Below are 121,896 nucleotides of genomic sequence, written 5' to 3' on the forward strand. Positions count from 1 at the left end.
TGATACCAAAACCAGACAAGGATGTCACAAAGAAAGAAAACTACAGGCCAATATCACTGATGAACATAGATGCAAAAATCCTCAACAAAATACTAGCAAACAGAATCCAACAGCACATTAAAAGGATCATACACCATGATCAAGTGGGGTTTATTCCAGGAATGCAAGGATTCTTCAATATACGCAAATCTATCAATGTGATAAACCATATTAACAAATTGAAGGAGAAAAACCATATGATCATCTCAATAGATGCAGAGAAAGCTTTTGACAAAATTCAACACCCATTTATGATAAAAACCCTGCAGAAAGTAGGCATAGAGGGAACTTTCCTCAACATAATAAAGGCCATATATGACAAGCCCACAGCCAACATCATCCTCAATGGTGAAAAACTGAAAGCATTTCCACTAAGATCAGGAAAAAGACAAGGTTGCCCACTCTCACCACTGTTATTCAACATAGTTTTGGAAGTTTTAGCCACAGCAATCAGAGAAGAAAAGGAAATAAAAGGAGTCCAAATCAGAAAAGAAGAAGTAAAGCTGTCACTCTTGGCAGATGACATGATACTATACATAGAGAATCCTAAAGATGCTACCAGAAAACTACTGGAGCTAATCAATGAATTTGGTAAAATAGCAGGATACAAAATTAATGCACAGAAATCTCTGGCATTCCTATATACTAATGACAAAAAATCTGAAAGTGAAATCAAGAAAACACTCCCATTTACCATTGCAACAAAAAGAATAAAATATCTAGGAATAAACCTACCTAAGGAGACAAAAAACCTGTATGCAGAAAATTATAAGACACTGATGAAAGAAATTAAAGATGATACAAATAGATGGGGAGATATACCATGTTCTTGGATTGGAAGAATCAACATTGTGAAAATGACTCTACTACCCAAAGCAATCTATAGATTCAATGCAATCCCTATCAAACTACCACTGGCATTTTTCACACAACTAGAACAAAAAATTTTGCAATTTGTTTGGAAACACAAAAGACCCCAAATAGCCAAAGCAATCTTGAGAACGAAAAAAGGAGCTGGAGGAATCAGGCTTCCTGACTTCAGACTATACTACAAAGCTACAATAATCAAGACAGTATGGTACTGGCACAAAAACAGAAAGATAGATTGATGGAACAGGATAGAAAGCCCAGAGATAAACCCACGCACATATGGACACCTTATCTTTGATAAAGATGGCAGGAATGTACAGTGGAGAAAGGACAGCCTCTTCAATAAGTGGTGCTGGGAAAACTGGACAGGTACATGTAAACGTATGAGATTAGATCACTCCCTAACACCATACACAAAAATAAGCTCAAAATGGATTAAAGACCTAAATGTAAGGCCAGAAACTATCAAACTCTTAGAGGAAAACATAGGCAGAACACTCTATGACATAAATCACAGCAAGATCCTTTCTGACCCACCTCCTAGAGAAAGGGAAATAAAAACAAAAATAAACAAATGGGACCTAATGAAACTTCAAAGCTTTTGCACAGCAAAGGAAACCATAAACAAGACCAAAAGACAACCCTCTGAATGGGAGAAAATATTTGCATATGAAGCAACTGACAAAAGATTAATCTCCAAAATTTACAAGCAGCTCATGCAGCTCAATAACAAAAAAACAAACAACCCAATCCAAAAATGGGCAGAAGACCTAAATAGACATTTCTCCAAAGAAGATATACAGACTGCCAACAAACACATGAAAGAATGCTCAACATCATTAATCACTAGAGAAATGCAAATCAAAACTACAGTGAGATATCATCTCACACCAGTCAGAATGGCCATCATCAAAAATCTAGAAACAATAAATGCTGGAGAGGGTGTGGAGAAAAGGGAACACTCTTGCACTGCTGGTGGGAATGTGAATTGGTTCAGCCACTATGGAGAACAGTATGGAGGTTCCTTAAAAAACTACAAATAGAACTACCATATGACCCAGCAATCCCACTACTGGGCATATACCCTGAGAAAACCATAATTCAAAAAGAGTCATGTACCAAAATGTTCATTGCAGCTCTATTTACAATAGCCCGAAGATGGAAACAACCTAAGTGCCCATCATCGGATGAATGGATAAGGAAGATGTGGCACATATATTCAATGGAATATTACTCAGCCATAAAAAGAAACGAAATTGAGCTATTTGTAATGAGGTGGATAGACCTAGAGTCTGTCATACAGAGTGAAGTCAGAAAGACAAAGACAAATACCGTATGCTAACACATATATATGGAATTTAAGAAAAAAAATGTCATGAAGAACCTAGGGGTAAGACAGGAATAAAGACGCAGACCTACTGGAGAACGGACTTGAGGATATGGGGAGGGGGAAGGGTGAGCTGTGACAGGGCGAGAGAGAGTCATGGACATATACACACTAACAAACGTAAGGTAGATAGCTAGTGGGAAGCAGCCGCATGGCACAGGGATATTGGCTCGGTGCTTTGTGACAGCCTGGAGGGGTGGGATAGGGAGGGTGGGAGGGAGGGAGACTCAAGAGAGAAGACATATGGGAACATATGTATATGTATAACTGATTCACTTTATTATAAAGCAGAAACTAACACACCATTGTAAAGCAATTATACCCCAATAAAGATGTTAAAAAAAAAAAAAAGAAGCAGAGTGACTCCCACTAATATTTGGGTAACTGAAGGAACAATTATATGTCTGCCCTTTGTATTGTCCTGTGGGAACTGCTGTGTCATAAAGTGAAACAAACAGCAAAGAAACAGCAGAACCTGGAGAGGTCTCAAGATAAGCACCAGTTCTGACATCCAATGTCTTCTGTGTCCAGTGCACTAAGGCTGGTCCTTAAAAATTAAATACTAGCAATACTAACAATGGGTCCCTAATTCATAACAGACCAACATACAAAGGAAGAGTCAACATTTCCCCCCAAGTATTGGAGGTAATAACAGAAAGAAATCATTTGCTAAGAAGGATAGGACAGACACACCACAAAAATTACCCCATCAGTGAATATTATACCCAACTAATGATTTTTCTTTGTGTTGAAAAATATCATTTTCTCAGTATTAGCACCAAGGAAAGCAGAAGCATCTGGATGAAACTGAATTAAAAATTCTCCTCTACAATATTTAATTGGCATACATGAGTGCATATATATATGACAGTGAGTTGTGTGTGTGTGTGTGTATATAATGAAGGAAGAAAATATGAAAAGGTTTAACTATTGCCCATGATATTTGATTTGACTGATAATATTTTGTGATATATCTCAAAAAAATGGATGCCTTTTAAATATTAATTCTATAATAGAAATTTAAAGATGAATGATCCTACTCTATGGTTACTATAATCCACTTATAATATATGTAATTTAATTCTGTGGATGAAATTATGGAAATATAAATTTAACCCAAAACCTATTCTGTATTTCAGAAGGGGATAGGCAGAAGTCTATTTCCCCTTAGCACCAACCAAAAAGCACAAGATAAAATAGTTGCGTAAGTAGTACCCATAATTCTCAATTATTTTTTGAGCAGTGTTTTTGCAAGTGACAATTTCCATAGAGTCAAGGTGAGAAAGGAAAAGAGGTAGAATTCAGGGCTGTAGCCTCTATTTTCCATTCAAGGACTAACCTGCAATGTTTCTTCTGTTCAGAGTCATTTGGAGTTGGCTGGACTATGGAAAACTCTGAAAGTTACAGCTGCTGACCCATCCAAGAGAACATAGAACCCCTGACCTGATTGGATGGATTTTCCTACCAGCATTGATGAGACCCATTCTACAATCTTCTTGTGAGTAAAACTTTCTGAGTAAAGGAATTCATATTTCTTTCCCTTAAAAATAAAATTTTTTTTAAATTTAACAGCAGACTTAAGAATTTCTCAGGTGTATGAAATATTCCTAGTTAATAAAAACTATGTAATTACTTTCAGTTTACTCTGGAGCCATAGAATTATAATCCCTACAAATGTTTGAAATTTATAAAGGAATACAAATGTTTCTGCTAATTTATGATTTCTATGGTGTAAAAGTAAGATGTGGGTTTCTGGAGAGGAAATCCTAGACAGGTGGTTTTTCCATTTGGCATGATACCTAAAACTTGGTTGGGAACCTGCGTTGTAGAAGGTGAAGAGTAATGCTTCTTCAGGAAAGTTTGCAGCTTCGGTCTTTAAAGTGCCCCATGACAATCCAGCAACTGGTGATGGCTGCGAAAATGTAACACTGGTGACACACTGAATACCAGAAAGCAGAGGAACTTCTGCACTCGCTCTGATATAGAAGTGGGAATTTTGATTAATTTCTGTCATTTATTTGAAAGCACGGTATATCAGATGGCACTGGTTTTTATTTTAACTTGGAATTTTCATATTTCCAAATGGGACAACACTTGTGATAGGATAGTCAATCTGATATGATTGGCAATATATTGATCTGCTAGTCTAAGAAATGGATTCCCTTTACATTAAGGTCACTTAAATTCACGGGTGTCAATGTCAACGAGAAGAGAAAATTCAATTGTTTGAATTCTCAAAACTGAAGGTTGTAGTTAAAAAGCGACTAATACACTGCTAATGAATTATTTTTATTAGTGATAGATAGGAATGAGTTTTTAATAGAATAGAATATTGAACAATAATTTTGTTTAGTGTAGGTATACTGTGTGTGTAATGTCATTTTTTTTTCTCAAGTTGCTCTATCAATGGGTGGTAAGAAGACTATTTTTGTGTATCAGTGCAGGAGACAAAATGCAAAGAAGTGCTTCTGCTGCCAGCTCCTAAAGTACCTGCACATTTCTCCATAATGGCAGTTTTTATTGATATCTTATTTGTTCGTATCTGTGAGCTTCCGTTGAGAGATATGTTTTCGTCATCTTTATATCTCTACCAAAACAGAGAGTACCTGTCTTATTGTATATGATTGTATTTAATATACATTAATATAAATAATGTCTACTGATGTTACCAGAAATGAGATATCTAGGTCTTTAGCTCCTTGGCCCTTACATACATCTTTACACTTCTCTTCCTTTCACCTCCCTATCGTACTTCCACGATATGTTCGTTAGATTAATTATATCAGTTATTCTCTTTTGTTAAAAAAAGATGTAGCTCAGCCAAGAGCTGTATTGTGAGTACAATTCCTGTTTCTTATAACATCTTCATTCTGCAGTTTACAAGTTTATTTTCTGTGGCTTTCTCTAAACCTATCACACACTCAACCTGAAACTCTGAACTGAAACCTCTTCTCAAGATATACAAACATATTAGTAATCCCTGAATTTCATCTAGAAGCTGTCTGTCCCTTTCAGGTTCAGTTTCCCACTGTTACAAGCCTTTGGGAACCTCAACTCCTTGTAGGTTCCACTCACCAGGCTAATAATATTGTTAGTATCCCCTAACTAATGAATGATTTAATGAAATCGTTCATTAAACGATTGAGCTATCTGTGATAATTTTTTTCCCACTTTTCTGATGAATGGAATCTATTTTTAAAACTGAAAAGCTCTTCTTAAAATCTTTACTTTTAGTTTTTTTTTTACCTTTTTCGTAATTTAGGTAAGTAAATAAACTCTCTTAATGTTTTTAGTTTCCTCATCTAAGTCCTGGGATAATAATAAATGTAAGCTATTTGGAAAAATGCCTGGCTCGTAAAAGTGCCACACACAAAAACTACAGCAGAACTGTATTTCAACCTTCATTGTTTTAAATACATTATCTTATCTTTTACAATAATTGGAAAGAAAACAATTTTTCCTCTCCAGATTCAGATTTCAAATATTCCACTTTTCATTTGTAAAGGTGATTTTATATAATTTTCCACCTTTTTTCTTAGTTACCATATATCTGAGAAGGCTTAGTTTTACACTAGAGGAATATCCTAAGAGATTGTTCAAGGTGTTTGGGGCAAGATCTTATTGTGTACCACAGATATGAAGTTAGAAAAGATTGTCTTTTCTATCCAACTAATTGGATAAATGGATATGAGAAAATTGTGCGCTCTTACAGTTCTTCCACTTGTTTAAATTCTAGTAAGTACCAGGTATTTTGTGGGGAGTTTTCTGAAGGAGGTAACGCTTTCACTATGGCTTAAAGACTGATAAAGTTAAGAAAATAAATACTCTAAATATTACATAATTTTCACTAAATCCTTTCCATTTAAAGACAAAAATTATGGCTCAATAAAATGCATTTATTCTAATGGACAGAGTCCATTAGTCTATAAATCAGTCATTAACTTAAGGTTCAAGTGTTCATGACTGATCCATGAAGTGCTCAGAGCAGGATGCAAGTCTGGAGGGTCTCCTAGGCTTGTCTCATTTCTATTTCTAGCTCCTCAGTTGCACATTCAGTCCATGGCCATCAGGACCCTTCTTAGAAGGTAGCTATGCTCTGGAATCCTGTGGAGTGTTACTGTTTTAGAGAAGATTAGATTCACAGTAAAATTGAGTAGAACGTACAGAGAGTTCCCATATACCTCCTGCCTCCTCCAAATAAACACACACACAGTATCCCGCATCATCATACACTGTACCAGAGTGGTGTATTTATTCCAATTGAAGGACATACACCGGCACTTCGTTATCACCTAAAGTCCATGGTTTTACGTTAGTGTTCACTCTTGGTGTTGTATATTCTGTAGGTTTTGGCTGATGTATAGTGAACATGTGGAATCATGTATCCACCTTTATAATATACAGAAGAGTTACACTGCCCTAAAAACCTTTTGTGATCACCTATTCATTAGTACCCCCAGCCTCAACCCTTTGCAACCACTGATTATTTTACTGTCATCATATTTTTACTTTTTCCAGAATGTCCTATAGTAGGGCTCATGAAGCATGTAGATTTTTCAGATTAGCTTCTTTCACTTAGGGATATGCATTCAAGTATATGTCATGTGTCTTGATGGCTTCATGGCTCATTTCTTTTTAGCACTGAATACTATTCCATTGTCTGGATGTACCAGAATTTCTTTATCCATTCACCTACCTAAGGACATCTTGGTTGCTTTCAAGTTTTGACAATAATGAGCAAAGCTGCTATAAACATCGCTGTGCACGTTTTTTTTTTTTTTTTTTTTAATGAATACGGGTTTTCAACTGATTTGGGCAAATACAAAGGAGCATGATTACCGAATTACATGGTAAGAGGATATTTAGTTTTGTAACAAACTGCCTTATTGTCTTTCAGAATGCCTGTACTAGTTTGCATTCCCATCAGCCATGAATCAAAGTTCCTGATTCTCCACATCCTCTCAGTATTCAGTGATGTCCTTGTTTTGGGAATTTGACCATTCTTATACATGTGTTGTGGTATCTCATTGCTATTTTAAAGCCCTTTCCTTTTCAAGCATTTTAATTTTTAAAGTTCCCTTCGTTTTCTCTTATCCTATGCCCCTTGAGTGAGTAGCCAGTCTTTAGTTTTGTTCATTTGTAGTTAAAACAAGCTGTGGTGAGGTTGATTGGAAGGCATGTTGGAACGGGGCCTGAGGACTTTTAATTGTATGAAAGGAGCTCTTAATGCTCAACATGAACCTCAACTCAGAATTTGGGCCTGTTTTCATTTACATTTTTAAAGGTAAATTAAATGATAGAAGGGACATATCCCAGGTAGGGTGTGCTTTTCTTGTGTATCACATAGGAGAGAACCTTTCTTTTTCTTTCTCTTCAGAAACATAGAAATCACACACACTGCAGGACTTCCAGAAATAACTCACCAGCTGAATCTTGAGAGTGAAGAAGCTGGAGATTTGCTGAGGTGTTTGAACTGCTGGGATGATATAAGTATCCCAAAGAACAAGAAATGGTGTTGCCTAAAGGCCAGGATGACAGGTCCAAAGAAGATATTGTGAAGTTATTGGAATATATGGTGAATAACATTCCATCCAATGACAGGCACGTGTTCAAAACAACCCAGTCACTGATGGACTGGGAAAAAGTAGCTTTTAAAGATTTTCCTGGGGAAATGTGCAAACTCAAATGGTTAGAAATTTCTTATAACTTGAGAAAGTTTTGCACTTTGAAAGAATTAGTCCTGGAAGCAAAGGAAAATGTTGACAATCCTTACAAATGCAGAAAACACAAGAAGCATCCTGATTTACCCAAGAAGCCCTTGACAGCTTACCTCTGCTTTTTCAAAAAGATGCGACTCCAGTACACCAAAAACACCCTAAGCTGAGCAACCAGGAGCTGACCAAGGTTCTGTCTGAGGAATACAAGAAGCTTCCAGAGCAGCTGAAGCTGAAATATAGTCAAGATTTCTAGAAGGAGAAACAGAAGTTTAAGGAGAAAATGACTCTGTTCAGAGAACAGCACCCTGATCTGGTCCAGAGCTCCACGAAATCTGATGTCCCCAAAGGAAGCCAAATCAAAGTGCCAAAGAAGTTTCAGGGAAATGTGCAAAAAGTGGTCTCCCCCCAGAAACAGTTTATTCATGAAGAGCCCAAGAAGCCACCTATGAATGGCTATCACAAGTTCCACCAGGATTTGTGGTTGAGTAGGGAGCTGAAAGGGTTGCCCTGAGGGAGCACGTGGTAGAGATTAGTAGATGCTGGCAGCGTGTCCCACAGAACCAGAAGGAGCATTATAAGAAGGAGGCTGAGGAACTGCAGAAACAGTACAAGGTGGACCTTGATCTCTGACTCAAGAGTCTGTCTCCTGAAGAACATGCTTATTACAGAGAGACAACCTATTTGAAGCGTAAGAACATGAACATGATGGGAGGCCCTAATCCCAAGATTAGGAGGATGGATCTGCAGTCCCCATCATCAGGGAATCTGCAGGGAGGGCTTGGACTGGGCCAGGGGCTTCAGGCTCCAGAGACAGAATTATCAGATATGATTGGAGAATATTTTCCTGCCTCAGGGAGATCAGAGGAAAATAAGGAAGATGAACAAGAGGAGAAAGGCAGCAACTCCTCAGACCACAGCAGTAGGTGAAGATGAAGATTGTGTCTGAGGACAGTGGCTGCAGCTCATCTACCTCAGGGGAATCCTCTGGCTCCAATTCCAGCTGAGCTTTTTTCACAACCTGAACAAAGAACTCCCCAGCAAAAGGCCATGGCATCTGGGCTTCCCTGGTGGTGCAGTGGTTGAGAGTCCGCCTGCCGATGCAGGGGACACGGGTTCATGCCCCGGTCTGGGAAGATCCCACATGCCGCGGAGCGGCTGGGCCCGTGAACCATGGCCGCTGAGCTTGCGCGTCCGGAGCCTGTGCTCTGCGACGGGAGAGGCCCCAACAGTGAGAGGCCCGCGTACCGCAAAAAAAAAAAAAAAAAAAAAAAGGCCATGGCATCTTCATCAAATGGAAGGGCTCTTCTCCCTGTGCCCTTTCATTGCCTTCCTTCTTTCCTTCCCTCTTCAATACAAAGTATGACCAGTTGGGAAAAAGACATCTCGTGCAGTAATTTCTGGTTCCTCTCTGTACCCCAAGTCCACCCCCAGAGACAGTCAATGCCATGAATACTCTTGGAATAAACAATGATCTGATTGGGCTGCCGTACACTCTGGACTAGGCTGAGTTTCCTGAACAGAGAAGTTTTATTTTCCTCACCTTCTGCTGCCAGAGCTGTGAGGGAGCCCCGAGGAGTCTGTGACTCCTCCCTTCTCTGTGATCCTGTCCCTTAGGACTTCTGCATGGGAACAGGGAATGGGAAGATTTGATTGACTGGAGGTAGGAGAGTTGCCTTTAAGAAGATTGTCAAGCTCCTGATGTCTCTCTCCCTGCTCTGTGAAGTGAGAAGTTGGCCCTTCCCTATCTTGCTAGTGGCAGGGGCATGCGAGCAGCAGCATTTCTATATGTATATTTATCGCTTAGCTGTCACTGAGATTGTTCTTACTGATTTCAAAAATTAGAAATTAATTTTTAGAACTTCATCATTTCCATTTGAATTAACTCCTCCTTAAAATCAGTCTCCTTTGACTCTTGGCACTAATTTTCCAGGCCATGTCTAAATTTATTTTGGTTCTGCCCCAATCCCTTCCTCATGCTCCGGGTTGTAAGTGAATAATGTTTTCACCATACACTTGATTTATTTGTATTACGTTATGAGTTTGTACGTGTTGTGTGTATAAGTATTTTAGTCCATAGGCTACTAAACTTTTTGGAATTAATGTACAAATATGACACTGCTTTTATTATTTTGGTTTACTGATATATATATATATATATATATATGTTTAACATCCTTAGTGCAGTATAATTACTTTACAATGGTGTGTTAGTTTCTGCTTTACAACAAAGTGAATCAGCTATACATATACATTTATCTCTGTATACCCTCCTTCTTGCGTCTCCCTCCCACCCACCCTATCCCACACTTCTAGGTGGTCACAAACCACCGAGCTGATCTCCCTGTGCCATGCGGCTGCTTCCCACTAGCTATCTATTTTACGTTTGGTAGTGTATATATCTCCATGCCATTCTCTCACTTCATCCCAGCTGACCCTTCCCCCTCCCTGTGTCCTCAAGTCCATTCTCTACATCTGCATCTTTATTCCTGTCCTGCCCCTATGTTCTTCAGAACCTTTTTTTTTTTTTTTAAGATTCCATATATCTGTGTTAGCATATGGTATTTCTTTTTCTCTTTCTGACTTACTTCACTCTGTATGACAGTCTCTGGGTCCATCCACGTCACTACAAATAACTCAATTCCGTTTCTTTTTATGGCTGAGTAATATTCCATTGTATATATGTGCTATTCCTCGGTTGATGGACATTTAGGTTGCTTCCATGTCCTGGCTATTGTAAATAGAGCTGCAATGAACATTGTGGTACATGTCTCTTTGTGCACTATGGCTTTCTGAGGGTACATGCCCAGTAGTGGAATCACTGGATCGTATGGTAGCTCTATTTTTAGCTTTTTGAGGAACCTCCATACTGTTCTCCATAGTGGCTGTATCAATTTACATTCCCACCAACAGTGCAAGAGTGTTCCCTTTTCTCCACACCCTCTCCAGCATTTATTGTTTCTAGATTTTTTTGATGATGGCCACTCTGACTGGTGTGAGGTGATACCTCATTGTAGTTTTGCTTCCCATTTCTCTAATGATTAGTGATGTGGAGCATCCTTTCATGCATCTGCTGGCAATCTGTATATCTTCTTTGGAGAAATGTCTATTGAGGTCTTCTGTCCATTTTTGGATTGGGTTTTTGTTTTCTGATATTGAGCTGCATGAGCTGCTTGTATATTTTGGAGATTAATCCTTTGTCAGTTGCTTCATTTGCAAATATTTTCTCCCATTCTGAGGGCTCTCTTTTCCTCTTGTTTATGGTTTCCTTTGCTGTGCAAAAGCTTTTAAGTTTCATTAGGTCCCATTTGTTTATTTTCGTTTTTATTTCCATTTCTCTAGGAGGTGGGTCAAAAAGGATCTTGCTGTGATTTATGTCATAGAGTGTTCTGCCTATGTTTTCCTCTAAGAGTTTATAGTGTCTGGCCATATATTTAGGTCTTTAATCCATTTTAATTTTATTTTTGTGTATGGTATTAGGGAGTGTTCGAATTTCATTCTTTTACATGTAGCTATCCAGTTTTCCCAACACCACTTATTGAAGAGGTTGTCTTTTCTCCATTGTATATTCTTGCCTCCTTTATCAAAGATAAGGTGACCATATGTGTGTGGGTTTATCTCTGGGCTTTCTATCCTGTTCCACTGATCTATACTTCTGTTTTTGTGCCAGTACCATATTGTCTTGATTCCTGTAGTTTTGTAGTATGTTCTGAAGTCAGGAAGCCTGATTCCTCCATCTCCATTTTTCTTTCTCAAGATTGCTTTGGCTATTTGAGGTCTTTTTGTTTCCATAAAAATTGCAAAGTTTTTTTTCTAGTTCTGTGAAAAATGCCGTTGGTAGTTTGATAGGCATTGCCTGAATTTGTAGATTGCTTTGGGTAGTATAGTCTATTTCACAATGTTGATTCTTCCAATCCAAGAACATGGTATATCTCTCCATCTGTTTGTGTCATCTTTAATTTCTTTCATCAGTGTCTTATAGTTTTCTGCATACAGGTCTTTTGCCTTCTGAGGTAGGTTTATTCCTAAGTATTTTATTCTTTTTGTTGCAATGGTAAATGGGAGTGTTTCCTTGATTTCTCTTTCAGATATTACATCATTAGTGTATAGGAATGCAAGAGACTTCTATGCATTAATTTTGTATCCTGCTACTTTACCAAATTCATTGATTAGCTCTAGTAGTTTTCTGGTAGCATATTTAGGATTCTTTAAGTATAGTGTCATGTCATCTGCAAACAGTGACAGTTTTACTTCTTCTTTTCCAATTTGGATTCCTTTTATTTCTTTTTCTTCTCTGATTGCTGTGGCTAAAACTTCCAAAACTATGTTGAATAAGAGTGGTGACAGTGGGCAACCTAGTCTTGCTCCTGATCTTAGTGGAAATGGTTTCAGTTTTTCACCTTTGAGAATGATGCTGAATGTGGGTTTGTCATATACGGCCTTTATTATGTTGAGGTAAGTTCCCTCTATGTGTACTTTCTGGAGTGTTTTTATCATAAATGGGTGTTGAATTTTGTTGAAAGCTTTTTCTGCATCTACTGAGATGATCATATTGTTTTTATCCTTCAGTTTGTTAATATGGTGTATCACATTGTTTGATTTGTGTATATTGAAGAATCCTTGCATTCCTGGGATAAACCACACTTGATGATGTTGTATGTTCCCTTTAATGTGCTGTTGGATTCTGTTTGCTAGTATTTTGTTGAGGATTTTTGCATCTATGTTCATCAGTGATATTGGCCTGTAGTTTTCTTTTTTTGTGACATCTTTGTCTGGTTTTGGTATCAGGGTGATGATGGCCTTGCAGAATGAGTTTGGGAGTGTTCCTCCCTCTGTTATATTTTGGAAGAGTTTGAGAAGCTTAGGTGTTATCTCTTCTCTAAAAGTTTGATAGAATTCACCTGTGAAGCCATCTGGTTCTGGGCTTTTGTTTGTTGGAAGATTTTTAATCACAGTTTCAATTCCAATGCTTATGATTGGTTTGTTTATATTTTCTATTTCTTTCTGATTCAGTCTCGGAAGGTTGTGCTTTTCTAATAATTTGTCCATTTCTTCCAGGTTGTCCATGTTATTGGCATAGAGTTGCTTGTAGTAATCTCTCATGATTCTTTGTATTTCTGCAGTGTCAGTTCTTACTTCTCCTTTTTCTTTTCCAATTCTATTGATTTGATACTTCTCCGTTTTTTTCTTGATGAGTCTGGCTAATGGTTTATCAATTTTGTTTATCTTCTCAAGGAACCAGCTTTTAGTTTTATTGATCTTTGCTATTGTTTCCTTCATTTTTTCCCCATTTATTTCTGATCTGATCTTTATGATTTCTTTCCTTCTGCTAACTTTGGTTTTTTTTTGTTCTTCTTTCTCTAATTGCTTTTGGTTTAAGGTTAGGTTGTTTATTTGAGGTGTTTCTTGCTTCTTGATGTAGGATTGTATTGCTATAAACTTCCCTCTTAAAACTGCTTTTGCTGCATCCCATAGGTTTTGGTTTTCGTGTTTTCATGGTCATTTGTTTCTAGGTATTTTTTGATTCCTCTTTGATTTCTTCAGTGATCTCTTGGTTATTTAGTAGTTTGTTGTTTAGCCTCCATGTGTTCGTTCCATGTTGCTTTTGGATGGAATGTCCTATAAATATCAATTAAGTCCATCTTGTTTAATGTATCATTTAAAGCTTGTGTTTCCTTATTTATTTTCATTTTGGTTGATCTCTCCATTGGTGAAAGTGGCATCTTAAAGTTCCCTACTATGACTGTGTTACTGTCTATTTCCCCTTTTATGGCTGTTAGCATTTGCCTTATGTATTGAGGTGCTCCTATGTTGGGTACATAAATATATACAATTGTTATATCTTCTTCTTGGATTGATCCTTTGATCATTATGTAGTGCCCTTCTTTGTCTCCAGTAATAGTCTTTATTTTAAAGTCTATTTTGTGTTACATGAGAATTGCTACCCCAGCTTTCTTTTGATTTCTGTTTGCATGGAATATCTTTTTCCATCCCCTCACTTTCAGTCTGTATGTGTCCCTAGGTCTGAAGTGTGTCTCTTGTAGACAGCATATATATGGGTCTTGTTTTTGTATCCATTCACCCACTCTATGTCTTTTGGTTGGAACATTTTATCCATTTACATTTAAGGTAATTATCGATATGTATGTTTCTATTATCATTTTCGTAATTGTTTTGGGTTTGTTATTGTAGGTCTTTTCCTTCTCTTGTGTTTCCTGCCTGGAGAAGTTCCTTTAGCATTTGTTGTAAAGCTGGTTTGGTGCTGCTGAATTCTCTTAACTTTTGCTAGTCTGTAAAGAAAATTTTAATGATGATAGAATACTTTTTCTGTGTATTAGCTATTTCACTCATGTATTTGTTCATTCATTTGCCTTATATTTATTTTTGTTATGTTCTAAGTGCTTCATTGGATCGTGGGAATATAGTAGTAAATAAGTCAAAGGCCATCCTTACTCTCTCATAATTTTCAGTCTGCAGTAAAAAGTATCTAGTAATTTGGGGAAAGTTTGTTGAACATTATGATGAGATGACATATGCTCAGAGAGTGTGTTATAAGAGGAACTATACTGGTCTGTGGAGTCAGGAAAAACTTTCTGGAAAAGCTGTTGATGAGCTGTGATGTGCTGAATGACCAGGGTTTAGAGAAAGTCTAAATGTTTGACAAAGAGAAAGAGTTTGACCAAATCTGTCAAATACATTTATCCAACCAAGTAGGTCACACTTGAAGAAAAAACTGAGCTATTCCTTTTGTTTACTATGCTGAGATATATACCACTTCATTCTTCTACCCCAATATGGTTCAACTATGGAAGAAAAAACACATTGCTTAAAATGTAAATGAACCTTATGATATGTAATTTTTATTTTAATACAAATATTATTTTTTAAAAAGAATATTGATTATATTCTAGAAATGCTCAATAAAAAAATTTTTATTAATAGATCATTTAATTAACAAATTTATACATTCAACATGGTTATGCCATTTTATAAACATACCATCATTATGTTCCATTAAATTACAATAGGCTCAGAGACAGTCAAGTATCATCCTGTAGCCTCACATGAGGTCTCAGGACAGTAACTTCCTCCGACGAAAAGTTCATCTAATAAATGGTCATGGAACTTGACTATTCATGGAGACCTAAGGCAAAGGAAAGGCTTCAGAGGGGAGGAAAAGAATGAAGGAAAGAAAGTATATATGAGGGAACCTCTGCAAACATCATAGAAGCTCACAATTCCATTGTCATAATCCAGAAACACTCCAATCCCACCCAGAGGCCTTTGCACATACTGAATTAAGGGTGGGGAGTTCGTGGACAGAATATAATGATTGTTCGCTTTCATAGAAGATAGCAAAAATGCTTCTTCAGAATCAATACTGATAACAGTATTGCTTGTCAAGATATCTTTACAGACTCCCAGAATCCAGTTCGAGGAGTGTGTCACATCCACCTCCCAGTAATGCCTTCCGGAGGTGAAGGCCACAGCTCCCCAGGCCACAAAACTCTCTGCACCCTGGAGCTCTCTGGACACACCATGATGGTCATCTCCATATATCATAGTTGTATCATCCTCAGAAAGGCTCACATTGTGAATGGTCGTTTTCTGACTCAGAACATTATCCACTGCAGAAAGAGCAAAAATGTGGTCAACAAGTGGGATTTCCATGGCCTGAGAGGCAGAGGCTCTCTACCCAATGAGTCTTTTCATTTTCCCTCCTCCAAGGAAATACAAAAGGAAGACAAAAGGGAGTTCAGACTGGCTCTTCTGTGAAGAACAAGAGTTATAACTATCTCTACAGCACATAGAAACACCTCAAATCATATAGAAAAAGAAAAAATCATACAGACATATCATGAACTCTGTGAAGTCTGATTTAATGTCAAATTCTTGATAGTTTATTTCAGGACACATAAAATTTTATTTTTTTCTTTAGAAAACTTTTCTTGTGTCTTTTGTCTTTAACACTGTTTAATATATAGAGAGCATTTTGATATTATGTGCGTATTTGTTGGGCTAGAGTCTCTACCTAGCAAGTTTTCAAAGCAAAAATGTTGATAGAAATCCATCAATGAATAGTTTGGAAGCTTCTAAAAGCATGTTATGACTAACCATGTTCACATATCCCTCACCTTTCAATTATTTTGAGATTGATCTAACAGCACTACAATGATTCTGCCTAAGCCAATTGTAGTCTATTTTGTCAAAAGTTAGTAATTATAGAAATAAGAAATATTCTTTGTATAATGCATGATAAACAATTGTAATATAGAACAAATTAAAACCAGCAATGCCATATATAACCTTTCAAGAGTGAAATAAACTGAATAAACATACAACATTAACTGCTACTCTGAGAACTAAATATTCTGTTCTTTATAACTAGCTGATCAATCCAGTTGCTCTCTTCTTGCTCAGCCTATTTCAGATGTAACTAAAAATATGTATCTTGCTTTGCATTTGCAGTAAAATATAGGTTACAAAGTTCAGCCTTGTTCTTTGTAGCATGACTGTATTGGCAGAAAAGATATAACAACTTTGGAAAGTCATGTACTAACTTCATGTCAGAAAAAATAAAATCAAAGAAGACTCCTTCCCAAGAACCATCAAAGAAATGGAGGCCTGATCACCAAAGTGCTGACTCTTACCTCTGAAGCTGTTCAGCATGTCTAGGATTCCAGTGACAGGCCAGGAAGTGAGCTCTGGGTTCACTGGCTGAGGCTTTTGCATCTGTACCAAATCAGTCCTGTAAAAAAATGATATCAGTTACACTTCAGGGCCAAAAGTTAATCACACAACCATTACAAAAGAAGCCATTTATTATATTTTTTTATTGGAGTATAGTTGCTTTACAATGTTGTGTTAGTTTTTGCTGTACAGCAAAGTGAATCAGCTATATGTGTATATATATCCCCTCTTTTTTGGATTTCCTTCCCATTTAGGTCACCACACAGCACTGAGTAGAGTTCCCTATGCTATACAGTTGGTTCTCATTAGCTATCTATTTTATACATAGTAGCGTATACATGTCAATCCTAATCTTCAAAAGAAGCTATTTTTAATCCTAGATATTTCATCAGAATTCTCCCATTTTTGGTTAATTGTGCATTCATTATATTCTACACTCTTGGGATTAAAAAAATATGTTACCTTACTTTTTTTCAAAATATAAATTATATCCGTTTTCAAATTCCCCGTTCATTTTAGTCATTATTCCATTTCTAGAAATTTTGAGGTTTGTTTACTCGCTCTATTCAATCTCAGGTGATGCAAAGATCCTGGGCATTTTACGGAGAGCACAAATTCAGGCAAAGCTTTTGTACTGCAGTCAGCAAGTAGTCACCAAAAGGAAGAGTACACTGAACCAGACAGCTTTGCTCTTGTCAGCACAGCGAGGGAATTCAATTCCAGCCTGACTACCCTTGTCCTGAAAGTACAACTTCCCAGTGTGCACCAGGAAGCCATTCCCTCTGAGGTCCAGCTTACAAGGGGGCTTTCAGTGATGGAACAGGTTGAGTCACTGCTACTTCTAGGAGCAAAATCACAGCCCCTCTTCCCACTCTTAGGGAATCTACCTCTGTCCAGTATTATTCACCTTCCAACTCACTCAGGTAGGTTCTTCCTCTATTGCAACTGAGAAAATTTCGTTCAGTACGTTTTACTGTGGTAAGGCTAGAGAGGTGGAACAAAGTCCAGAATGTCAGAAGCCTTTTAGGTATATTTGAAATCAACCAAATGAGCAGGAAACTTCTGAGACCAAGGAGTAGGAGTCCTTCAGAACTCTTTTGAAATAAAATAGAAAATAGCCACAAAAACAATGTTAATAGCTCAAAAAATGTACAGTCCACCTGCCATTTGTTAGGATTCCACACCTGTGGATTCAATCATGATTTGAAACTGTGAAATCTGAATGAAAAATATTCAGAAAAAAAATCAGGAAATTTCAAAAAGTAAAACTTGAAAATGCCGCACACCAGGCAACTATTTACATAGCATTTAATTTACATTATAATAGGTGTTAGAAGTAGTCTAGAGATGACTTAAAGGATACTAGAAAATGTTTGTGAGTTATTTGTACATACTATGTCATTTTGTATAAGGGATTGTACATCCTCAGATTTAGGTATGGGGGAGGGCTTGGAACCAAATCCTCATGGTACTAAGGGATGACTGTACATTTACTTCATCAAAAAGACAGAAACATTCTCAGAAATCAGAAATTTTTAGTGTAAACTCACCTTTCCAATACATTGCCCAAGTTCTGCAAGGGAAAAAGAAATGATGATGTTAATCATCAGAGTTCTGTCCTTTTGCATCTTCTTTAGTATTCTTGTTTATTCCTTTCATTAAGGTATTTATTCTCTGATTCTTCTCTAAGGAACAATTAGAGGTTATCTTAATAACAGAGCCTAAACTAAAACATGATGGACTTAGTCAAGATGCATTACAGAAGGAAGAAGGCCAGGAAGAGTCTGTGTTATGATGCAACAACATCTAGGTCTCCAATGTCACTCAGTGCCCTGTCCTATTCCCAAGGAGAGATCTCATTTATGATAACAATTAAAGCAAAACAGAGGACCATACAAAATGAATTATAGAATACATTGAAATTGATTACCAGTTCTAATTTTTTCTAGACAATGGGCAAAACCTCAATGTATTCAGTAAGTATGGGATAACAGAGTGACAAGGGATTAAGGGAACATATATTGAAAATTATTCCAACAAAGTTAACTTTTCCTGGCTACAGAATTTTGCTGGCTTTGGATAATCAGTGTGGAGAGTCCCCCTGATCACACCGAAATAATTTTGTCCTATGTTAGCTAGTGAAAGGATTAAAAAAAAAAAACTCCCAAAAATTACCAGGCTATGAGAAATAAGGGATTGGACAAGTAAGATAATGGGAGTCAAGGAGCATCATCCCTTAGCTGAGATAAGAGTATATGCAGGTAACATTTCAATGTCATGGCAACAGTGCCCAGAATAGTACCTCTGTCTCTGAGGATGGAACCTCCCTTCTCACCTGGAGCAGCTCCAAGTCAGGCTTGTGGCACATCTCAGTCAGCTCTCTGTACATTTCTTTCAGACTTTCTTTCTGTTGAGTCATTCTGAATTCACTCTCCCTGAGTTGCTGAAGAGTCTCCTTCACTTCTTCCTCCAGCGCCTCCAGATGGAGTTGCTCCTGCTTCTGGAGAAACAGGTGGATCATCTGATACTGAACTTTGATCATCACCTTCCTTATGGCCGCATAGTTCTGCAGAGATAGTGGATTCAAAGAATCACTCATCCTCATTCTCAACAGAAAACGTCAAACATTATTTCCTTACTGTCATCAGGAAAGCTCTTGACAAACTTTCTACCTCACACCTCAAAGGGTCCTTCCTGTCCATCCTTCTCTATATTCCTAGTTTCTTTCCCCGTTTAAATCAAGCCATCCGAAGGATCCCAGTTTTTCTCCCTAGGAGGTTTCTTCAGGGTTCCTAGTCCATTATTTATTTTTTCTCTTACCTGAATCTTCTTTTCTTTTTGTTCCTTTGCCTGACTTTTCTAAATATATTTTTAAGTATGTAAACCCCATATTGTACAGTTTAAAAAATATTCTTTATTTTTCCTCTAGGCACTACTCTATTCCTCTCCTCTCCTTTAGAGTCACACTGAGTGCAATGTTCTCTTATCATCCATATCTAAGAAAGTTTACCCAAATCTTCAAAATTTGGACTATGAATAATTTTCATGCCCTGGTTTTCCCATATACTAGCAATATTTGAAATAGCTTGTATGGGCCTGTATATTTGTGATCACTGATATGTCATTTGAAAGCACTACTTCTCCAGGGAAGAGACCACTGTCCTTTAACTGGGAACTTAAACTGAGCTAAAAGTCTAAGCTAGAATTATGTCAATATTCATACAAATGAAAAGGAACATTTTCATCCTTACCTCTAATGACAGAGTTTTGTGAGTTTCCAGATTCAGATGGTTTTGCATTTCTTGTGTCATTTTCCATAAAGAGCCCATTCTCTTTAGAAGTTTCTCCTGGAAAATACCCATAAGCTTTAGTGACACAGATGATGATACTGTAAATTTCATCCCCTTAATTATGAGCAAAGGGAGTCATTGAAAAACCGGTAATTGTGATTTAAAATGAAGTGATAAGATTTTTCCACATTAATCTAGTCTGATTCTAATATTTTGAATATCAGAAATGACAGAGACGTATCCTAGAAAATTGGGGGAACTTTACAGATGATGGAATCCATTTCCTAAGAAATTGAGACTCATATATTTATATAACCTGACTGAGAAAGCCTCAAGCTCACATCAGAAGCCAGTATGCCTGGTGCTGCCACATGCCCCAGGATGCAGCATTTCCACATGTTTGGACAATTGGGCAACAACATTGAAATGATACATTTCTATCTTGGGACCCACACTGAAAAATCTCCACCTCGACCATCTCCATCCCCATCAACTTCATTATTATCCTCATCTTTCTCTCTGATTTAGGAGCCTGTAGGTTCCTAACTGCTTTAGAAACATCACCTACCCGGTATTCCTCAGCAGCCCATTGTATTGGACTGTGGCTGTGAGCTGCATGCTCTGGGGACTCAGAGCAGGGGCCACAGAGCAGGGTCTTGTCAACCTCACAGAAGAGTCCTTTGGCTTCTTTGTGTGTCAAGCAGATCTGCGCCTCCAAGCTGTTGGTTTGTTTAGCTGCGTCCTGTCTGGCGAGGGAAGCCAGCCTCTTGAGTACAATATTGGTTTGGAAATCTGGCTTCTCTGATAGTCCCCTGCACTCAGGGCGGCTCTTTGGAGTCTGGTCTTCCTCCCAGCAGAGGTACAGGCAGGGACGGCAAAAGCTGTGCCCACAGTCTATGGTGACGGGGTCTATGAAGTAGTTCATACAGACGGAACAGGTTAGTTCATTCTGGAAAGCTGGCATGAATCCTTTGGAATCCATGTTTCTAGAAATTAAAGAGAAAGAACAAGAGTAATCATTCTAGTGATCATTCTTTTACCCTGATTAGATAAAAAACAAAACAAAAAACAGCCTTTGGACAAAGCTTGTCTGCTTGAACTCTATCTGATTTACCTATTTGCTTACCCCCAGTACAAACCTAGAAGTGGTGAATACAGACAGATTGGGTTCATGCTATAACACAAATGATGAAATTAGAGAAGAGACTACCTAGCAACTTTATTGTTTAAAATAAGCATGGTCTCAATCATACCTAAATTACATGGAAAAGCTTAAATATTAGAGCAAAGGCTAAGAGACAGGATGACACCAGAGTACTTTTTAATAGATGATTGGTGCAGAAGGACAGAGAGAATCTCAATCTCTTTCTCTCTCTCCATGACTGGTACTCATACATGCACACACTTCATCGCTATGCTAATGGTCTCTATGCCTCATATCTCCCAAGTGACAGATACCCTTTTCCAAAGACAAAATTGTTTACATATAATTTAAGCTTGTTCATTTAATCAATGTTGACTGAAATTTTGGAGTCCTAAAACTATAAAAAGTTGAGTATTTGCTTCCAACTTAAATAGCAAAACTCCTCCTCTCAAGGAAAAAGTATACTATTTCTAGCTCAGGAAAACATTTTTTCCCAGTCTTTTCAGACAATCAGAGCACCTTCACATTTCAAACTGATGAATGTTCAAGCTACAACGATAATCAGTAAAAATCAAAATTTAAAACCAACCACCCCCCAAAAACATTATAATTTACACAGCAATTTCCTCTCTACACTAGAATATCCAGAGATGCAATTGATGGAGGCATGACCATAGACCTGTGTTATTGATATTTTCTTATATGATCAATGTCGCTTCTTGGAAGTCCCTACCAGGTGATTGGATCTAGTCTGAATACATTTCAACTCTAGACTGCAAACTGAAGGCTTTCAACAGTTAGCAAATAAGACCTTAAAAAATGTATCATAATTAGTTCAATACATTTAACTCATGTTGATCTGTACAAAGACCATGTAATGTCTACATTACATTCAGCATTTTAGGTGTTTTATGTGCTCCATAGATACATATAAATGGGAAAATTTAAGACCTAAAAACATCTAATACCACATAAAGTAATGAAATAAAAAGTATTAAATAACAATATTACAAATATCAATTTATTGCAATGGCTCTAGTTACAGATATTTTAAATATTGATGTCATTTTAAAAAAAACGAAGAAAACTACTTGTTTGCTTGGACAAGACCCAAGCAGGCCAAGAGGTAAATGAAAAGTATTTGCATAAGGGAAAGTAGGCATGAAGATATTTGCAATCAATTCCTTGCTTACCAGAGTCTACTGTGAGTGGTCTCACCTCTGGAAGCCTGGACGTCCTAGTAGCCTGTGGAGGTCAGGGTCAACAAGAACTCTCCAAAGCTTGGCAGCTACACACTCTCTCAGTCTACCTTGGAGAATCAGTCGCCTCTGGACAAAGGTGCTTTTTAAAGGATTAGACTCACTTGAGGCCACACCTACTTCCTGAAATTGGATACAACCTTCAGACAGGAAGGTGTGAAAACAGCTGATTGGGTTTGCAGCATATAGAAAACAACACTTGAGGGGTAAGACCCTAAAAGAATACAGACTTCCTTTAGGGTAAATGTAAGAAGGTTGACCCCACACAAGTTGTTTGAAAATACATTTGAACTGAAGAAATGATTTCATGAAATGATTTTTTATTCTTCAAGCAATGACTTCATAATTGTTAAAATGTATATTCTTACTCTACTTTTAAAATTTGTAATAGCTAATGATGTTTCTAGCCATTGTTTATCTGATTATGCTTGAAAATAAAACATTAATTGGAATAATTGACACACCTACACTATATACATTTCTCATAAAAAAGGGTAACTAGGCATTCAAATGTTGTTTTAAATAATTGTATATATAATAATTGGTGAAATTAACTGTGCTAAGCTTTTTCTTACCTTTAATATTTTATGAGTACTGTGGAATAAGTGGTTTATGTCCAAATAAAATCTATTGTTTGGACTCATACATTTGTAAATTTTTTTTTGGGGGGGGGGTGGTACGCGGGCCTCTCACTCTTGTGGCCTCCCCGTTGCGGAGCACAGGCTCTGGATGCACAGGCTCAGTGGCTATGGCTCACAGGCCTAGCCGCTCCGTGGCATGTGGGATCCTCCTGGACCAGGACACGAACCCGTGTCCCCTGCATCAGCAGGCGGACTCTCAACCACTGTGCCACCAGGGAAGCCCCTGTAAATACTTTTAATCAGAATACTTTGTATATATTATGCATATAACATATACATCAACGGATATATTCATATTAAAATATAAATATAATGTAGTAACTACTTATACAATATTTATGTGAATAATTATCTTTAATAAAATGAATAAAGAAAATTGGTTTTTCGTGAGGTATAATTGACATATAACATTATATAAGATTCAGATCTACAAGCTGAATGATTTGTTATTCATATATATTATGAAATAATCACCACAATAAGTCTAGTTAACATTCGTCACACTACATAATTACAAATACTTTTTCTTGTGAAGAGAATTTTTTTTATAATGTTAATTAATTAATTTATTTTCTTATTAGTCATCCATTTTATACACATCAGTGTATACATGTCAAACCCAATCACCCAGTTCATCACCCCCACCCCCGACCGCTTTTTCCCCTTGGTGTCCATAGGATTGTACTCTACATCTGTGTCTCAATTTCTGCTCTGCAAACTGGTTCATTTGTACCATTTTCTAGGTTCCACATATATGCGTTAATACACAATATTTGTTTTACTCTTTCTGACTTACTTCATTCTGTATGATAGTCTCTAGATCCATCCACATCACTACAAATAACCCAATTTCTTTCCTTTTCATGGCTGAGTAATATTCCATTGCATATATGTACCACAACTTCTTTATCCATTTGTCTGTCGATGGGCATTTAGGTTGCTTCCATGACCTGGCTATTGTAAATAGTGCTGCAATGAACATTGGGGTGCATGTGTCTTTTTGAATTATGGTTTTCTCTGGGTATACGCCCAGTAGTGGGATTGCTGGATCATATGGTCATTCTATTTTTAGTTCTTTAAGGAACCTCAATACTGTTCTCCATGGTGGCTGTATCAATTTACATTCCCACCAACAGTGCAACAGGGTTCCCGTTTCTCCATACCCTCTCCAGCATTTGTTGTTTGTAGATTTACATGTAGCTGTCCAGTTTTCCCACCACCACTTATTGAAGAGACTCTCTTTTCTCCATTGTATATTCTTGCCTCCTTTGTCATAGATTAGGTGGCCATAGGTTCATGGGTTTTTCTCTGGGCTTTCTATCTTGCACCATTGATCTATATTTCTGTTTTTGTGCCAGTAACCATACTATCTTGATTAAATGTAGTATCATTTGAAGGCAGGGAGCCTGATTCCTCCAGCTCTGTGCTTCTTTCTCAAGATTGCTTTGGCTATTCAGGGTCTTTTGTGTTTCCATACAAAATGTAAAGTTTTTTGTTCTAATTCTGTGAAAAATGCCAGTGGTAATTTGATAGGGATTGTATTGAATCTGTACATTGTTTTAGGTAGGATGGTCATTTTCACAATACTGATTCTGCAATCCAAGAACATGTTATATCTCTCCATCTATTTGTATCATCTTTGATTTTTTTCATCAGTGTTTTATAGTTTTCTGAGTACATGTCTTTTGCCTCCTTAAGTAGGTTTATTCCCAGGTATTTTATTCTTTTTGCTGTAATGGTAAATGGGAGTGTTTCCTTAATTTCTCTTTCAGATTTTTCATCATTAATGTATAGGAATGCAAGAGATTTCTGTGTATTAATTTTGTATTCTGCGACCTTACTAAATTCATTGATTAGCTCTAGTAGGCTTCTGGTGGCATCTTTAAGATTTTCTATATATATTATCATGTCATCTACAAACAGTGACAGTTTTACTTCTTTTCCAGTTTGGATAACTTTTATTTCTTTTTCTTCTCTGATTGATGTGGCTAGGACTTCTAAGACTATGTTGAATAATAGTAGTGAAAGTGGACACCCTTTTCTTGTTCCTGATCTTAGAGGAAATGCTTTCAGTTTTCCACCATTGAGAATAATGTTTGCTGTGGGTTTGTCATATATGGCCTTTATTATATTGAGGTAGGTTCCCTCTATGCCCACTTTCACCCTGCAATATTTTAAACACTTTATTTTGAGGATCAAATGTGCAAAACAAATTTACTGAAGAAATGACTTAATATTTTCAGCTTTCATCTCAAATACCAGTTTCCACCTTACATTTTGGTGAGTGTCCATTGAAGTGGCTGTTTCTTTGAGAGGCTTCCTAAGCCAGCCTGAGATGGGACGGGTGGTAGGTGGAGAATACATACACATATGCATACTACACACACACATAATTGCTTTTGACTTTTATAAAAACTAGAAGCCAAAAAAAAAAAAAAGCCTTTATCCAAGAAATAGATCATGGTGAGCATAACAACAAAAAAAATTCCTATAAATGCAGAAAATCTTCAAATTCTGATATATAATTTTGAGTTGGTTAAACGAGTTTTAGATGAGGGATAGTCTTTTCATTTTCCCACCTGTTATGTATCAAGGTACGGCCTCTATCTTTCTTGTTCTGGGGGTTTAGTTCATAGCACAGTGCCTGACACACAGGGAGACTTCCACAGACATTTGTTTAATCAATGACGAGGGAAGAGCAGTTTTTGCAGCACTGCCCATATTCGTTGCAAGTTTTGACACCTTAATGGTGCTTGTAAGTGAAATCATCTTTTTCTAAATTGTCTTTCTAACAGCCCTTCACAGTACCCTGAACTCTGTGAGCATTTAATAAATTTGAATTTCAGTCACACTGTATTAGGAAGGCCGAAATGCATTCCATCCGGTTTCCAGTTCTGCTGAAATTAGCGGAGCTCGCCAGGTCCAGGAGCTCAGTCGGCCCGGCGCCCACAGCACAGCACAGCCCTCCAACCCCAAACTCTCCCGCTTTTCGCTTTGGAGGCTGCAGGGAGGAGCGGAAGATCTGGGATCCGGGGAAGGGGTCGGTATACATACCCAGCATAAATCCACCCAGGAAATATGCCAGCGCTGTAGCCAAGCACATCCAAAGCTACGGAAGACCCTGGACTTGGCCATGGCTTCCGCAGGACTGAGAGAGAAGAGCCTGCTGGCCGAGCGAGCCTCGGGAATGCTGGCGAACTAGAGCGCGCCCAGGGAATCCAAAGAACGGCCAGGTTGCTGCCAACCTCACCCGCTGCAGCCTTGCGCAAAGCCCCGCCTCCGCCCCACAGGTGGGTCCAGAGGCGAATGGAAACTGGCAGCAAACTCCTGGCCCCTGGAGCACCCGGGGACTTCGATGGGAGAGAGGAAGCCGTGCAGGGAGAGGAGACATTCTGCTTGTTGGCAGACAACGTCCATTCTGTTGACCCTGGACAAGTTTGCGTTCCGGGGGACTACTGAAAATGTCCCTGCTTGTTCCCTGAAGAACTCTACTTACCAGCCTCTTTCCAGGAGCTGCTGAATGTTGGCAGCCAAGTGCATTTAACTACTGCTTTTCCTTCATTGTTGATCACTCTGCTGTCGGATTCTAATTTCTAACTTGGCACATTTGGGAAACATTTCTGGTCCTGGCTGCTCCCTGATAACACGTTAGTTTCTCAACAACATATAACATCGAAACTGATGGGATTGTGTTCTTTGGTTCTCCCTTACCTGAACAAGTCTCCAAATTTCTGTAATTCTCAAGTTTCTTCTTCTGTGATTGGGGTTTTTGCCTACCTCACTACAATGTTGTAGGTTCAAATTGATACAATTAACCACTGAAAATGCCTTGCAACATAACTTGATGGTAGGTTTTCAACAAATGTCATCTTCCCTGCCCTCCCCCCTCCTATCACATTTCCCCCAGTATTTCTTTCTGAAAGTGATTTAAAGGTTTACAAATGGTGGTCCTCTTAAATAGGATGACTCCATCCATCCATTTTACCCTGGAGGAAATCTTTAACAATTCCTGAAGGGATTCCTCCTATCCAACCAAAAGCAGTTTGCAGTCAGAGCAAAGATGGCTGCTGAGTGGAATATGAACAGGATAGTACATGTCTGGTTATACCCCCAATCTTCGCTGCATTGTCTGAAGCCCTGATAATCTTAGTAAAGACACTTTTCTTTGTTCCTATCAAGTTGCCGGAAGGGTCTAATTTCTTTTTCTTGCACTGTAATTGTTGATAGATGTATTTGATGGTTTTTCCCTTAGCACTTCTGTAGAAGTAATGTACAATAGAAGAAATACAGGTTTCTAATAACTGTCAGACTATACTACTGAATTGGGTAACAAAGTACAGAACTCTAAAAATCTAATGGCTTCCTAAAACTGCTAACAAAAGATCAAGCTCAGCAAGAACCAATCACATTCATGATTGAATGAACTGATGAATATGACTATAATTTTTATGACTTTTTGTTTGAAATATTACTGACTTTTTAATCTTTCATTTTCATATATGAGGAAACATTTCCTCTTATGTAATGAAATATAGCAATTTGGTAAATTATACCTTTGTAAGCAGAATTGAAACATTTATATTTGTTCTCTCCCCCGATCCCTCCAGAATTTGAAAACTCTTAGTGAGTATTTGTGTTTTTATGGCAATAGTTACTTACATAAATCCACTAATAATCTGTTCTCCTTTTAAGAGGGCACAATTGGAAAAATTAATTATATTACAAGGCTTTGACTAGAATGTCACATTTTAGAATATGCATCCAATCAGACATGACCAGATAGTTTTAAGGAACTAAGATTGACTTTATGGAGACATAAAGCCCCTTGGAAAATCAGCCTGGTACCTTGCTTGCAAAGTTCCCAGAAGCCTTAACAGGTGAGAAAGTAAGGTCACTTCCTGGCAGATATAAGAACCTCAGGATATTTGGGGGACCTCAAGAAGAGAATTAACCCAAATCTATAGGTATTACAGGTGAGTCTGATGGTAAGTTCTTGGCTTGGCTGGCTGACTTCAAGAAGCTATTAAAAATTCAGTCTGGAGATTCCTTATGAAAAGTTTCAGCAAAGAGGATTTAAAAGAGCCTATGTGAAAAAAAAAAAAAAGAGCCTACGTGTTCAGTTGCTATCCTTGCCAGACTTATGTAAATATTCAGGCCAAATTTCATGTAACTCATCTTATTTTGCAAACAAATTAATTTTAATTTGGCTTTCTTTGATAAAAATGAGGGTGACGATAGAGAGGAAAAAATTCTCTTTCAGTAGAAACTATAATACACTGTTATTAATATTAGATTCTAGTTCTATTAATCATCCTTGAGATTTTTGTTGTCCACCTGAAAACCAAAATGGATCCTGAATTCTTCTAGTTTCTTCAAATATTTGACTACAATTCTTCAAACTAACATTTCCAGTTTTTCTCCCACTTTTGACTTGGAATCATTGAGAACTAAAGCTGCCCTTTCCCTGAAGCCCTGCTATCTGAAGCTGAACAGCTTGATATAAATGTAAGAGAGACCACCACAATAGCCCATGCTTAGGCAATCTCTGTACCTGTTGCTTTGTAAGCCACTCAGAAAGTTTACATGAATACCTAATGACATCATCAGAGACATTTCTAACTGCAAAATATACTTCAAACTTCAGATCTAGAAATCTTCTCAAATGGAAACTCTCAGGACTCAGTTGCTGAGTTTATATTTGTTCCAATCATTAAACTTTGTTTTACTTTTGTCTCCACAGAAATGCATCTTATTAAATACCTGACTGCTCGCACCCTATAGGCCTAACTTTGAGAGCCCACTTGCATCACTGCCTCCTGAAATGAGTAACTGACATGACCTACTGTCAGAACTAAGAAATTGGCTCAGTGAGATGAAGCAATCTATTGACTCAATTTCTGGAATGTGAAACTTCTTAAAAGAAATTTCAAAGTCAGGACTGTAGGAGAGCAAAATTTGCCACCCCTAAATGTCTCTTTGGTACGTGTACTATTTCTAGATGAAAACAGCCAAGGCCTCAAAGACTCAGGAATAAACTTTTACCTTCCCCCTAACTGCCGAAAAGAATGTAGATAGAGGACCAGTGGCAGGAATGGAGCTATCACCATTGATAACTATAGGATGAACCAGGTGTGGTAGACAGGGAAGAACCAGGAATAGACTGTTAAAATTCCTCTCAGTGTTCCATTGTCTCTACCTGGCCCAGCAAACTTTTTTTTTTTTTTAACCAAACATTTGCTTTTCCATTTCCATGTGAAATGCCTTCCTCCCCTTTGAAGTCCCAAACCCTGAGAGTTTTAGCCATTGTTGGGAGTTACTCAGTTTTCTGGGTCTCTCTCATGTATACATGTTAATAAATTGTTTGATTTTCTCATGCTTTAAAAGAAGGACTAAGTTATTTGTGAAATTTGTTTTTTCTTACTCTTATCTCAATTTTTATAGCTAGTAAATGTTGACTAATAGAAAAATCATTTTATTCATTAGCACAGCTTCCTAACCTGATTAATCTTCCCAAATTAAAATTAGATTATTCATTTTTTCAGTATTTATTGAATGGTTATAGCATTCCAGACATCGTGAAAAATTCTGATGATATGACCCTTGCCTTTAGGAAGCCTACAATACAATAAGAAGGCAAATATTGAATATGTAATTAAATGTAAAAAGTTCTAAGAAGGAGCAGTATTACCTTAAATGTGAAGCATGTCGCTGCCTTAATAGGTGGCATCTGCAATCTTGATCTTGCCAATCCATTGTAAAAAGTCCAGTTAGCTGGTTTAGCAAGTCTTTGGACTTTTTAAAAAAATATATGGATACAAATTCAATATCTCTTCTTCTTAATTAAGCTTAAAGCAGAAGGCTGCTATCTAATTATTAGCATCTTAGAGGATATTTGTATCTTACAGAGCACACTTAACAAAGCAACATTGTTGATTTATGCCAACCCCTTGCAGTCCTTCCTTCAAAGCTAAAAAATATATAAGAGACTTTTAGTACTGGAAAATCAGTCTCTCAGTAAAACTATTAACACATTTGATCTGCACATTATTCAGAGCCTCTAGCAAGACAGAACTCATTATCTTCTCCATTCATAAAATTAAATTGTTCCTATATAATCTTCCCTCACCCCTTCTAACATCCTAGAAGAGGCAATCTTGTAACTTCAAAGTCCAAATCCCTTCAAATGGGTCACAGCAAGGTTTGAAAACAAAGTACCACATATATACTAACAAAGCAGTATATGTAAATTTCTTAATAAACATACCAATAATTAAGATTCAATAGAGAAGAAATAATGTTTAGTGTCAAATTTCATGTTTTGGCTGAAGATGTTACCTTATCTCTCATAAATGAGGAATCACCTAGATGCTCACTGTACAGATATAAACATGATGCCATTAATAATGTCACAAGGTGACAGGATGATCTGGTCATCCAGATAGCAACATTCTGTTTCCAAAAAAGTGAAAAGTTGATGTCATGATGGCTGAGATTCATGACAAGTGTTACATTCTAGTTGAGTATTAAAATCCTATGTCTAAAAACTGCCCAAAGTTAGTTTGAAACTTAAGATGTTAGAATGTTAGTATATTGTACAATAAACCATAACATATAACAGGTGAGAAGTGAGACAGGAGTGTAGTGTGAAAAGTATAAAAGACTGATAAAAGTAAGTGAGAAGAAAGTTTAAAAGAAAGGCAGAAAACCATGACTGGATGATTTCCTCCTGAAGTCACAATTACTCTACTCAACAGTAAATGTAGAAATTAGAAAAGACCCACCAAGTTAAAGTGTAAAACAGAAAGAGGGCTGCAACCCATGTCCTCCTATCAATACCGGCTGTGTGTACCATGATGCTAACATTCCAGGCAGAACGGTAAATTATATTATTTGGCCTTTAAACCATGTTTCCCTATTCAGTATTATAATTAACATGTACCTTCAGCCTATTTTCCATGATAGCTTTTATATAATACTACTAGGATTAGGGGACCCCCTCATGGTTTTTCTTCCAACATTCATTCCTCATTTACATCCTCAGTCCCTGTGTACCTTCAGTACCATTAGATTATGAATAAATCGCTCTTGATTTATTTATTATTTATTTATTTTTTGGCCGTGTTGCACAGCTTGTGGGATATTACTTCCTCCACCAGGGGTTGAACCCCGGCCCTCTGCAGTGAAAGCACAGAGTCCTAGCCACTGGACCACAAGGGCATTCTTAAAATCTCTCTAGATTTTTGATCTTCCCTCTAACAGCACTTTCTCTATTCTATCTTACCTAACACATATTTTTACTTGATGATACCCTTTCCCCTAAAAGCAGAAAAAATTCCACTTCATGGGAAAGTAGAAATAAGTCCTTTAGGGCCTCATGGGGTCAGAGAGGAACGATGGACCTTTGCTCTGACATCATCAATTCACTGGTTGTTCTCTTTTGAAGTTACTACCCTCTGATTATATCATCTGCTTCTTATTCTCATCACCGTCCCCAGGTGAACACCAAGATATTCTTCCACCTTCTGCAATGTTTTTCACAGCTGTCTTGTAGATTTTTGGTGCACCTCTGGCCCTTCACTCTTCCTTTTCTTTCACACCTTGCATACAATCCATCAGTAAGTTCTATTGGCTCTGCAATCAATATATGTCATGAATCCAGCTGCTCCACCAGTATTCATCTAATCCTAGCCACAGTCCTCTCTCATCTAGACTTCTGCAACAGACCCCTAGTGGGGCTCTTCCTCCACTGTTGCTCCCATGCCCATAATCATTGACTCAGTAGTTTTCTTCATAAAGTAGCAATCAGATCATGTTATTATTAAAAATCCTTCAAAGCTTTCTCATTAAACTTAAAAACAAAATTCAGACTCGTTAGAGTGGCAGCTAAACCTACTTGTTCTAGCTTTTGAAGCTGCCTCCCTTCAAGGGAAGACAACACTAAGGAAACACATGCAGACCAAGTGCACAGAGACCAGGAAACAACCACATCAACAGAGATCACCAGCATCACAAAGAAGCAGGCAATCCCCAAGCGAGGCCTGTGGTACTGTGCTCTCCCAGCGCTGGTGTAGTGCGTCCATATGCCTACAGATGAAGGCATTGGTAAATGGCCAGTGGTTAAGAGAGTCACTGGTCTTCTTTCAGGGTCTTTTGTGGTGACATATAAATTTTATGATTGTTTTTTCTTCTTATGTAAAAAAAATGCTATTGGACTCTTCATAGAGATTGCATTGAATCTACAGATGGCTTTCTGTAGTATTGCCATTTAAACAGCATTAATTCTTCTAACCTATGAACACAGGAAACCTTTCCATTTATTTGTTACAATATATTCTTTTTTTTTTTTTTTGCGGTACGCGGGCCTCTCACTGTTGGGGCCTCTCCCGTTGCGGAGCACAGGCTCCGGACGCGCAGGCTCAGCGGCCATGGTTCACGGGCCCAGCTGCTCCGCGGCATGTGGGATCTTCCCAGACCAGGGCACGAACCCGTGTCCCCTGCATCGGCAGGCGGACTCTCAACCACTGGGCCACCAGGGAAGCCCTATTTGTTACAATATATTCTTAATAATGGTCTGAGGAAACTGACCCCATGCTCTATGACTCAGATTGTATACAAATACCTGGCAATATCCTCTATATTGGGTATTCTCAGGCTCATTTTTGTATGATCTCTACCTCTGGCCCAACTTTAATATGTTAGAGGTTCTCAAGAGGAGGCTAGAGACAATGATACCACTCACAGTTTTTAAACCTCCAGATGTCTGCTTCCTTCTATACGTTGGATCTCTTAGGTTTCCAACATATTGACTTCACATTAGAATCACTTGGGAGTTTTCAACATGCCAATGATTGGAGCACAATCCCAGAGATTCTAATTTAATTGGTTTGATGCTACGTATTAGTGCACTTAAGAGCTACCCAGGTGAATATGCAGCTAGAGCTGCAAACCACTAGTCTATAATCTTATTTAAAGTTTGATCAAAGATCAGCAGCATCAGTATCACCTGAGAGCAGTTTAGGCTTTATTTTAGATATACTTAATCAGCATTTGCATTTTGACAAGACACGCAGGTGACCTAAATGTACTTTAATTTAGAGACGCACTGGTCTAGAAAATAAGTTGATATCTTGAGAACAAGTCCTTCAACATGTGTTTTTCAAGATTAATTGGAATATTTTCAACACTTTGAATTTTTATATATCTTTTAGAATCAAGTTCCATTTTCACAGGAAGAAAAAAATCCTGGGTTTTTGGTTTTAATTTTATTCAGAATTATCTGACACGCATTATTTAACAAATTAAACTGTATATTAAAACATATTACGCCTAATGTAGCTTCATAGAACAAATATCTACATCTGCTTTTAAGAAAGGGGAAAAGGCCTGAAGTTGCATCATATTTATGAAACTGGGGGAGGCGGTGTTCCCGGGCAGAGTGAGCCCAGGCGCCACGGGAGGCCTCCCATCCGCGCCCGCGCTGGGAAATCGCTGGGCTTCCTCTCGCCAGCCATCGCCCCTCTGAGACCATTCGAGCCCGTCCGAAGCCGTCCGAGCCCCTCGGAGCCCGTCCGAGCCCGGGGCCAGCGAGCGTCTCATGCACAGGCACCTGGTTCCCCGGCCCCGGCCCCGGCCCCGGCCCGGGGGCCGCGGGCGGCGCGTCAGAGGGAGGCGAGCGCCGCAAGGTGGCGGCGCCTCCTGCGGCCGAGATGGCTCAGGCGAGCATCAGCATCAAGGCCAACGAGGTCGCTTCTGCTGCTCCTCGTTCATGGGTTGACCTCTCCAGCCGCCTTCTGGAGAGCCTGGACCAGCTGGAGCGCAGGGTGGAAGCTTTGAGAGAAGCTGCTGCTGCAGTTGAGCAGGAGAAAGATTTCCTTCTGAGATGATGCACAGCATCCAGAACAGCCAGGGCACGCGCAGATCGGCGACGGGGAAAGAGAAGAATTAAATCTGACTGCAAAGCGTTTGATGGGACCGTTGAAGTTTCAATGGAAACAATTAGAAACCCCCAGCAGCAGGAGCCCCTCAAGCATGCCCCAGGATCATCAGCGAGGTGGTCAGCACGTTTCTGGATGATTTGGGAAACGCCGAGTCACCTAGCGTCGATGTACAGCGCATGCCCCTCAGAGGTGCCTCCTGGGCTGGGGGATCAGAAGTTTCAGTCCATAGTAATTGGCTGTGCTCCTGAAGATCAGAGGAAAATTAAGAGAAGACTAGAAACCATGCTTAGGTCTGAACACTAATTGAATCTGCTTTCAGCACTTTGTTGCAGTTTTGGAACCAGTTCCTTTAGAATGCGCTAGCAGCTTGATGATGGCCTTGTCAGAGTTTTCTAAGAGCCCTTATAAATAATGACGTATTAAGGATAAAATATTATTTTAAGTGCACATTCTAAAGGAACTGGTTCCAAAACTCTGCAACAAAATGCTGAAAGCAGATTCAATTAGTGTTCAGACCTAAGAGCCCTTATAAATAATGATGTAATAAGGATAAAATACTATTTTAAGTGATAACTAGTTCCGTATGTTAGGCATAACAACTAATTTGATACTGATAGTTGTTTCCGATGAGGAAAATATTTCAGTGTCGTTAGTTTTGTGAAGAACAATTAAAGCTAGAAATATTTTGGTTACCTTTCTAGACGTTTTTAGATTGAATTCTTGTCTTGTGCTAGGCTCTAGCACATCCACTGTTCTTGGATGAACACTTAGTGTGTGAAGGAAAATAAGTGCTCGTCTAAGGGAAAAGCCTCATGGTTCTTTTCTGGCCTGTGTCTGCGAAGACACCGGGGCACATGGGGCACTTGTTTGACTAGACATTCTGTACATAAAGCAGTCCACACATTGACCACACATCTGCTAACCAACCAGAGAGCTTAGAGGAATGGAAGGGAATTTTCTCTACATCTTCTCTTTCATTCAGCAGTTGTTTTTTTTGAGATCTGTATCAAATTATTTTGAACCTAAAGATATATGCATCTCATAATATGAATGTATTCCTTGATAATACATGAAAACATGACACAAAATGTGAGAGAATTCACCTCTAGTTTTATCACTGTGAACAACTATATATCCACTTCATCTTTTTTCAAATGCATCATCTTTAAATTTTTAATCATTACAGAAATACAATGTTGTAGCTTGCCTTCAAACAGAAAAAATTAAATGCTGTTGTAAAGTCTGCTCTTTTTTTTTTTTTCAATTTTTGGCCGCACCGTGTGGCATGTGGGCTCAGTAATAGAACCCATGGCCCCTACATTGGGAGTGCAGAGTCTTAACCACTGGACCGCCAGGGAAGTCTGCTTTTAATCCTCAACTTAAAAACCTCTTATTCTTAGTCCTAGCAGTTCTAATTTATTTGAATTATTTCAACAAATTAGTTGGATAAATTTACAATTTATATGTAAACCATGTTTACTGCATAAGAAATTTGTAGCTAGTATACAGACCCCCCAAACATGGCTTGCATATTAATTTGTTTATCAATACACCCAAAAGGATGTGCACAAAATTTCATTAATACTAGATAACATAGACGCCCCTACTATATAGACAGGACCTTATCAATCTTGTCCCCCAGTGTTTATGTGGGTAGCTTTCCTAAAACTGTACAAATATTACATGTTTAATCTTTCGTAATATGATATTACAAAGAAATTGCTTTTATTCTTGTTCAGCTCGGTCATCTTCATATATGTTTAATCCTTACTAGTCACTTGTGTTGTTTAATTTTCTTCTTCTTTTGTTTTTTTTTTAAATTTCCCTTGCTATATATAACATCTTCACTACTGGTTTCTAAGAACTCATTTATGAGTGAGAATGTTAACCATTTGTGATGCAATGCAAATCAAATACCATATTTTATTGCCATCAATTTACTATGGTGTTTTGTATTTTGGTTGTGTATTAAAGTATAATCATGTTGTGTTTTCTGTAGTGAGTTCTTAGAAAAGTCCATTATTGTTAAGCCAGGACAAAATGACTTACAGATGGCTCCTTAGGGGGGGAAACTTGAGGAACTAGAGAAGGTGTGTGAAAGAGAGATCATAAAACACTGCAGAACTGACCTTCAGGAACAGCTAGAGGTGGCTAGGCACAGTGGTAGAGATAGATCCAGGGAGATGAAGCTGTGCGTCTGCGAGTTTCTGGGGCAAAGGAGCAGAGAGGGCCTCTGAGGGTCGTGTTCTCCCAAGATGGGAGCACAAGGCTGCGCTCTTAATGTAGCTCTGGCATCAGGGCTCTTCTGGCAACTGTCTCTCTAAAGGCCACTTCATGAACAGTCATACCAAGTTCTATTATATTAGGAAAGGTATTTTCTTCCCTCTGGATTCTTCCTAAATATGAAGTGAAAAACGTGCTCTATTGATGGTATTTATATGCAATTAGTCTTCTTGGACTTTTATAAGGTGAAGGTAGGTCAAGGTAGCTTTCTTCACTTCATAAGTCTAGAGGACTCGGTTGTTTTCCTAAGGTGTTCAGTAATATGAACTCAACTTTTTGCCATCTCCTGGTTCTGCTTCTCTTCCCACTTCTTTTCTTGAGACATTCTCCTTCTTTGCTCCTGCCGCCTAAGTCTTGCTTCGTACGTATTTTACTCCCAGTACTTTTTTCTCATTATGAAGCCTGGTCCTGGAAGGGAGCTTTAGGTGGTTATGTCTGAGAGTTGTAGGGACTGGAGGGTACCAGCCCCTTCACATGTTATTGTGGATTCCTTGCATATTTCAGCCTGAACGCACTCACCCTACTCAGGTTCATCAGTTATTCTTTAAGGGACCTGCCAGCTTTCAATGAATCCCTACTGCTAACTTTTGGGGTTCTGAAATTTATCAGATATCCTGTCCTTTCCTTCTGTTTCCTCCTAAACAGATTCTGATACCCCATGAATCTTAGATATCCCTGATTTGTCTCCATCTGTCCAAATTTTGGGACTTCCAGACAGTTTTGTTGTAGAAAAGGTTCACGAATTTTGATATTGTATCCTAGTTTTTCTTCTGTTTTATTTAGAGTTTTGGAAATATTCCTAACGTACATTGCACTTCTTTTATATTGCCAGAATTCACAAGTGTAGTTTGGAGAAATGCACTGTATAAAAAAATGAAGAGTGCCTCCAACCTGGATCGCAGTGTTTTTAGTCGTTTCCATAAGTTGTATATAAGAGAGAACTAGGACAAAGGAATTGTGGAAGTAGTTCTCCAAGGCATCATGCTCTCCTTCACTTTGAATTTTTGAACATGCTGTTTCCTCTATCTGAACATCACTTCCATTACCCCTTTTCCTACTTAATCTCTATTTATTCAAGGGCAAATTGTGGAATAATTTCCTTTCGGAAAATGTTTACATTTCAAAAAATGCACTTCTAGCAATTTCCATCGCACCATGGATCTCCTACTATTATTTTGTGTAAATATATCTACATAGCAACAGGACTATTTTAAAAATTTCTAGAATGATGCTTTGGGCCAGAGTTGGAACAACATTCTAGCAAGATTATAGGTCATCACGACATATATATATAGTAGAATAATTTCATTAAGTGTATTTAATTTTTTAACGTAATTTATTTTGCTATCTATTATGTATTAGTGGTTTCTTGTTGGAATTCAGTAAAAGATAAGTATGGTAGATGGATGAAATAAAGGAAGCTAAGTGCTATGATCTTAATGTCTGTGTCACCTCCAAATTCATATATTGAACCCTAATGCCCGATGTGATGGTATTAGGAGGTGAGCTCTTTGAGAGGTGTTTAAGTCGTGAGAGTGGAGCCCTCATGAATGGGATTAGTGCCTTATAAAAGAGGCTCCAGAGAGATCCTGAGTGTCTTCTGTCAAGTGAGGACATAAGAAGTCTGCCCCTGAAACAAAGCCATCAGCCAACCACCTTGGCACCCTGATCTGAGACTTCCAGCCTCCAGAATAGTGAGAAATAAATTTCTGTTGTTTGTCCAGTTTATGATATTTTTTTATAGCAGCTCCAATGGATTAACCTAACATTTTCTATGAATCTACTGTGAGCCAGTTATAGGCATTAAATTTAATCTTCACTTATACTTATTCTCATTTCATGAACATATACATGAGGAAACAGATAAGCAATCAGTTAATTATTTTAACCAATGTCATCTTATTGTAATAGCTAATTCACAATTTTAATCCATATTTACCCAATTCCAGTATTTGTACTTTTTTGACCAAATAATGCTTTCTATTACTGATTACACTTACTGGTCATTCTTCAATGTTAGAATGATATATTAAAGTTAAGAATTGTAACTTTTATCTCTGTATCCCCTGCAACAAGGCATGGCTTAGAAAACATTAGGTGCTGAATGAATTAGAAAATGCATGCGTTAAATTCACAAGAAGAGCCCCACTTGACTGGATATCTCACTATCTATTCTGGTTTATAAGCCTTACTAGCACTTGAGGGCAAAAATGACTTATGGGAAAATCTGCTGGAGGGCAAAAATGACTTATGGGAAAATCTGCTGATTTTCAGGTAAAAAGAATGAATTCTTAGACCTAATTTTGCAAATTTAAAGTCAAGGAAGGAAGCAAATAACACAAACTGCTAAAGGATTTTCCAAATAAATTCAACATGTTAGCCATCTAGATGGCATATAAAATTGATAAATCTCCAGTAACTTTAAGAGATTAAAAGCATATATTTACAGAGCATACCTGTGTATGAAATTGTATATGGTGGACTCTATGGGAAATAAATGTATTATTTTTTGAATACCAAATGCCTTGTGCACTACTTATCTGCCTGTTTTTTCCAATGAAAACTCAAAATCAGCTTTAATAAATATTTGTTTTAATAAAGTAAAACATAAAAATGTGTTTAAGAGTGTGCAATAGCCATCTATCTATCTATCTATCTGTCTATCCAACTATTTATCTAATTCAATGATCTTTATGTGTTAAAATAAAAATATTTTCATGTACCAATAGTGAAAACTATGGACTTGGGTGACAATGATGCGTCACTGTGGGTTCATCAGTTGTAAAAAATATATGCTGCATACAGAGAGACAACCTATACTAGATGTAAGAACATGATAATAAAGGGATCCCTGAAACCCAAGATCAGACAGGCAGATCTACAGTCCCCATAGCAGCATATTCCTCAGGAAACAGACTCTTTATCCCGTGATCCAGATCCACCTTGTATTGTTTCTGCACCTCCTCAGCCTGTTTCTTATAGTTCTCCTTCTGATTCTTCAGGATGCCTTGCCGGGATCTCCACCATACGATCCCTCAGGGGCATATCTTGCAACTCCTGACTTGACGGTGAATCCTGGTGGAACATCTGATAGGTGTCCTTGGAGGTTGTTCAGTCTCTCCATGGAATCTAATCCTCATGGTAAAATAGTTTTCTGGGGGAGACTTCACTTCTTGCACATTTTCCTGAATGGCCTTTGATTTAGATTCCTTAGGGGACATCCGATTTCTTGGAATACTGGACTAGTTCAGAGTGGTGTTCCCTGAACTGAGCCATTTTCTCCTCACACTCCTGTTTCTCCTTCTGGAAATCTTGAATATGTTTCAGCTTCATGTTCTCTGGGAACTCCTTGTCTTTCGCCTGGTACACAGTTTGGGGTGTTTTGAGGAGTACTAGGGATACATCTCTTTTAAAAAGTGGGGGTAAGTTGTTAGGGGCTTCTTGGGTAAATCAGAATGTTTCTTCTGTGTGTTGGGGGGTGGGTGTTTTGCTTTTGTGAGGATTTTTAACATGTTCCTTAACTACCAGGACTAATTCTTTTTTTTTTTTTTTTTTTTTTTTTTGCGGTACGCGGGCCTCTCACTGTTGGGGCCTCTCCCGTTGCGGAGCACAGTCTCCGGACGCGCAGGCTCAGCGGCCATGGCTCACGGGCCCAGCCGCTCCGCGGCATGTGGGATCTTCCCGGACCAGGGCACGAACCCGTGTCCCCTGCATCGGCAGGCGGACTCTCAACCACTGCGCCACCAGGGAAGCCCCCAGGACTAATTCTTTTAAGGTGCAACAGTTTCTCAAGTTATAAAATGTTTCTAACCATTGGAGTTTACACATTTCTCCAGAAATATCTTAAAAAGCTACTTTTTCCCAGTCCATCAGTGACTGAGTTGTTTTGAATGCATGGCTGTGATTGAACAGGGGATTATTCTCCATTTCTTCCAGGAACTTCACAATGTCGTCTTTGAACCAATGGTGTTGGCCATTGGGCAACACCATTTCTAGGATTTGGGGCTGCTTACAAGGTCCCAGTTCTGCAAGCACCACCACAAGAGCTCCAACTTCCTCACACTCAAGACTCAGCTGGTGAATTATTTCTTGAGGTTCTGTAGTGTGAGTGATGCCATGTTTCTGCAGAGAAAGGGAAGGAAAGGAACTTTCCTTCTATGCCATGAATGAGATAATCACACCTCATCTGTTATAAGTCAATTCTATAATTTAATTGACTCTTAAAAATAAAATGAAAACCTTCCCAAATTCTAATTTGAAATTTATGTTTTGTTTTCAGATGCATCATCTGTACTCTTTAAAATTCCCCTTGCCTCTCCAGCCTTCATTCCACCCAATTTTACAGGGCTTACCATAAATGGAACTTAACAAAAATATGAGTCATTCAATCAAGAGGCTTAGAATAAGAGATATAATCAAAGAAAATGGAGGAAAAAGATCAAAATGAAAAGAGAAATGGCTAAAAGGAAAGGACTTTCACTCCATAGTGCACTGAATACTTCCTTTGAATTGTAGGACTGAAGATATAGTGAAGGATCTGGAGATAAAAATGAGACAAACCAAGAAGCTCCTTCTTGTACTCTGTAAAAAGAAAACAAAATACATCCAGCTCTTGAGTTTTTGTGAATTGGATATTATAGATTGAACTTGAACAAATTATCATTTAATATATTCTTGTGGAGATGTGCCTGAGAATGAATGCTTTCTAGTGAACCATACTGTTTCTGCTTTCAAATGACCAGGGTATAATGAATATTATAGAACAATTACAATATTTTTTAAGTATCATATTATATTACAGAATTCTGTATTTCTGTCTTCTGAATTATTCTTCAAATTTAAATTGGTTTTGGCCTTCCCACTGCTAAGGAAATTATACCACCTTATGCTTAGTAATATTTTATATGTCAGTTTAAATTCTGACAGTCACCATCATGTGAAGTCCCATTTTCTGTTTCCATATCACTTTACGTAGGGTCTTCATCTTCCAGTAGATTGTACTGATCGTCTTAGGGAAATCTCAAAATCAACACTATAAAACAAAATTATGCAGTAGTTATTTTAAACCTCAAACTAATGGAATTTTCTTAGGCTGTAAAGCTGCAGATCAATTACCTCTCTTTTGTTGACATTATCAGTTAGCATTTTATGTCTATTATGTTAGCTACATTTTGGAAAACTTTATCAATCCTGGAATAATATTTGTTTATATTAATTCTTTCATTCATGTATTTGTTCATTGATTCATCCTATACTTCTGTGTATTATGTTATAAGTCTGCATTGGATAGTAGGAATATAGTAGTAAATAATATACTGTCGCTACTGTCTCAGAATTGTCTGTCAAGTAGTAAAAGTGCGAATTTGAGGAAGGTTTGTTGAACATTATGATGAGACGGTATATGCTCAGAGAGTGTGTAATGAGAGGAACTACACTGGTCTGTGTAGTCACGAAAAACTTCCTGGGAAAAATGTTGTTGAGCTGAGATGTGCTTAATGACTAGGATTTAGAGAAATGATAAAGTCTGTCAAACACTTGGTTCTTACCAACTAGGTCAGCTTTGAAGAGAAAACTAAGCACCATTCCTTTTGTTTACTAACCTGATATATATATTACCTCATGCTTTCACCCCAATCTGGTTCAGATACGCAAGTAAAGCACACTGCTTACAATGTAGATGAATCTTGAAAGCATTAAGTGAAAGTAAACAGATATCAAAAGCCACACATTGTGTGATCCAATTTATTTGAAACCATGTAATAGAAAAATCCATGAAGAATAAAACTGGATTAGGGGGTGACTTGGGAGGGGGAGGGGGAATGGGGAGTAAATGTTAATGGTCATTGGTTTATTTTGGGGGTGATGGATATGTCCTAGAATTAGATAGTTATGGTTTCACTTTTTGAATATTACTAAAAGCCACTGAATTATATAGTTTAAATGGGGTGACCTTTATGGTATGTAACTTTTATTTTAATAAAACTATTATTTATGACAGAAGAAAAGCAACTGATTATACTCTATGAAATATTCCATAATAAATTTTTATTACAAGAAAATTTAATTAACAAATTTATACATTCAACATGGTTATGCCATTTTATAAACATATAGTCGTATGTTCCATTAAATTACAATGTGCTCAGAGATAGTCAGATATCATCCTTTGGCCTCACGTGAGGTTTAGGAAAGCAATTTGTTCAGGCAAGAATTTCATCAATTAAATGGTCATGGAACTTGACTATTCATGGAGACCTAAGGCAAAGGAAAGGCGTCAGCGGGGAGGAGAAGGAGAAAGGAAGGAAACTATATATGAGGGAACCTCTGCAAACATCATAGAAGCTCACAGTTCCATTGTCATAATCCAGAAACACTCCAATCCTACCCAAAGGCCTTTGCACATACTGAATTAAGGGTGGGGAGTTCGTGGACAAAGTATAATGATTGTTCACCTTCATAGAAAATAGCAAAAATGCTTCTTCAGAATCAATAATGATATCAGTATCACTCGTCAAGATATTTTTACAGACTCCCAGAATCCAGTTCGAGGAGTGTGTCACATCCACCTCCCAGTAATGCCTCCCAGAGGTGAAGGCCACAGCTCCCCAGGCCACAAATCTTTCCACAATCTGGGGCTGTCTGGACACGTCGTGACGGTCACCTCCAAACATCACACTTGTACCATCCTCAGAAAGGCTCATATTGTGAATGGTCATTTTCTGACTCAGAACATTATCCACTGCAGAAAGAGCAAAAATGTGGTCAGCAAATGAGATTTCCACAGCCTGAGAGGCAGAGGCTCTCTACCCAATGAGTCTTTTCATTTTCCCTCCTCCAAGGAAATACAAAGCAAAGACAGCAAAGGGAGTTCAGACTAGCTCTTCTATGAAGAGTAAGAGTCATTACTATCTCACCAGCACACAGAAAGACTTCAAATCATACAGAAAAAGAAAAAAAAAAGGGAGATATGAACTCTGTGAAGTCTGATTTAATGTCAACGTCTTGACAGTTTATTTCAGGACTCACCAAAAACATTTTCTTTTTCTTTCATTTAGAAAACTATTCTTGTGTCCTTTGTCTTTAATATGATCTAGCACGTAGATAGCACTTGCTATCATGTGGGTATTTATTGGGCTATGGTCTCTACTTACTACATTTTCAAAGGTCAAAATTTTGATAGAAATCCATCAATGAATAGTTTGGAAGCTTCTAAAAGGATGTTCTGGAAGCTTCTAAAAGGATGTTCTGGCTAACCATGTTCAAATATCCCTTGCCTTTCAGTTGTTCTGAAATTGATCTAATAGCATTACAATTATCCTGCCTAAGCTAATTTTAGTCTTTTCTGTCAATTCTTGCTGATTTTAGAAATAATAAATCTTTTTGTACAATGCATAATAAATGAGCTGGTAATACAGAACAAATTAAAAACCAGCAATGCCATATTTAACTTTATAAGAGTGAAATAAACTGAATAAACACAATATTGATGGTTACTCACAAAAGTAAATATTGTCTCTCTTTATAACCACATGAGCAAGCTGGTTGCTCTCCTCTTGCTCTGCCTATGTCATATGTAACTGAATATATATCTCTAGCTTTGCATTTTCGGTAAACTATAGGTTGCAAAGTTCAGCCTTGATCTTTGTAATACGACTATACAAGCAGGAAAAATGTAACAACTTTGGGAAGTTATGTACTACCTTCATGTCAGAAAAAATAAAATAACAATAAAAGAAGGCTCCTTCCCAAGAAGTTCTAATGAAATGTAGTCCTGCTCACTGAAGGTTGACTCTTACCTCTGAAGCTGTTCAGCATGTCTAGGATTCCAGTGACAGGCCAGGAAGTGAGCTCTGGGTTCACTGGCTGAGGCTTTTGCATCTGTATCAAATCAGTCCTGTAACAAATGACATCAGTTGCATTTCAAGGTCAAAGGCTAATCACAAGACCATTACAAAAAAGCAGTTTTTAATCCAGGATATTTTGTCAGAATTCTCCTATTTTTGGTTAATTGGATATACATTATATTCTACACACTTGGGAATATAAAAAGTTACCATACTTTTTTCTAAATATAAATTACATCAAATTTCAACTCCCCTATTCTTCTCAGACTTTACTCCAGTTTTCAACTTATTGAACTTCATTCACTTCCTCTATTCCAACTCAGGTGATGCAAAGATCCTGGGCATTTTACAGAGAGCAAAAAATTCAGGCAAAGCCTTTGGGACTGCAGTCAGCAAGTAGTCATCAAGGATACGTTCAGTGTCTAAAAGGAAGAGTTCACTGAGCCCGACGTGTTTGCTCTTATCAGCCCATTAAGGGAATCCAATTCCAGCCTGGCTGCCTTGGTCCTGAAGGTCTAACTTTCCAGTGGGCACCAGGAAGCCATTAGCTCTGAGGTCCTACCTACAAGGGGGCTTGCTGTAATGGAACAGGCTGATTCAGTGCTACTCCTAGGAACAAAATCACAGCCCCTCTTCCTATTAGGGAATTTGCCCCTTTCCTGCCATTTTCACCTTCCAACTCATTAGTGTAGGTGCTTCCTCTGTGATATCTCAGAAAAATCCCTTCCCTAAGTTTTACTGTGGTGAGTCTGGAGAGGATGGGGTGAGTGGGTGGAACAAAGCCCAGAATGTCAGAAAGTTTTCAGGTATATTTGAATTCAGCCAAATGAAAAGGAAACTTCTCAGACCAAGGATCAGAAGGCCTCTAGAATCCTTTTGAAATAAAACAGAAAATAGCCAAAAAGACGATGTTAATAGATCAAAAGATGTACTGTTCGTCATCCATGTGCAAGGGTTCTGCATGTATGGATTCAACCACGGATTGAATCTGTAATTTCTGTTTTATTTTATTTATTTATTTAGTTAGTTAGTTAGTTTACACTAGGTCCTTGTTTGTTATCTATTTTTTTGTTAAATTTATTTTACTTATAGAATAATACATAGATAAATTCTTTTCAAAAAGTTTGAACATTATAGGTAAAGCTAAAGTCTCCCTTGATCACCATTTTTTTTTTTTTTTTTTTTTTTTTTTTTGCGGTACGCGGGCCTCTCACTGTTGGGGCCTCTCCCGTCGCAGAGCACAGGCTCCGGACGCGCAGGCTCACGGGCAAAGCCGCTCCGCGGCATGTGGGATCTTCCCGGACTGGGGCACGAACCCGTGTCCCCTGAATCGGCAGGCGGACTGTAAACCACTGCGCCACCAGGGAAGCCCTGACCACCATTTTTAATCCTGATCTTCTTCCCTATGGTTTGAGATAACCACTGTGTGTTATTTATTTTAAATATAGCAGTGTGTACATGTCAATCCCAAATTCTAAATCCATCCCTCCCCTACATTCTTCCTCCCTGGTTCTAAATGGAAAATATTCAGAAAAAAAAAAATTCCTGGAAGTTCCAAAAAAGTGAAACTTGAAAATGCCACATACGTGGGAACTATTTACATAGCATTTAATTTACATTTTATTAGGTGTTATAAGTAGTCTAGTAATGACTAAAGTGTATGGGAGCATGCTTATAAGTTATCTGCAAATACTATGGCATTTTCTATAAGGGATAGTGCATCCCGGGATTTAGATTTTGGGGATGGCCTGAAAACAATTCCCCGTGGCACCAAGGAATGACTATCCAACCACTTCATCAAAAAGACAACAACTTTTCCAGAAATCAAAAGTCATTAGCGTACACTCACATTTCCAATACATTTCCCGAGGCCTGCAATGAAAAAAAGAAAATCACGTTAATCATGAGAGTTCTGTCCTTTTGCATCTTCTTTACTATTCTTGTTTGTTCAATAAGGTATTGTTTTTCTCATTCTCCTCTAAGGAACAATCAGAGGCTATCTTAATAACAGAACTTAAACTAAAACATGATGAGCTTCCTCAGGGCACATTAAGGAAGGAAGGAAGGAGGCCAGCAAGAGTCTGTGTAATGATGCAACAACATCAGGTTTCCAATGTCAGTCATTTCTCAGTCCTATTCCCAAGGAGAGATCTCACCATTTATAATGACAATTAAAGCAAAACAAGGAACCATATAAAACGAATTATAGAGTGCATTGAAATTGACTACCAGTTCTAAAAATTTTACCTAGACAATGGGCAAAACCTCAATGTCTTCAGTAAGTGTGGGATAATAGAGTGACAACGTATTGAGAATTACTCCAAGAAAATTAACTTTCCCCTGGTCACAGAATTTTGCTGATTTTCGATAATCTGTCTGGATGGTACTCCTGATCACACTGAAAAAATTTTGTCCTATGTTAGCTAGTGAAAGGATTAAAAAAAACCTCCCAAAGATTACCAGGCTATGAGAAATAAGGGATTGGACAAGTAAGTTAATGGGAGTCAAGGAGCATCATCCCTTAGCTGAGATAAGAGTATATGCAGGTAACATTTCAATGTCATGGCAACAGTGCCCAGAATAGTACCTCTGTCTCTGAGGATGGAACCTCCCTTCTCACCTGGAGCAGCTCCAAGTCAGGCTTGTGGCACATCTCAGTCAGCTCTCTGTACATTTCTTTCAGACTTTCTTTCTGTTGAGTCATTCTGAATTCACTCTCCCTGAGTTGCTGAAGAGTCTCCTTCACTTCTTCCTCCAGCGCCTCCAGATGGAGTTGCTCCTGCTTCTGGAGAAACAGGTGGATCATCTGATACTGAACTTTGATCATCACCTTCCTTATGGCCGCATAGTTCTGCAGAGATAGTGGATTCAAAGAATCACTCATCCTCATTCTCAACAGAAAACGTCAAACATTATTTCCTTACTGTCATCAGGAAAGCTCTTGACAAACTTTCTGCCTCACACCTCAAAGGTCCTTCCTGTCCATCCTTTCTCTAAGTTTCTCGCCTTTTTTCCTGTTTAAATCAAGCCATCTGAGGGGGTTCCAGTTTTTCTCCCTAGGAGGATTCTTCAGGGTTCTTACTCCATCAATTATTTCCTCTCTTACCCAAATCTTGTTTTTTCTTGTTCCTTTCCCTGATTTTTCTAAATATTCTTTTATTAGGTAAACCCCATACTGTGCATCTTTAAGAATATGCACTAATTCTCCTCTAGGTACTGCTGTATTCCTCTCCTCACCTTCACAGACACACTTAGCACAATGTTGTCTTATACTCCATGTCTGAGAAGGTTTATTCAAATCTTCAAAATGTGGCCTAGGAATACGTTTCATGCCTTGGTTTTCCCATATACTAGCACTCTTTGAACTAGTTTGTATTGGTCTGTTATAATTGTGATTACTGATGATAGGTCATTTGAAACCACTACTATTTCCAAGGAAAAGACCACTATCCTTTACCTGGTAATTTGAATTTTGCTAAAAGTCTAAGCCAGGATTATATCTGTCTCCATGCAAACAAATAGAATATTTTAATTCTTACCTCTAACAACTGAGTTTTGTTAGCTTCTTGATTCAGACTGTTTTGCATTTCTTGTGTCATTTTCCTTAAAGAGTCCATTCTCTTCAGAAGTTTCTCCTGCAAAATAACCATGAGCTTTAGCGACACAGATGATACCATAAATTCCATCCCCTTATGTATGAGCAAAGGCAGTCATTTAGAGCAGGGGTCCCCAACCCACCGGGCCGAAGACCGCTACCAGTCCACAGCCTGTTAGGAACGGGGCCGCACAGCAGGAGGTGAGAGGGGGGCGAGCAAGTGAAGCTTCATCTGCCACTCCTTATGGCTCCCCATGGCTCCCCATGGTTCGCATTACCACCGGAACCATCCCCCCAACCTCTCCCTGCCCCCATTCATGGAAAAATTGTCTTCCACGAAACTGGTCGCTGGTGCCAAAAAGGATGGGGACCACTGGTTTAGAAAATAGAAATCTTGAGTTTGAATGATGTGGTCAGATTTTTCCACATTAATCTAATTTGATTCTAATATGTTGAATATCAAAGTGACAGAAACATATAATGAAGAATTGGGGTGGGGGGACTTCCCTTGTGGCGCAGTAGTTAAGAATCTGCCTGCCAATGTAGGGGACACAGGTTTGAGCTCTGGTCCTGGAAGATCCCAAATGCTGCAGAGCAACTAAGCCTGTGTGCTCTAGTGAGCCTATGCTCTAGACCCCATGAGCCACAACTACTGAGCTCGCGTGCCACAAGTACTGAAGCCTGAGTGCCTAGAGCCCATGCTCCACAACAAGAAAAGCTACTGCAATGAGAAGCCTGTGCACCACAGCAAAGAGTAGCCCCCGCTCGCTACAACTAGAGAAAGCCCACACGCAGCACAAAGACCCAATGCAGCCAAAAATAAATCAATTAATTAAAAATTTAAAAAAGAAAGAAAGAATTGGGGAAACTTTATAGATAATGGAATCTCTCATTTCCATGAGAGAAATGAAATTTCTCATTTCCTAAGAAATTGAGACTCAGATTTTTATATAACTTGACTAAGAATGCGTCAAGCTCACATCAGAAGCCAGTGTGCCTTGTGCTACCACATGCCCCAGGATACAGCAGTTCCACATGTTTGGACAATTGGGCAACAACATTAAAATGATACACGACCTACACTGAAAAATCTCCACCTTGACCATCTCCATCCCCATCAACTTCATTATTATCCTCATCTTTCTCTCTGATTTAGGAGCCTGTAGGTTCCTAACTGCTTTAGAAGTATCACCTACCCGGTATTCCTCAGCAGCCCATTGTATTGGACTGTGGCTGTGAGCTGCATGCTCTGGGGACTCAGAGCAGGGGCCACAGAGCAGGGTCTTGTCAACCTCACAGAAGAGTCCTTTGGCTTCTTTGTGTGTCAAGCAGATCTGTGCCTCCAAGCTGTTGGTTTGTTTAGCTGTGTCCTGTCTGGCGAGGGAAGCCAGCCTCTTGAGTACAATATTGGTTTGGAAATCTGGCTTCTCTGATAGTCCCCTGCACTCAGGGCAGCTCTTTGGAGTCTGGTCTTCCTCCCAGCAGAGGTACAGGCAGGGACGGCAAAAGCTGTGCCCACAGTCTATGGTGACGGGGTCTATGAAGTAGTTCATACAGATGGAGCAGGTTAGTTCATTCTGGAAGGCTTGCAATGTGTCTGAATCCATGTTTCTGAAAATTCAAGACAGAATTAGAGAGGATAAGAGAGAAAGTCTTTCTTCTGCCCTGATAAGGGAAAGTAAAGCCTTTGGACAAAGTCCTGTCTGTTTGAACTCTATCTAATTTACCTATATGCTTACCCTCAGTACAAACCTAGAAATGGTGAATACAGACAGGTTCATGCTGATACAAATGATAAAATTAGATAAGAGAGTCCCTAGCAACTTTTTTGTTTAAAATAAACCATGTTCTCAGTCATACCTAAATTACATGGATGTGCTTAAAGCTTAGACCAGCGGGTAAATGGTGACTCCAGAGTTACTTTTATTAGCTGATTGGTACAGAAGCACATATATAATCTCAATCTGTCTGTCTCTCTCTCTCTCCATGACTCCATGACTGGAACCCATTCTTGCACACACTTTGTCTCTATGCTAATATTCTCTATGTCTCCTGTCTCTGAACTGACAGATGTGCTTTTCTAAAGACAAATAAAATTGTTTAGAATAATTTAAACTTAATATAATCAATGTTGGCTTTACCTTTGGCATCTCAAAACTATAAACATTTCAGTGTTTGCTTCCAACTTAAATAGCAAAACTCCTCCTTTCAAGACAAAAAAGGAAAAAATTATGTTATTTCTAGTTCAGCAACACAATTTTTCCTGGAGTCAGTTCAGATCATCAGAGCACTTCACATTTTTAACTAGTGAATGTTCAAGCTACAACAGTAATGAGTAAAAATTAATCAGTTGTTTTTTAAAACCAAAGAAAAAATTTGAATATACATGAGGATTTTCTCTCTACACTAGAAATTCCAAAGATATAGTTAATGGAAGCAACATCATATTCTCTTTGTTTCTGATATTTCCCTATTTGACCAATGCCACTTCTTGGGAGTCCCTATCAGTTCATTGGATCTATCCTGAACACTTTTCAAATCTACACTGCAAACTGAAGGCTTTAAAAATACAGCACCTTTATTCTGGCATGGACATATATACACTACCAAATGCAAAACTGATAGCTAGTGGGAAGCAGCCGCATGGCACAGGTTTATCAGCTCGGTGCTTTGTGACCACCTAGAGGGGTGGGATAGGAAGGGTGGGAGGGAGACGCAAGAGGGAGGAGATATGGGGATATATGTATGTATATAGCTGACTCACTTTGTTATACAGCAGAAACTAACACACCATTGTAAAGCAATTATACTCCAATAAAGATATTTAAATAAAAATATATATATAGTGCATATGAACTTTACAAGAAGATATTCTAATTCATTCAACACATTTAACTCTTATGTTCATCTGTATAAAGGCTATGAAATGTATACATTATGTTGAACATTTTAGGTGTTCTATGCGTTTCATAAATACATATGTCTGTAGAAATCTCATTTAAGACCTAAAAACATCTAATAACATGTAAGGTAATGGAATAAAAATGATTACATATGTTAATATTACAAATATCAATATATTACAATTGCTCTAGTTACAGATATTTTAAATATTAAGGTCATTTAAAAAAACTAAGACAACTACTTGTTTGCTTGGACAAAACCCAAGCAGGCTAATAAGTAAATGGAAAGGATTTGGATGAGAGAAAATAGGCATGAAGATATTTACAATCAATTCCTTACTTACCAGAGTCCACTGTGAGTGGTCTTACTTCTGGAAGGCTGCACGTCCTGGAAATCTGTGGATATCAGGGTCAACAAGAACTGTCCAACACCTGGTAGCTGCACTTTCCCTCAGTCCCCCTGAGAGAAGCAGTCACCCCTGGACAAAGTTGCCTTTTATAGGGTTAGACTCTCCTGAGGCCACACCTACTTCTTGAGATTGGATAATAGCTTCAAAGGGAAGTGGAAAATACTGATGTTTACTCAGAAAGGTGTGAAAATGGTTGATTGGGTTTTCGGTATATAGAAAACCCAATCTTAGGGGGTTGAGAGCCTAAAAGAATATAGACTTCTTTTGGGGTAAATATAAAAAAAAAATTGGTGAAAACTTTTAAACAAAATACTTTATATATGTTATATATACATACATAATAATATACATCAATGTATATGTTTCTATTAATATGAATATAATATAGTAATTATTTATACCATAATTATGTGAGTAATTATATTTAATACAATGCATAAAGATGACTGTTTTTTATTGGGGTATAATTGACATATAACCTCATATAACTTTCAGGTATATAACATAATGATTTGCTATTTGCATCTATTGTGAAATGATCACCATATTAGTTAACATTCATCACAGCATGTAGTTAAAAATTATTTCTTTTGTTATGAGAACTTTTAAGATCTACTCTCCTAACAACTTTTAAATATGCATTACAGTATTATTATCTGTAGTTACTATGCTGTACATACTGTAGAATATTATTATTATTTTTTTTTATATACTTTTTTTTTTTTTTTTGCTTTACGCGGGCCTCTCACTGTTGTGGCCTCTCCCGTTGCAGAGCACAGGCTCCGGACACGCAGGCTCAGCGGCCATGGCTCACGGCCCCAGCTGCTCTGCAGCATGTGGAATCTTCCCGGACCGGGGCACGAACCCGTGTCTCCTGCATCGGCAGGCGGACTCTCAACCACTGCGCCACCAGGGAAGCCCTAGAATATTATTTTTAACAGAAGTGCCATACTACCTGTATTTTGCTGACACCTATCACAGTTTATCAAATTACCAATGCTTACATACATGTTATTTCACTAAATTATCTATTGTTTGTTAATTGAAGCACTACTTATAAAAAAATATGGGAGCTTCCCTGGTGGCGCAGTGGTTGAGAGTCCGCCTACCGATGCAGGGGACACGGGTTCGTGCCCCGGTCTGGGAAGATCCCACATGCCACGGAGCGGCTGGGCCCGTGAGCCATGGCCGCTGAGCCTGCGCGTCTGGAGCCTGTGCTCCACAACGGGAGAGGCCACAACAGTGAGAGGCCCGCGTACTGCAAAAAAAAAAAAAAAATATATATATATATATATATATATATATATATATATATAAATTGACCTTGCTAGAAATTTTTAAAGTGAAAATATAAAGATCAATAGTTTTTGAATTTTATTTTATTTTTTTAAACAGCAGGTTCTTATTAGTCATCCATTTTATACACATCAGTGCACACATGTCAATCCCAATCTCCCAATTCATCACACCACCACCCACACCCGCAGCCACTTTCCACCCTTGGTGTCCATACGTTTGTTCTCTATGTCTGCATCTCTATTTCTGCCTTGCAAACCAGTTCATCTATACCATTTTTCTAGATTCCACGTATATGCATTAATGTATGATATTTGTTTTTCTCTTTCTGACTTACTTCACTCTGTATGACAGTCTCTAGGTCCATACGCGTCTCTACAAATGACCCAATTTAGTTCCTTTTTATAGCTGAGTAATATTCCATTGTATATAGGTACCCCATCTTATTTATCCATTCGTCTGTCAATGGGCATTTAGGTTGCTTCCATGACCTGGCTATTGTAAATAGTGCTGCAATGAACACTGGGGTGCATGTGCCTTTTTGAATTATGCTTTTCTCTGGGTATAAGCCCAGTAGTGGGATTTCTGGGTCACATGGTAATTCTATTTTTAGTTTTTTAAGGAACCTCCATACTGCTCTCCATAGTGGCTGTATCAATTTACATTCCCACCAACAGTGCAAGAGAGCTCCCTTTTCTCCACACCCTTTCCAGCATTTGTTTGTAGATTTTCTGATGATGCCCATTCTAACTGGTGTGATGTGATACCTCATTGTAGTTTTGATTTACATTTCTCTAATAATTAGTGATGTTGAGCAGCTTTTCATTTACTTCTTGGTCACCTGTATGTCTTCTTTGGAGAAATGTCTATTTAGGTCTTCTGCCCATTTTTGGATTGGGTTGCTTTTTTCTTTAATATTGAGCTGTTTATATATTTTGGAGATTAATCCTTTGTCCATTGATTTGTTTGCAAATATTTTCTCCCATTCTGAGGGTTGTCTTTTCATCTTGTTTATAGTTTCCTTTGCTGTGCAAAAGCTTTTAAGTTTCATTAGGTCACATTTGCTTATTTTTGTTTTTATTTCCATTACTCTAGGAGATGGATCAAAAAAGATCTTGCTGTGATTGATGTCGAAAAGTGTTCATCCTATGTTTTCCTCTAAGAGCTTTAGAGTATCCAATCTTACATTTAGATCTCTAATCCATTTTGAGTTTATTTTTGTGTATGGTGTTAGGAAGTGTTCTAATTTCATTCTCCTACATGTAGCTGTCCAGTTTTCCCAGCACCACTTATTGAAGAGGCTGTCTTTTCCCCATTGTATATCCTTCCCTCCTTTGTCATAGATGAGTTGACCATAGGTGCGTGGGTTTATCTCTGGGCTTTCTACCCTATTCCATGGATCTATATTTCTGTTTTTGTGCCAGTACCATATTGTCTTGATTACTGTAGCTGTGTAGTATAGTCTGAAGTCAGGGAGTCCGATTCCTCCAGCTCTGTTTTTTTCCCTTAAGACCGATTTCGCTATATGGGATCTTTTGTGTCTCCATACAAATTTTAAAATTTTTTGTTCTAGTTCTGTAAAAATGCCATTTGTAATTTGATAGGGATGGCATTGAATCTAGATTGCTTTGGGTAGTATAGTCATTTTCACAATATTGATTCTTCAAATCCAAGAACATGGTATACCTCTCCATCTGTTTGTATCATCTTTGATTTCTTTCATCAGTGTCTTATAGTTTTCTGCAGACAGGTCTTTTTTCTCTTTAGGTAGGTTTATTCCTAGATATTTTATTTTTTTGTTGCAATGGTAGATGGGAGTGTTTCCTTAATTTCTCTTTCAGATTTCTCATAATTAGTGTATAGGAATGAAAGAGATTTCTGTGTATTAATTTTGTTTCCTGCTACTTTACCAAATTCATTGATTAGCTCTAGTAGTTTTCTCGTGGCATCTTTTGGATTCTCTACATATAGTATCATATCATCTGCAAACAGTGACAGTTTTACTTCTTTTCCAAGTTGTATCCTTTTATTTCTTTTTCTTCTCTGATTGCTGTGGCTAAAACTTCCAAAACTATGTTGAATAATAGTGGCAAGAGTAGACATCCTTGTCTTGCTCCTGATCTTAGAGGAAATGCTTTCAATTTTTCATGATTGAGAATGATGTTTGCTGTGGGTTTGTCATATTTGGCCTTTATTATGTTGAGGTAGCTTCCCTTTATACCCACTTTCTGGAGAGTTTGTATCATAAATGGGTGTTGAATTTTGTTGAAAGCTTTTTCTGCATCTATTGAGATGATCATGGTTTTTATTCTTCAATTTGTTGATATGGTGTATCATGTTGATTGATTTGCATATATTGAATAATCCTTGCATCCCTGGGATAAATCCCATTTGATCATGGTGTATGATCTCTTTAATGTGCTGTTGGATTCTGCTTGCTAGTATTTTGTTGAGGATTTTTGCATCTGTATTCATCAGTGATATTGGTCTGTAGTTTCCTTTTTTTGTAGTATCTTTGTCTGGTTTTGCTATCACAGTGGCGGTAGCCTCATAGAATGAGTTTGGGAGTGTTCCTTCCTATGCAATTTTTTGGAAGAGTTTGAGAAGGATAGGTGTTTGCTCTTCTCTAAATGTTGGATTGAATTCACCTGTGAAGCCATTTGGTCCTGGACTTCTGTTTGTTGGAAGATTTTTAATCACAGTTTTAATATCATTACTTGTGATTTTTCTGCTCATATTTTCTATTTCCTCCTGTTTCAGTCTTGGAAGGTTAAACCTTTCTAAAAATGTGTCCATTTCTTCCAGGTTGTCCCTTTTATTGGCATAAAGTTGCTTGTAGTAGTCTCTTAGGATGCTTTGTATTTCTGCGGTATCTGTTGTAACTTCTCCTTTTTCATTTCTAATTTTGATTTGAGTCCTCTCCCTCTTTTTCTTGATGAATCTGGCTAATGGTTTATCAATTTTGTTTATCTTCTCATTAGAGGAGGAAGATGGCAGAAGAGTAAGATGCGGAGATCACCTTCCTCCACACAGATACATCAGAAATACTTCTACACATGGAACTGCTCCTATAGAACACCCACTGATCACTGGCAGAAGACCTCAGACCTCCCAAAAGGCAAGAAACTCCCCAAGTACCTGGGTAGGGCAAAAGAAAAAAGAAAAAACAGAGACAAAAGAATAGGGATGGGACCTGCACCAGTGGGAGGGAGCTGTGAAGGAGGAAAAGTTTCCACACACTAGGAAGGCCCTTCGCAGGCGGAGACTGCGGGTGACGGAGAGAGGAAGCTTCGGAGCCTCGGAGGAGAGCGCAGCAACAGGGGTGCGGAGGGCAAAGCGGAGAGATTTCCGCAGAGGATCGGTGCCGACCAGCACTCACCAGCCAGAGAGGCTTATCTGCTCACACGTGGGGACGGGCGGGGCTGGGAGATGAGGCTCAGGCTTCGGTTGGAGCTCAGGGAGAGAGGGAGTCCAGGAAAAAGTCTGGACCTGCCGAAGAGGCAAGAGATTTTTTCTTCCCTCTTTGTTTCCTGGTGTGCGAGGAGAGGGGATTAAGAGCGCTGCTTAAAGAAGCTCCAGAGACGGGCGAGAGCTGCGGCTAACAGCGAGGACCCCAGAGACGGGCATGAGACGCTAAGGCTGCTGCTGCCACCACCAAGAAGCCTGTGTGCAAGCACAGGTCACTCTCCAAGACCACAAGTTATAATGTGAATCAACTCCAGGTAACAAATTGTCTCTTATAAAATGAATAAATGCAATAATCTCTTCTAAACTGGACTAAGGGTGCCCTATTTGTGTTTCTGAGAGACCATAATATTTTTGCTCTTTTTTTTCCCCAGAGTTTTTGATTTACATATAACTCTGAGTTGTCAATCAACAAGTTTAAATATTTATTTAAACTTGTTGAAATTTATTTAAAGATACGTCTATAAACTAAAGGTGTTAAAGATATGTAAAGTATTGCATTTCACTACCTGTGTTCTCAATTGATTCAACACAATCATCCAATCTATATGAAACACTTACTTTTGCCTTTCACGTATGGTAGGTGAACCAAAACAAGATAGCTGAGCCTTCTCCCCCAGAAAACTTACTGTATAGTTAGAAAGATAAGGCAAACACAAAACAATTTTTCAAAACATTAATCACAAGATTTAATAAAATACAACTGAAATGCTTAATGCAAAAAAGATTTAAAGAATAAAATAATAATAAAATTTTTATGGAAATATAATCTGAACCATATATGTATTTTTAAACTTCTTAGTGTCCACATCATAAAAGGTAATTAAAAACATTTGAAATGAATTTCAATAATATACTTAAATATATTCAAAAATTATCATTAAAAATATAAATAATATTGAAAATATTAATGAGCTATTTTACATTCTTTTTTCTATACTAAGTTTTTGATGTCCAGCATGCATTTCATATTGACAGCACAGCTCAATTCAAACTAGTCACATTTCAAGAGCTTGATATCTACATGTGGCTACCCTATTAGGCATTATGGAATTAGACAAACCACCTATTACATGGGAGACACATTGTTTTCAAATCCTCAGGTGACAGAACAATTTCAAGCAGTCTTAGGAAAAGAGGGTGGATTGGAACCCACTATCTCCAAATTCCATAGCAATAGATGAGCATTATAAACAGTCTCATGATAATTTTAGAGGAAAAGTTGTCAAAATCAGCCAGTCTGTTTGCTTTGTAAGAGAGGACTAATTGGCATCTGTACTTGGCATCTTAATGTCCACCAGTGAAGTTCTTTATTTTCTGGATACTGTGAATTGTATTCTTTAGGCCTTTTGTAGAATTTCCAAAGACTAGACTTTTCTTAGGATATTGTACGTTAGAGAAGATTAGGTTATCTTAGGTGTAAACACAAGCTCAAATCATTTTGATTGGATTTACACAATGGCCTAATTTATTTTTAAGGAAACATCTACATGTTCCTGCAGTCCTCAATCCAAGGGACAGTGATTGCTCCATATATCTGTAATTCTTATATTCTGTTTTTTTAAAAATAATTATTTATTTATTTGGCTGTGCCAGGTCTTAGTTGAGGCACACAGGACCTTCCTTGCAACACGCGGGCTCTTAGTTGCGGCACGTGGGGTCTAGTTCCCTGACCAGGGGTCGAACCCGGGCCCCCTGCATTGGGAGTGTGGAGTCTTAGCCACTGGACCACCAGGGAAGTACCTGTAATTCTTATATTCTTTAAACTTCTTTTCACCTTTTACTAGACAATACTTCATTGCTCCAATGCTATTGTAATTAATTATTCTTTACGTTAACTTTCTCTGTTTATGTTTCTGTGTGGTTTCTCTGTCTTGACTAAATGCTAATGCATAAGTGTTATATCAATGCAAGGGAATGCTCTGTGTCAGTGGACTCTAATGACCTACAGCCACAATAATACATGGATGAAATGTCAAAAGTGAGTGAAAAAATCAAGTCCTAGAAAAATATACATGGTACAATTTTATTTATAAAAATTCTAAAAATACACAACAAATAACAGACTGATGTTTTCTACACGTGCAGTGACAGGAGTAGTTTTGTAAGTGCTGAATTAGACATGACTCTCTGATAATGCCACATAAGTGTATTAAAATTTTACTCTGTTCTTAATTTCAACACTTAGTCCAACTTCAGAATAACTTTCTATAATTACAGAATAAAAATCATCCATCTTCCTTATTCGATATATATGGAGAAGAAAAAAGAATGCCAAGGTGGATATATGTATCTATCTGTATCTATATATGTACATAACTTTATTTTTCAGTTTATCAGTACATCCAACATGATTCTTTCTGAGTGATACATCATACTAATTCAACGTGTTCCCCAAAGAAACTTCTTAGGCTACTTCTCTCAGAGTCCCTGCTGCAGCCTGCACGGTGAAGGCTGCAATAGAAATGTGTCTCTTCACTTCTTCCCAGGCCTTGGAAGGATCCACCTTGCTTTCAATATCAAACAGAGCATCGAAGATCCCTGGGAATGACTCCCCCATATACTTGTTGTGGCTGCTTGGAGCATAGATGACATGTCTGTTGATAAAAATAGTTTGCTATCAGTTGCTCGAATTATATATACAAGGGAAAAAACAGGGACATTCTACAATTCGTGGATTGTATAATTCTAATTGCTACTTGTCAACTAAATTTACAAGTTCAATCTCCAAAGACTAGTCTATGAAATATGTGGCAATTAATTATATTTTGACTTTAGACAGATGACTTAAAGTGTCTCAGAGCAACAAAAATGATGACAATGATAGCAACAACAGTTTGTCACCTACTATGGATCACGCTTGGCATTCAATTATTTACCTATCATTTTTCTAATCCTTGAAAATAAACTCTACAGAGTTGAGATTATCATTTCTAAGAGGAGGAAATTGAGGTCTGGGCGATGAAGTGATCACTCTCAAGGCACACTGCAAGAAGTGATGACTTCAAAATACCACTCTATCCTCTGAAATGTAGCACAACTGTGATTATAGGGTTTCATTTGTGACCAGACAACCTATCATTGTGTTTTCCTCCTATTTAAAAAAGAAGTCATGTTATAATACCTAGTGTCAAGCATGAAGAATCATTCAAAACAGTTTTAAAACATTCAACATGACCTAGGAAGAAGGTGATGTTTTTACTGAAGGAGCTTAGCCAGTGCATGTAACAGCCCTGGAAGAGAAGGACAAGTTCCACAGTAAAGAGGTAAAGAAGGAAAGGAACATGATTATGCCACTAAGGGGGATCCATTCACCCTGTTTGGATGATGCCCTTATGCCCAATTCCAATTCTTTCATAGATAATCCCTAAACAGAAAGATGAGGTCGTTTCTGGCTGGTCAATGATCTAATTCTTTCTGAATACTTAGTAAGATCAACCTGGGGACAGTTGGTGTTTATGAGAAATAATTATAATTGTCAAAAATTAGAAAAAAACTAAATGTCAACATTAAGAGATAGAGTAAATAAATATATATCTTTATTATGCCTTATGTATACGCATAAATATACATATATTCAAAATAAAATAAGAGAGGGGCTAAAATTATGTATACCAAAGGACAAACATGATTTTATATCTGACAAGTAGAGTTGGGGAGATTTTTATTTTCTACTTCTGACTTCCTGGGTTTTCTAAATTTCCTGCAATGAACATATACTCTTTTATACATAGAAACAAAAAAGATAATAAAATAAAGATCTGTAGTAATCATATTACATTATATAAATTAATATATTTATCATTTACTACATATATTTTGGAATTTTTTATATGCTTGCAAGAAATCAACTATATTTTTCCCACAGGGCAAAAAATAAGAAAAAAATTATATTAAAATAAAGAGTCATATTTTTACCCTTACCTATAGAAAGGCCTGTCTGGTAATCCTAAAGGATCAATAAATGCTCGTTCCAAAAACATCAGTTGATCATTCATAATTCTTAATAATATTGGGCTGGAAAAGGAAAGGAATACAGTTGTAGCTTCATGAAAATATGTGCACTACTCAGCAAACTAAAAATTCAAAACAAAACTAAACACAGCTAATATATTTTAACTTCCTATAACATGCAAATTAAGAACAGTAGCATGCATAGTTACATTTTTTTAAATCCTACAAAATACTACTCTGCTGAGGCTTATAAAAGGACTGAAAAAGTTCAATGTGCCCATGGAAAAAATATATAGTAATTTTTATTTATATTGAAATAATTAATTGATAAACCTAGGTATTCAAATACAGGCAAGACTTTTTTCATCTTAAGTCTCATAAACACCTGTTCATAGAAGTCATTTCAATATTGAAATGGAATAGTCTATTAATGTTTAGTAGGGTACCCGGGGAATTATACATATTTACCAAATGACAGCTAATAATATTTTTATTATTATTTTTAAAGATAAACCTATCATGAACAAAAGGGGTGGTGCTTATTTCACCCTTTCAACAATATTTGAATGCCTGTTATGTATCAGACACTTCTGGCTTTCACAGAGCTCACATTCCAAAGTGTGCGGTACAGCGTTACTATAATAAAAATGACTCAATACAACTGAAAATTTACCAGCAAGCCTGGAGTAGGGCAACAACGTTATTAAATTCAACCTATTAAGTCTGTCATAATGAGAAATAACCATTACCATAAGGAATCATAAATTACTTTATATAAAAATTTATCTTAGTTTTGTTATTTTTTAGATTTAATAATAAAACAATGTGCCCATTACTATTCTGAATGTTTATAAAATTTGTTCTTTTTAATCTTCAGAGCAGTCCTCCAAGTTATGCAGGATAATAGCCCCGTTCCACAGATGAGATACTCAGATTCAGTAGATAAATGACTTGCCCAGGTTCACAACTAGAAAGTTTTAGAGTGAGTGGTAGCTCAGTACTATTCCTTCAACTGTACTGTGTTGACAACAGGAAGACAGACTAATTAAAGGTCCCACAGATTGGATTTGAGCTATTTTCAACATTCATTTATTTAGCATCAAGGACTCAGGTTTTGCGATAGTATAAAGCTAAACTGGGCATACACTTTACCTGTGAGCAGTTCTCATAAACTAACAAAGGCGGCAACTGAATGAACCATAATTTCAATAAGACGCTACAGGTTTCTGAACCAAATTCATAAAGCATTGCTACAAACACAAAAATTCATGTGGTTACGCACACACCCCATTTGGATGTTCCTTGTACAGAGCAGGGTTCAATCTGAAATATCCCTGGGAGGTAAATGCTCACAGCACCAGATGTATGTAAACAGGATCTATTTCCACCAGAAGCAGGCTGGCCTCCCTAGGGTTGGAGGAGGTAGGTCTTGAGGTTGAATACTATGTGAGCATAAAAGTACCAGGGAGTCAACACTCTGTACCCTTTGATGGGTTAAGGGATTGATTTAAGAAAAGCAGGATTCAAGAAGTGTCTCTTCCTCACATTTCAAAGTTTTGGTTGAGAAATTCAACATCTACTTTAATTTACTTTAGCCAGCATTTACTCATATTATGTACAAAGCATGGCTCCAGGTGTTTCAGGATATGTACCTTAACTATCATTTAGAGATGGTAAGACAAATACAGAAATACTCAAGGAAGTGAAAGCTCAGTGTCCTGGATTACCATACCATGCCAACAGCAGTTCTCCACAAGGAAGAAACGTCATTTATTTAATGATAGAAAATCAGCTTAATAGACTATATGGTGCTTGGCATTTCTCTAAAATTTATTTATAATTGTTGATTTTTTACTCACATAAAAAATTTGGAAAGAATTGTAAAGTATAAGAAAAAAAAATCTTCCTATTCACCCAAGGATAACACGATTATCATACTAATTGGTTTTCTGTAAGATTTTCTCTATATTCAATAAAATATTGTATATGTACAATCTTATGACCTTTTTGTTTGCTTAACATTTTATTACAAATATCTTATTATACTTCCTTTATAACCATCAGTGTTAATCTTTACAAAATGTTTAAATGGGTGGACATCTGATTGTTTAGTAATTTCTGTCCTCATAGGTATGAAGGTTGTTTTGAATTATCTGGTATTATAATTTGTAACTTTCTCTGAGAAGCCATTTTATTCCCTCAAATTTGAAACTCTTTCCTGAAGAAAAAAATTCAAGAAATAGAAATACTATGGCAAAGTGTAAGAACCCTGTCATGGCCCTAGAAACTTTAACAATATGTATTTATGATTTTTAATAGTTTAAAGCAATTCACAATGCTATCAGAAAAACATGAGAGCATCTGCTTCAGTGTACTGACTGTAGCAATGTGTACAAACAAGTTTTAAATTGCTACTCATTTGGTATGAAAATAGTATGACATTATTTTCATTTGTATTTTTGAATTATTAGTAAATTGAATACTACATTATTTTCATTTGTATTTTTGAATTATTAGTAAATTTGAATTTTTTTATCTGTTTCTGCACAGGTGGTATCTTCTTTTTGAATGATTTCTCTTGATGATTAGTACCAATATTTCCAACTTTGTTCTTTTGATTTTCTTATCAATTTTCAAAAAAAAAAGTATTTTTATTATATCTATATTACCCCCCTGTCCATATTTTCTGGAAAAGAGTTTTTCCAGTCTTTTATCTTTGATTTGCAGTATCAGTTTCCATATTATTAACCATTTTAATATTCTCAAATCTGATTGCATTGTTATTTCTAAACTTGGAATCTCACCTCCAAGATATTTCAATTTTTACTAAAAATTTCTTCTATCCCTGTTGTTTATTTTTGCATAGAATGTGAAGTGAGATTTTGAATTCACTTTTTTATCAATTCCTGAAAGAGCTTATACAATATTATTGTTGAATACCTTTCTTTCTCATTTGACTTTAATGTATCCTTCATTACAAATACATCCTTGTATATCATTGGTCTATTTTTTGTTCTGTCTGCTCTTTGTCTTTCTATGTATTCCTGCATCAGGCTCTAAGGATTTGATATTTGTATCGTCACAATATTTTTAATATATAGTAGATATTCACTCTCAAAATTCTACCTTTAAAGAATTGTCCCTAACATTCTCTTTTTCTCCAGTCTTAAAATTTTGTTCATATTATGTTTTACTTTTGTGATTTTACAAAAATTAATCCCAAATGCTTAACATCTGGAAAAAAACTAATGGCTTTACCTTATTTGCTAGTCTGGATATAGAGAATTTTTCTAGGTGGAAGTGGAGATTAGGAGCTCTTTGTGTGGGTAATGACATTAAGAAAAGGGAGGAAGAAGGTGTGTTTTGGGAATAGGAGAGCTTGGTTGAAGTATGATTTACAGATGTTGAAAGAACAGGAGATAAAACTGGAAAAAGATGGGGACACACAGTGGAGGACCTTCAATGTTAAGGCGGAAATTTTGTAACTACCACTCAGTTGGTAGTAAAGAAGGTACCAGCATTTCTCAACAGCACATATGCCACTCAGAATGTCAAAAATATCTCTTTGAGAGATATTGCAGCCCTGTATAGCCTGTTAGAATGAAGAGAAAGAAAGCAGAAAAAAACTTTCCAAAGATACTTCAACAACAAAGATGTCAGCTAGTATTTCTTTTTCATTATATCTATTACATGCAAAACTTATATCTATATATATACAACGTACTTGTTTTTGTCCAAGTCTTGCAGTCTCTCACTGAAGTTAGAAGCAATTTCTGTAAAATTCTTCACTGCAGAAAATAGTGATTCTGAAATAGAAATGAGGACCTAATGGCACTGTTCTATAGTTTAAGCAAAGGAAACAATATAGAAGGTTGTTCTCTTTTGTATTTAACAAGGTATTTATACTTTGTATATTGCAAGACAGGCATCAATGAAATGGAAGATACATTTATATGCATAAAATATTTGATCATATGGAATAGCAATAAGTAATAAATGGGCCTGAGGTAGATCATTACATTTTAGAGATTAATAGAAACATACAGACTGTGAATTTTGAAAAAGGAAGGGTATCATACCAAATGACACATTGTATGTTTTCATTTCTTGTGGATGTTTCATTGAAATATTGTAGATTTTATCAGCATACTTTCTTAAAACGACAGCATAATCTCGACAGTCAAAAGGGAGCACTATGGAATTGGCTAGTTCGAAGACGATTCCTCCTCGAACCTGAGCCACAGCAAGGTGATACTTAAAAGCTGGATCATAAAACTTTTCCACTAATTCATATGTTTCATAGACACTGTGATACAGTGGATAGCTGCTGAATTTGTTTGTTGCCTACAAAAAAACCAAAAAAACAAAATATATCTCTCATGAGATAACTTATATAAAATGCATAGTATCATAGATACTGTTAATATTAGTAAGACTGTTTCTGTCAGCAATGAATAAAGGAAAGTATTTAAGTACCTCAATAAGCCACTTACTAAAGGGTTAATATAATATTAAAACCCACCCCAGGTTTTCACCAGTTAAAAAGTATGTGTATATAACATAAACAATACTATGAAAATTACCTTGGGAAAAAACCTAACATTCTTGCCTTTAAGAAAACAAGAGATGTAATAGAAATATTTCTGAAATAAAGACAAGATAATGTTGCATTTGGGTGAAAACAATTTAAGAAGACAGAGAATCATTAGAAGCAAGGAAATAAGCATGATACAATATTATATAGGGCAATGCTGCAAATCGTTTAATGACTGAAATTCCATGAATAACTTTCTGACAAGCAGTGTGCTGACAAGTAAAGAGTGAACAGTGAGGATTTCAGCAGTAGATCCAAAATCTCACTAAGTAAAGAAGTAATACTCAGACGGGTATAAAAAAAACAAGAACATACACAAAAGGCAAGAGAGAACAACTTTTCAAATTCTGAGTTGCTGATTTATGCCTTTTGCCCATCGTTTAGATGCTTATTCTTTTTTTTTTTTTTTAACTGATATAACAGAACATTTTATATAGTGGTGCATTGAGAGTGGGACTCTGGAATTAGCCTGCCAGAGTTTGAATCCAGGCTTCATGGCTTATTACCAAATAACTCTGGGAGGTTATTAACCCAAAAGTTGTTAACCTTTCTTTGCTGTAGTTTTCTCATAAGTAAAATGTAGATAATATTAACATCTACCCTCATCACCAGCCCCAATGGTAAGAGATTATAAAGATTTTCTGTCTGGGGAGAATAACTAGCCCAAGACAAAAGACCTATAGATTCTCTGCGTTAGTTGGCTCTCAATGAAGCAACAAGAACACGCATTCTCAATTCCTCTCTTGTGAGACCCCCCCTACAACAAGCACCACCCCTGCATACAGGGCTTCAATCAGCTTTTTATGGTCTCACTCCCAGATAAGATACATTGCCAAAGAGGACCAGACATTTGAAGAAAGTCTTTAACTTGAAAGATACATACCAAGCACACAAACTAAAATAAAATCAGCCCACGGTAAGGAGGTACTACGGGAATGGAGGGAAACAATAAAAAAGAATGAATGAATGGCAGAGTTGAGAAAAATATCCCAGAATGTAGAAAAAGACACAGATAAGAACACAAAAGAACAGATAAAGACATTGGAAAATAATGCTACAGATGCTAAACAAATTAATAATGGTTTGAGAAAGAGGAAAGAGGGAATAATCAAAGAAAAAAACATTTCCTACACCTACAATACATAGGTTTCCAGAACAAAGAGTCCACTTTGTTCCCAGCTCAGCGTATTAAAAAATGGCATAATACACATGTACACCAAGGGCAACACAATCATAAAGAGAAGATACTAAAATCTTCCTTTTAAAAAAAACCAGAGGTGGGACTTCCCTCGTGGCGCAGTGGTTAAGAATCTGTCTGCCAATGCAGGGGACACAAGTTCAATCCCTGGTCTGGGAAGATGCCACATGCCACGGATCAACTAAGCCCGTGTGCCACAACTACTGAGCCAGTGCTCTAGAGCCCCCGAGCCACAACTACTGAAGCCTGCGTGCGTAGAGCCCGTGCTCTGCAACAAGAGAAGCCACGGCAATGAGAAGCCGGCGCACCACAATGAAGAGTAGCCCCTGCTCACCGCAACTAGAGAAAGCCCGCGCACAGCAACAGAGACCCAATGCAGCCAAAAATAATAAATAAATAAATTTATTTAAAAAAACAAACGAACAGAGGCAAGAGATCAAGGAACAAGGGACTTCCCTGGTGACGCAGTGTATAAAACTCTGCACTCCCAATGCAGGGGGCCCGGGGTTTGATCCCTGGTCAGGGAACTAGATACCACGTGCATGCTGCAACTAAGACCTGGTACAACCAAGTAAATAAATAAATTAGATAGAAAAGAAAGAGATCAAGGAACAAACAACATCTCTCAACAGGCAATGAAGCAATGCGGTCAAAATTCTAAGGGTACAGAATTTTCAAGCAAAACTTTGTGCCCAGTCAAATTATTGAAGAATTTTGTGTAGTATAACAGACATGCAAGGTGTTTAGCTGTCATTCACCCTTTTCAAGAAGTGCCTGAAGGATGTGCTCCCAAAAACGTGGAGAGTAAATAAGAAAAAGGAATAAAAATCTGGGAAACAGAAAATCCAAACTACGAGTGAAATGAAGATTCTCTCAGATTTCTTAGTGAGGGAAAATTTCACAGCCAAGAGCTGTGCCACAGGCAGAAAGAATAACCAGAGAACCCAGAGGAGCAGAAGAGCCCCAACGGGAAAAATGGAGTCTGCCAGTTCACCTGATGTGTTTGAATATACTAAGAGTTTGAGGTGAGTTAAGTAGGGATACACGGAGGAAAAAAATGTCTTCTAATCAACAAGGGTAGCACAACTATATATTGAAAAAATGCGATGAGGGAAAGTATTTGGGGGTTGGTAGAAGAAGTGATATAAGAGAACTGAATGCCTAGCTTTCCTAGTAAGAAGTAAATGGATAAATACCTAAAACTGAAAAAGAAAGAAATAGCAGCAGAAGCATATTATTTACAAACATGCAGATTGATATCAGAAGAAACCAATTAAAATACTGAAAGAATTTCAATTTGATGAACATAATCAGAGATGGAACAAGCACGGTGCTTAAGTCGCTTTTTTTGATCAGAATTATTTGTTTAGCTAAAATATATTCATAACTAACCATGAAGAACTCACTGATAGACTTACCCAATCTTTAGTGTACCGTGCTCTGCCTGAAGCAATTCCAAGTCTTTGGAAGAACACTTCAAAATCATTACCAGATCCTAATTTGCTAATCCTTTTAGGGATAAAATACAGGATTATTTGAGTAACTTCTTCACTGAGTACAGATCAATACTAATTAAACTAATCTCCACTCAATACTATAAATATAATTTTTAGATATATTGCGTTGGATATATTTTAGATATAAGCAGCAAAAAAACCACAAAAAGTGGGGGGGAATGTCAATTCTGATCACAAAATATCTACTTCCATAAGATTGTTTTAGGGAGAGGTGACCACTGTTCTTTTGGGTTTCTGGATCCAATTCCAACCTGTTTGTGTGTGTGTTGTCGGCGGGGGGGGGGGCTGTTCCCCACACCAACAACAAGCGATTCTCCATGCCATCAGCTGGGTATTCTACAATTCAACTCAATTCTGACATTGTCCACCCAGAGATAGGGTCAGGTCCCACACACTAAGGGCTCAGTCCCAAGAGACTGTTCCCCCCCAACACACAACCACCACCAGTGCTTCTGACCAACTGGCTGTAGATGGGAGGTTCCCATGAGTCCCTCCTTGGGTTTGCTAGAGCTGCTCGTAGAACCCAGAGAAACATATACTTACTAGATCATCAATTTATTATGAAAGGTTATAACTCAAGAGCAGCCAGATGGAAGAGATGCATAGGACGAGGTATGGGAAAGGGGTCAGAACTTCCACGCCCTGTCCAGGCTCACTGGACTCTTCCAGCACCTCCACGTGTTCACCAACCAAGAGGCTCCCCAAACCCAACCCTTTTGGGGTTTTATGAAAGCCTCATTCCATAGTCATGATCAATTAAGTCATTGGATATTGGTGACTGAGTCAACCTCCAGGCCGGCTCCCTTCCTGGGAGGTTGAGGGTCAGACTGAAAGTTTCAACCCTCAAGTCATTTGGTTGGTTCTCCTGACAACCAGCCCCCACCTTAAGTGGGGTCATATCACCTCATTAACATAACAAAAGACACCTTTGTCCCTCTCATCACTTAGAAAATTCCAGGGGTTTAGGAGCTCTGTAAGAGATCAGGAGGACCAAATATGCACTTCTTATTATGAATCACAATATCACAATTGTATGTTGCTTTTTTAGAAAAAGATTATTGAAGTTGGAAAATATTTTCCTTCACTAACTTTTTTTATTACCTATATTTGTTGTACATGATAAAGTTAAAAGAATCAGAAAATTTTCAGATAACTCAGATTTAATTCCCATCCTTAAAAATTTAAATTATTCATATTGTTATCTTTAATCTCAAACTACTGAGATATTTATTCCTCTTCCCGTGCTTGTGAAGACACAGCTAAACCTGAAATGATGCCTATATTCTTCTTATAACATTATGCAGTTAACAAAACACTTGTTAACTGTATAATGTTCAGAAAAAAGAATCTTTATACAGTGATGAGAGGACAGACTTAGGTGTCATGTGTATATATTACCTACTCAAAAGCGAACCATATTTTGATGGCCTACAGATTTAATTTCAAAACACACAGCAATATTTTGTAAGCAGATAGGGTAGGGGGTCCCTGGAGAAAGAGAACTAGGCATGGCTTTCTTGACATAAGACAACTCATTTTTGGCCTAAGCCATTTTGCGGTAAAGGCCTGACCACAATGCTTATCCTTGAACTGGTCTCAGTCATTAATGATCTTAAGGCAGCAAGAGAATTTAGGAACAAATGACTTATCAGGCAAGAGAAGTAACAATAGCAAAGATAATAAATCAGTTGTAAAGACTCCCAGTTCTGTTACAATGGTAAAGATTAGCCTGAAGAACATTCTTGAGCTGTTTTGCAGAATTTGGATCCCCTTGAGCACTCAACCCCCAGATCAGCTGAAACCTAAGGAATGATGATGTTGACCCTTTCTGAACTCAATCAACTAAAGTTTGGACTCTGTCAAACTTTGCCCCAATTCTATACTGAATTCTCCTCTGCTCAACCCCCCTCATGAATATGTATGTACCCTTAATTGAAACTTCCCCCATTTTGCTGTCCAGGGAGACACTGCTTTGGAAAAGATCCCCGGTACTCTCCTTACTTGCTGCAAGTAATACATCCTTCCATCTAGTGCTCTTTGGGTTGGTTGTGCCATTTGGCTGACACCCACCAGGAGGCAGATCCAGTTTTTGGGTAACAATTTTATTTGTAAACCTAAGCATCACTTTTTCTTTAACAGATATAAGAGAATTTTAAATTAAATTTTTATTATTTGTTGAAAGAAACTACCCTTTTATTTTCAACACAATTCCATACTGAATTTAGTAAAGAGTTTTCTTTGTTCACCTGGGCAAGCCACTGAATTCGGGTGAAGGGCTTTTTTCATTCCAGCTGTCAAAAAGGGATTTGCCTTCAAAACCTTCATCAGGACTTTGGAGCTATACAAGTTAAAAGGAAAAAAAAAAAAAAAAAGAGAGAGAGAGAGAGAATACTTATAAATCAGATGTTTTAAAACCTAAACATCTATTAACCAGGGAATGAGTAGCCAAATTATATTCAGGAAAATAAGGAATGCAATTCATACATTAGCAGTCATTAAGAATTACAACAATGAGTTTCTCACAATATAGGAAAATGCTCATGTTATTATATATAATGCACCTATTATAAAAAAAATACATGGAGTGTATGGAAAAGAAAGCTATACCAAATTATTACCAAGCCATTGTATTCAGACGAATGGTCACACTGTAAGATTTTTTTTTTTTTGGTCTATTTTTCCAAATTAAGGGAGGCTACTCTCAAAAACACATTCATCCTCCTTTTATAAAAAAAAATGAAAAGAAGCAAGCTGGTTAAGGGAAAGTTTGTTTTTTTTGTTTTTTGTTTTTTTTTTTAATATTGCTTTGTGCCAACAAGTTTGTCAAAGTCATTAAATAATACATAACAAAACAAATGCACTAATATTTAATTAGTTGAGTATTTATCGTAATTGTGTTAAGCACAGGGCTTTCAATACATTTTCAGATTTTACAGATGAGAATTCTAAGGGAGTACAATATGCCCTACTATTGAATGCTAAACTCAGAGCATTAAATGTTATGCCAAAACGTTTAGCACACTAAACTGTAACTAATACTCACTAAACTGTAACTGAATAATATATGGCATAAAAAGTTTTTATTTTTTATTTAATAAAAGTCCTATGCTCTATTTTTTAACAGTTTCAACTCAAAAGATTTTATAGACTACCTGTTCTGTGGAAGACTTTTTGTAGATGTCAGCCATACAAAGTTTAATAATACAAATTACACACCATCTACTAGGGAACTATAAATAAAAATGTGGAATTCATGTGCTAGGTGCTATAATAGACGGATGTGCAAAGGTCGATGGGAACACAGATAAATTTATATAAACTTGGGGAGAGAGAAGTTATGTCAGCATCTTAAGTCATAAAATATCAATACATAAAGCAGCAAGATAATTTTACTCAAGCTTACAAATTTACACAAAACTTTGATACAAGGGACAGTACCACTCCATTTATTAAGTAATATGAATTTGAAATTATGTATTTAGAAATATATTACTAAAGTCACAGTTTATCACTAAAATTTGAAATACCGCGAATCACCTTCCCCAAACAAAAACAGAATTTTAAAAATCCAAAACTGTCAAGCATCATATAATTTCAAACTTCACCTAGAAAGTAGTGTTTTTGCATTTGTCACAGGGTGCCACCAATCCACCTGGTAAACAAATATAACTGCCAAGCTTCCTTACCATTGACCTCAAATTACATAAATGGTGGGAATTCTCTGAGACACAATGTTTCAGATATTTAATTTTGTATACACTTCATGGGAATTGTAAAACTGCAGGCACCTGACAGAGATCTTAAGTAACAATGTGAATAGATTAGTGTCAAATTAAACTTTTCTATTCCTACTGGAGATGTTAATAAATTAAATTCCATGCTTGGGAAACCAAACCTTAACAATATGTTTAGGATCTATTTAAAATCCCTATCTGAGGGAAATAATTGTCTTTCATGGTAATTACATTTTAATTGGTAATTCTGTTAAATAAGCAAGTCTTTTTATCCTTTCCAGTTCAAATCAGGTAATTAGCAGTAACAGCAAAAATCTGCCATGCAAAACATTCCTTATGCCTACCTTTAGGAACGGTGGCTTTATGGGGCAGGATAATTAAAATGAAGAGTTGCCTATTGGTCCTATAGAAATTCAGGCACCACCTCTCTGCCAGATTTAGTATGTTGTGCTGCTGTCAGAATTACAATAACCACAGCAGGAAATCAGGAATTGGGTACATGGTCTTACCCAGTCGGTGTCCCAGGAGTCAACACCTGGTTTTTTACACATTCTCTTTCTCAATCGGTTAGAAATGTCAACTCTTCCAGAGTCCTAAGTTAATTGGTATCATTATATTAAAGAGTAAAAACCAGTTTCAAAATTAAGGAGTTAAACCTCAGGACCAAGTCCTGGTTCAGCTACTTGAACAAGTTGTGTGACTCTAGTGGCTAATGCTTTTTGGGCTCAGTTTTCTCGGTTTCAAATGGAGATGGTAGACGCAATGCTCTCCATAGACTGCCTCAGATTGGTGTGGGAGAAATGGGCAAAAGTTATAAAACAACACAGATGTTTAACATAATAATCCACCTCAAGAAAACATCATTTGTAGAACTTAAAATTCCATGTAATTATTTTTACCTCCTTTGTTAGGTTGTATACCAAGCTGTACATAAGTGGGGTACAATCAACTCTCAGAGTGTAGTTTCCTGAAAGACAAGATAGTTTGTTTTCTATTTCATTTCTTTATTTTACTCTTCCACTCAAAGACCATTCCTAACTCCTTAGCCAGAATGATCCCTTTATAACCTAAGTCTGGGGAATTCCCTGGTGGTCTAGTGGTTAGGACTATGCGCTTCCACGCAGAGGGTATGGGTTTGATCCCTGGTCAGGGAACTAAGATCCCGCAACACATGTGGCCAAAAATAAATAAATAAATAAAACCCAAGTCTGATCAAAACTCTCCAACTCATCACTCAATAAAATTCATCCTCACCATGACCCTTGGTGCCACACATGAAACAACCTCAGGTCACCTCTCCACATCTTCACCTACTCCACCCAAGCAAATGTTCTATACAAGAGAGATAATAAAATTACTCACCTCACAGGAATATTGGGTTAAATAAATGTTTATATTTAAACATTGGTTGGTACTTTGTGTGGGCTAAATTCTACATATGAATGTCAACATGATGGAAATACCTCAAACTGAGGACAGTGGTTCCTTTGAAGAGAGGGTTATTTGAGAATGGTTTCAGTAGAAATTGTTTTCTTTGTAAATTTTGCATTTTAACATTAGAAAGCTAATAGATGACTTATTTTATTATTTGAAAAATGAACAGTTAATACAATTTTAAATATAAAACAAAGTGAGACAAGCTGTATTCCAATCACAGAGTAATGAGTGTGTTATTTGCTCCTGATCCTGAAAATGCTGGGGAGACAATGCAGCATTTTAAACCAGGGAATGACGTAAACAGAAAAATCAAAGATTAAAAAAATGCATTAAAATCAAGTCTTAAAAAAAAAAAACTAGCAATAGAGAGAACATTATTCTACTTTTGAAGAATATATGTTTGGTGTACTTATTCTGTGTGGCAAAGGTGTTTCATCTTCATGTGTGTGTTTAAATAAGGAAAATAAGGAATTCCCTGGTGGTCCAGTGGTTAGGACTCTGTTCTCACTGTGGGGGGCCCAGGGTTCAGTCTGACACATGGCAGATTTACTAATAAACTAAAGAAAATATTCTATAAGTCCACCCTTCATTCATTTATTCATTCATTTGTTGCAAACACCATTTATTTAATAAGACATTAAGAATCCAGGAATGAAGAAGTAGGATCCTGCCTGTTCCTGGCAGAAAAATATAGTCTAGAAAGGGAGAGGGTTTGTAAAGCAAATAATTACTTAATAACAGCAGTGATGAGTGCTACAAAGATGGCTTCCCAGAAAAAAATAACACTCCTGGGGAGACTGTAAGAATAAGAATTAAACAGATGGTGTGTCGAACAGCAATCTCAGTACAGAGAACAGCAGTTGCAACGGCTGAGAAGTTGCATGTGGTCAAGGGACAGAAAGATTCGTGCGGGGCTACAGTATAGTGAGTGAAAATGGACTGTTTCAATTTCTTGAAAATCGACTTGAGATTGTCCCTTAGTTTGAATCTCTGTTTATCAAAGCAAATCCATTCTAAAAGGCCTGTCTTCAATGCCTATCTCATTTCTCAAGCCTTTCCTGACGTTTCTATCATTATGTCTTCTGAACTCCAAGATCAGTCTGATAATATCCTTCTGAGAGTACCGGCATATATTAGAATCCTAGACTGATTTATTTTATCATCCATACTGAGTCTTAAACTCTTGAGTACTAGACTCTTCTTTACTAACCCCTAATTCCTTTGAAATCCTGGAAAGTACACTGCATAGAGAGGTGCTTAGTAAATATTTGCTGAATTGAAGGAAAAAATATTTAAGAAGAAAAAATTCTTGGTGAAAGATGAAATCTGGGAAATCAGCATTTGTTTTCAAAATTTGTGTGCATGATATTATGATGACAGTAGTTAAATCATACCTTTTTGCTAACCCATTCTAAAATCATAGAAATCTTTAGTTCCATAACTGACTTATTCATTTAAGAGATATTCACTGAATTCCTACCATAGATAAGGTAATCTGCCAGATGAAACAAACAAATTGTAGAGTGTTGTTTCGAGAGCCCAAATCAGCACCCTAGAGCTCACAGCTGCCATGAGCATGACAAACCAGCAGCAAATTCCCTCACCACTTGTTAATGGATTTGCATTCCTAGTTAGTGCATAACTTACGAACTAAACTGCTGTTACTACCAAGATCATATATTTTCCTTTGAAACCAATAATATTCACCTTCTATAGAAGAATCAGCATTAATATAGGCCACACCACGCACTTGAAGAAGTCTGGAATTCTCCTATAATATTAAATTAATAAATAAACAAACAAATAGCCATAACCCCTTTCTAAAAAAACGCACATCTACATTTACTGTATGGAGGTTTCTGAATTAAGTTGGCCCAAGTTCACCCCAAATTTGACATGTAAGATTTTCAAGCGTATGTTTGAAAGAATTTCAATAAATGTCGCTGGTAAGAAATAACAAACAAAACATTTTTAAGACTAAAATTTGAGATGAGACTATCCACATTCATAATACAGTGAGTGGAAAAGGAGTTGATTTCTTTGGTTTTAGTGGGTAGTTACTGTGCGAGGGCTTTCTCTAGTTGTGGCGGGCTGTTCTTCGTTGCGGTGGGCAGGCTTCAGTAACTGTGGCACATGGGTGTAGTAGTTGTGGTGTATGGGATTCGTTGCTCCATGGCATGTGGGATCTTCCTGGACCAGGGATTGAACCCGTGTCCCTTCCATTGGCAGATGGCTTCTTAACTACTGTGCCACCAGGGAAGCCTGGGAGTTGATTTCTTAACCACACTGTGGTTTAATCCGTCAAATTAAGTTCTCCTGTGTTATGACACCACCTACTCGTCAAAACTTTAAAACATTTTTCTCAGCTTTAAAACACTGACAAAGTATAGCAGGATTTTGTTGATATAAGTGGATTATGAATCTCCAAAACAAGCAATTTTCTAAGTGTCCTGACTGTAAGAAATAAAGTGAAAAAACATACAGCTCTAGGTGATGAAAATAAGATGAAAGACGCAAATCACACCCTCAAAATATTTAGGCTCTTCTTGATGCCAGCATGAATCTTTGTCTACAGGAGAACTACTTTTTTTTCTACCCCAGAGAAAATTGAAGTTTACAGGGCTTCTCATAAGTCTTAGATAATAGGAACCAAGTAAATATTTATAGCATGACTAGAAGTTAATGGAATGTTAATTTTGCATATGTTTACAAGTAACACTTCTATTACACAAAGCCAACAATGCATGCAGGTAAAATTACTTTCCAAGGAGCCTAGTAAATATTCTGTGGTGGGGCATTCCACTTCACTTTTAGCATGATTTACAGTAGGTCATTATGATATGAGGAAGACAGTACAAGCTCAAGGAATATTTAAATGTAATTAGCTTTAGGAGTTAATTTGAAAAAGTTAAAACATTATATCTTATTATGATGTCCAGTTTCTAGTGAATTTACTTAGCTACTATCACACTCCCAGACAACGAAGATCAAATTATTTCCACAATTGACATTAAGTGGCTTTAAAAGTTCAAACAGGGCTTCCCTGGTGGCGCAGTGGTTGAGAGTCCGCCTGCCGATGCAGGGGACACGGGTTCGTGCCCCGGTCCGGGAGGATCCCACATGCCGCGGAGCGGCTGGGCCCGTGAGCCATGGCCACTGAGCCTGCGCATCCGGAGCCTGTGCTCCGCAACGGGAGAGGCCACAACAGTGACAGGCCCGCGTACCTCAAAAAAAAAAAAAGTTCAAACAACACTTAGTTCTCAAGTGACAAAAAAAATTTTATCGTTGATTTTTGAACAAGAATATGTTGCTTCAGACTTTCTGGAAAAAAGTTTGAATATTTTCTGGCTGGATTGACCAGTTATTCTTACATTCTTGTGAATTAAATACTAACTGCTTTATTATTATGAAAATGTATGTTATATCGAATTATCAACTAACCTCTGCCCACTCAGTGGAACCAAGAAGACCAAATTCTTCTGCATCCCAGCTTGCAAACAAAATTGTTCTTCTAGGCCTCCATCCTGAAATATATATGCATACTTATAAAAGCTGGGAAAATGCATAATATTGCCAAGACATCACCATGCCCAGCATGCCCAGCAGAGTAACAACAGCAAAAATTCATTGGTTGTTTAGGAGGGTGAATTATGGTGACAATCTTTACTTAATTTCCTTTGGAAAGATTTTAAAGCTAATCTGTCAATACAAAAGAGCACATCTGTATTGAAAAAGGGGGAAATGCAGACATGGTAAAAATCCTGTGAGATCATAAAATATTCTAATAGGTTTATAATGATTGCCTATGCTAGGAAGCCATCTGTGGTCTGCAGCTGCCTAGAGTGAAAGAAGAAAGTGCTGGATGTGGTCTGTGCTCTGAGACAATACAACTGAGAGAAAATCCTTTACAACTCTTCCATGCTGTGTTGGCATCACACAAACAATTGTTCAATGTCAGCTGGTTGTGTGATTTCACTCCATTCTCTGCCAGAATTAGTCAACAGAAGCTCCATTCTCAACACTAGTGTCTGCTGCCGCTGAGAAGTACACCATTCATTAGGACGGTCATATGGCTTGGAGTTATAAATACTGATCTTGAAGTTAAAGAAAGATCTTATTTCAAGCCTTGGTTCTTTCACTTACTAGCAGTATGACCAAGGGAATGTTATTCAAACTTGTTAGGCCTCTTGTTTCTTCACCTGTATACCAGGAAGAGCAGAGTTAAGATAACACTCCTTGATTGTTAGGAGGATTAAATGGAATAATATTTATAAATATAGCACTGAACAAGTGCTCCAGGCATGTAAGTTATTGTTTGAGTACATATTTCATTTGTGCTTAAGGATATATATCCCTCTAGCTGTTGAGTCCAGAGCTTCATTTTTGTTAAGTATATTAATAGCATTATTCAAATCTCCTGTTAATTATTATTCCCCATCATTGCAGTCTTTTGGCATACTTTGTAATTGTCATAGTGATGTTTTGTATTTACCACAGAAATCTTCTGGCAAAATCATGAAACTTTTTGTAATACTATGAAACACAACCTAATTCACAAGCTATGTAAATTCAGGTCTCCATAGTTCTATTTTCTTAAAAAATAAGATAGCTGTGTGGAAAAAAGAATAGAGCACCTTTACATTTGATTTCAAAGAGTGACATCACTGTTTTGTGGACTGGGAGACAGAAACCTGAATTTTAACCCTAGTTCTCTGATTCTGCCACACACCAGCTACAAAACGTTGGGTGAATTACTTCATTCTGGAAACCTCAGTTAACTTATTTGTAAAATGAAAAGAGAAATAACTAAACATATCCCTCCTCCTATGAGTTCAAAATAGATAACACGTGATAACACTGTTTCTCTGAGAGAGTAAGTACCAGGCAAATGTAACATATTTTTACCACATTCATTGTTGCTAAAAAAAAAAAAAAATATGGATCACATTTACAGCCCATAGACACCTTGTTTGCAGGGTCCGTAAACAAAGTAGAGCTTCTGTTCTCAGTATGTAATGTTTACTTTAAAAACTAACCATTTGAACTCAATTTTATTTTGGGTTTCATATGAAGATTCTAAAATGACTGAAGTAACTGTGCTAGTAGTATAATCTTCAATTCTGTGAGAGAAATCAAAGCTGGGGGTGTGAGAATACAGATATCGAACTTTTGACAGCATCCTATTAAGCAGGAAGACCAGCATTTTTCTGAATTAGCTTTCATCCCCTCAGTCAGTTGGTGTACTTGACCTGAGGCCTGAGGCTGGAAGATCTCAAGAAGCTCACATTTCTCAGACCAGGACGCTTTGGCTTATGACCTAAATCTGGTGTCTACTCTCCAGTAAAGAAACCCATCTCCATCTTCTTTGTTGCCAGAGAAACCACTAATAGTATAATTCCTTTATTTCAGATTATAATTTAATATATAAATATAGATAATATGAACTTTATTATATAAATAAGTGAATTATTAAAAATGAACATATAAAAATGAATAAACAATATCATTAACCAACATAAGTAATATAGCTGCTAGTTATTGAAAGCTACTATCTACTATTAAGCACTACTAAGTACTCTATGCTACTAAGATGATATAATTTGCATGCAACCTCTCTGTTGTGTTTCACACAAACCTATGAGGTGGTATTTTTATACTCACTTTACTGAGGACCAAACTGAGATTCAGAAAAAATGGTCTTTTTACATTTTGCTTACATTACCTTCTTTTTTCAGCTTTCCAAAACTCCTGACAATTTCCTGAACAACAGCTGCTCCACTCTGAGGGTCAATGCCACCAAATACCCAAGAGTCACGGTGACCTCCAAGAATGACATATCTGTCTAGAAAGCATCATTGCAAAATTACTTGCCATTACAGGTCAAGAACAGAGGAAATTGCAAATGACTCAATAGCACTAAACACAAAGCACTCAGGACTCAAGTTAAGATAGCAAAGGTTCCTGAAGACTTTTGTAAATGTATCACTTTGCTCTGAATTTGATGTATGAAGGAAATATGAATGTGATAAGCAAATGTATACTTCAATTAATTACAGTAATTATAAGTATGTAAGTAATGATAAGTGAGTATAAAAGTATCCTTATCCACTTCTTTATATAATTCTCTGTTACTTCTCTCTTACCTATTTACGCTATGTTTCCAGTATTTTCAGAGTAAGAGAACACAGTGGCCAAATAATGATTTCTCCACTTCCTAATTCTTCTACTTAGTTTTTAACGTACAGCTCAAAGATTCTACCTCTCTATGATCTGTTTCTATTTTCTGCAGGGAGAGGGAATTGCACCCCTATCCAGCTTTCTGGGCAGTCTTTTCATATTGATAAAGCATTTACCATGGGGCTTCCCTGGTGGCACAGTGGTTAAGAATCTGCCTGCCAATGCAGGGGACACAGGTTCAAGCCCTGTTCCGGGAAGACCCCACATGACACAGGGCAACTAAGCCCGAGGGCCACAACTACTGAGCCTGTGCTCTAGAGCCCGCGAGCCACAACTGCTGAGCCCGAGTGCCTAGAGCCTGTGCTCTACAACAAGAGAAGCCACTGCAACGAGAAGCCCGCACACCACAACAGAGTAGCCTCCGCTCGCCTCAACTAGAGAAAAGCCTGCATGCAAAACAAAGTAAAAGGATTTTTTTTAAAAAAGCATTTACCACACTTAACTGTAGGGGTCTTCATGTCTCTGGTCTGTGTCTTTTTAAAAAATCCCTCCATCCCCAAAGCCTAGCACAGAGCTGGCACAAAATATGTACTCAGTGAGATTCAATAAATAGCCAGTGGTACACTGTTTAGTGCTCATTGGAAGCACATCAATATTCTTTATCCCTGAAAGAAAGTCCTGGCTGCTTGCACAAGAGATATTCAGTTTAATTCTGTCTGTTTGGGTAGGAAATATAACCATATAGTTCCTAAGGAATCAAACATAATAAAGTAAGATTATTTTCAAATGTATCATCGAGCGGGTTATCTGAAATCATATGGAAATCACGTGTATATATATTCCACCCATTTCAGTGTAAAAAAAAAAAACATGTAAAGGATTCATTAACTTCTGGTTATCTTAATTTTCTAAGAGTGTTACTTATTGTTGTAATGAAGATATTTCTCCAGGTAAAATATGCGGTAAGGAAATCCAGAAAGCTCAGATTAAACACCTGTAAACCATCTCTCCTTGATCTTCCTCTCTCGGTCCTTTAATTGAAGCATGCATAGTTTATCAACAACCTCGGTCATCTGACCAATCTAGTCCCAACATTTACTTTCTTCACAACATGCATCACAATGTAAAATTACCTCCTATTGATCTATTTTGTGTTTATGTGAGTTCCATTAGGACAAAGAGTTGCTTTGCTTTGTTCACCTTACATTCCTAGAGCTCAGCGCAGTACCTGGCACCGAAGAATTGCCTGATCGATATTTGCTGAGCAAATGATCAATTTACCTGGCTCCACTGCCCCTCTGAGAGTTCCAATCACATTGTAAATTCTTTTCACTTTATTGTTGGAATGGATGTGCATCTTGACTTTTCTAATGCAAAAATAAAGGACACAGACTAAAAATACTGGTTAACAGCTTGCCACCCACAATTTTTAAATCTGACATTGTTTTGAATATTTCTAAAGGCACACAGGCAATAATTGCATTGACCAATTGTCCAATTGTGAGGATATATGTGTATTCCCCTTTTCAACCTGTTGTTATGTCTCCTGCTGGTAGTAGATTTTACTTTTCAGTCATCCTCTGTAATTGTTTTTTGAAAAAGCTTTCCTCCCCCTAAAGAGTTATTATAAAAATAGTCTCTTAACTTGGTAGAGAAGTTTCCAGTAAATCCAGGTCCAACATTGTAGGGCACGTGGAGGCTTCCTTTCCAGCTGTGATCTGGTGGTGCTGATGCACCCATTTTTCTGTTGAACACAAAAAATATTATTAGCTGAAGGAAACCTTTGAAGTTATAAGTTAAAATGTCCTTGAACTTGTTTTCTTGAGTGCCTGCTCATAATAGCTTCTATGAGTCATGGTAGTACAAAGTGCTTTGCATAGGGATATGCCGTTTAACTCAATACACCTCTTATGAGGCGGTTCTGCTATTATTCCCCACTTCAAAGATAAGGAGGGTGAGGCTTAGAGAGATTAGGTAACATGCCCAAAGTCAAGCAGCTGATTAGTGGTACAATCGAGATTCAAACACTTGGTAAGAATTTGGACTCTGTGTTACCAGTTTCCAACAGTAAATCATGTGAAAAGTGCTCTCAAGAGCATGCCCTGAAGAAACAGCAGGTGCCAAACTCTTTGGAATTTCCCATTATGTTATTTCTCCCACTGATAAATACATTCCCAAATACATGTATGGTCATCCTTTACAAAGTACTTTTGCACTCATCTATTAGGAAGGGAGGAAGGGCAAAGGAAGGGATGTCACTTCAACCAACAGCCCCTCAAAGCTTTATACACTATTTATTTTTTTAATTCAAAAGGGTGGAAAGATTCAGGTGGACCAGCCCATATATGCCACTAGCCGTGGTTATCTCTCACCAGGTGATTGAGAAAAATAATATGATAATATCTGTGGAATGGTGAGGTTCTTCCTGTTTCATTTCAGCATATCTTCCTTTACTGTTTAAGAGCATGGATTGACTTATTCTTGATTTGGGCATGGAAACCAAATGTATTTTTGCTACCTAGAAGCAGATAGAAGAAGATGGCTCCAGACAAACTTAAGAGAGTGAAAAACATCAATCTGTCTTTTATGCCTCAATCTCTGGTCCACACACCTGCATGCACCCTATGATTTACAGTGAAACATTTTCTGTAGTTTCCTCCTTTTTTCTGTGCCTGCACACAGGTACTTATTCCCTGCCTACTAATTTGAGGTAATGGGAACAGCTCAACTTGACCTAGAATATATTATATGTGCAAAACTACATCAATATGATTATCTTCTCATGGAAAACTAAGTATAAATAATATTTTGTTTTAAAATGCTCTATCAGAGAGTAAATATTTACTCTTTTATTTTCCTATCTCATGAGGGAGTTTGTTTAATAAAGATAATTTCATGTAATATACTATATAATTTATTTATCTATATACAATAAAATTTCACATGAAAAGCATCAAGTAAAATGAAGGGGCATTATACATTGTTAAATATCATAATGAATAGTCAAAATAGCAGAGTATTATGTATACAAAAAATGGTAGAAGCCAAGTGAAGAATATACATATACTTGATTATACATAAAATATTTTTATAGTACTATATTGCAGACTAATAATATTGATTGCCTTTGGGATGGAAATGGGTAGGAGGGAAACTTTTTATTGTATACCCCTTTGAATTTTGAACTGTGTAAATGTATTTCCTTTTCAAAATAAAAATATGGAAAACAAAACAAGGTGCAAATTCATCAGGAAGTCAATTACATATTATAAGGAAGGTAATGAAGAGTCCCTATTCCCAGAAAATAATAAAATATAAAGCCAAGATTACAGTGCCCCCACAAGGACAAGAAAATATCGCACATCTATGGAGAACAGAGGTTTTAGTCACTAAATTTCACTGGGATAATTAATCAGGGATATAATTTTCTTTAGGTCCTTCTTTCACTCTATAAATAAAAAATAAATTCTGTGAAAATTAAAAGGTTGAATATTTAAATTTCAAATCATAGAAATTTCAGAAAATATAATATTGGAAATGTCTTTGAAAGAATTTGATAGATCATAGATGCTCAATAAGTATCTATAAACAACACTGAATTTAAAAATCTATATTGTGTAGCATATTAAACTTTATTTGTCCATTTAGCAAAGATTTATTCTCTATAATGCTCAAGGTACTGTATTGTACTCACTAAAGAATACAAATATGTACAAGACATGGTCATTCTACCAAAGAGTTTATAAGTCAGAAAAAGATAGATATAAAACAGAGCATGATATATGATAGATAAAGCTCTGAAGGACAAAACAGAGCTTGATTCCCCTTGTGGGATCAGAAATAATTTTCTTTCTACAGGAAGTTTCACTTATCTGGATTTTTAAAGAATGAGCAAGATGTGGGCAGGGAAGATGGAGGTAAAGAGCATTCCAGGTACAATTCCAGGTATGATGTAAACAGTCACGAAGGCTGAAGAGTCAGAGCAAAAGTAAGGCATGGTGATTAATCTGGCTGGGGTATAAGATGATAAGGATACCATAACAGAGAAACTTGAAAAATAGTGAGAATTTGCTTCTGAGAAGATGCACTTTACCCTATTCATCCTGATGAGTACAACTAAATTCCCTGGACTATAAATACATAAAAAATAAACATAAGACTCTGAAAGGTGGAGAAAAGAAAATAAACCAGCTCAGGACCTCAGGGTGCAAGAAACGACAAAGTGGTGAGTTCCTTGGGTTTTCATATGGGCTCTCATATCTCAGACATAGAGCTGAAGAAGCTGGCAAGCCAAAAAGGCCAAGTGGCTCATATGAAACATGTTACCCAACAAAAGCCTTGAGTATGAATACGTACTTGAATACGTATATATATTCAAGTGCTCCTAGGACAATTTTCAGGATAGACCATATATTAGGCTATAAAAAAACTCAATAAATTTAAAAGGCTGAAATCATATCATCTCTTTATTAATCATACAAACCTTTTACTAACCCAACTATAGTATAAAGAATTTAGTAAGCAAGGATTCTTCAATATATGCAAATCAAGCAATATGATACACCATATTAACAAATTAAAGAATAAAAACCATATGATCATCTTGATAGATGCAGAAAAAGCTGTGGACAAAATTCAACACCAATTTATACTAAAAACTCTCCAGAAAGTAGGCATAGAGGGAACCTACCTCAACATAATAAAGGCCATATATGACAAACTCACAGCAAACATCATTCTCAATGGTAAAAAACTGAAAACATTGCCTCTAAGATCAGGAACAAAATAAGGATGTCCACTCTCACCACTATTATTCAACATAGTTTTGGAAGTCCTAGCTATGGCAATCAGAGAAGAAAAAGAAATAAAAGGAATACAAATTGGAAAAGAAGAAGCAAAACTGTCACTGTTTGCAGATGACGTGATACTATACATAGAAAATCCAAAAGATGCCACCAGAAAACTACTAGAGCTCATCAATGAATTTGGTAAAGTTGCACAATACAAAATTAATGCACAGAAATCTCTTGCATTCCTATACACTAACAATGAAAGATCAGAAAGAGAAATTAAGGAAACAATCCCATTTACTATTGCATCAGAAATAATAAAATACTTAGGAATAAACCTAGCTAAGGAGGCAAATGACCGGTACTCAGAAAACTATAAAACACTGATGAAAGAAATCAAAGATGACACAAACAGATGAGAGATATACCATGTTCTTAGATTAGAAGAATAAATATCGTGAAAATGACTATACTACCCAAAGCAATCTACAGATTCATTGCAATCACTATCAAATTACCAATGGCATTTTTCAAAGAATTAGAACAAAAAATTTTACAGTTTGTATGAAAACACAAAAGACTCCGAATAGCCAAAGCAATCTTGAGAAAGAAAAACGGAGCTGGAGGAATCAGGTTCCCTGACTTCAGACTATACTACAAAGCTACAGTAATCAAGACAGTAAGGTACTAGCCCAAAAACAGAAATATAGATCAATGGAACAGGATAGAAAGCCCAGAGATAAACCCATTTACCTATGGTCATCTAATCTACGACAAAGGAGGCAAGAATGCACTATGGAGAAAAGACACTCTCTTCAATAAGTGGTGCTGGGAAAACTGGACAGCCACATGTAAAAGAATGAAATTAGAACACTCCTTAACACCATACGCAAAAATAAACTCAAAATGAATTAAAGACCTAAGTGTAAGACAGGACACTATAAAACTCTCAGAGGAAAACACAGGAAAAACATAAATCACAGCACCCACTTCCTAGAGTAATGAAAATAAAAACAAATAAACAAATGGGACCGAATTGCACTTAAAAGCTTTTGCACAGCAAAGGAAATCATAAACAAGACCAAAAGACAACCCTCAGAATCAGAGAAAATATTTGCAAATGAAGCAACTGACAAAGGATTAATCTCCAAAATATACAAACAGCTCATGCAGCTCAATATCAAAAAAACAAAAACCCAATCCAAAAATGCATGGAAGACCTAAGTAGACATTTCTCCAAAGAAGAGATACAGATTGCCAACAAACACATGAAAGGACTCTTAACATCACTAATCATTAGAGAAATGCAAATCAAAACTATAGTGAGATATCACCTCACACTGGTCAGAATGGCCACCATCGAAAAGTCTACAAATGATAAATGCTGAAGAGGGTGTGGAGAAAAGGGAACCCTCTTGCACTGTTGGTGGGAATGTAAATTGATACAGCCACTATGGAGAACAGTATGGACGTTCCTTTAAAAAACTAAAATTAGAACTATCATATGACCCAGCAATCCCACTACTAGACACATACGCTGAGAAAACCATAATTCAAAAAAACACATACACCCCAATGTTTATTCTTTTTTTCTTTTCTTTTTTTTTTTCTTTTCTTTTCTTTTCTTTTTTTTTTTTTTTTGCGGTACACGGGCCTCTCACTGCTGTGGCCTCTCCCATTGCGGAGCACAGGCTCTGGATGTGCAGGCTCAGCGGCCATGGCTCATGGACCCAGCCACTCCACGGCATGTGGGATCTTCCCGGACCAGGGCATGAACCCGTGTCCCCTGCATCAGCAGGCGGACTCTTAACCACTGCACCACCAGGGAAGCACCCCAATGTTTATTGCAGCACTATTTACAACCGCCAGGACATGGAAGCAACCTAAATGTCTATCAACAGATGAATGGATAAAGAAGATGTGGTACATATATACAATGGAATATTACTCAGCTGTAAAAAGGAATGAAAATGGGTCATTTGTAGAGATGTGCATGGACCTAGCGTCTGTCATACAGAGTGAAGTAAGTCAGAAAGAGAAAGACAAATGTCATATATTAATGCATATATGTGGAATCCAGAAAAATGGTACCGATGAACCCATTTGCAGGGCAGCAATAGAGAGGGTGACATAGAGAATTGGCAGTGGACACATTGGGGGAAGGGGAGGGTGGGATGAACTGGGAGATTAGGATTGACATATATACAGTACCATGTGTAAAATAGACTGCTAGTAGGAACCTGCTGTACAGCACAGGGAGCTCAGCTCGGTGCTCTGTGATGACCTAGATGGGTGGGGATGGGGGGATGGTGGGAGGGAGGTCCAAGAGGGAAGGGATATGGGGATATACATATACATATAGCTGATTCACTTTGCTGTACAGCAGAAACTAACACAACATTGTAAAGCAATTATACTCCAATTTAAAAAAAAAGAGAGAGAAAGAAAAGAAGAAAGCAGTTGTCTAAGAATAGACATGTATGGATGCTGACTGCCACCATCATTAATAAATGATCCTGCACTGAAGCCAAATAATTAATTTGAGAGTAATTTATGATAATGTGTTGCTAGGCAATTAAAATAAACTTCTGAGGAAAAAAAATAACAGAAAAAAATTGGGAAAATTTGCAAATATATGAAAATTAAACACTGACCCTAAATAACCAATGGCTCATAGAAAAAAATCACAAGAGTAAATAGAAAATACTTTGAGATGGGGGCTTCGCTGGTGGTGCAGTGGTTGAGAGTCCGCCTGCCGATGCAGGGGACACGGGTTCATGCCCCAGTCCGGGAAGATCCCACATGCCGCGGAGTGGCTGGGCCCGTGAGCCATGGCCACTGAGCCTGCACATCCAGAGCCTGTGCTCCTCAACAGGAGAGGCCACAACAGTGAGAAGCCTGCGTACCACACACACACAAAAAAACTTTGAGATGAATAAAAATGAAGACATAAGACACCAAAAGTTATGAGATGCAGTTAAAACAGTGTTTAGAAGGAAATATATAGCTGTAAACACCTATATTAAAAAAGTAGAAAGCTATCAAATCAATAAACTAATCTTCCACCCAAAGAAACTCAACAATGAAAAGAAAGCTAAATTCATATAAGCATAAGAAAGGCAATAATAAAGACTGGAGCAAAAATAACAAAACAGAATCTAGAAAAAAAGATAAAGAAAAATGAATGAAAGCAAAAGTTTGTTCTTTGAAAAGATCAACAAAATTGACAAATCATTAGCTAGACTGACCAAGAAAAAAAGGGGAAAAGACTAAAAATCAGGAACAAAAGAGGGAATACTACTATTGACTTTACAGAAATAAAAAGGATTATAAGGGAACACTATAAACAGTTATATACCAACCAATTAACCTCAATGAAATGAATTCCTGAAAAGATATAAACTGCCAAAACTGAAGAAAGAGAAAATGTAAGTAGGCTATAACAAGTAATCAAAACTTCTCAGAGGGTTTCCCTGGTGGCACAGTGGTTGAGAGTCTGCCTGCCGATGCAGGGGACACGGGTTCGTGCCCCGGTCCGGGAAGATCCCACAGGCAGTGAGCCATTCAGCAGTGAGCCATGGCCGCTGAGCCTGCGCATCCGGAGCCTGTGCTCCACAACGGGAGAGGCCACAACAGTGAGAGGCCCGCTTACCGCAAAAAAACAAAACAAAACAAAAAAAACTTCTCTGAAAGAGAAGCCCATATGGCTTCACTGCTGAATGCTAGCAATCAGTAAAGAATAAACACCAATCCTTCACATGCTCTTTAGAAAAACAGAAGGAACATTTCTAAAGTTACCCTATGCGACAAACATTACCATGACACCAAAACCAGATAAAGAAATCACAGGGAAACTAAAGATGAATATGAATATTGACACAAAAATCATTAATAAAATACTAGAAAACCAAATTCAACAGCATTTTGAAAGGATTATACACCATGACCGAGTGAGATTTATTCCATGAATGCAAGACTGATACCACATACAAAAATCAAAAAGTGTAATATACCGCATTAACAGGCTTAAGAAAAACCACATAATCAGAAAAATTGATGCAGAAAACAAACAACCACAGCAACAATAAAACACTGGGGAAAATTCAACATCCATTCATGATGAAAATTATCAGAAAACTAGAAATATTGAAAGAAAATACAAGACAAACCTGAAATATTTTGTGATGTCAGAATACAAGTGCTTATAAAAGGATTGGAAGAACTGTGTTTTTTTTATATTGCTGGTAGGATGTAAAAGGATACAACCACTATGGAAAAGGTTTGTCAGATTCTTACAAAAGTAAACATGCTATTATCATATGACCCGGCAATTGCACTCCAGAGAAATGAAAACTTACGTTGACACACAAATCTGTACATGATTATCTGTAGCAGCTTTATTCATAATAGCTACAAACTAGTTGTTCTTTGAATGGTGAAACAAACTGTGATACCAAATACAACGGAACACTCCTCAGTATTAAAAAGAAAAAAACTATATATACAACAACTTGAACAAATCTCCAGAGAATTATGCTGAGTGAAGAAAAACCCCACAAGGGTATACATTTATATAACATTCTTGAGATGATGAAATTATAGAAATGGTGAACAGATTAGTAGTTGCTAGGAGTTAAGGTTAGAGGGTATGGATGGAGGGGGACAGGAAAGGAGTGGGTGTGGCTAAAAGGGCCACATGAGGGATCCTGGTGATGATGGAAATGTTTTGTGTCATGAGTATAAAAAGAAATATATCAGTATCTTGGTTGTGATATTGTACTATACTTTGCAAGATGTTACCATTGGGGAAAGCTGGATAAATGGCCTAGAGGGACTCTTTAGTACTACTTACAGTTGCATGTGAATCACAATTATCTCAAAATAATGAGTTTAATTCTTAAAAATTAGGAACAAGCTAGATGGGCAGAAAATGATGTGCTAGAATTTCGTGGTTTGTCATGTAGCCTCTATTTAGCTGTGAGCTTCTATACTATATTTTGAGGGCCCTGAGAACAAAGTCTATATATAAATCATACTCTTATCACAGTGCTTGACAAAAAGAGGCCACTCCATAAGTGTACCTTGAGTGGACAGGCTGTAGGAAGCCATTAAAAGTCTTCTGAGCAGAGACACAAGAATGAGACAGTGTCTTGACAAAGAGATGCCTCCTAAATGCTTGTGCTGTTGAATAGAGAATAAGTGATGCTCAACAAAGCTGTCTTTTACATCAGACATGAATTTGGGTCCCAGATCTATCACATACTCTCTGAACTTTGATTTCTTTATTTGTAAAATTAGTTATCACAATACTAACACATGTAGTTGTTTTATGGGCTAATTGATAAACAGTATGTAATCATTTAGCAAAAAGTAAGTGCTAGAATATAATTAGCACTCTATGCATGTTAGATGCTATTATCATTGTCTTTATTATTATTGTCGTTGCTGTCATTATAATCCTGATAGTTACTCAGGGAGACAAAAAGAAACCATGTAACCACATTCCCTTCAGTACAGATGCAAAAAAGAATAAGAAAGAACACACACCCTGTTCCCCTTTTCTCCCACCTAGGTAAACACAATTTTCTTTTTTCTATAATTCACATTTCATCAACTTTTTATTAAAGTTGTCGGCATACCTGGGCCATTATATAACTTTATGTCTCTCCTCTTCTTCTCAAATACTTGTTAAGAAACTTTCATTTTATGATATATCCAATTTGTAAAATACTGTCTATTCTAATTAATACATAATGTGACACTGCTAACCGTTTGTGGGAATATGAGAACTGACTATAATGGATATGTAGCACACTCCCTAGATAATTATGCAGAGGGAGTAAATACTCCCAATTAAATTCATAAACAAATTACATGTTCTTAAAATGTTTTATGACTAAATTCCAGTCTAGAACATTTCACTATACCTTAGAAGGTATGGATGGTAAAACAGAAATTATCTTATTGCTTTTAGTATACACAGATCATCTTCTCCTTCCAAATACATTTTTAATACATTTCTGTACTACCAAAATTCATTTTTAATCATGGTGTTTTGAATGCAAAATATACTTCCATAGAATTTATGTGATTTAATGATGACTGCATTTACAAAATGACTTACTAAAGCTGACTTAAATACATTTGGTAATTTTTTTGATCAAGTATTAATAATTCTACTACCCAGTTAGGGCATAGCCAAATTCAACTAGTTTACCAGAGCAGTCAAATGGTAGACATGGCTAAATAAACCTCACGTCCAATTCTGTATAATCCTTCCTTCTTTCCTTCCATGCACTCTTTTTCTAACTACAAAGATAATACAGGTTCACTTTTTAAAACATATAATTTAGGGATTATACATATATATATATATATATATTTGAAATCTACTTTTTCTATTTAATAGTATAGCATAAGCATGTACCCACATTGTTAAATACTCTTGTACAACATATATTTTAATGGCTTCATGTACTGTCATAGACAGTAATATATTTAACTACTTATCAATTATTGAAGATTTGTGTTGTTTACAATTTTCCACTATCACAGGTAAAGCTACAATCACGTTCATCTTTTAAATATAATGAATATTTAGACTTTATATTTACACAAACACATAGTCCGTGGTGCCCTCAAAAGTTGTGCCCCATCCTGAATCTTAACCCATGTGGTAAAGCTAAGAGCTCAAAAGAAAAAAAGACCAGGGTGCTTGCTATTCCTTAATCTGCCCTTAAATTGGACAGACACCTCCAATTCTCTGATGACAGCCTCCTCACCTGTAAAAATGAGGGCACTGAACTAGGTCATAAATAAGTTTTCTTATACATTCTAGAATAAAATGATTAAGAATGCCTTAAACTCAAAGAAGAAAAGGGACTAACTGGCCAGATGCTTTGGTCTCCAGTGATTCTACTTTCAGAGAAGTCAGTGCTCTCTCCCCTCCTCAAGGATAATGGAGAAGAAGGGACATGCAGATGAGAGAAAGCAGGACAAGAAAGAGGAAAGAGCTCCAATGTCAGGTTAAACAATAACAACTTTGGAGAAGCTTCAATAGTGAAAGCAGAGGAAGAAGTGGAATGGATAAAGATGAAAATCCATGGAAGATGCTTTCAAAGGGCATTATTCCAGGTCCACCAAGAAGTAGACAATAAGAGGTTTCAATAAGTAAGAGATTTATTAGGGGAAAGGCGTGTGAAGGAAATAGCAAGGGAGCTAAGAGAGGCTGAGAAAGCCATCAGACTGCAATGCAGGTCAGAAATGGGGTAAAAGAGAAAGAGAAGAAAGAAGAATGCTGGTGGCAGAATCCCTTGATAGCAAGGCTGTCAGGGAGTCCTGAGCCAGAGTCTCCCATCAGAGGAGTCCCATGCCTCCCAGTAATGGGCCTCATTTAGTACCCTTGCTGCATTTAGTTACTGACTGGGAGCATCTATGGGAAGCATGGCCTTGATACAAACAGGGTGATGGATTTCAAAACACAGTGGAGCACCTTATCAATGACACTCCCCACAGTTGATGATCTGAAAGACTCACTTTCATGGCTGTCACACACTGGATACCAGTATTTAAAGCAAATCCCAGGTTAGAACCACTGTTCTATAAAATGGTGATAAAATTGTATGCTTATTTGATTTTCTGCCAACACACAAAAGAATAGACACTATCTGATTCCATTTATATCAAGTTCAAAACCAAACTAATCAATGATGATAGATATCAGAAAGTGGTTGCTTCTAGGGGGGTATGGTAAAAATTGAGCACAGAAAACTTCAGTATCAAATAATGGAGATAAAAGCATGAAAGTTGAAGATTGCCAGTAAAGAGAATTACCCAAATAGCCATCGGTTTGTTTCTTACAAACTTACTCTAGGAGCTTCTGTGCATCATAGTACCCAATTGGATGAACAGGAATACTTGGAAGACCAACAGCCTCTGCGATTTCACATCTATAAGCATATTCTGAAAAAAAAGTTGAACATACTTCTAATAAAAATGGAGTCCCTTTCAAAATGTTCTCTGTAAATCAGATTAAACACATTCTTAAATTGCATCTACTAGAACTGTTACAATTAGAAAGACAGTTTCAAATGTTAGCGAAAATGTGGAGCAACTGAAACTCTCATACATTCTTGTAAGAGTGTATAATTAGAGAGTCACTTTAAATAACTTCTTTGAAAAATAATGTTATGCAGAATTATGCCCTATGGCAGAACAATTACACTCCTAGGTATTTACCCAAGAAAGATGGAAACATATGCCCACAAAAAGACCTGCACAAAATTGCTCATAGCAGCTGAATCTAGGTAGCCCATATGGGACACAGTCCAGCTGTTTGTAAATAGGAGAATGAATAAGCAATTTGTAGAACAGTCCCATAATAGAATTCTACTCAGCAAGTAAAGGGAAGAAACTATTAACACACACAATAACATGAGTAATCTCTAATCGTTGTACTGAGTGAGAGCAGCAAGGCAAATGATGAGGGAAAATCATAAATTTTTCTATGACCGGGAAATCAAACTAAGAAAGGAAAAAAATAATATGCCCGCTTTGTGGTAGGCCTTTCCCAATGTTCAGTGTGCATCTGTATTGTACATTAACCAGACCTCCTCAAACAGGAGGATGTAATCACCTTTAAGAAAAATGGTTGCTTTATTCAGACAATTTTCAGGTTATTTTAGTATCTTTTTCATCCCATACAGGGAGTTGTATTGACCAAAACATCTTTGATCAACTTTATGTAGAATGCTAACCTGTCAATACAACACAGAAATTCTTTGTCTCAGAAATGTATAAAATTGCATCTCTAACTCCTGACCAATGAAACAGTTCTCACAGCTTCTGCAAATCTGTTCCCTGGGTTATAATCCTCAGTTTGACTCAAATAAAATTCTCTTTTCTTTCTTCTTAGCTTGACTGTTATTTGATTTTACACCAGCACACAAAAGAATAGTTACTATCTGATTCCATTTATATGAAGTTCAAAACCAAACTAATCAATGATGACAGATATCAGAAAGTGGTTGCTTCTAGGGGAATATGGTAAAAATTGACCAGAAAGGGGCAACAGAGAACTTTCTGGAGTCATAGAAATGTCCTATATCTTATTTTGAGTGATATAAATACATGTAATTTAAAAAAATTATTGAATTAACTCAAGACCTGTGCGTTTTGTTACATGTAAACTCTACCTCAAAATAAAAACACATTTTCTGTCATTTCTTCAGATTTAAGAAAAATAAGAGCTATTTTTCCATTTTTTTCTTCAAAGTTTTAAATTATAAGAGCTTTAGGGGATTGCAAAAGCTATTCTTTTTATAGTAAAATGACATAATAATATGTTGCATGGGATTTGTTTTAAAATTCTTTAGGGTAATAATGCAAAAGGAAAGACGAAGAGATAAAATAAGATTGACAAAGTGGTGACAATTTTCTCTATTTTTTTGTATGTTAGAACTATTCCATAATAAAAACTAAAATTAAAAGGAAAAGAAAAAAATAGGGCACAAAAGGGAATTCAACAAATGCAAGCCTCACAGGGATAACATGATTTTTCTTTCTACAATGTCATCTTTTAAATTTGAGGATAATAAACAGAAATAGTCCAGTTAATCTTATTTTATGTTCACATGTTTTTTTTGTGTGTGTGGTATGCGGGCCTCTCACTGCTGTGGCCTCTCCCGTTGCGGAGCACAGGCTCCGGACGTGCAGGCTCAGCGGCCATGGCTCACGGGCCCAGCCCCTCCACGGCATGTGGGATCTTCCCGGACCGGGGCACGAACCCGTGTCCCCTGCATCAGCAGGAGGTACAATTTTAACTTTATATAACCAACAGAGCTTGGGAGAAGTTGCATTTTTCAAAGCTTGGGAATAAAAAGGCTAAGTAAGTAAAGTTCAGGTAGACTTAAGTGATTTTACTATAGGATAATATGTATTGCTTTACAAAAATCTATGATAATGTACTATATTCCAAGATTTACGAAGCCAAAATGCATAAACTTTAAAGGAGTTTACAATTTGATAGAAAAACCAGATGAAATATAAATATGGAAATGCCATGGATACTTGGTAACCTATGGCATTTGGTAACCTATTTTATCCAAGGTACACCTTAGTTAGTTTTAAACCACACAAATTAAGTGATCACAGATTTTTGTAAATGTCATCAACTAGCTGAGTACATTCAAAATAAATTAGCTCCCTTTGTTAATGATCTACTGTTTTACAGCAGAGCATTTCAGCATAAGACAAACATGTGGACTCCGGAGCCAGACCATCTGAATTTGAATCCCCACTCCTCATTTAGTGGTGTGATAGTGGTGTGATGGTCCCCACTCCTCATTTAGTGTGTGAGTTTGCTTACTTCTAGTCTCGCTTCCCTCCTCTATCAAGTAGAGATAATAACATAACAAAGCTTATAGGGTTGTTAAGGCATGTAAGAGCTAGCATTTAGGAAATACTCCTTGAAAGTGATCACTATTATCTTTATACAGCAATGATACAATAAGCATTTTCTAGGCTCTAAATTCTAAATGTCATTTCAGGGATTTATAGAACTTCTTTCGTTCTACTGTCCCTTATCTACAACTAGAAATTTTAAAAACTGTGAAATCCATTAATTGGGGGGAATTTACTTGTCAACAAAACATGATCTGATGTAAACTAATTTGGAAGCAAGATCTGACTTGAATAGACAGACTATATTACTTACATTCCTCTGCTTAATATGATTATTCATACATTTTACTGCAAAAATATTTACATGCTTGCTTCCCATTTTATGTTCCAGCCTCCTATGTGAATGTTATGCAAGAAATGGTATATGCACCATATTACTTTTAAATATCTGAAAATGTCTGCATTTCAAAACCTATCAGACCCGAGGATTCCAAATAAGGGATAAGGGACCCGAACCAACAATTTTCTGAGTTCAAATTCCTTTATTCTTAGACACAAAGAGAACGAGAAAAAGACATACTTTATCCATGTGTCAAAGGAAATCCTTTGGTAAAATCACTTTACAATGTTAAGGTTTTTGTGATGATTAAGGCCTGGTCACTCACCATTTGCTGGGTAGCCAGGTGTGAGAGGGTCCCCTGCACCATTAAGATTTAAGATATTTCCACGCTGAACACCACCTCCAGGAAGATTCCAACCACCTGGATAGGACTCCACCCCGGGAGCAAAGTAATCAGCAGGATCTGAGTACAAAATGATCCCTTTGGCCCCAGCCAGCTGGGCATTTTTAACCTGGAATAGACAGTCTTTCATATTTTAGGTTGGTAACTCAAAATTACTCTTAAATAAGTAGCTAAACTTTATCTTCAATCTTTTATCCTTAGACTCAAAACAAGGGACATCTCACAGAGAGTTGGCTTTTTCTTTTTCCTACTGCAAGCTCTAAAAATGAGTTTCCAGGGCTGAATCAGCCCTCAGAGCAGCAGATTTTTAAAATGTACATATTAGTGGTAGTGAGTATGTGCTACTTCCTTCCTCTAGTCTAGAAGCACAATAAGCAAGTAGACTCCACAGACTAGCCTCCCATTTCTTCTATGGTTGAGAGGGAATATTTCTGAAATTTAGTTTCCCACAAAAAAGGAAAAAATATTAGCAAATCAAGCCAAATTAAGTGATAGTAACTTTCAAAACTGCTGTGTATAAATTGGTTTCTCTCATTACCTATAATAAGAATACTAAAATTTAATTTAGTAAATATTTTCAAAGGTAACATTTAAAACAAAGATACTGAAGGTTAACAACAAATCAAATGCATGCTTCTTTGTAGACCACAGGCATAATGTGTAGGTATGGAAAAAACCTGTTCTGTTTCCCTGAACTTCTACCCTGGCCGAATTCAAATGACCCAGTTTAAAACCCCTGTATATAAGCTAGAAAATGTATCTTCCCTATTAGGTGGGCTGGTACAGAGTATGAGAAGATCACAGTCCTCCAAAAGTTTTAAGGATGTGGTTCTACCCATGTAAGATACAATATAACTTTTTATTTTTGTGGAAAAGAAAAAAAGATTATTTTTTACCTTATTTCCTCTGAAAATTTTCCCATATCTGGCAATCAGAATCTTCCCAGAGCAATTAATTTTCATGTCCCGCTCTAGTTTAAAGAAGTCTTCAGTTCGTGCGTAGTTAACATAGACTAGGTCACCCTGTTGAGATCATGGATGACTTACTACAAGTAAGATTTAATAAAAGAGGTTTTTCTGCGTGAAGACTGTTTCACATCTTTGAAAGAGGTAAGAGACAAGAGTATGCAAGAGGGTCAGAAAAGCATGAGCCTCAGGTAAGAGATTCAACAGAGAAATGAACTTGAATTAAGAAGGCAATTACCTGGGTAGAGACTTATGAGTTAACTATTAAGTTCTGTTTATGTTGATGTCTCCTGTAAAGTGACCATAAAACTATAGAAGTGTTCGTCAGGAAAATACACATAAATATACACACTGCAATTTGGCAGAGGTCAGATATCCGAGGTGAAAAAGCCCTAGATGAGAGCTGTATTCTCTTTGAAGTATATTCACAATGGGTCTTCACACCACCAGGTAAAAAAGAAATGTCAGGTAATACTGCTTTACGGGTCTGGCTTCAGGATTAGGTGCGAGTATGCTACCATCTCGGAGTATCAAGATTATCATTTGTAAAATGGCCTGTTAGATTAGAGCAGTGTTCTTCACACATTTTTTCTGCTCACCTACTCCCTAGATTATTTTTGAAGAGAAATGTATCCCTCCTTTATTTTTTATAATTCGGATTTTTTAAAACATCTTTATTGTAGTATAATTGCTTTACAATGGTGTGTTAGTTTCTGCTGTATAACAAAGCGAATCAGCTATAGGTATACATATATCCCCATATCCCCTCCCTCTTGCATCTCCCTACCACCCTCCCTATCCCAACCCTCTAGGTGGTCACAAAGCACTGAGCTGATCTCCCTGTGCTATGCGGCTGCTTCCCACTAGCCATCTGTTTTACCTTTGGTAGTGTGTATATGTCCATGCCACTCTCTCACGTCGTCCCAGGTTACCCTTCCCCCTCCCTGTGTCCTCAAGTCCATTCTCTACATCTTTGTCTTTATTCCTATCCTACCCCTAGGTTCTTCAAAACCACTTTTAAAAAAATTTTTAGATTCCATATATATGTGTTAGCATACAGTATTTGTTTTTCTCTTTCTGACTTCACTCTGTATGACAGATTCTAGGTCCATCCACCTCACTACAAATAACTCAATTTCATTTCTTTTTATGGCTAATATTATATTGTATATATGTGCCACATCTTCTTCACCCATTCATCTGATGATGGACACTTAGTTTGCTTCCATGTCCTGGCTATTATAAACAGTGCTGCAGTGAACATTGTGATACATGTCTATTTTTGAATTATGGTTTTCTCAGGGTATATATGCCCAGTAGTGAGATTGCTGGGTCGTATGTATGGTAGTTCTTTTAAAATTTTTTAAGGAACCTCCATAGTGGCTGTATCAATTTACATTCCCACCAACAGTGCAAGAGAGTTCCCTTTCCTCTACACCCTCTCCAGCATTTATTGTTTGTAGAATTTTTGATGATGGCCATTCTGACTGGTATGAGGTAATACCAAATTGTACTTTTGATTTGCATTTCTCTAATGATTAGTGATGTTGAGCATCCTTTCATGTCTTTGTGGGCAATCTGTATATCCTCTCTGAAGAAATGTCTGTTTAGTCTTCTACCCATTTTTGGATTGGGTTGCTTGATTTTTGATATTGAGCTGCATGAGCTTCTTGTATATTTTGGAGACTAATCCTGTGTCAGTTGCTTCATTTGCAAATATTTTCTCCCATTCTGAGAGTTGTCTTTTTGTCTTGTTTATGGTTTCCTTGCTGTGCAAAATCTTTTAAGCTTCATTAGGTCCCATTTGTTTATTTTTGTTTTTATTTCCCTTTCTCTAGGAGGTGGGTCAAAAGGGATCTTGCTGTGATCTTGCTGTGATTTATGTCATAGAGTGTTCTGCCTATGTTTTCCTCTGAGAGTTTTATACTGTCTGGCCTTACATTTAGTTCTTTAATCCATTTTGAGGGGTTTTTTTGTGTATGGTGTTAGGGAGTTTTCCAATTTCATTCTTTTACATGTGGCTGTCCAGTTTTCCCAGCACCACTTATTGAAGAGGCTGTCTTTTCTCCATTGTATATTCTTGCCTCCTTTATCAAAGATAAGGTAACCATAGATACATGGGTTTATCTCTGGGCTTTCTATCCTGCTCCATTGATCTATATTTCTGTTTTTGTGCCAGTACCATACTGTCTTGATTACTGTAGCTTTGTAGTATAGTCTGAAGTCAGGGAGCCTGATTCCTCCAGCTCTCTTTTTCTTTCTCAAGATTGCTTTGGCTATTCGGGGTCTTTTGTGTTTCCATACAAATTGTGAAATCTTGTGTTCTAGTTCCATGAAAAATGCCATTGGTAGTTTGATAGGCATTGCATTGAATCTGTAGATTGCTTTGGGTAGTAGAGTCATTTTCATTCACAATGTTGATTGTTCCAATCCAAGAACATGGTATACCTCTCCATCTGTTTGTGTCATTTGTAACTTCTTTCATCTGTGTCTTATAGTTTTCTGCATACAGGTCTTTTGTCTCCTGAGGTAGATTGATTCCTAGGTATTTTATGCTTTTATTGCAATGGTAAATGGGAGTGTTTCCTTAATTTCTCTTTCAAATTTTTCATCATTAGTGTATAGGAATGCAAGAAATTTTTGTGCATTAATTTTGTATCCTGCTACTTTACCAAATTCATTGATTAGCTCCAGTAGTTTTCTGGTAGCATCTTTAGGAGTCTCTATGTATAGTATCATGTCATGTGCAATCAGTGACAGTTTTACTTTTGCTTTTCTGATTTGGATTCGTTTTATTTCTTTTTCTTCTATGGTTGCTGTGGCTAAAACTTCCAAAACTATGTTGAATAATAGTGGTGAGAGAGGGCAAACTTGTCTTGTTCCCGATCTTAGTGGAAATGGTTTCAGTTTTCCACCAACATTGAGAACAATGTTGGCTGTGGATTTGTCATATATGGCCTTTATTATGTTAAGATAAGTTCTCTCTATGCCCACTTTCTGGAGGGTTTTTATCATAAATGGGTGTTGAATTTTTTCCAAAGATTTTTCTGCATCTATCAAGATGATCATATGGTTTGTCTCCTTCAATTTGTTAATATGGTTTATCACATTGATTGATTTGCATACATTGAAGAATCCTTGCACTCCTGGGATAAACCCCACTTGATCATGGTGTATGATCCTTTAAATGTGCTGTTGGATTCTGTTTGCTAGTATTTTGTTGAGCAGGTTTGCATCTATGTTCATCAGTGATATTGGCCTGTACTTTTCTTTTTTTGTGACATCTTTGGTTTTTGTATCAGGTGGCTGTGGCCTCATAGAATGAGTTTGGGAGTGTTCCTCCCTCTGCTATATTATGTAAGAGTTTGAGAAGGATAGGTGTTAGCTCTTCTCTAAATGATAGACTTCGCCTGTGAAGCCATCTGATCCTGGGCTTTTGTTTGTTGGAAGATTTTTAATCAGTTTCAATTTCAGTGCTTGTGATTGGTCTGTTGATATTTTGTATTTCTTCCTAGTTCAGTCTCAGAAGGTTGTGCTTTTCTAACAATTTGTCTATTTCTTCCAGGTTGTCCATTATATTGGCAGAGTTGCTTGTAGTAATCTCCCATGATCCTTTGTATTTCTGCAGTGTCAGTTCTTACTTCTCCTTTTCATTTCTAATTCTATTGATTTGACCCTTTTCCCTTTTTTTTCTGATGAGTCTGGCTAATGGTTCATCAATTTTGTTTATCTTCTCAAAGAACCAGCTTTTAGTTTTATTGCTCTTTGCTATTGTTTCCTTCATTTCTTTTTCACTTATTTCTGATCTGATCTTTATGATTTCTTTCCTTCTGATAACTCTGGGGTTTTTTGGTTCTTCTTTCTCTAATTTCTTTAGGTGTAAGTTTAGGTTGTTTATTTGAGATGTTTCTTGTTTCTTGAGGTAGCATTGTATTGCTATAAACTTCCCTCTTAGAACTGCTTTTGCTGCATCCCATAGATTTTGGATCATTGTGTTTTCATTGTCATTTGCCTCTAGGTGTTTTTTGATTTCCTCTTTGATTTCTTCAGTGATGTCTTGGTTATTTAGCAACATATTGTTTATCCTCCAAGTGTTTGTGTTTTTTACATTTCTTTCCCTGTACTTTATTTCTAATACCATAGCGTTGTGGTCAGAAAAGATGCTTGATATGATTTCAATTTTCTTAAATTTACTGAGGCTTGATTTGTGACCCAAGATGTGATCTATCCTGGAGAATGTTCCATGAGCACTTGAGAAGAAAGTGTATTTCATTGTTTTTGGATGGAATGTCCTATAAATATCAATTAAGTCCATCTTGTTTAATGTGTCATTTAAAGTTTGTGTTTCCTTATTTATTTTCATTTTGGATGATCTGTCCATTGGTGAATGTGGGGTGTTAAAGTCCCTTACTATTACTGTGTTACTGTTGATTTCCCCTTTTATGGCTGTTAGCATTTGCCTTATGTATTGAACTGCTCCTATGTTCAGTGCATAAATATTTACAATTGTAATATCTTTTTGGATTGATCCCTTGGTCATTATGTAGTGTCCTTCTTTGTCTCTTGTAACAGTCTTTATTTTAAAGTCTATTTTTTCTGATATGAGAATTGCAACTCCAGCTTTCTTTTGATTTCCTTTTGCATGGAATATCTTTTTCCAACCCCTCACTTTCAGTCTGTATGTGTGCCTAGGTCTGAAGTGGGTCTCTTGTAGACAGCATACATATGGGTCTGGTTTTTGTACCCATTCAGCCAGTCTATGTGTTTTGGTTCGAGCATTTAGTCCATTTACATTTAAGGTAATTATCAATATGTATGTTTGTATTATCATTTTCTTAATTGTTTTGTGTTTATTACTGTAGGTCTTTTCCTTCTCTTGTATTTCTGCCTAGAGAAGTTCCTTTAGCATCTGCTGTAAAGCTGGTTTGGTGTTGCTGAATTCTCTTAGTTTTTGTTGTCTGTAAAGGTTTTAATTTCTCTGTCAAATATGAATGAGATCATTGCTGGGTAGAGTAATCTTGGTTGTACGTTTCTCCCTTTCATCACTTTCAATATGTTCTGCCAGTCCCTTCTGGCTTTCAGAATTTCTGCTGAAAAATCAGCTGTTAACCTTATGGGGATTCCCTTGTATGATATTTGTTGCTTTTCTCTTGGTGCTTTTAATATTTTTTCTTTGTATTTAATTTTTGATAGTATGATTAATATGTGTCCTGGCATGTTTCTCCTTGGATTTATACTGTATGGGGCTCTCTGCACTTCCTGGTCTTGATTGACTATTTCCTTTCCCGTATAAGGGAAGTTTTTAACTATAATCTCTTCCAATATTTTTGCAGTCCCTTTCTTTTTCTCTTCTTCTTCTAGGACCCCTATAATTTGAATGTTCATGCGTTTAATGCTGTCCCAGAGGTCTCTGAGACTGTCCTTAATTCTTTTTATTCCTTTTATCTTTTTTTCTGCTCTGTGGTAGTTTCTTTCACTATTTTATCTTCCAGGTCACTTTTCCATTCTTCAGCCTCATTTATTCTGCTATTGTTTCCTCTAGAGAATTTTTAATTTCATTTATTGTATCGTTCATCATTGTTTGTTTGTTCTTTAGTTCTTTTAGGTCCTTGTTAAATGTTTCTTGTATTTTCTCCATTCTATTTCCATGGTTTTGGATCATCTTTACTATCATTACTCTGAATTCTTTTTCAGGTAGACTGTCTATTTCCTCTTCATTTTTTGGCCTGGTGGGTTTTAACCTTGCTCCTTCATCTGCTGTGTATTTTTCTGTTTTCTCATTTTGCTTAACTTACTGTGTTTAAGGTCTCCTTTTCTCAGGCTGTAGGTTCATAGTTCCCATTGTTTTGGGTGTCTGCCTCCAGTGGGTAATGTTGGTTCAGTGGGTTGTGTAGGCTTCCTGATGGAGGAAATTGCGGCCTGTGTTCTGGTGGGTGAAGCTGGATCTTGTCTTTCTGGTGGGCAGGACTGCATCTGGTGGTGTGTTTTGGGGTGTCTGTGAACTTAGTATGATTTTAGGCAGCCTCTCTGTTAATGGATGGGGTTGTGTTCCTGTCTTGCTAGTTGTTTGGCATGGGGTGTCCAGCAATGGAGCTTGCTGGTCGTTGAGTGGAGCTGGGTCCTAGTGTTGAGATGGAGATCTCTGGGAAAGTTCTCGTCAATTAATATTACAAGGGGCTGGGAGGTCTCTGGTGGGCCAATGTCCTGAATTCAGCTCTCCCACCTCAAGAGGCTCAGGCCTAACACCTAGACAGAGCACCAAGACACTGTCAGCCACACAGCTCAGAAGAAAAGGGAGGAAAGAAAAAAAGAAAAGAAAAGAATAAAATAAAGTTATTAAAATAAAAAAATTAAAATTAATTATTAAAATTAAAAAGAAATTAAAAAAAAGAGCAACCAAACCAATAAACACATCCATCAATGATAACAAGTGCTAAAAACTATACTAAAGGAAAAAAAATGGACAGACAGAACACTAGGACAAATGGTAAAAGCAAACCTATACAGACAATATCACAGAAAGAAGCATACAGATACAAACTCACAAAAAGAAAAAGGAAAACAAAGAAACAAACTATATATATATATATATATATATATATATTTAAAAAAGGAAAAGAGCAACCAAATCAATAAACAAAGCTACCTATGATAATAAGCTCTAAATACTAAACTATGATAAACATAAAACTAGAAACAAATTAGATGCAGAAAGCAAACCCCAAGTCTACAGTTGCTCCCAAAGTCCACTGCCTCAGTTTTGGGATGATTCATTGTCTATTGAGTTATTCCACAGATGCAGGGCACATCAAATTGATTATGGAGATTTAATCCACTGCTCCTGAGGCTGCACAGAGAGATTTCCCCTTCTCTTCTTTGTTCACATAGCTCCTGGGATTCAGCTTTGGTTTTGACCCCGCATCTGCATGTAGGTCACCCTCTGGTGTCTGTTCTTCACCCAGACAGGAGGGGGTTAAAGTAGCGGCTGATATGGGGGCTCTGGCTCACTCAGGCCAGAGGGGTACAGAACGTGAGGCGAGCCTGCAATGGCAGAGGCCAGCATGACATTGCAACAGCTTGAGGGCATCGTGTGCTCTCGCGGGGAAGTTGTCCCTGGGTCACAGGCCCCTGGCAGTGACGGGCTGCACTGGCTCCTGGGAGGGGAGGTGTGGATAGTGACCTGTGCTCGCACACAGGATTCTTTTTTTTTTTTTAACATCTTTATTGGAGTATAATTGCTTTACAATGGTGTATTAGTTTCAGCTTGATAACAAAGTGAATCAGTTATACATATACATATGTTCCCATATCTCTTCCCTCTTGCATCTTCATCCCTCCCACCCTCCCTATCCCATCCCTATAGGTGGTCACAAACTACCAAGCTGATCTCCCTATGCTATGTGGCTGTTTCCCACTAGCTATCTTTTTTACTCTTGGTAGTGTATATATGTCCATGCCACTCTCATTTTGTCACAGCTTACCCTTCTCCCTCCCCATACCCTCAAGTCCATCCTCTAGTAGGTCTGTGTCTTTATTCCCATCTTACCCCTAGGTTCTTCATGACCTTTTTATTTTCTTTGTTAGATTCCATATATATGTGTTAGCATACGGTATTTGTTTTTCTCTTTCTGACTTACTTCACTCTGTATGACAGACTCTAGGTCCATCTACCTCACTACAAATAACTCAGTTTCGTTTCTTATTACGGCTGAGTAATATTCCATTGTATATATGTGCCACATCTTCTTTATCCATTCAACTATTGATGGACACTTAGGTTTCTTCCATGTCCTGGATATTGTAAATAGAGCTGCAATGAACATTTTGGTACATGACTATTTTTGAATTATGGTTTTCTCAGGGTATATGCCCAGTAGTTGGATTGCTGGGTCATATGGTAGGTCTATTTTTAGTTTTTTAAGGAATGTCCACACTGTTCTTCATAGTGGCTGTATCAATTTGCATTCCCACCAACAGTGCAAGAGGGTTCCCTTTTCTCCACACCCTCTCCAGCATTTATTGTTTCTAGATTTTTTGATGATGGCCATTCTGACCAGTGTGAGATGATATCTCATTGTAGTTTTGATTTGCACTTCTCTAATGATTAATGATGTTGAGCATTCTTTCATGTGTTTGTTGGCAATCTGTATACCTTCTTTGGAGAAATGTCTACTTAGGTCTTCTGCCCATTTTTGGATTGGGTTTTTGTTTTTTTGTTATTAAGTTGCATGAGCTGCTTGTAAATTTTGGAGATTAATTCTTTGTCAGTTGCTTCATTTGCAAATATTTTTCCCATTCTGAGGGTTGTCTTTGGTCTTGTTTATGGTTTCCTTTGCTGTGCAAAAGCTTTTAAGTTTCATAGGTCCCATTTGTTTATTTTTGTTTTTATTTCCATTTCTCTAGGAGGTGGGTCAAAAAGAATCTTGCTGTGATTTATGTCATAGTTTTCTGCCTATGTTTTCCTCAACATCTAAGAGTTTGATAGTGTCTGGCCTTACATTTAGGTCTTTAATCCATTTTGAGTTTATTTTTGTGTATGGTGTTAGGGAGTGTTCTAATTTCATTCTTTTAAATGTAGCTGTCCAGTTTTCCCAGCACCACTTATTGAAGAGGCTGTCTTTTCTCCACTGTATATTCCTGCCTCCTTTATCAAAGATAAGTTGTCCATATGTGTGTGGGTTTATCTCTGGGCTTTCTATCCTGTTCCATTGATCTGTATTTCTGTTTTTGACACACAGTATTCTTGGTGGCTGCAGTAGCAGCCTTAGCATTTCATGCTTGTCTCTGGTGTCCTAGGCTTGCGCCCGTCTCTGGAACTCATTTAGGCGGTGCTGTGAATCCCCTCTCCTTGCACACCCTGAGGTCTTTTGACTCTTTGGCAGTTCCAAACTTTTTCCCGGACTCCCTCCCAGCTAGCTGTGGCGCATTAGCCCCTTTCAGGCTGTGTTCATGTAGCCAACCCCAGTCCTCTCCCTGGGGTCTGACCTCCGAAGGCCGAGCCTCAGCTCCCAGCCCCACCTGCCCTGGCAGGTGAGCAGACAGGCCTCTCAGCCTGGTGAGTGCTGGTCGGCACCGATCCTCTGTTCGGGAATCTCTCCACTTTGCCCTCTGCAGCTCTGTTGCTGTGCTCTCCTCCATGGCTCCGAAGCTTCCCGCCCCCTGCCCACCCCCGTCTCCACCAGTGAAGGGGCTTCCTAGTGTGTGGAAACTTTTCCTCCTTCACAGCTCCCTCCCAGTGGTGCAGGTCCCATGCCTATTCTTTTGTCTCTGTTTTTTTCTTTTTTCTTTTGCCCTACCCAGGTACATGGGGAATTTCTTGCTTTTTGGGAAGTCAGGTCTTCTGCAAGCATTCAGTAGGTGTTCTGTAGGAGTTGTTCCATATGTAGATGTATTTTTGATATATTTGTGGGGAGAAAGGTGATCTCCACATCTTACTCCTCCACCATCTTGAAGGTCCTCCCCCTCCTTTATTTTTTTTATTTTTTTATTTTTTTATTTTTATTTTTTTGTGGTATGTGGGCCTCTCACTGCTGTGGCCTCTCCCGTTGCACAGCACAGGCTCCGGACGCTCAGGCTCAGCGGCCATGGCTCACGGGCCCAGCCGCTCCGCGGCATGTGGGATCTTCCCGAACCAGGGCACGAACCCGTGTCCCCTGCATTGGCAGGCGGACTCTCAACCACTGCATCACCAGGGAAGCCCCCCACCTTTATTTTTAAGTTGACATCTGAAATTTTTTGGCATGTCTTTAAGTTGTGGTGAACAATGCAATTTCCAGCACATTATAAATATTAACATTTTCAGAAGTAGTCTTGCCTCACTTTTTATTTATATCCAAAGGAATTTAAATATTGTAATGATTTTTTATTCAATATCATCCACTTTAAAACCACACTCTTCAGTCAGAATTTTATCATCGCTTTTTCTCCTTGAAGTTGTATTTGCCCGTTTCCCTAAAGCATTTTACTCTAAAGTAAAATGTATTTGTGCTGGACACCAGTGCGTTGGTGTCGATTCCCCTTCACTGAAGATGTTCTTGCTCCTGCTGCAGGGCAGGCTCTCTGCAGGCAGCCTTCAGGAGTCAGCCCCTTGCTTACGATCAGCTACAGACAGCCACCTTGTTCAAGGTCATGCCCCTTCTTAGGATGCACATGTTCAATGACTGATCGATGTGGGAATATGAATACCTGGACATCTTTGTCCAGCCCAGGACAATCTTGAAAGGCTATTCTGACTCCAGAGCTGCCCATTGGGTCAGCTGAGGCTGTCCTTGAGCTAGCACTGAGGTGCAGCTTCTCCCTCTGCCTATTCCAGCTTCCTTCTCCTCCCTGCTACAGATATTGATCCCAAGAGAACATTCCTTAATAACCATCTAGCATGCTAAATTCCATTTCAGTTTCTGTTACCTAGAATCTGGGTATATTTGCAAGTCTTTTATTAATCACTGCCAAACTTGCCTTGATTAAGAATGTGTGTGTGTGTGTGTGTGTGTGTGTGTGTGTGTGTGTGTATAGTGCTTAAAAATATTTATTTTCTATGACAAGCTGTACATGTTAAGAAAATTCTTCAAGAGTAATTTACTATTATAATTATTAGTAGTATCAATTGAGCCTAACAACATCATTACAAACTTTTATAAATAATACATACCTAAGCATAAAATTTTACTTGAAATACAACTTTTAGTGCTATGGGATGTTAAAACATTAGGTCATGGATCTACGGATGAATAAATTATTTCCAGAATGAGTCAGGACTCACTCTCAGTTTTATTTACATTTCTTGTTTTTAGACAAGTTCTGAGAAACCTCAGGATGGGGATGATAAAAAATGGAATTTCCTTATATTATCTAAACTCTTTCCAAGTTACAACTCCTAAATCTCACACTGATCTTTTATCCAAGTTAATTCTAATGATACCAGCTGGAAACTCAATTAGGCTCATCTTTAATTTTGTTCAACTATAAACCATTTGACTTGCCAAATCTTTGTTACCCAGCTATTAGAATCTTTCACTATTGTCTCTTTGTTTGGAGCCCCAGAGATTGTTTTTACTACTCAGAGATATTCTTCATCTTGTTTTAGGATGAATGAGTGATGTCTCTCATTCATAAAATAAGATAAAAATAACTATAAATAGGGAGGTGGAGACAGAGTACTACCGGGACCTCACCACGGGCTAGGTCTCAATACCATGGAAGAGTCCACTGAGAAATTGATGATGCAACTGATTTATTTAAAACGATCCTATGTCTGCCTTTGGAAAGTCTTCACATACCCTAGAGTTTGAAGTCCCTGTCCTACACGATTTCTGATATCCTATCATTTTATTTTGGTTATTATTTTCCTCTTTAACTACATCTCATAACATGTGCACAACAAATTTATAACATATTGACATAAGGTTGTTTCCAAGCTGATTTTAGGATTCATTCCACAAACCTGTTGAGGGCATATCATTCTAGGAATTAGGGATACAGCAAATCCCTGTCCTTGAAGAAACTTACATTCATGTGGAAAGCAGAGAGATAAGATAATAAACAATAAAATTAATAACTAAGTAAATTGTATATTATATTAAAAGGTGATGAGTTCTGTAGAAAAATTCAAAAAAAAAAAGTTTAAATACAGTAGGCAAACAGGGAATTTGTACTGTACTCAGTTGGGTGCAATTTTCGAAAAAGAGAGAAAGTCTATTGAGAAGGTGACATCTGAATCTTTGCTTCAGTAAAAGGATTAGTTTTAGCTATTACTTTTCCTCCTAAGACCAATGCAATATTAATGCACTATTGATGATAGCACTGTATGTCTGATTTATAACTGTTAGTCTTCTCTGGAACTCACTCTTATACTACTGTGAATACAAAGCCATTAACCAATTTGGTTTCAGTGAATTTTGTTTTAGTGTAAATGTTCTACTTGAAATTTATTCATATTTAATATCACCAACTTTGAGAAGACTTCTGTAAATGTCTGTAAATTGTGGCTATCTTTTAATAAATCTGCACTCCTCACAAAGCAAATTATGATGGAGAAGGGATTGGAGAAGATATTAGTTTGAAAATGACAGTAAACTTTGAAAATGAAAACAAGTGTGGACAGATAGGCCCTCTCGGCACTTCACAAATGCAAGTTGTCACTGCTAGTTAGAAAAAAATATTTATTTTCAGACAATGACCTTCTTGTAAAATTTACACTGTACCATTGTTCTATAACTGGGAATAAATACAATCTTGCACTGTTAGCCTACAATTTTCCATTTCTTTTAAGCTTCCATCTTCCTGCTCTTGTTAATAGAGACAGAATTGGGACGTGAGACCAGTGGTTCTCAAACCATGGATCTTGAACCAGCAGAATCAACAATATCTAGCAACTTGCTGGAAACAAACTCTCAGGCTTCACCCAAGACCTACTGAAACTCAGGTGATGGGAATCAGAATCTGTGTTTTATATGATTGTTTATAATTTCCTTTGCTGTGCAAAAGTTTTTAAGTTTCATTAGGTCTCATTTGTTTATTTTTGTCTTTATATCCATTTCTCTAGGATATGGGTGAAAAAGGATCTTGCTGTGATTTATGTCATAGAGTGTTCTGCCTATGTTAGGTGCAAGAGGGAGGGGATATGGGGATATATGTATACATATAGCTGATTCACTTTATTATACAGCAGAAACTAACACAACCTTGTAAAGCAATTATACTTCAATAAAGATGTTTAAAAAAATAATGAATGAGGAAATTAATAAAGACCCAAAGTGTGAAAACATAAAGAGAACACTGGACAATATCACAATTAAAGAATCCTTTTCAGTAAAAAGCAACATAAATAACATGAACAAATATAGATGAAAACTTAGGAGAAGCTGTTTGCAATATCTAAACCAATAGGAGATGAATAACTAAAATATTTAAGAAACCTCTGAAGTTAATAAGAAAAAGGCCAGAAACTCAACAGGAAAAGAAGACTATAATTAATCATTTCACAGAGCAAAAACACAGCATAGCTAATAAATATATTTGGAGATGTACAATCTTATTTGTAATAAAAAAATGTGAATCAAAATAAATTAAAACAACAAAACAATTAGATGAGCAAAATTTAGAAAGTTACATAACTTCAGCCATTGATGAAAATGTGAGGAAACAGGAACACTCACACAGTATTGGAGGGAGCAGTAAACTGCTACACTCTTGACAGTGTGAAATGAAGTATTCCCTACAAACCAGCAATCCCATACCTGGTTTAGTTTACACAGAGAGCCCATACATGAGCATATTCACTCCAACACTGTTTGTGGTAATTTAAATTTAGAGGCAAACCACGTGTTTGCCACTAAGAGAATGGATAAGTTACATGTGGTGTGCATGATAACATGGGATAACATGCAACTGTGAAAAGTAACAAACTACTCTGACATAAAGCAATAGATTAAAAAAAAAGTTGATTGAAAAACAGTAAGAGACCAAGTAAGACCTAAGGTATAATATTATTTGCGTACATTTAAAATACACCTATCACAAAATTAAGGCCATGTTTTTGTAAGAATACATACATTTCTAAAAGTATAAATACATTAGAGTCAGTGGCAGGGTGTAGTGGAGTGGAGAAGAGGAATGAGATTGAAAATAGGGATGAGAGATGAAAGGAAAGAAATTAAATTAGGGATCTTACATGGACCCATTATTATTATTCCTTGAGGAATAAGTCTAGGTGACCTCAAGATACCTGAGTTTTAAAATATGCTATATCTTCATTCCCAATTTTTATATAACTTATTTCTATGTCATGTCAATTATGAAATAATTATAGTGATTATAAGCATTCTATTTATGTGCAAATATTTAGGGAGAATTTTTCTAATACTGTTCCCTTAACTATGATGTTAACTACTCATTTGAAGTAAATTTCATACAACCAATAGAAAATATTCTATTCTAAGTTTGTGAGAGTTTTTAAATTATAAGTTAATCAAATATTCAAAACATTAGCAAACAATAAAAATAGTGTTTTTTAACTTTACTTATTAAAAAACATGGCATTGCCAAATATTAAATCATCCTTATATTCTTGCAATAAATTTTAACTAATTGGTGAAGATAGAACTTTAAATGTCAATTCAATTCTAAATGTAAATTTTTTACTTAGGATGTTTCTGATGATAGTCAAGCCCTTATCTCCCTATTGAGTGATATTTCAATATGCCCAATTGTCTATTAGCAACTTCTTGGAATATATCCTAGGCACCTCAAACTCAATATGTCCAAAACTGAATCTACTTAATGTTAAATATTACGGTAGGAGATATAACATTTTAAAAGACATTAATAAATTATATTCAACTGTTTCAAATTTAACTTTCTTATAAAAAAACAAAGTACTATGCAAGAATCTGAGGATTTACTGTAAAATCTCAGATGATAGTTATACACACTGCTTTATTCTTTTTTTTTTTTTTTGGTACATGGGCCTCTCACTGTTGTGGCCTCTCCCGTTGCAGAGCACAGGCTCCGGACGCGCAGGCTCAGTGGCCATGGCTCACGGGCCCAGCCGCTCCGCGGCATGTGGGATCTTCCTGGACCGGGGCAGGAACCCATGTCCCCTGCATCAGCAGGCGGACTCTCAACCACTGTGCCACCAGGGAAGCCCCACACTGCTTTATTGAGTAAACCACGTAACATTTTCTAAAATGGACATTCGTACTCTTCACTTGAAAATGGCAACAATTTCAAATTCTCATTCAAGTTCTTTGAAACTTAATCCAACTTATACAGTGGTAGTAAGATATGTAGTATTTTCATACAATGGAAATTACTTGGCAATAAAAAGGAACAATCTACTGATAAATGCAAAACATGTGAATTTCACAGACCCTATGCTTAGTGAAAGAAAATAGACACAAATGATTACATGGTATCAATTCTATCTATATGAATTTCTAGTATAGGCAAAACTAATCAAAGGTGGCAAAAAAAAATCAGAAGAATGATTGCCTTGAGAGTGTGTGGAGTTGATTGAGAAGGGGCTCAAAAGTACTTTCTGAAGTGATAGTAGTATTCTATATGTTGATGGGGTTTGCATTACACAGGTGTATGCATTTGTCAAAAGTCCATAAATGTACATTTTGGATTTCTCCATCTCAGTGTAGTAAATTTTATCTTAAAAAAAACTATGAACACAAAATAGCATGTATTCCTTTTTATTACTAAGAAATTCTATTTCTTAAATATAAAAAAAGGTGAATTTGGATTACATCAAAAACCTCCTTAATACCTCTTTAATTATTGCCTGTATGTATAAGGAAGTTCTCTTTGTTATTTCTATTTTATTGCATGCATTTTTACCTCTGGCATTCCTTGTGGAGAAAAGGCACTGAAAGGTGGAACAACATCTGAAACATTTTCATATCCTGGAGGAGGTGGTTCAAATAATGATGTGTTGAAAATCTAGAGAAACAAAATATAATAATCAGAGGCAAATCAGGTAAAGTTTCATTACTATGACCAAACAAGGAAATGTGTACTATCTCTTTCTGTCAGTAGATGGTTAATGAAGCCTTTGGTATTTTAAAGATACAGATCAAAGAGCCAGCACTGTGCTAGAGGCTATGAGGATTTCATGATATGAATAAACTTAGAGACCCTTAGAGGATGTATAAGCACTAGCTTTTGATTTAGAAGGAAAATTTTAATTCCCAAATAAAAATAACAGCGTACAATATTCTTAGTCACTTATAAAAATGCTAAGATAATTACTTGGGAGCAAATTAATGTTAAATTCACTTTGAACCAAATATAATATAATCTTTCAAGTGTATCACTGTCATTGTTAAGTAGGTATCAATTTTTTTTTTAGGTTCCAAACCACTACCTCTAAAAGAGAGCTCCAAGCTACAGGAAGAAGAAACTGACAGAATTCCAAAGGGAAGTAAAAATAATCCACCACTATAGTGAGATAATCTAACATTCCTTTCCCAGAAATTAATAAAGATTGCAGACAAAATAAGACTACATCAAGGATAAAGGCGATTTTAGCCAATTAACAAACTTGAACTAATGAACAAATATAAGATCATTAAACTCAACAGCTGAATACATTTTTTTCAAATAAACACAGAACATTTATAAAAATTGACCACATAATAGGCTATAAAGGAAGCCTCAACAATTGCTAAATGACTAGTGTCATACAAACCACATTATCTGATCACAGTGTAGGCAAGTTAGAAAATCAGATGAAACCGAGAGTGGAATAACTTTTAAATTTGGAATTTTAAAAATACCCCTAAATAGCTCCAAGGTTCAAAGATGAAAACATAGAACTTAGAAAATATTAAGATATTAATGATAACTAAAACACTTCTCCAAACTTGTGAGATCTAGTTGAAGTGGCTCTTAGAAGGAAATTTATGGTTTTAAATACTCATATTAGAAAAGAAGAAAGGTTGAACATCAATAAATTAAGTATTCAACTAAAAATGTTACAAAGAACAGCAAAATAGACACCAGGAAGGTAAAAGAGGAAATTATATTAAGTAAGAACAGAATTAATGAAACATAAAACATATATACAAGAAATGATTGCCAAAGCTGAAGGTTTATTCTTTGAAAATACAGGTAAAATTGACATATCTCTGTCAATGTCAATAAGAAAAAAATAAAAGGTAAGCACAAATAAATAATATTAAGGGTTGAAAAAAATTCATATCTATAGATGTCGAACAGATTCAAAAAGGTAATAAGAAAATACTAGGAAGAACTATGCCAATAATTGAAATCTTAGATGAAATGGAAAAATGCATTTTAAAAAATTTATTAAAACTGACATAAGGATGCATTTTTTAAAACCTAAATAGTCCTATAACAATAAAAAAAATTGAATCAGTACTTTAAAATCTCCCACAAAACAAAGTATCAAATCCAACTGGTTTTACTTTGAGTTTGAAAGTAAAAGATTAAGTATAACACAACGTATTTCAGAGATTAAAAACTCAGCTCATTATATAAGGCAAGTCTAATCTAGAAATTATACCCCAATAAGCAAATTGCAGAAATACAGGCCAAACATGCTGTGAATATAAACTGAATATATATAGATATATGAGTTGAAAACTCTACTACTGACTAATATTACAAATTTCAAAAATGTAAGATAAGTCTAATATTACAATATCATTTAATATAATTATCATTGTGAAAAAGAAAAATTATATGCTCATCTCAAAAGATATCCAAAAAAAAGAAAAAAAGTGTTGATAAAATTCAACATAAATCCATGACAAAAAGTCTTAGTAAACTTGGAAAGGAAGTGAATTAACGTAACCTGATATAAATATCAAAATTAAGGTGAAACATTAAAAACGTTCAAGTCAAGGACACCTGCTATCACCACTCATTTTTAATGTTAAACTATAAGTCCTGGTCCGTGCAGTAATGCAAAGGGTTGTGGGAGATGGGGAGTGACTCTGAGCTGACATTATATTGTACTGACTAGAGCACCAGTTACCTACTTCTGATGCTGATAGAACCTAAAATGACACCAAATCAACTACTACTCTTCAAAAATTCCCATATCTTCCATCTTTCCCATAATTTTTCTGTGGTCCACATAGGGTACAAATGCAGCTGAATCACTGGGAAAGATTATAAGAAAAACTATACTAAAGTGCAATAAAAATTCATCTAGAGACAAAGTCATCCCGTCAGCAAGTCTTTCAGCCAAGGAAGTACTCAAGCTCGTCTCACTTGATTTGCCTTTATGGTAATCTTCAATTTTACAACACCACTGAGCAGGTGGATTTTACATCAAGTTTATGAGTTATTCTAACAACTAGGAAAAGTTTCTTAAGGTAATGGAAAAGAGTCTTTTGGGTGACTTTATCAAAGGTAGACAATACACCAGTGATCACTGCTCACTACCCAAAATTCACTAATATAGCCTCAAATTATGTATTCTGAGTATAACTAAAATAATTTTGGTTTACAAATTTCTATTTACTTTTTTGTGACATAAAAAAGGCAATATATATACTTCAATCCATATGGCATGTTATCCTTATGTAAACAAAGATGAAATAATGCATATAGCATTAAAAATATTTCTTGCAGAATCTATAAAATGCTAATCATATTTGTTGCCTGTGGGAAGGGGAATTCCTCTGTGTCGTGTAGGAAAGTAAAAGTTTGCAGTTTACCACATAGCTTGGCTATGAATAGTCACAATAATTAAACTGGGAGATGGGGACACAGTAAAAGAGCATTTGTAGTTGGGGTGAGAATAGAGCTGAACTGTCACAAGGTCAAAAGATAGTGCCTGAATTTGAAACACAAGCAATACAAGCATGTCATTTAAAGAAACAGAAGTAAATACCAAAAGAACCACTCAGTGCTGAACAGTGATTGCCTCAGAGAAGGGGGATATAGAGGGGCCCTTAGGAGAACTGTGTGATTCTTTTTGTGCAGGTAAAACTTGGGTAAAAATAAAAATGATTCAATGATATAACTTCCAAAAAAGTTAATAAGCTTTTGGCAGCTAACACCATTCAGGAAAATCTCCAAAATGAAACTTCTACAAGTTAGGTTTATATTAAGTGACAGGCTTTAGAAATTTCATAAGTGCTTATAATAGCAAAAAGAAACAATGAAATGAAATAAAAGCAAAGGTACAGTCAAAATTGGAAGTGAAGAGCAAGGAAAAAAGAAGAGAATTGAAAGTTTGCTATTTTCCTCATTGCACACAATTGCCAAATTTGATAGATCAAATTTGGTTTAAGTATGTGTATTTTTTAACGTTACCAATATTTTATTACATCATTAAATAATCTTCCTAAATATACATTTAAAGACCCCTTAATACTTAATTATATAGATATGACCCTGCTTATTTAATAAAGGTTATGGGACCATAGGAAGTATATCAGTATTCCCCATACCTACCTTAAAAATATTTTTAAAATTTTGAAATAGTTTGATAATATTTTTTAAAGTTAAACAGTATTAACTACTATAATTGAAAATAGTGAATATGGAAACTTTCAACTCATATTAGGAAATTTAGCATGGGATTACATCACTGACTGTAAAACAACATATTAATTATTAAGAAGAGGCTGATTCATTAGTCAATAAGGGGTGGTGATTAAAAATTTATATATACTTAAATCACATGACATTTTTAGTTGACTGATCAAACTGAACATATCTGAAGCTATATGCAATTTAGAAGGCCCAGCTAACCAAAGGACTGAAAGAAGCTATCCAGAGTAAAAGGGGCTACTTTAAATATGGTAGCTGTAAGGCAAATAGGGATGAATGTTGACTTATATTTTATGAGCTTTCATATTGAATATATATCGTGATAAGAAATACCTCAATTACTTGTATTATCTTCTTTCCCAAGTGCCCTAACTAGCAAAGAAGATTGTAAATTTTTTAGTGTAGATATAATTCTATAGTATTTCTGTCCAAATTCTCCTCCTTCCAAATGCCCACACCCAAGTTCTGGGCGCAGAGCTGAACACATGATCATATGAGATTTAATCATTAAGTACAAATAAAAACCTGCTAGCTCAAACAGCACTTCTCTGAATTTTCTAGCATCTTCAAATCTATGCATGATCTTTCATAGTCCAAATCTTTAAAAAATGTATCAATTTAGTTGCTTAGAAGTTTACTGATATATCATATTTTATATTAGTGTACAATACTAAAACACAGAAAATAGCAAATGTCATCAAACATCAATTTTTCAGAATCTTTCCAACATCACATAAATTCAAACATCATAAGAAAGAGTTGGCACCAGTAATAAGATTATAAAAGGCATCATTCACAAGTGTCAATATTGATTTCTACCAGTATTTGGACATGGTAGAGGGCATTCTTTCACATAAGGTATTTCAAAATAGTAGACCGGGGGACTTATTTTTTCTTTCTTTCTTTTTACCTCATTTCCATCTTCATCAATTATTGAGATGTAGTTGGGATGAGTCTTATTTGGATAGGACAACAGGACATCATAATGGGCTAACTCAACAGAATCCAGGCCAAATTCTTTCCACTGAGATTGAATTTGCTTTGCAAGCTGAAAGTTTTGTTCTGTTCCAGCTAAATGTGGTATCCGTGTAAAATTGCTGTTGACAAAAAATTGAAAGTGGTTAGAAATTTTTAGTCAGACTTTATCTTAAATCAACAACCAAATAAGGCTGATTTACATTAAAAAAAATATTTTGAGGTGTTATACTTTACAAAAGCAAAGTGGGGGCTTCTCTGGGGGCACAGTGGTTGAGAGTCCGCCTGCCGATACAGGGGACATGGGTTTGTGCCCCGGTCCGGGAGGATCCCACATGCCGCGGAGCAGCTGGGCCCTTGAGCCATGGCCGCTGAGCCTGCGCGTCCAGAGCCTGTGCTCCGCAATGGGAGAGGCCACAATGGTGAGAGTCCCACGTACCACAAAAAAAAAAAATAATAATAAATAAAAAATAAAGGAGAGAAGGAATTATATATGTTGCTAAAGAAAAAAAAACCCTCCCCTGAAAGCCACCTGGGATTTCTGGTCTTTTGAGCATAAGCTGTCTGTTCTCCCTATTTGACGCCCTACAGTAAATGCTGGACTCCTTCACCTCAACCTGGTGTCAGTAGACTGGCTTTGCTGCACAGCAGGCTAGCAGACCCAAGTTTGGTTAGGTAACATTATGAGTGAAATTCCTGGTAAAATTTTGTCATTACCCACCAAGATGCAATGGTGTTCTATGATCAGGTTTAGAACCCACTCATTTGGAGCAAAGTTAATCCTGAAAATGATGAGTAGGAAAAAAGATTTGTTTCCAAGGATAAATAAATCAACTGGCCACAAAATCAGTGTATTACAGGTTTTGCCACTAACTTGTGTAATCCTGGCCATGTCTTCAATTTCTCATCCATACATGGGGAGAATATTGCTACCTCACTAATTCACAAAGATTTGAGGCTCAATTAGACAATTGCTAAGAAACAGAAGTTCGTTTTGTTTTGTTTTGTTTTAATCAATTGAGAAGTGTGTCACACTGTCTTGATTCTATTAGAATATCCAGTTATTTTCTAATAAGAAGAAGAATTTACAAATTATCCAAAATAGCCAACAACATGTATTAACAAAACAAATAGGCTCATACATCTCTGTCTGGCTAGAAAAGTTTATATATGTTCCAAGGATCATTATGTTATCTCAGTTAATAAAGGGAGCTATTGGTATTCCTGTTTTCATACATTGCATCTGGTTTACAAATGCACAGTGCTTGGAGAAGTTAGATGACCTAAAGACAGCCAGTGAAAGACGGAACTGGTATTCAAATGTAGATCAGTGAAAGCTAAGACACTCTTCTGAAATAATCTTGTCTTTCAGAACTGGGTGGAGAAGGAAATTCCCTCTAAAGACATGCAAAATAGTGAACAGATCTGAGAATTTAACTAGATGTTACAAAACAAAAGGGAAAACTAGGACAACCTTGCACCCCAAGGAAGACTGAAAAGGCAGCCCTTACTTAACCTCCCCCCAGCCACTATTGAGAGTCAGGTGACTTAGAAGTAGTAGAGAATTTTTAGTAGTAAAGCAAAGGATTAGAAAGGGGAACAAGACAGAGGATCTGAGGCTTTAATGACCCCTAACCTAAGGGTCTAAATAGACTGAAAGCACTCTGATGGACAAATGGCAATTTGGAATTCTGGAGAGTCCAGGAGGCTTCTGGAGGTTCTGTGGTCCTTGGAGGGGTGAGTGGGGGGTTCTGTTAATCTCTTTCTTTTGTTTGTTAATGATGCAAATCCTTGAGTTCTAAACAGTTAGAGGAGCTTGGTCAAGGCCACGGAGAATAAGCAAGAAGCTGACGGCCCAGAAAGTGAGCTAGAGGCAGGCATTCATTTTATTTCTTTGCTGGTCACTCCATCTCACAGGTTAGAAAAGGAAAAATGAAGCAGAGGCAGCACCCCTGTCTAGGAGTGAAGATTATATCTCGCCAGACTTCCACTTTTATTATACCTATTATACATAATTATAGTAAAAGAAGTGCAAGAGGCAGAAAGATTTCCACAAAATTTAAGCTTCTGAGTCTCTCACTTGAAATGGCCCTTCCAAAGACTTGATAGATGCCCTAGCAAATTTTATTCATAGTTTTAATTCTATCGTAATTAAATAGACATATGTGTTTGTATGACTATGTGTAGGTACATCTATACATATATATACTTACTTGACTGTTTTTACATAAAATTATAACTTGTATTCAGGACTTCAAGTATGTCACTTTGAAAAAGCTAAGCATTCCAATCAATTATTCAATAAAAGTGTTTTATTTTTAGTTGCCTTGCAAATACTTTTTAAAATTTACTCATTTACCTCTTTTTCCCTACACCAGGGATAGTTATTTCAGGAAATAGGGAGCTGGTTTCTACACTAGGTCACATATATGCTCTCTAATTTCATGCTCATCAGAACAATATCACTATCCCCATTTTATAGAGGTGAAAATGATGGCTCAGGAAGGTTAACTATTTACTCAAAGTTACTTTAATATCAGTGGGCGGAGATGGAATTTAAACTTGCGTATGTCTGACTTTGAAGTCCAAAATTTATTCTTTTGACTAAAATATACTATCTTCCTGTGAAACACGAGTCAGCAAACTATGTTTCACTGACCAAATCCAGCTCACTTCCTTTCTTTGTACAGCCCACAAGCTAAAAATGGTTATCACATTTAAATAGGTGAAAAAAATCAAGAGGAATAATATTTTGTGACATATCATTTATATGAAATTTAAATTTCAGTGCCTACAAATGAAGTTTTATTGAAACTGTCACACTTATTCAATTACGTATTTACTATCACTTTTTTGGTGCTACAATAGCAGAGCTGAGTAGCTGGGACAGAGATCAGCTGGCCTACAAAAGCTGGACCTTTACAGAAAAAGTTTGCTGACACCTGCTTTAAAACATCTATCATGATAAAGTTCAGCTGAAGGTACAATCCTCTCCAGATGAAACATGATACAAGATCTTCAGTAATAAAACCTTTTTAAAAAGTCAATTTCTGTTTATGAAATATTGAATCAAAACTTCTAAAAAGAATAGTAAACTTTTAAGTATATGCTTACTACAAGAACGTCTTGATGTTCTCTGCTTTCAATTCATCCAAAAATGCTTTCTTCACATTATGCCGTGGAATGTTAGTAGCTTCACTGGAGGATTTTGTAAACCATCCTGTAAAATACAAACAAATATAGGAATGAGATATGAGCTTATAGACAGGGCCTATTTTTCCTTATTATTGTATTTATCATATATAAAACATCAATGACCTCTGGTATTAACTGAGATTTTCCAAAGTTTCATTGCTCTTGCCTACTTCATTGGAAAAAAAATCATGCAGACAGACTTAATTACAAATCAGTTTCAACATATTTTTAAATCCAATTTCAATAAGTATTGCTGTTATTCTAAGAAATGTTTTATGAAATTAGCGCTAAAATTGAAGATGGTTCAACTGATGGGAAAAATGAAGGCAAAGAGGAGATCCACCTTCTTTCTCTTTAAAGCTTCTATCCTCAGTGACGACGCCTCTGCTGACCCAGAATAAGCATTTAGTAAATGTTTGTAATGAATTATTTATGAGTATATTTCAAGTACATAAATTATCTCAAAGAGTTGAAGGCAATTCAGACTTGTAATTTGTTCTGGTTCTGAAACTAAAGCAAAATAAGCTTAAATATTTTGTGCTTGCAGTTGAAGTAGGCTTCAAAAGTTCAACTTCAGAGAGCTACAGTGAAACTCCAATTCACCCAACATCTCTGCAAGACACACAGTGAACAGAGACTACAGCAATGGGTAGCCAGATAGCGTAGAGCCATTAGCCCTGGTAGTTGGCTTCGTGACATAGTTTATTTAGATAAATGATATGATCTGTGCATAGAATGGTTACCTAAATCACCCAGCTAGCTTTCATGGAGCTTTCCAGTTATTAATCACATACACGTTACACACATGCATATATACACGCATATTGAAATAAATGGTTGGCAGCAAATGGAAATACAGTTCCACCAGTATGTAAAATAAAGGGACTTGGATTAGACTGTAGGATAAGGGCACTCGGAGGATGAAATGCTTGAATCGAGATCTAAAAAATGAGCTGGATAAAAAGGACGGAGGCCTGTGGGAGGGAGGGAGCAGAGAATCCTAGGAAAAACATTAACAAACATTAATAAAGAACCCACAGCCATTGAACAGTGAATGTAGGGATGGGGCTGAGGGCAATACTGGGACGAATAAAATGCTTTTAAAAGATGCAGAAGATCTTAATCCTCATGCTACCCTTGCCCACGTTGTACAGCTGAGAAAACTGAAACTCGAGTTGAAGTGTGCCCTTAACGAGCACACTTATCTAAGCCCCACAATAACCCTAATATCCACATGCTAGTTATGAGCAGAGTGTGGCTCAAAGGTTACACAACAAGCAAGAAGAGGCTGAATTTGAGCCAGCATGGTTGGTCTATGCCCTGGTCTTCTAAATCCCAGAAAGGGGACCCAGAATTCAGAGTAGGGCCGAACTATCAGGCTATACCTTAACGCTAGTCCTGTGCATTAATGTCCAGTTAGAAGCATCTCCTAACCAGGAAAGAATTTTTAAAAAGTGCCAATACCCCAGTACTGTGCCAGGAGCTTTAGATGCTATTTCGTTTTCGATTCCCACTAACTTACAGATAGTATTCTTACAAAGGTTGACAAACTGTGGCTCAGAGAGACTCGGTAACTCGCTCAAGGACACAGAGAAGTTGCAGAGTTAAAATTAGAATTTAAAAGAGTCTCAGCGAATCTGTGCTGCCCCCTGGTAATCATGGAGAGTTGGGTTAAGTCTGCAAATCAGTACACAGGGGAAAACGCTCAAGAACTGCTATTAAGGATCTGTTCAGAGCACTGACAATGTCAGCCGGTTAGCTCCTAAATGTTCCTCTTTATTTACTCGCAAGGACGAAAGAATGAGAGAATAGGGCTCCCACGCAGCAGTGCCCTGAGTTCTACCTACTGTATACACGAAGCAGGTCCAGGCACAGGCACTAGATAAAGACCCCAAACAGGTAAGAGTCGTTTCTTGCAAAGCTCCTGGGACGACCTAGCAAATGCCCCCAGAGATCCGGCGCTCCTACTAAAACGTACCGATTGCTCGCAGGGCCCCAGCAGTTGGAACTTTCTTAAGTTCAGTTTGAGTCTCTCCGTTCTACTCCTTACCCTGGGTGACTGTCTTAACAGTAGCCCGTCCAAAACCCAGCTATGCACCGCCCCCAGCAACTTCCACCTAACTCGCGGGTGCTCGTCCCCACTTTCCCCCACCCCCCGGGAGACCGGGAGACCAACAGCTGGCCCGGGAATCCCGCGAACCGCCAAACAGCCGGGTAGGCTCGGGGTTGTGCGTGGCGAGGGCCCCCGTACCGAAGAGGAAGCCGAGGACGAAGAGGCAGGCGGCCAGCACCAGGGCCCCAGCGCACAGCCAGCGCGGGCGGCGCCAGGCCACAAAGGTCGAGTCGGTTTCGCGCAGGGGATTCCACATCTCAGCGTGTGGCCGTCGGGGCCTCCGGGGACCGGTGTCTCTGCGGTGGCCACCCTGCTGCCTCGCGGGCGGCGGGGCAAAGGCTTCCTCCTTCGAGGGCCGCTTTTAGCAGTTCTGCAGCCTAGAGTCCACTCCCAGCCCAGTCCACTCGCACTCCCAGGGCACTCCAGGTTTCTCCGCCCCTGAAAGTATTTCTAGTTTACTCTCAACCAATCCCGGAGAGCAAGAGGCAGCATCAGTCCCCAGAAGAAGAAAACCCGGCCCCTTCGGAGGGGTGCTTAAAAAAAAGTTTAGCTTGAAAATTTCTAGCCCTTATTTTAAAATAAAGGAAAAGAAGGAAGAAAGGGAAGGAGGAAGCAAAGGACAAACTCTTCTCCTTTCTCCACTTCCAGACCACAATCCGATTCACAAAAAGAACACTAAGTACCCCGTAATTCAATAGAATGATCCTCTTTTGTCTGTCTAGGAAAATGCATGTTCCAGGCAAGTTGGTAGACTAAACTATTCCTCAAGAACTTTCTTCAGATCCGAAATCCTATTAAATACTATTATAGCCCTAAAAGGAGTAAAATCAAGTAGAAAACGGTGGTGTCCAGTTCTGGCACTGCTTTGGATATTCAGGGAGTGAATTTTGGTGTCAATGCCAGTTACCACTGTGCTCTTTTTCCTAATGAAGATCATTGATACTTATCAATTATTAGGGAATTATTCCTCCCTTTACATAGCACAACCATTTTTAAAGAAATATTATTGGAATTTGCTGAAGGCAGAGAGTACATCTCTTTATATATCAGAGCTGCCCTTGGCACTCTCTTACACTGTGGGTATGAAATCAGTCTTTGTTGAGTTAACCTGAAGAGTCAATCACACATAAATCTACCCCTGTTATAAATTCTTAAAAAATTATAACAATGATATCTAAAGGAGGACAATAACGACATGCTTTATCAACGATGTTCTTATAATCTGTAAGGGAGACTGCATGCATGGCCTCTAGCTAGGAGTGCTTTACGGAAGCATTGTATTTAAAAGAATCGTGAAGTACCAGCA

The 121,896-nt window shown here is 37.1% G+C and overlaps 4 protein-coding genes and 1 pseudogene across 9 annotated transcripts; 2 read left to right on the plus strand and 3 right to left on the minus strand.

The window, feature by feature from the left end:
• The first annotated feature begins 7,805 nt into the window (after nucleotides 1-7,805).
• On the plus strand, nucleotides 7,806-8,940 carry UBTFL1 (upstream binding transcription factor like 1). The gene is given in 3 exon segments (XM_030851535.1): nucleotides 7,806-8,157; nucleotides 8,160-8,510; nucleotides 8,513-8,940. Coding segments are annotated over 3 exon segments (1,131 nt in total).
• Nucleotides 8,941-15,144: 6,204 nt separating this feature from the next.
• LOC115849924 (tripartite motif-containing protein 64C-like) lies at nucleotides 15,145-20,955 on the minus strand. The gene is made up of 6 exons (XM_030851534.2): nucleotides 20,560-20,955; nucleotides 19,953-20,048; nucleotides 19,037-19,267; nucleotides 18,252-18,274; nucleotides 16,662-16,759; nucleotides 15,145-15,638 (listed from the first exon to the last, which is right to left on the minus strand). Exons 1-6 carry the CDS (start codon nucleotides 20,953-20,955, stop codon nucleotides 15,145-15,147), a joined length of 1,338 nt encoding a protein of 445 aa, XP_030707394.2.
• A 12,786-nt stretch (nucleotides 20,956-33,741) lies between these two features.
• Nucleotides 33,742-34,479, plus strand: LOC115849928 (BAG family molecular chaperone regulator 2-like; annotated as a pseudogene).
• An 8,016-nt stretch (nucleotides 34,480-42,495) lies between these two features.
• On the minus strand, nucleotides 42,496-49,376 carry LOC115849927 (tripartite motif-containing protein 64C-like). Of its 2 annotated transcripts, XM_060304476.1 has the most exons (6): nucleotides 48,891-49,376; nucleotides 47,639-47,734; nucleotides 46,720-46,950; nucleotides 45,949-45,971; nucleotides 44,052-44,149; nucleotides 42,496-42,994 (listed from the first exon to the last, which is right to left on the minus strand). In XM_060304476.1, exons 1-6 carry the CDS (start codon nucleotides 49,299-49,301, stop codon nucleotides 42,501-42,503), a joined length of 1,353 nt encoding a protein of 450 aa, XP_060160459.1. In that variant the 5' UTR covers nucleotides 49,302-49,376; the 3' UTR covers nucleotides 42,496-42,500. The 2 variants fall into 2 exon arrangements, with proteins under 2 accessions (XP_060160459.1, XP_030707399.1); XM_030851539.2 differs by lacking the exon at nucleotides 45,949-45,971 and having other exon boundaries at nucleotides 44,052-44,152; nucleotides 46,700-46,950.
• Nucleotides 49,377-57,780: 8,404 nt separating this feature from the next.
• On the minus strand, nucleotides 57,781-121,016 carry FOLH1 (folate hydrolase 1). Of its 5 annotated transcripts, XM_030851536.2 has the most exons (19): nucleotides 120,729-121,016; nucleotides 118,397-118,502; nucleotides 115,218-115,404; nucleotides 110,618-110,719; nucleotides 95,210-95,335; nucleotides 94,236-94,422; nucleotides 91,038-91,131; nucleotides 80,025-80,123; nucleotides 79,661-79,746; nucleotides 77,925-78,044; nucleotides 75,644-75,726; nucleotides 73,910-73,973; nucleotides 71,665-71,732; nucleotides 69,278-69,369; nucleotides 66,933-67,023; nucleotides 63,802-64,066; nucleotides 63,447-63,528; nucleotides 59,693-59,785; nucleotides 57,781-58,365 (listed from the first exon to the last, which is right to left on the minus strand). In XM_030851536.2, the coding sequence occupies exons 1-19, from the start codon at nucleotides 120,844-120,846 to the stop codon at nucleotides 58,176-58,178; spliced, it is 2,253 nt and encodes a 750-aa protein (XP_030707396.1). In that variant the 5' UTR covers nucleotides 120,847-121,016; the 3' UTR covers nucleotides 57,781-58,175. The 5 variants fall into 5 exon arrangements, with proteins under 5 accessions (XP_030707396.1, XP_060159957.1, XP_060159956.1 ...); XM_060303974.1 differs by lacking the exons at nucleotides 73,910-73,973; nucleotides 75,644-75,726; XM_060303973.1 differs by lacking the exons at nucleotides 71,665-71,732; nucleotides 73,910-73,973.
• Nucleotides 121,017-121,896: the final 880 nt, after the last annotated feature.

Source organism: Globicephala melas, chromosome 8 (genome assembly GCF_963455315.2).
Source record: "Globicephala melas chromosome 8, mGloMel1.2, whole genome shotgun sequence".
In the NCBI taxonomy this organism is placed as follows: domain Eukaryota; kingdom Metazoa; phylum Chordata; class Mammalia; order Artiodactyla; family Delphinidae; genus Globicephala; species Globicephala melas.

What these genes read in the sequence shown, in the direction of transcription:
- LOC115849924 (XM_030851534.2), bottom strand. Translation starts at nt 20,955, where the DNA reads ATGCCAGCTTTCCAGAATGAACTAACCTGTTCCGTCTGTATGAACTAC. An exon ending in GGGCTGCTGAGGAATACCGG is followed by an intron (nt 20,049 to 20,559) that starts GTAGGTGATGTT and finishes GGTATTTTCCAG; the next exon opens with GAGAAACTTCTAAAGAGAAT. An exon ending in TTGGGCAATGTATTGGAAAG is followed by an intron (nt 16,760 to 18,251) that starts GTGAGTTTACAC and finishes ATTTTTTTACAG; the next exon opens with GACTGATTTGGTACAGATGC.
- LOC115849927 (XM_060304476.1), bottom strand. Translation starts at nt 49,301, where the DNA reads ATGGATTCAGACACATTGCAAGCCTTCCAGAATGAACTAACCTGCTCC. An exon ending in TCGGGAAATGTATTGGAAAT is followed by an intron (nt 44,150 to 45,948) that starts GTGAGTGTACGC and finishes CATTTGTTACAG; the next exon opens with GACTGATTTGATACAGATGC. An exon ending in CATGCTGAACAGCTTCAGAG is followed by an intron (nt 42,995 to 44,051) that starts GTAAGAGTCAAC and finishes CTCTTTCTGCAG; the next exon opens with TGGATAATGTTCTGAGTCAG.
- FOLH1 (XM_030851536.2), bottom strand. Translation starts at nt 120,846, where the DNA reads ATGTGGAATCCCCTGCGCGAAACCGACTCGACCTTTGTGGCCTGGCGC. An exon ending in AAATTTTCAGAGGAAATAAG is followed by an intron (nt 94,423 to 95,209) that starts GTAAAAAATAAT and finishes TGTCTATTCCAG; the next exon opens with GTTAAAAATGCCCAGCTGGC. An exon ending in GTTCCACTGAGTGGGCAGAG is followed by an intron (nt 73,974 to 75,643) that starts GTTAGTTGATAA and finishes TTAATATTATAG; the next exon opens with GAGAATTCCAGACTTCTTCA.